Here is a 104,535-nt window from a genome sequence, read left to right as displayed (position 1 = left end):
GGGCCCCCCAAAAAGCGGTAATCATTGCTTGTCATTAAGGAAATTGGAAATTTTCCCTTTTCTTTCCAGGGTTTAATGGAGAAACGTCTTTTTCTCGAGGTCGTGGATGGTCCACGGTGCTGATGGATTATGGTCCCTCCCTCTCTCCCCTCTTGCTAATGTAATGGTTGAAATGATTGAACAAAATGCCGACACCATTTGTACTTCACCGTGCACAGTTATGTAATACTTTATGGGGTTTCCTCGTGTTCCCTGGCTGTTAGGAGGGAAGGTTAAGGATTGTGCTGAAGGACAGGAGTGGATAGATACGTAGTTGAGAGACGGATCAGTATTTATTGGCCTATTGACCGAATTATCAAAGTATTCGTGTCGGTGTTGCAGGCCATTGTGGTGAAGCAGACTTCACATTTGACTCAGGTTTCCCAACCTTGCAGTAAGAGTTGCCTGGAAGTAGGCAGGGCACTGAAGTAGTCGATTTACTGTGGGATAGACCAAGCAAAGAGAAAAAGAAATGGAGAAAAAAATAATTTTCACATGAGTACACCTCTACTTGTAGAGAATATTCAAGAATAATTTAATTGTCCAGATTTTTTTTTTTTTTTTTTGCAAGTTGGAAACTGGGGTGTGGTGTTGAGGGGGGTGGGGGAGATGAGTTCATGCAAGGTCCTGTGATTTTGTCTGACTTCATTTTCTTGCTTAGGAATAAGAAGTGGAAATTTAAGAAGAAATCTTGTATGACTTAACCTCTTAGATATGTGTTCAGATCTCTCATGTTGTGAAATTTTTCAAGGTGATTTTTTCTAATATTGCCATGTTGACCAATATTGCCTTAGTGACCCACTTTGGGAGGAGGGGAATCCCTCTCCAAGAATATAAAGATCTGTAACAGACGGATGTAATGTGACTTATTTAGGTATCTGAGTTTAAATTTATTCGTGTACTTGTCCACTAGGGTTCCTGTACATGGTGATGTATCCCAAACTTGGCAACTTTTGACCATATAGAAGTAAAAAAAAGTCATTTAGCAATTGATGATCACTGGGAAATATTACCAGATACAGGATTTTACCATTAAAATGAACTTTTGTACAAAACCTTATCAATAATGAAAAAATATGCTATTTTTTTTCAGATATTCTGTTCTCAATTGCAGTGCTAAAATATTGCAGTGTAGAATTGAAAACAAAAGATTTGCATGGCTTCGATGATACCATGCAACTGTGTGAATCCCTCCATTTCAGTAATTTGATGAGAGATTATTACTTTTTTTATTTGTGTCTTACGTGACCTAAAAACTTAATTCCTAAAATCTAGAAATAATTTACATCAGATGTTTAATTTAACTTCTTTAAACTATTATTAGCTCTAGGTCTTTTATCTGCAGTATATCTCAGATGCCCATTTCCTCTAGAAACTTCCATCACGGGGGTGGCCACAGCAATAGTCTCCACTTACCTGTGTCCTTACATGTCTTCTTTGCATACGCTATTACATGTTGTCTTCCACCATTTTTTCTCCCTCCAGTATTCTTCCACTCTATTTGCCCATGTCGCAAGTGGTCTTCCTCTCACACTTACCCCTTTAATTGTCATATGCTTTCTTTGGAAACTCCCTATCTTACATAATGCGTGCACAAACCATCTCAAAGTATTACGTATTACCCACTCTACCACTCCACAATTCATTCCCTTTGCATTCCCTGCTATTCTACTGTAACTGCAGTGAACTTATAGCATTGATGTTTATGCAAGTCAGTTTTTTTGGAAAAAATTTATATTCACATTCTTTTAATTAAAATAAAGTAAGAAACTGCATGTAGATTAGAATAAACTAAGCAGTATGCTACATACTGATTTAGGGAAATGTGTGGCCGATTTGCCCCTTTCCATTGTTATTGTTAAAATGTTGAATAATTTATTTTGGCAAAATATGGAAACTAAATTTTTAAATGTTTCACTGAGGATAGCACATGAAGTGTATACAAATTGTTTCCTGTGTGGTTCTCACATTTTTCAAATGACATCAAAAATAAGGCAAATTTTGGCAGCCAGTGGAAGTCAGTAGAGATTTTCCTAAGGTTCTGCTTGTTTCTAAAAGTCTTTCACCTGCTGTTGTTTTGTGTTGATAAACCCTACATTTTTCCTGGATTAGCGAACCAATGTATCAAGAATGTACTTACTCTGTGACCAAACTGAGTATCTGGGTAAAGCCAGTATTAATTTTTTTCTGAATGACATTGCTAATAAAGTAAATGTTGCGATTTTGTAGGCTTTATTGATTTCTAGAAATGCTTTACCTTTTACTTGAATTAACCACATTTTCTCATTAAGCTGAATGCACTACCAGAAGGGAAGCAGCACACATTCATTGGAAAAAAGAAAAACATGAAAATTTCAATGGAAAAAAAATAGCAAGAGATGAACACAAAACACAGAAACTGTGTATAAAGTTGAACGAGATGACCACGAACACTGGAAAAATGAAAGGCTACTACTGTCAGAGTGATTTATACCCTTGGTCATTTATCCTTGTTTCCAAATAATTTGTCTTGAGCAACTTTCCCTCTGTTGGACGAGTTGAAAATATCACTAATAAGGTGGTGCAGCTAAAGTAAATGATATCCATAAAACTAGCCTAAAATCTAAGCCTTATCAAAATGAGTTTTGAGATCTTATCTAAGAACGGCTGTCCAAGTTTATGAGCTAGAGGTAATTGGGAACCAGTTGCTCATCCCAGAGAGATTTGCCGACTAGGAGGAAAACCACATTGAACATTTTGTGTTTTAGGGTACATTCTGACATGCATATTTGAGTAAGTTAATGGAAATGAAGTTAGAAATTGTCAAAGAACCAAAGCTGGTATATGTCACTTTTTGTGTATCCTGTCATAAACCAATGTTTTTGCAAAAAAAAAAAAAAAACCTGCTAACCATGGTTTGCCAACCACATGGTCATCTAAGAACATAAACCCTGTGGTGTGACAAGGGACTGCTGCACTGCTTGAATATTTGTGTTGGTTTTCTTTTCTCCTATTAAAGAGTGAAATAAAGTCCTCCACCATGCATATGCACTGATGTTATTCTCTATTCTGTAGGTGGTATTTTCTTCACTGCTCGTGCAAGAGATATAGATAGATAAATAGATAGATTCATTTGAGATGGCCATGGGGCATGTTTTTACATATAACATATGTTTAGTACTACATCAAAGGAAATTAAACAGACATACTACTTTCACAGACATGCCAAGGTTATTTCTTGCTTTACCCAGAGTGGCAGTCTTGACGAACAGTTGCCAATAGGCAACTACAAATCCCTGCTAGCATTCACTCACACCTCCCATCTTTACCATCATCCACTTCTTACTGATGTCTATAAAATGCCACCAAGAATTAGTTACAAATCCCCATTAATAACCAGTTGTCAAAGTAACTAACAAGCAATTAGAAATCCATATCATTAACCATATACAATATTTTTACCAGCATCCAGAATTGACTTTTCTGACCTACAAGTCATCAACTGCAAATGTGTTGACCAGCAACCCAGTCTGCAGTACTAAAGCTTGCTGTAGATTTTCACCCAAAAATATATACCTGAATAACAACCCGAGGTTCTTTAAATGTATCGGAACCAACAAACACGAGTATAGATAGCAGCCAGTTGCTTTACTGGGAATGGTGTAGCTAAGTGCATCTTATCAAGTTGTGTGTTCAGGTATGTGGCCGAGGGAGGGGGGATTCTGGTGGTACATTAGGGTGGTGACTGATACTGTGATATCAGGAGATACCACACGAAGATAAGATGTCTGGGAGCTTATCGGGTGTTAACTACCTCTGCAGGTCCTGTTGAGCTTTCATTGTTTAATACATTGTAGTTTAGGACACTCATGTGTGCCTTGTGAGTACGTGAACTCATCTGCTTATTGTGCAAGTTCCTCTGTGTGACTTAGGATACTATCTTGCCTTGGTTCAATTGCACTCAGATCATCAACTATGCCACTAGCTAGCTTTATCTCGTAACGATAGGTGACAAATAAATGAATAGATTGAAAAGGAGTAATTGTAATAGGGATCTCTGAAATAACAGTGGTGAAAGGATTTGTGAAACATGGACATTCATGATTTTGAGCATTCTACATACATATTTTCAACTCATGTTTGGCCTTAAATATGTGTGGTATAGTTACAGGGTAGACAAGAATGTGTTAATGATTTGAGAATATTAATCAATGTTACATACATATTTAGGGTCTGAGGTTTATAGTATATAGGTTAAGCATTTGCTTAAGATGATTAAACAAAGTTGTGATGGAGAAAAGATGCTAATTTGAAGAATGAAACTAAAAATTTTCAGGAAAGTTGAGTGAGAATGTAAAACATTGCCAATTATTCAATATAGGGTATGCTCTGTTTAATAGTGACTGAGGAATTTTTGCAGTAGGCAATGTTGCTTTGGTCTAAGTTGAAGCCAATTTTAATTCCACTCTTAAATTGTTGTAGCTGTTGATAATATTGAGAGCAGTTTTATGGATATTAATAATGAGCTGCCTGAAAAAATAAGCATAATTAGGATCTTTGCATAGACGACAGTGGTAGACGAATGACTTTATGATCTATTCGCAGAAATTTTTGCTGAATTTTGATTTGCTTTTAATGAGATTTTAAACCATTCATCATGCAGTTGTAATGTTTTGGGACATTGTGTGTGGTGTACTCTCTAATATTCTAAAAAAATATCTTCTGTATAATTATTACAAACTAGATTGCTTTGTGCTATTTATGCTGCTCCGCTGCCAGATATATGAAGTATTTACCGGCATATGTAGTGCAAGAGTCCTGGAAAGAGGGGCAAGTATGAAGTCTGTTGGGGATGAGAGAGCTTGGGAAGTGAGTCAGTTGTTGTTCGCTGATGATACAGCGCTGGTGGCTGATTCATGTGAGAAACTGCAGAAGCTGGTGACTGAGTTTGGTAAAGTGTGTGGAAGAAGAAAGTTAAGAGTAAATGTGAATAAGAGCAAGGTTATTAGGTACAGTAGGGTTGAGGGTCAAGTCAATTGGGAGGTGAGTTTGAATGGAGAAAAACTGGAGGAAGTGAAGTGTTTTAGATATCTGGGAGTGGATCTGTCAGCGGATGGAACCATGGAAGCGGAAGTGGATCATAGGGTGGGGGAGGGGGCGAAAATTTTGGGAGCCTTGAAAAATGTGTGGAAGTCGAGAACATTATCTCGGAAAGCAAAAATGGGTATGTTTGAAGGAATAGTGGTTCCAACAATGTTGTATGGTTGCGAGGCGTGGGCTATGGATAGAGTTGTGCGCAGGAGGATGGATGTGCTGGAAATGAGATGTTTGAGGACAATGTGTGGTGTGAGGTGGTTTGATCGAGTAAGTAACGTAAGGGTAAGAGAGATGTGTGGAAATAAAAAGAGCGTGGTTGAGAGAGCAGAAGAGGGTGTTTTGAAATGGTTCGGGCACATGGAGAGAATGAGTGAGGAAAGATTGACCAAAAGAATATATGTGTCGGAGGTGGAGGGAATGAGGAGAAGAGGGAGACCAAATTGGAGGTGAAAAGATGGAGTGAAAAAGATTTTGTGTGATCGGGGCCTGAACATGCAGGAGGGTGAAAGGAGGGCAAGAAATAGAGTGAATTGGAGCGATGTGGTATACAGGGGTTGACGTGCTGTCAGTGGATTGAATCAAGGCATGTGAAGCGTCTGGGGTAAACCATGGAAAGCTGTGTAGGTATGTATATTTGCGTGTGTGGACGTGTGTATGTACGTGTGTATGGGGGTTGGGCCATTTCTTTCGTCTGTTTCCTTGCGCTACCTCGCAAACGCGGGAGACAGCGACAAAGTATAAAAAAAAAAAAAAAAAAATGTAGTGTGATGCTTGGTATTTTTGTTAGTTTTTGTCAGTAACAAATGTGATTAATAAGGATGTCCAACAGTAAAATTTATTATCCAGTAAGAGTGACGACTTCAAAATTTATTACTTAACGTTAGATTGCAGATATCATACTAGGAACCTCAACATCTTCACACATACCGATTAGTTTACAGAAAAATTTAGACTGATGTTTGGAAACAAAATGCAGGATGCCATTGGAAATCAAAGTTATATAAGTCCCAGGTACAGTAGGGGTGTAGATGCCCTGCCAACAGTGATTAGGTTAACATACTGTTCTGGTATCAAGGGAGAATCTCTTTCCATTAGCTTTCGTCATGGACTTTGCCTAAACTTGCTTCATGGTGCCCAAAGACACTTCATTGAAAAACCTACTCAGGAATTGAACATATTAAGCTCCAGCTGTAAAGAGAATCTTGGCTATAGTTTTTCTTTAGAGAAAACTTTGGTATGAATGACGACTGACAAATCACTTTTTAGGTAATTTTGAATTGTTTATAATATTGGTCTGCTCAAAAGATATGAAATATTACCAGTTTTTCAACTTGTAGATATAAATGGTTTTTGCATTGCCTTTCACAGGAGAAACTGGGATGACATTTTCAAGGAAAATTATGTGGATGTTGCTTTGATCTTGGAAAGGCTTCAGTAACACAGAGTATTAGAGGGAGTATACTGGTATATGCCAGTGTATAGCAGGTGTTTATTTTTTAGAAGTGAACCAAAATGTTGGGACAGGGAAATAAGGTACTGCTTGTTGTCTAAGAAAATAGCACATAAGAAAGAAGAATAACCAGCACAGTAAAGAAGATTATGTAAATTTGTATAGAAACACTTATTCATAAAAGTAATGGTCAAAGTGAACCGTATATTTATGAAGACAGCACGAGGGACACTATAAAATTTTATTATGTTAGAAGCAAGGCAGTCACTATTGTACTCAGTCACCTGGTCCATAGATTTCATAGAATGATGTTGTTCAAGATGTTGAAGCTGTGGCAAAGATATCAAGAGACACAGGTCATATCCCATATCTAGTCTCATTACTAGGAGAGAATGTTCTGCATTCTGGAACACATGAACACAGATTCCAGATTTACCGTCATCTTTAAAAGAAATGAAAGTAAATGAAATGGCAAGCCTTGATCAGATTTATCCAAGGACAGTGAATGAAGCTGAAAATATGACAGTTGTGCTCTTCTCCTTCACAAGTCACTTGCTACAGGGAAAGTTCTAAAGGATTGAAAGTTTGCTGGTGTGACACAATTATGTAAAAAAGGTGCAAAGTCCCTGTTTGGAAATTATTGCACTGTTGTCTTAATGTCCATGGTTGATAAACTCAGAGAAACAGATTTTAAAATCATTTGTATTTTCCCTTCTTATGTTATTTGGATAAGAGTACCTCATATATTCATATTTTTTTGCAGCATTAAATTACTTCTAATTAAAAAGAAATAATTCAAGAGAAAAAGTACCCCACATACAATAAAAGGGATGCCTGCGTTATAATAATACAATTGGTATGTAATTAAAATACCTGAACCAGTTTTTGAAACAGGATACACAAAATACATAAGTTCTTTGATTTGGCTGTATCTCTTCTTTCAGGATTACGTATGGTGATGGAAGAATAGAACCAAGTCAACTGACATAAGAAAACCTTTGCAGACTCTGTGCTTGAAGAAGAGACTAATTACTGCACCCCAAAATTCATCGACTCCCAAGATACTGAGTGCGTCTTTCTAGTTGTGAGTTAAACACAATGGCATCTGGTGTATCAGTAGCAGATGGAGTCCAGCAGGCTTTTGCAGATGTTAAAACAGGGATGAAATATAGGTATCTTATTTTCCATATAAAAGATGATAAGGAAATTGATGTCGAGGCATATGGTGAAAGAGATGATAAGTATGATGATTTCTTGAACTACCTTGGTAACCTAGGTACAGATCATTGCCGTTATGCTTTGTATGACTTTGAGTATGAGCACACTTTTCAGGGAACTTCAGATACAAAGAAGAAGAAGTTAATCTTGATGTCTTGGTGCCCAGACACTGCCAAAATTAAGACAAAGATGCTTTACTCCACCAGCTTTAATTATCTTAAACAGGCTTTAGAAGGTGTTGGCAAGTATATCCAGGCTACTGATATGTCTGAAGCATCTTATGAGAGTGTGCTGGAGAAATGTAGCTCCTCAGATCGTTCCTAAGCCTTTCAAATAGGCCCCCCTCTGTAGTAAATAGCCCTTGTCCTATGTTTCATCACTCACTACACCAGTGGAATGCTGAAATGTGGAGAACCCCACAAAACTTAAGAGGGCCTCTTCAACAGCACCTGCATTGATGGTTATTTTCTTTTCCTGACCTGTCCACTTCTGTATTATGCTCTTCACACAGCATCAGAAAACTCGTTGCTTTACAGTTTTGACGATAATATGAGTTTAACTCGGTTAACTTGGTGGATGGTAGCAGTTCTACACTGGTTTGAATCTCTAGTATACAATGGCCATTCTTTTTATATATATAATTTTAACACCATATGAAAAATTTCTCATTTTATATGGAACTTGCTTATGTATTCCTACACAATACAAGTACCATCCAATCTGTTACTTCAGGTCTTGTGAATCCTCTCATATTTTTTTCTGCTGTCAGTAGTCTCATGGCTGTCACTCAGCACACAGCTAATAGCTCAAAGTAAGCTTGCCCCGACTTATCCTCCAGACTGTTATACTTAATATTCATGACCTTTTAGGAAGGTTATACAAATTTAATTCTGCACCTTGAGTTGGTCAAGGGAAGTTTTATCATAATGATATTCTGTAATTGCATTTTATCTTTGTAAATGTGAAATCTTTTTCTTATACTGTAACTTTTTGTTGAATAAGAAAAAGACCATGCTCTTAGGCATTACGAGTAAAATGTAAATTTTTGCTCCATGTCATAAGGGGAGGACCGTGTTTTTAGGTATTCCAATGATTTTTGTACCTTGCTCATCCGAGTGATTGCATCAGCTCTTACTGTTTTTGGCAGATGTCAGTCATTACTCAAATGCTTTGATGATACTGTAGGATGATTTTCTGCTTTGGTAAAGATACATTTCACTATAAACATTCCAGATATCAAATTATATATACTTATAATGATTTACATTGCTTGTTTGTCTGAAGATATATTAGTCATAATCATTCCATTTGTAAACTGTCTAATTATGGATTTGATTATAATCAGTCCTGTATTCCAATGAGTAGGTATTACAGTAAAGTGTACATATTGATTGTATTGTAAAGTCAATAATTTTAGGAAATACATTTTTAGAAAGGCCATATGTAAAATATTTGTGATCTTGATAGCAGTATGATTATTCTAAAATGATGTACAAATATGGCTTGAGAAGAGGTTATGATAAATATTACACAAGCATTCCTGTTATAGGGTTTAGAATTGTTACACAGTGGTGTACTGTAATACTTACATTATCGGGATTAAACATCCAGTTTTGAGTACCTTAGATTTCAGTGTACACATTAATATGTCTGCAAAATATATATATGTATATATATATATATATATAGGCACTATACATCACATTGTGGACTGTGAGCATTTTGAGGGAATAAAAAGAGGATTACCTTAGTTTGTTTTCTTTTAAAATCTAAAAGTTAAAAAAAGGTTACATATTGATATGGCCACACATTGAGAATGTTGGTCATGTATGGTAACAGGAAAGAGGACTACTCTGTTGTGCTTAAATTTGTATTTAAGGCATGTATCCCAAGTATAAAAGGCACAGAAAAGGGTGTGTGTTAGATATGAATGCTTTAGAGCAATATGTTGTGTGAAGAGGGGTGATTGAGTAAGAAATGTTAAGGTAGTAAGATTTTGATGAGACCTGAAGAGGGTGTGCTGAAGTGTTTGAGGACAAGATGGATTGTGTGAAAGATAATTCGAGTCGTTAGGAACCTGAACATGCAGGAGGGTATATAGTGTTCATGTGACAGCAAATGGGAGTGCTTTAGAACCATCATTGGGCTGAACCAGAGAAAATCATGGAAGGGTCTTCGGTTTTGGCACATCATATATGACCACTAGAGAGTTAATGGGAGCAAATGAGGCCATTATTTTTCTGTTCCTGGCTTTACCTTGCTAAGCAGTCAGAAGAGAAGAGAATGTGGAGATAGTGTTTCTTTCTTTCTGTTGATTTTTTTATTACTCACTCTATTCTTATTACTTGCACTGGCACAGTGATGTTTATAAATAACTTGAATATGTTTCACATTAAAATTCAGCATTAGGGAGATGGCTGGAAAGAGTGGGAAGGATACCGAAGGATTCACTTCTATTTTTCAGTTTCACACTGCTCTTATTTCATACACAGGCACAGCACTGATGGTGGAAACATGGTCACCTTTAGAAATATTACTCTATTCATGACAAATGTGGACGTGGGAAGGATACCCGAGGTGCCTTTTTTTTTCCTCTCTCTAGTTCTTTAGCAGTTTAAGGTCTGGCCTTTAATAGTTTAAGGTCTGGCCTTTGGCAGTTTAGGGTCTGGTCTTTAGCACTTTAAGTTCTGACTTTTAGTGGTTTTAGGTCTGGTCTCTAGGTTTTGCAAAGACTCAAAGTTAGGAATATGACCTTTAAATGAAATCTCTACCAAAAGTTACAGGTGTGACCTCCAACTGATGGAATAATTTGAGGGTATATAAAGAATACTAGATACTGGTGCTCTATCCCTTGCATGCCTCACACCCTCCTGCATGTTTAGACCCAATTTGTAATCCTCTTTCATGCCTTCAACAACATTACATGAGAAAGGATTCTTCTCTTTCTTTATGGGTAGCATATCAACAAAACAACTGTCTTCAACAGGACTTTCCCTCATTTTAGACACGAGTGGCTGATATGGGGGTGAAGAGGAGCTATCAGGAAGCAATGGCCCTGCAGTCGTGGATATGTGTGTGCCTAAGGCTGACATACTTCTATAATCATCATTGTCACTATTTTCCTTTTTCTCCAAACTTGAACTCCTGACATGTATACACTCTTAGTCAGTCTCTCTTCATTCATCCTCTCCATATGCCCATACCATTTTAGCACATCCTCTTCAGCTCTCTCAACAACATTTCTTACTATTACACCTCTCTTACCTAGTAATTTTTTAACTCTTTCAAACCTCGTCAAAATAAGTGCTGTCCTCAAGTATTTCACTTCCAATATATCCACTGGCTTCTGTACTTTTTCATTTACGAGTCCATACCTTGCATCCATATGGCACCAATGGAACTACTATACTATAAAACTTACTCACCTTTGCTCTCATAAACAGTGAGCTCTCTCCCTTCATACTCCTGAATGCACTCATAATCTTTACCCCTTTCAGCTCAAACAGTTCCATCCGCTGCCATATCAATTCTCATGCATCTAAAGCTCTCTCCTGCCACCAGGATCACTCCATTTAAATCCCTCTATCTCTTCCCCTGCTTAACCTCATTACCTTACTTTTCTTCACATTAACTCTCAATTTCCTCTTTTCATACATCAGCTTGTGCAGTTTCTCACTCAAGTCAGTCACCACTTACCATAGCTCTTTTGCTTTATGTACATCCAATAACCAAATACTCCACATCTACCACCAGGTTCTCTATTATATTCAACAGTCTCAAAATACTCAATATCCTCTTCATCTTTTACTTGCCTTGTAACACTTCCTCATCTCCTCCCCTCATTTGTTCACTTGTTCTTATCCTATTAACTTCCTTTCAATACAATTCCTTATTCTCCCTGAATTTTGCTGATACTCTCCCACCCCAACTCTCATCTGCCCTCTTTTCCAGCCCCTCTTGACCTCCAGAACAAATAATTTCACAAATAAATGTCAAACAGGAAAGCCCATTAACAGAGTTATGTAACATACTACATAACATTAATGAATCTGCTCCCACCATCCTCTCTCACCTTTGTGCAACATTAGTGTATATATACCATTCTAAATATTATCTTCAGCTTCCTTTACATTTTCATGGGGGTGGATCACATGCATTCAGCTTCTCAGTTCACTCACACATATGCCCAGTTTGGTAAAGTGAACAAAAGCTTCCATGTTAAGAGAAACAAATGTTGATCTTTCACTTCTGAATAGCAAGTCGATTCTTCCAGTGAAATTAGCATTTCCACTTGTACCTTTATCCTCATAAAAAAATACCTTAATTGAACATTACTGAAAATTATTCTTCTGGTGTCCTCCTCTGAAATATCTATAGTCTTCAACAATTCATTCACTGCATGTATTTATCTCTAATGTGACTCACCTCTTTTCCTTTTGTCTTCTACCATACATCTTTACCAATCTATCATCTGCCATGTAGTCTTGATGACCATATCCTATTTAATGTTTACAACCATGCATCTTTCTATTTCCTCATACCACGTATTCATCAAATTTTCATTCTTTACCCTACCTAATCTCGTAATTCAAACTATCTTATACAAGTTACCAATCTCCCTTGTTTTTCCATGTTTAATTGCTGTTACTTGCATCAGTGAGGTAGCACCAGGAACAGACAAAGAAAGGCCGCATCTACTTGCATCCAGTCCTTTGCTGTCATGTGGAATGCTAGAAAACCACAGCTCCCTATCTATAACAAAATCCCACAGACCTTTCCATGGATTACTTTGGATGCTTCACGTGCCCTGGTTCAGTCCACTGATGGCACGGTGACTCCGGTATACCACATCATTCCAATTCACTCTCTCCCATGCATACCTTTCACTCTCCTGCACCTTCAGTCCCCGATCGCTCAAAATATTTTTCATTCCATCCTTCCATATCCAATTTGGTCTCCCTGATCTTGTTCCCTTCACTTCTGGCACATATAATATCTCTGTCAACCTTTCCTCACTCATTCTTTCCATTTGTCTAAACTATTTGAGCATCCTCTCTTCAACTTTCTCATTCACATTCTTTTTATTACTACCTATCTCTCTTACCATTTCCTTACTTACTCGATCAAACCACCTCGCACCACACTTGTCCTCAAAAAACTAATTTTCAATACATCCACCCTCCTCTGCACAACCTTATCTATAGCCCATGCCATACATCCACTCAATATTGTTGGGACTACTATTTCTTCCAACATACCCATTTTTGCCCTCCCAGATAACATTCTCCAACTCCACATTTTCTTCAATGCTCTTAGAACCACTGCCTTCCTCACCCTATGACCTTCCACTTCCATGGTTCCATTCACTGTCAATATCCCTTCCAGGTATCTAAAAACACTTCACTTCCTCCACTTTTTCTCCATTCAAACTTGCACCCCAACTATTCTGTCCAAGGTTGCTAAACCTAATAACCATGCTTTTACTCACATTCACTCTCAACCTTCTACTTTCACACACTCCTAAACTCATTCACCAACTTCTGCAGTTTCTCACTCAAGTCCACCACTAGTGCTGTATCATCAGCAAACAACAACTGATTCACTTCCCTGGGCCTCTCATCCCATGCAGACTGCATATGCTTTGTCTCCCTTATTTCAATTTGCTGGATGTGAGGCAAGTAAGATCTCGCTTTCATACATCAAAGGTGGAACAATTTACTCCATTATGTTGGATATTTTTTACATCAGATATTGGATATGTCTAGTCAGAAATTCTACACCCTTGCTGTCAGGTTCCAGCTTGACTGGACTGGAGCCATATATGAATACCAATCATAACAGAATGGGTAGCAAAGGTTTAAAAAAAATGGCACAAGAACTGTGTGTTTTGTTTTGGAGATAGGATCCTCACAGGCAGCCCGTACCATGACAAAGAAATGTTCCTATCTTAAAGTCTAATTTTACAAAACATCCTAACATGCAAACTTAAGTTCAGTTTCTGGCAGAGTTAATGTCAATGATTTACATTTCAGTAAAAATTTTAAAAATGGAGTTACTTAAAGGCAAATCAAAAACCAAGATCAAGTGCTTACAGACATGGCAATAAGTATACTTACAGACTCATGTCTAAAAGTAAATACTGGTAAAGTTAATTTAAGTAATAAATATGTGAGAAACAGGCAATCTATGCACCTAAATATAAGTATATGAAAGTAGCACAGTCGAGTTCTTTACGATAAAATTAATAGAATGGATTTCTGATGCCTAAACTACAATGAAGTCAGTGAAAGTGTTTGAGGCAGAGAAGTATAATCATCAAGTTACAGTAATACGACATTTACTTTGGATGAATGATCAATGGCTTGGATCTAGGTGACACCTGTGAAGGTCAAATGTATGGTCTGGTGACCACTAGAAATTGATGCAAGAAATTAAAACAACAATCATATCACTGGATCCCTTAGAGGCTGTTTTTGACAATGGACAACATAAGAAACTTACAGATTAGTGTGGTGAAAGTTGGAAGGCATACAGACAATGCAAAGGGGAAAACCTGCAAACTTTCAACGAGACTAAGGAGGCACAAATGATGTTAGTTGTGAACTTAAGTGAAATTCTTGACAAATCTATTCTTAAACATTTTATGGTATTTCTTTCAACTATAATTGGTAAGTCATTCCTTATGTTAACAATCCTGCTGAAGAAAGAGTTCTTCGCCTCATTTGAAATAAAACGAAAGTCTTACCCAGTATTAAGTTTTCTAACCATATACAGTATACTTGAATTTGATAACGTGTGGTTCTACTACTTACAGACTGCAATAATTGTCTATTTCTTTTAGTGACTCTGCCATGTAAGTTATACAATGTTTGTAGTAGCAGGTTACAGAGTTTGTCAGATTTTATGAGATTTTTCCTAACTGTATTGTTAGTTTCTCTCTCATTTTGTATAATGACAGGGAGTTCAAGCTTGCTAAAGCAGTTTCATAATTTGTGTACCGACTACGTATGATAACTCTGAAACACTGTTTCTGTATGCTTTCGAGGTGTGAGTGCTGCGCCTGAGTCAAGCCAGGGTGCATATTCTGGGGATGTAGGTATAAGCCAACTTATAATTTGAACATTGTTTCCTTACTAAAACCAAACTGTCTTGCTCGGTACAAAGTAAACATGCATCTGTTTGTTTTCATGATCGTATATTCAACATGATCATTCCAACTGTGAGCTCAGTTAATCTGCACACCTAACAGATTACAGCTACGCTCTTTGGGTAAGTTACATCCATGTGATACTGACTGTGGAAGAACAATGGGTCGTTTTGGTGGTAACACAAACATAACCTTACATTTAAGATGGTTGAGTGTCATTGTGACAGTGACACAATGATGCTCAAGATCACTTAAGGTGTTTTGCATTGTGAATGTCATTCTATCAGTAACATCAATAACCTCACGGAGGGTAAGATTGTCAACATATATTACATAAAAGTTTGAGTTTCTACAGATATCATCGATCACAGCTAAGAACATAATAGGTCCTAACTTTGTTCCCTGGGGTACAACACTACAAGTTATGTTGTCCCACTTAGACATGGAATCTTGGTATGTCACTTTATGCTTACACTCATAGAAAACTTACAATAAAGGTTACTTATGAGGACCAGGAACCCAAAAATAAAGTTCCCAAACTGCAACAATATGACCAATGTAATCAAATGCTTTTTTGAAATCAACTGAAACAATCTGCACAATTTTCCTAGTCTGATCTAGGCCCTTTAAAAGAAAGTCTGGGAATGTAATTAAGTAGAGAGATGTAGACTACCTTTCAAATTACCATATTGGCGCTGATCCAAGTTTGGTCTAACACAGTACCTTCCAAAATTTTTCCTAAATCAGGAGTAAGGGAAAGTGGTTGTAAGTCTCCTAGCTGAGTTACTATTTTCTTTTTAGGGAGTGCAGTGACAGTGTCACCCTTCCAAATATCAAGCAAAATTCCGTCTCAAACATCAAGTAAAAAATGTGTTCAAGGAACACTTATAGGCTAATTCTTTTAAAAGTATTTTAGGTAAGAATCCAGGTGATGAAGCTTTATCTATATCTAGTAACAAAAGAGCTTTGTAAACATCAAAACTTTTCACTGCTTCTTTGCACTGCTTACTTGTTTAGGTCACCAGTGATTATTATGCCCAAGTCCTTTTCCTCATTTACGTTTTGCAGTTCAACAGAATTCACACTGTAGCTTACCTTTTCATTTTTACTATTGATATGTACAACTTGGAACCAGGGCATGTGAAACATCTGGGGTAAACCATGGAAAGGTCTGTGGGGCCTGGATGTGGATAGGGAGCTGTGATTTTGGTGCATTACACATGACAGCTAGACAGTGCGAATGAATGTGGCTTTTTTTTTCCTTTTCCTGGTGCTACCTTGCTGAAACATTGGGTAGCAATGCTCTTCCCTGTGGGGCAGGGTAGTGCCAGGAATGGATGAAGGCAAACAATTATGAATTTGTACATGTGTATATACGTATATGTGTATGTTTATGTATGTGTATGTATATGTGTATCTGTTGATATGTATGTATATGTGTGTGTATGGGCGTTTATGTATATATGTGTGTATCTGAGTGGATGGGCCATTCTTCATCTGTTTCCTGGCACTACCTCACTCAGGTGGGAAATGGCAATCAAGTATAATAAATACATACATATGTAAAACTTTTGCATTTATTGATATTAAAATTCACAAGCTATTTATGATTATGAGCCCAGTCCATTAGTTTGTTTATGTCAGTTTGAAGCTGTAGATGTTCATTTGTAGATTTATTTCCCAGCTTGGTTTTACCAATAAATACTGATATCTTACAAAGCAGCCCATCATCAGTATCATTAATAATGCAACATGAGAAAGAGAAAAAGTTCCAAGACTGATCCTTGTGGCACATCACTTATTGCAGCTAACCATTCTGAGGCACAACCATTAATCACAACTCTTTGTTTACACTCAGCCAACCAATTTCCTATCCACTGAAGTACAACCTCATCTATACCATGTGAAAACTACCAAATGCAAACATATATATCATTATCCCCTTAAACTAGGATGGGAAAAGAATGTGTTAGGCACTTACAGTTTAATTTCTTCAGGGATGGAGCTGTATGGGAGGACTTGGCTTGATATATAATAAAAATTAGACTGGAAAAGGGATAAATCAAAAAGGGGGATGATATATACGGCGAAATGACACAGGAACTAAAATATAAACAGGAAAAGGATAATGTGATTATGGATAGGAAAATATGAGAAAATGTTCACATGAGCAAAATGGTGAAGGCTGAAAAAAAAATTATTATGTCCAATTTCACTTGGATAGAAGTAGCAAAGGGTAAGAAATATCTTCATCCAGGTTGGGATGGAGGTATGAATAATGATATATCTAATAGTGGTGAGTAGCAGGTAAGCTACTGACCGTTTAAGAAACGATGAAACCTAAAAGTGAGTTTGAAGGCAGTTTGGCAGTTTGTTAGTCAATGCAGTTCAGCCCATCTTGAAAAAGGGGAGTGAAGCATAAGTTTGCAATTACACAATGAGAGAAAGCACAAGCTATTGAGATAAAATTTCTTAAAACTGGAATGTCAGAAAGGAAGAATGGATAAGAGAGATAAGATCATCGAAAAAAATGTTACACAGGTATAGGAGTATGCATGAAATTAAAGAATGGAGTACTCAGATGATTTGCCTGTAAAGAAGGGCCAGATGTAGGAAAGATAACGTGTATACAAACAGGGTTAAAAGGAAAGAGAGGATGGAGGAGAAACAGACTGAGAAAATATATGGCTATAAAGGGATTTCTGTATATCTCTATCCCTGAAGCCCATTCCCTCCAGGAACTCCCATCAAGGGGTGGCCATGGCAAAAGAGCCTCCACTTATCACTGTCCTTACATGCCTCCCTTGCATACACCATTCCATACATTCTTCTACTATTTCTCTCCCTCCAGTATTCCTCCACCCTATTTGCCCATGTCACATGTGGTCTTCTAATACACCAACCCCTTTAATGGGACTATCATAGATTCTCCTTGTAAACTCCCAGCCTTGCATTCTTTCCACATGCCCACACCACCTCAAAGTATTATGTTTCACCTATTCTACCACTCCACAATTCACTCCCCTTGCATTTCCTGCCACACCACATCTCTCATACACCCTTTCAATTTCTTTCTTTATCTAGTCACACCACATGCTCTTCTCAAATAACTCTTTTCACAGCCTGGATTCTTGACCTCTGTGCCTCATTCCATGTCTATGTTTCATCTGCATAGGCCAGGGTTGGGAGGACTATGCTGTCCCTTAATCCTCCCTCCACTTACATACTTACACGTCTACCCTTCATTGTTCTATCAATGGACTCGATGACTCTTCTAACGTACTGCTCTCTCCCATCTCTCTCCTTCCATATCACCACACTTGCCCAAGACAGCTCCCAGATACTTAAATTCCCTTACTTCTTCCACTCTTTTCCCCCCAATATTCAAAGCACAATTTAGTACATTTTCTTTCACTCTGTATGGTTTTACAAAATCTACACTCTCACTCTATTTCCTTTCAAATACCATTACTTTACTTTCACTTGCATTTACCTTCAATTGCCTAAGCTTACACACATCATAAAAAACACTTACAACCTTCTGTAACCCCTCTTTACTCTCAGCAAACAACACAGTATCATCTGCAAACAGGCTTGCTACAAGCCACCACATTTCATCGCCACACTCCATCCCTGCACCACTCTTCCCTAGTTTTGCTTTAATCTCTCTTATCACTCCATCCATACCTATATTAAAAAGCTACGGTGACATCACACAGCCCTGCCCCACACGCACATGTATCCCAAAACTTTTACTCACCTCTCCATCCACTCTTACGTACACATTTGCTCCTCTGTAGAAGGCTTTTACACCATCCAACAACTGTCCCCCATACCATATATTCTTAATACATCCCATAAAGCATTCCACTCAACTAAGTCAAATGCTTTCTCCAGATCCATAAAAGCTGCGTACAACTTCTTACCTTTTAAAGCTACATACTTTTCCAAGCTTATCATTACAACAAAAATCTGATCCACACATACCTCACTACATTTCCTAAAATCCCCTTGCTCTTCACTCATCCTCCATCGAGTCACTTCCATCACTCTATCAATTAATTTTATTGCATACACTTTTCCTAGTATACTCAACAGACTTATTCCCCTATAACTACTACATACATCCTTAGCACATTTTCCTTTGAACAAAGGAATGATAATAGCTTTCACCCAATCCTCAGGCCCAACTTTCAGTTTCCATGCTAAATTACATATAAGATCCATCAACTCTATCAAACTTTCTCCTCCATACTTCAGCATTTCAGCCACAATCCCATCCACTTCAGGTGCCTTTCCTACCTTCAGCCTCCCTTTCTGCTACAGGCCCCTGCTTTTCCTTCCCTCCTCCATACCCATTCATGTAACAACTGCTGCCTCCCCTTCTCCCACATTCCTCAGTTCTTCCAAATACTCTTTCTCTCTTACCTTCACTTCCTTCTATTGATTCAGCAATTCCCCTTCCTTACTTTTCACATCAACACTTCCACTCTTACTTCTACCTCTTTCCTTTTACACCTCCTTCCAGTACAGTATATCATTATCCCAAAACTTTTCAATAATTTTCTTCCAAAATCTTCATTTTCTCTTTCTTTGCTTTCCTCTATCATCTTAAAATTCTGCTTCATAGTTTGTATTCTTCCCTCCTTTGCTAAACTTCCACTGGTACATTCCCACTGAACAATCTACCATAGGCCTTCTCTTTCTCTTCCACAGCATTTCTAATCTCTTCTTTCCAGCATGAATTGCCCTTTTTAATCCTGTATCTCACTAACTTGTATCCAACCACTGATTCTACAACCTTTAATAGTATTTATCTGAACATTTTAGACACGCTCATTCACACATGACTACATTCCTACATTCACTACACTTCAATCCGAGCTTTCAGTGACCTTCCTTTCCTACTCCTCCCTGCATTTTTTCCAATTCATCCTCTTGCTTGCCAACACATTTACCATTCCATTTTTTCTTACACCACACCTACTTTTCACCCTGATCCTCATCCCCACAAGAACTGTGAAATGGTCAGTCTTCAAAGAATTCTCTCATGACTCTTGCATCCAGCACAGCCTTTCTCAATCTTTCATCCACTGCCACATATTCAGTCAAAGCCTTTTGCTCTTCTCTTCCACCATTCCTCATCCATGTATATCTGTGGATTATCTTGCATTGAAAGGTGTTTGCAAGGAATAAACCCCTCTCAGCACAAATATCCATGAACAGCTTCCATTCTCATTTACTCCAGGCACTCCCCATTTACCAAATATCTCATCAATTTGCATAAAAGAATTTCATGACTGGTGATCTTGTTCACAGTGGAAGGTATACTAAATATGGACAGACTGATTTTTCTTAAACAACAGTTAAGAGCATGAAGGCAACGAAAGACAGAATAAAATTACTTTGTCAACTTAAAGACTTTATATATCTAAATCATCTTAGTACTATTAATAGGTATTAATAAAAGATAAAAATGAGTAATACAAAAAAAATCAACAAAAACTCCTAAAGTAAAAAAGGAATGTAGTTTGAGATATGTGTATCTCTACCTTGTGAAACAACCACAAATATGACCCTTTGGCCTTTGAGATGGCAAGCAAATTGCAAGACCTTACTGCACGTCTGCAGGAAGTAAACACATTCACGTGAAACAAGGAAGAATATGATAGACATAAGGATGGCTGGACGGAGGGAGGATGCTGCATATCTTCAGAAGTGTAGGAATACTACTCATATACACAAAGATTTGGCACAGATACTTTTCTCACTGGTTCTGACATAAATACACATCATTTTGATCTAATGGTTCATACTGCTTTTAAAGCTATTATCATTCAATTAAATATACTACACAAACTGAATCTGAACTACAATTGGAATGTGATTCTGTTCCAATACTGAGGTCTAGCTGAGATGGGAGAGTACTTGGAGAACTGGCATTGTGGCCAGACTCCAAAACCTGCACAGCATAGGCAGCTTCAGAGGACAAATCTTCAGATTCTAGAGGCTGTGCTAAGGAGCAGGACTCAACACCAAGAGTCTCAAGATCACCTTGCTGACTACAAGAAACTAATCCTTGCTGAGAATTGTCTTGTGGAGTTAAGTATATTGCTGTTAGGTCTTCCTTTGAAACTGTTTCTGGTTCTACCCACAAAAGATCAGTTTCTCCACTAGGTGCTTGTTTGAGCTGTGATGCTACATTTTGCTGACATGGTTGTCCCTTTCTTTTGTTAGGTGGCCTTCCACCACGATGGTGGGTGAGTATGTCATTGACATATGGAGTAAGACCAAGTGGCATGGGGATCCCTGAAGGTTCAACCTTAGGAGGTGTTGTGAAGCCATGAGTGACATGATGTGCTCGTACCTGCAGAGAACAAAATAATACCTTCATTCTCATGAAAAAATCATACTGATGAAAGAGACTTTTCTGTTTTATGGTCTGGTTGGGGCTAAAGCAACTCCAGCTGAGTTTCTCTTATAACCAAAAGAAAATCACAAGCCAAAATGGAAAAGAGAATCAAAATGCTACACATGTTCAACCATGCCATAATGTATGCTAACTGTTCTAATTTGTTTTGAATTCCAAGAAACAAAATGAAGCAAGGAGAATGTTCTGCATGGTCTTTTCAGCCTATACCATTAAACAGAAGAGAACAAGAATGTCTCCTTTGTTAAAATGGATTTTCTATCATTGGTGATGGGATGAAAAGAGTACTTCCTAAAGCATGAACTTATTAGTATGTGGATATAGAGCCATTCCAGCCTATAAAAATCTCTCTCATTATATGAGACTTCTGTCAGTCAGTGAAATGTATATACTTGACATTTGCCCAGGAGAGTATTCAAACAAAGCCAAAATACTTTTATAGGGAATGAAAGGGCCTTGCTGAAGCAAGTTACTCTTACTACTAAGAAGTGGATTTAAAGGCACTGTACTCCATCAAGTTTTCTCCACATCAGAGAACATGCATCATAAGGCAAGAACCAATGTCAGACAGACACTTAAATGAATTTAACAATAACATACCATGCATCTCATGAAACATGATTTCAAAAGATAAATAAAACTATCAGATATTTTCTAAAGATGATTAATTCAAACAGAGGCTGTAGAAATAATATGGGATATGAAAAATCCTTACAAGCAAGATTTCTATGTTCATCATGTGGTCAGACTGATAGAAAAAGGCAGTTTTCGTTACTTTATAACTCTTAACATGTGACAGTAAATTAAACTGACGCCTGTTCTTTGGTTTCTATTGTAAGTGCTTATATATCGTTAATATATCTTCCTAAGGCAGACAAAATCAAGCAAGGAACTTGCTGAGAAAGAACTTTTCTTATTTGCAATTGTTTAAAGTTCATGATGAGGTTTAAGTTTTCATAAGAATTCAAGAAGTCAAATTGGAAATGGTTTTGCAGCACAATGGAGCTTTAAATTATATGGATCTTACACAGAAAGATTAAAAGATAATGAAGAAACATAAGTAACAAGTGAATTTTCAACCATGAAAAGTTATTCCTTTCAACATGGGAGGCCAATAGATAAAGGAAATGAGAAAGTCCCACTCCTTTTGGTATGATAATCATGCAAAACCCCAATAACTTAAATTGGCTCATCCACTATCTGTTCCTAAACACGTGATTACCTTACATGACCTACTGTTTTCCAATGGGCTCCTATTGTTACTCCATGAATCTGCAGCCACAAACTTGCCACGTGAATGACCTAAGCTCATTCCCACATAATTACATATACCATTCCACATATTCTTCCACCATTTCTCTCCCTCCAGTGCTCTTCAACTCTATTTCCCCGTCATAGGTGTCTTCCTCTCACACCAACCCCTTTAATTGTACTATCATACATTCTCCTTCTACATTCCCTGTCTAGCATTCTTTTCACAAGCCCAAACCACCTCAAAGTATTCATTTCACCCACTCTACCACCCCACAATTCATTCCCTTTGCCTTCCCTGCCATACAATATCTATCATACATCCTCTCATTTCTTTCTTCATTCCATCTAGTCATACTCGTGCTCCTCTCAAATAGCTCATTTTCACAGCCTGGATTCCTGATCTTCGTTACTCGTTCTTTTCCATGTTTTGGCTGTGTAGGTCAGGGTTGGTAGGACTATGCTGTCTCCTGATCCTTTCTTCACTTCCGCACTTACACCTCTACTCTTCAATCTTTATTAATGGTCACAATGACTCTTCTACCCAATACTGTTCTCTTCCTTATCTCTCCTCTCATATCACTAGACTTTTCCAGAAGAGCTCATATGTATAAATAATCCTCTCACCTCTTCCAGTCTTTCTCCTCCCATATCTATAATATGATTTACTGCACTTCCTTCTTTCAAGCTATAGGGTTTTGCAAAATCTATACTTTCATTCTGTTTCATTTCAATTACTTTACTTTTAATCGTATTTACCTTCAACTGCTTATGCTTACACACATAAAAGACACCTAAAACCCTCTGCAACTCCTCTTCACTCTAGGCAAACAACAAAGCATCATCTGCAAACATGCATGTCACTAGCCACTATATCTCACTGCCATACTCCATCTCTGTACCCCCCTCCTATATCTCACTCCCATACTCCATCTCTGTACCCCCCTCCTAAGTTTTCCTTTCATCCCTCTTATCACTCTAGATCTATCTATATCTCTGACACCCATTCCAACTGGATCTCCCTCAAAGGGGTGGCCACAGCAACAAAGTCTCCATAACTAAAGAACTCCAGTGCCTTTTCTTGACCTTTAGTGCCTCATCCTTAACAAACCACTGGCAGAGGGAAAGTCTAATACAGTGTTTGCAGAGGCTCATACCTAATGTTCCTAATGACTACTTCTACCTAATGCTCCTACCTACCGCTTCTACCTAATGTTTTTACTTAATAATCCAGCCTAAATGTTCCTATCTACTATTTCTATCTAAGACCTACTACTATTTTGCCAAAAGGCAGCACTAGTGCATAGTGCTCACTGCAGGAAAATCTAGAGTTAAGAAGAATGAGCTGTGTGAGTTAAATGTTGTCACGTGTAACATATGAAAAGGAGAGATTGTATGTTTGTGGACAGAATACTAGCATTCCATGTGTTTGTGAGATGAAAAGACAGCTACCTGGGTCAAAAGAGTGCAACTTGATAACCACTAAAATGCAAAAGTGACATCACATAGCCTGTCTCACACCCAAATGCATGCTGTAACTTTTGCTCAACTCTCCATCCACTCTGACATGTATTTGCTACTGTACAGATGGCTTTCATACCATTCAACACTTGGCCCCCTAACTCATATATCCTTAGCACATCCCATAAAGCATTCTGCTCAACTCTGTCACATACTTTCTCCAGACCCATAACAGCTGCAAACAACTACTTACCTTTCACTAAATACTTTTCCACAGTCATTTTCATCACAAAAATAATACCCACATGTCCACTTCCTTTCCTAAAGCCCCCTTGCTCCTCACTTATTCTACAATCAGTCACTTCCATCACTATTTCAATCAACACTCCTGCATACACTTTTGCTAGTATACTTAACAGACTCATTCCCCTATAATTGCTACATACATCCTTGGCACATTTTCCTTCAAAAAAAGGAACAATAATAGCTATGAGACACAGCCTTCCATTTCCAAGTTAAATTACATAAGAAATGCATCGAGTCTATTACACTTTCTCCTCTGTACTTCGGCATTTCAGCCAGAATCCAATCTCCTCCAGGTGACTTTCCTACCTTCAGCCTCTTTTTTACCCATTTTACCTCCCTTTTTGCTATAGGCCCTTGCACTTGTATCCCCTTCCTTCCATCATTACCCATGCATGCAAAAACTGTTGCTTCACCTTCTCCCACATTCATCAGTTCTTCAAAAGACTCTTTCCATCTTCCTTTCACCTCCTCCTTTCGAATGAGCAACTCCCCTTCCTTGCTTCTCACATTAACATTTCCCCTCTTGCATCCACCTCTTTCCTTTTTTACCTTCTTTCACAGCAATTTCTTTTTTCCCCTAAACTTTCTTCCAAAATCTTCATCTGCTCTTTCTTTGCTTTTCTCTAACAGCATATTAACATTCTGCTATTTCATGTGTGGCGGGGTGGTGACAGGAATGGATGAAGGCAGCAAGTATGAATATGCAAATGTGTATATATGTATGTGTCTGAATGTATATGTATGTATACGTTGATATGTATATGTGCGTGTATGGGCATTTATGTATATACATGTGTATGTGGGTGAGTAGGGTCATTCCTTGTCTGTTTCCTTGCGCTACCTCGCAGATGCAGGAAATGGCATCTAATTATAATAAATAAATATGATATTCAGTGTTGTCTCATCAATAAAGTAGTCCCCCCAATCACCATTACTTACATTATTTGATTTACACAACCATCTTCACAAACATAACTACTGTTCTAATATGAAGTACAAGAATATGTGTTTAAAGAATAGGGGGCAATTTAACAAGAGGAGTACATTGATTACACTAATGAAGAAGCATTAGAGAAGCCTAAACAATTACAGAAACATCGACATCTTGGTGAGAGAGTAGAGTCTGAGATTATCAACAGGGACCACAGACTGAATGTTGCCAAAGTAAAAGATTAATCAATGAAATATATCCCTGAGGTCAGGGGAGAAAGAATACTACCCACATATTCCCTGCATGTCGTAGAAGGCAACTAAGAGGGGCGGAAGTGGGTGGCTGGAAACCCACCCTTCCTGTATCATTTTCCAAAAGAGGCTACAATGCAAGGAGCCAAGTGATGCATTATCCCACTAAGGCTCTGTTCTTGATGCTACCTTGCTCACTCAGAAAATGGCAAGCATGTATGAAAAAAAATGAGGAAAATTTATCATAAAATACTTGCTTTTCTATGGTAATGTCTCCAAATGTGATAAGGTCTACAAAACACAAATGCTGTATCTAAAAATTCATAAATTTTCAAAACATGCAAATGAGTAAGCATATCAAAAGAAATTATACTACATAATAAGGACAAAGGTAAAATGACAATATGACTTACCTCACTTTGTCCAATACCAGTGAAGGTACAGTAACCACACTTGTAAGGTTTATATCCATAGTGACTGTAGAGATGTCTTCGTATGGAAGGGGTATGCTTCTGTAGACATTTGAAACAAATTGGGCATTGGAAGGGAGGCTGTCTGTGTGGTGCACTGACTTTTCCACCAAGTGTTCCACCAGAAGGAGCAGTCAGGCTGTTCACTTGAGTGGCTGATTTATTTACATTTGGATAAACTCTCTTCCTTTTTGGAATGAAGGTGTCAGTTATTGAATTCAGCGAATTCCTATCTGTAACTGACAAGGTTGATTCACTACTAGAAGCTTGAACAGTTTCAAACTTACCATCTTCTTCAGTACCTGAGAGTAAAAATTCATTTTCATGACTAGGCTTTGTTTCACTGGTGTTAATACCAGCAGTCTCTGGTGAAAGCTTCAGTATTATGCACGGGTTGCTAGGATGACAAAAGGTATTATGTACACGTATCTTGCTCTTTTCAATGGATCTATATGAGCAGTAACCACACTTGAAGGGTTTGACATTAAAATGTTTTTTTGCATGCTTATAAAAGGCTCTGTACGTTGTAGTTGTGCCACATTCACGACATTTTACTCGACCACCTTTTTTCTTCTTCATCATTAGCCTAACTTTTTCTGAACAAAAGTAATCATTATTGCTATAATCTAGATCAAGAAGATCCCGTGTCATCACTCCTGGTGTGGCTGAAATCCGGTTACTAAGGCGTTGCACACGCGAATCTGTGAGGAAAGCAATATGTGTATGAAGATTATTCTCTAATCCTTCAGTAGGAACACAAACTAATGGCTCCAATTTATGAGGAACTTGCTGATCTTCACACTGTTTAACATCTGGTTCCTTGACAAGTACTGCATTGTCTTTACATGTGCTATCTCTTTTAGTGGCTTCAGTATCTGTAGCCCCATCCCTGGTTCTTCCTTTAACATCTTCAGAAAGGCAACCTAAATTTCCTACATTTGATTCACTAGGATCTGGGTTACTGGTTTCTGAACACTTCTCCACAACAGCAGGACTTCCTTGTATTTCAACCGATGATGTGCAATACGTAATTTTCTCTAGGTTCAAAGTTTCACTATTTACAGTACCTAAATGCATTACAACAGTATTCTCATTCATATCACAAATTTCAGCTACACTAACACTTATACTACAACATATATCTTCATTTTCAGGATGTGAAGAAGTCACTAATTTTTTTTCAGACATCAATGAATCATCATTTTGTGGCTCTATCTCTAACTGCCTAAAACATGTGTCAGGTCTATTAATCTTCACTCCACCTTTTTTTCCAATTCTCCCACGAAGCTCATGACTGAGTTTGAAAGTTTTAACCTTGACAGGAACACTGCCTTGAAGTAAATATCTTGGTGTGGATTTCTGGGATTCACCACTCTGAAATGGACAATCATTTTCTCTATCAGAACAAAAGGTTTTCATCAAAGATGTGAGGCTAACTATTTCTCTTGATTTTCCACTTGTATCCTCATTGTTAATATTTTCTGTTGCACAAGTTTTAAGAAACTCTTCAACTGGCTTTACTAAACTACAGTTTTCAGGCATATTAAACTCTTGTGTATTTCTTATTTGATATTCTGACCCTAAAGCAGCCACTGTTACCTTGTATTGTGCAGGTGCACTCCTAAGTTCACTTACAGGTTTAACAATCCTCTTGGGTTGAGTTTTAGGGCTGATTTTCCTAGGCATCTCAGTATGATATTGTTCTCTCCCTAAATTCTCACAAAGAGAAACAGTGCCTCTAATGCTACTGCAGACGTTCATATCAACTCCAAGTGAGACAGACTGCACAGCATTCCCTAATGAGGATTCATTTTCCCGAACCTTAGAGTCAGTGTGAATTCTGCATGTATCATCTTTAATCTGTGATAGAACTGATTCACTTTCTTCTTTCACTCCAGACTGCAAGGGCAGTAAAACATCATGTGTAGCACCGTGATTGAAATCTTCCTCCTCTGTCTCATTGTAGTCTAACCATTCATACTTCTCTTTCTTTACCCTAGATGCATAGCGATATGGAGCCTTGAAATCTTTATCATTTTCAATGACAGTCTTCTTTCCCTGAAATTAGAGGCATATGATGCATTAACTATCGATTCATGTAATCATATATAAAACACCATCATTAACCTAATCAATGAAAGACAAACTGACAACAGGCACTCCTTCCTTGACATAATGAATTATAAGACCCAAAGCGACCAACTCTAGTGCATGTTAAAGAAAATTCACACTTACCATACCAATCTAGCCCCCACTTATGAAGCCCTCCTGACCCAATCCAGTGAAATCCCTTCTCCCAAAGAACACACAATTATATTCATGAGAAACCACTAAAACCTCTGCCACAAACCAACCTTACATTGAAATAGGAAAGTCATGAAAAACCTAGACAAAATCCATCCCTAAACAAGTGCCCATCCACACTTCACTCTCACTAGTGCAAGCAATGTAACTCAAAGGAAATCTCCCAACACATCAAACCTTCACATTAAACACTTTGGCTCATTTGCAGTCCAAGCACCTACAGATGCCTTCAAAAAATCCTAATTACACAACAAAATCCCTAACATCTTGAAACTTGCCAGCATAATACCAATCCTAAAACCCTCCAAACCACCCAACTCATCTTCATACTACCATCCAATATCACTTCTATCCTCTGGATCCAAATACTGCAAAAATCCAATCCACAACAGAATCAAACAAATCCTAATCTCACCCACAAAACATAGCTACAGTCCTAACCACTCTGTCAGCTCGCTACATAATGACTTAACACAACATATCCTAAATAGCTTTAACCATAAACAGATCCCTTCCCACACAAAACTAGTGCCAACAGACATCAATGAAGCATTTGGCAATATCCCTTGACACATCATCACACAAAACATACTTGACACTATCCTCCACAACAGTGATAGTTGCAAAGCTGGCTGCTGTGGCAGTCTATCAAAACAGCTTCACTTCTAAAACACTTGAATTATACTATGGACTTCTCCAAGGAGCAGTACTTTCTCCAACTCTATTCAATCTCTTCCTACATGACTTCCCAGTGCCTCAAGAAAACCATAACATCAAAACACCACAATACTACAACGACAAGAACAAACATGCAACTAATATTACTCGATTGGAATAATGGCTCACCCAGAAAAGAATGTCTGCATCTCCACAAAAGTCCTGATCACTCTTTTAACCTCAGACAGACAAGAATCCAGTCTGCATCATGTATGACACACATACGACAGAAACATACACACAAAAAACAATATACAAACAAATAACCTACATTCAATTCCCATACCTATAAAATCAACACAGAAACAAATGCCCTGCATTCAATTCCCATACCAATAATATCAACACAAAAACATCACACAAACAAGTGCCCTTAGAACACTAACTGGCATGAGATATGGATGATCAAAAGAAAAAGAATCCCTGAACATCCTTTATGAACAGTTCATCCACTCCTGTTTAAACCATGTCCCACTTGTCTGGTTTCTATTCTCAAGAGCAAATATAACAAGACTGCAAATCACACAAAATAATACACTCAGAACAATCATTAGCAGCCTAACCACCACCACAAACACTTAACACCTAAACAATGAAACAAAGATCCTCTTAATACAGTCCCACCTCAACATGGTCAGCCCTGAATTTTCTGCAATGGCACTAGACCCTGCACTACTAACCACCAACAACCAAGTAGATATGAAATGCTTACCCCTGCCTCACACTTCATTAACTCCTGATATAAAGTTCCCTCCACCCCCAACAAATATGACAGGCAAAACACAAAAAAATGAAATATCCCAACAAACACAAAATAACCAGCATCCCAACTCAGTCTTTAACTTCAACCTATCAGACATACATTCACTGCAATTTATACTTCCCAGACAAAAACAAGTCACACTTTCCCTTCCATACTCTAGGTATGACCTATCCCTAACAAATACTAAGAAACAAATTTAACAAATCCCAAAACCTTCATGCCCATGATATTTGGATGATCAAAAGGAAAAGAATCCCTACCACAAAGACATCACATATTTACTGTTTAACTGTCTTGCAATCTCTGGACATGGATGCGCACACTTTCGCACACAACATCACTAAACTTCATGACCCATGGTCACCCTTCTGATAATCAAAGTACCTTCCGACCCAGTACTTATATCTTACCTTGTGGACTTTCGCACAATGCTTACGAATAACATAGGCTTCTCTAGCATGGAAGTCACAATAACCACATTTATAGGGTTTAATTCCATTATGAAGTCGCAGATGACGGTTGTATGAAGAGTTGAAGTTGCAAGTATAATCACAGTGAGGACATCTGTACTGACGCACCTGCAACAAGGATAAATTCATTAATCTGCCACTGAGGTAACACAAGGAAACAGACGAAAGAATGGCCCAACCCACCCACATACACATGCATATACATACATGTCCACACACACACACATAAACATACCTATACATTTCAACGTACATATATATGTACATAGACATATACATATATACACGTGTACATATTCATACTTGCTGCCTTTATTCATTCTCTTTGCCACCCCACCACACATGAAATCGCATCCCCTCCCTTTGCGAGGTAGCGGGAAAAGACAAAAGGCCACATTTGTTCACACTCAGTCTCTAGCAGTCATGTGTAATCCACCGAAAACACAGCTCCCTTTCCACATCCAGGCCCCACAAAACTGTCCATGGTTTACCCTAGACGCTTTATCATACTTAGTTGCAGTCTCTTGCGTTTGTGAGGTAGCGCAAGGAAACAGATGAAAGAATGGCCCAACCCACCTACATACACATGTATATACATAAACAAATATATACATATTCATACTTGCTGCCTTCATCCATTCGTGTCGCCATTCTGCCACACATGAACCAGCACCCCCCCTGCCCCCACGAGCTCACAAGGTAGCACACATGTATATACATAAACGCCCACACACACACATATACATACCTATACATTTTAACATATACATACAATACATAAACAAATATATACATATTCATACTTGCTGCCTTCATCCATTCGTGTCGCCATTCTGCCACACATTAACCAGCACCCCCCCTGCCCCCACGAGCTCACAAGGTAGCACTGGGAAAGGACAGCAAAGGCCACATTTGTTCACACTCAGTCTCTAGCTGTCATGTGTAATGCACCCAAACCACAGCTCCCTTTCCACATCCAGGCCCCATAAAACTTTCCATGGTTTACCCCAGATGCTTCACATGCCCTGGTTCAATCCACTGACAGCATGTCAACCCTGGTATACCACATCATTCCAATTCACTCTATTCCTTGCACACCTTTCACCCTCCTGTATGTTTAGGCCCCGAATGCTCAAAATCTTTTTCACTTCAACCTTCCACCTCCAATTTGGTCTCCCACTTCTCGTTCCCTCCACCTCTGACACACATATCCTCTTTGTCAATCTTTCCTCACTCATTCTCTACATGTGACCTAACCATTTCCACACACCCTCTTCTGCTCTCTCAACCACTTTCATTTTATTACCACACATCTCTCTTACCCTTTCATCACTTACTCGATCAAACCACCTCACACCACATACTGTCCTCAAACATTTCATTTCCAACACATCTGCCCTCCTCCGCACAACCCTATCTATAGCCCATGCCTTGCAACCATATGTCATTATTGGAACCACTATTCCTTCAAACATTCCCTCTAAAGGCTTACTTCAAAATGCAAGGTTCAATCTTCTGGCAGGTCCACTCTAAGGTATCTAAAACACTCCACTTTCTTCAAGTTCTCTCCATTTTACCTATCTCTCTCCCCTGCTAACTTGATAATCTTACTTTAATCCACATTAACTCTCAACTTTCTCCTTTCACACACTCTCCCAAACTTCGACAAAAGCTTCTGCAGTTTCTCACTCGAGTCTGTCGCTAGAGTCATATAATCAGCAAAAAGCAAATGATTCACCTTCTAGACCCTCCATTCCCAAAAGACTTCATACCCACCCTCTTTGCAAAACCCTTACCACTGCATTTACCTCCATCACCACCCCATCCATAAACTTATCAAACAACCACTGGTAACACTACAAACCCTAGCTACAGACCCATCTTCACATGGAGTAATGTCTCTTCCATCTTATTTACACACATTCCTCACTTTCTTAACAGAAATCTATCATTGCTTCCAGTAGCTTGCCTTCTACACCATACATTTAATTATATTTACACTTACTTATACATGTATCTATACTTCAGGATTTCTTCCACAGCAGAAGTTTCTGAAAAAAAGAACCTGCAGTGACCACTGTCAAAAGAATGATGGGGAGATTTAAACATCCCATCAACATTAGACATTAGTACTCATATGAAGATTCTCAGCACCTGCTATGGAAATTATCATGTGATGTCTTCTGATGTTTAAGGATTAAATGAGAAAAAATTATAATCTGATAAAAAGTCCTGAACTCACTTCTGAAAGGTACAAAAATACACCCAATACAGCATGTCAGAAGTGTAAAATTCAACATAATATACGTTATGAAATGTAATTATCGTCTTCCTACATCAGCAAAAGAACCTGTAATTACCTATTTGTCCTGTATGGGAAGGGAGCCTTACACAAACGGGGCCCCATCTCATTAACATTCTCTTCTATCATGTAACTTTTTAAAATTTATAAATGATGTCTGCATTAACCAAGGCTCAGTCATTTCAATTCATTCATCCACTACTCTTATACTATAAGAGAGCTTCTTTACATTCTTAAGCAAGTTTCTTGTTACATTTCATGTTATGTCCTCTGGTTGTCCTAACCCTACATCTTTCGAAGAAATGTTCAATGTCTCCATCATCAATCAATTCTAAAAATTTAAAGGTTGTGATCATGTCATCTCTCACTCTTCCTTTCCAAGGTGGGCAAACTTAAAGCTTTCCTCTGGACTTTCTCTGTTCGTTCTTTGTGCTTCTTTAGAAGTGGTGAACACACTTGAGAAGCATAATCTAATTCTGGCCTAATGTATGAAGTGAACAGCTTGCTGAATAATTCTTTATCCATGAATTTGAAAGCTATTCTAATATTTGCTAGGAGACAGTTGGTGGGATTCTGGCAAAAGGTTAGAGTGTCCACTTCTAAGTGTTTCACACACAGAGATTACTGCAGCTTGTTTCCTTCTATAGACAAGTGTATTGAGGCCTTCTTTCACAGTAACCCATCTTCATTACATTTACTCAGGTTGAATTTCATCAACCATGTATCAGACCAACTTTCCTGTCTATCAAAGCTCTCTTGTTAGGCGATGTAATCCTCCAAGTATTCTACTGCCATCATAACCTTTGCAACAAGTGGAAACATATTCAGGTTGGAGTTCATACCTTTAAGCAAGTCATTTACAAGGATCAAGGAGTAATGGTCCCAGCACAGAAGACTGTGGCACTCTACTGGTGACCTCAACCTATTCTGAGAAGGCTACTGTGACTTTAATTTGTTACCTTCCACTACTATATCTTCATTCCACTGAAGGAGTTTCTCCCCTTATTCCAGTGTGCTGATATTTACACCTTTTCAATCAGCTTCCCATGTGGTTCAGTGTCAAGTGCTCTCTGGCAGACCAGATACAAATAACCACACAGCCTTCCCTTTTGTCCATGACAAAGCTCACTCTTTTGTAAAAATCTTAAGAGGTCTGTTACACATGGCCCCCTTTCCCTTAAATCATGCAGTCTCTCAGGTAATTTCTCCTTTGTAGACCCATCCATTTGCATTCTCATTATCTTTACCAGAATATCAAGAATAATAAAAAGCACACTTGTCAGATACACCTGTCTGTAGTATGTACAGGTATGACATTAGCCCTCTGCCATTTCCTTGGCACTTTGCCTCAATCCAATCCAGCATTTCAAATGGCTTATCTCGTGCATTTGCATACATCCTCAGCATATAAGGTGAACTTTCACCGAGATTATGAGTCTTGTACTGATCACCACCTTTTAGTACTTTCTTAATGTCTTTTTTTTTTAAGATATCTCAATGGTGGAAGCGCTATAGTTTCTCTCACTGAGGAAACACTTTAGAACTTGCCATTCAGTTCCTCAAATATTCTTACATTCTTCCTACTGAAGCCCCTAGCCTGATTAGCTGCTCTTTAACAAATAGGAAACTGATTGATTTATAGAAAAATTTCACGTTTTCCCCTGCCTTGTCCATGATATTCTTTTCAAAGTTACATTGCTTCTCCTTCCTTATCCTCCTACACATGTTATTTGCTCTCTTATACCTTGCAAATGCTGGCTGGCTGGTGTGCTGTCTATATCTTCACCACTGCACATTTCCAAGCTCCTTTGCCTTTTATCATCTTTTATTAAACCATTCTTTCCTCTTTCTCACCCTTCCCTTAGTATTTGAGGCTGGAGGCACCAATGTACTTACTTCTTCATTTCAAATTTCATAGAAACTTTCACCACAAAGCCTTAGTTCCTGCTACTGAACTCCATTTCCCAATCCATGTTACTGAAGAAACTGTTAAGGTTTGTGTAGCTTACATAGTTATATCTCCTCTTTAGGTCTTATCTCTGCTCTTTTAACGTCCTCATTTACCACACACTCAAACTTGAGCATTACATGATCACTTTTTCAGCTAGGTACATCAAATGCAACATACTCCATATTCATGAAACTGTAAGTGAAGACAGTATCTAGCAATGTGTGTGTGCTTACTGATATGTTGGTATACAAAGAATTCCTGTGTACACTCAAAAAATTTGTCTGTCCATCAACATAAACATTCAAAGTCCCTTACTCTGTCCCTTTATTAACGAAATCCCCATTATCTTTACTTTACCATCTCTGAGAAGTGAGTATTTCAATGCTTCAATTATCATCCTAACAGTTCCATCACTATCACCATAGTACATTTGTTGAGTAATTTTTTTTTTATCATTCTTTGGATCACACCGTTTTAAATTTTCTGGTTTATTAAGTTTCTTGCTATTTCTATCAAGATCTCTTAAAAAATGCTTAGAGTTTATGTTTTCATTAAGAATCCTATTCAGCTGCAGGCAAATTCTTTCATATGACCTACTTCCCAAATTTCTCAGTGTACTGTCTGTCATTTCAATGAATCCCTGCTACTTCTTTCAATCCTACTTTCTTTACATATTCCATCATCAATTTTCATGTTTTCCCCTTGCAACCTTTTTTGTATCCACTCCTGCTCTTTGTATCTCCTTTCATCATGAATGTTTCTCCACTCTTTTTGGTTTGAAGCCATGGATGAATGTAGCAAAAGATTTGTTAAGGGCTAAGTTTATTTCAGATGGAGATATCAGAGGAATGATTGGGGATCAAATGCAATGGATATATTTTGTGTATGAAAAGAGAACTTGGTGTTAACTAATGAATCAATTAAGTGTGTACACTGCAAAAGCTCAAGGTGCTTTTGTACTATAAAGTGTGGAAGCACTGTTTCAAGAGAAGAGAGTAACAGAGAAACTGATGTTGTAGAGGCTGTGTGTACTTGATCATCCTACTGAAATGAAAATAGAGCAATGAAGATAAAGACGTTGAAAATCTGAATGTCATGAAATTATTCAGTTCCATCTACGAGGTCAAGCCACTTAAAGTCTCATACATCAGTCTCAGTTTCAAATAAATTTAGCAACCAAGCAAAGTACGATACAATACTATTCTTTGGATGATTAAATGTAATGATTACTAGAGAATACTATCACAAATAACAATAACAGTGATGTTATGGCTCCTCTCTTTTATAACAATGGAAGTGTATCCCTGGGAGAGAAAATACAAATTCATGTCAAAGATTCCTGGATAAGGGGTTACATCACACTGAAATGTGTACAATATAACAAAATCAAGATGAATGTTAATCTAATGGCATACACAGATTCCATAGTTCATACAAGAATCATGAGTTACAGTAAAAATCTAATAATCATAATCATAATTTACCCATTTTCCTTCCTTTTTTGGCTGACGAACTCCATATTTAGCAGTAACCAGTTTCAAATAAGGAGCCACATCATCCACCAGAGCATCACCACCCCCTTTCTCTAGCAAAACCTGAAACCAAGATACATCCAACATAAAAAAATCATAAAGGCTACAATAGTAAAACACTTTTTTATAATTAACTGCTTATTTTGCCATGGCAAGGTAGAATCAGGAACAACAACCTCATTTGCACACTTCCCCTCTCTAGCTGTACCAAAACCAGTACCTAACATCAGTCAAATGCTACAGACTACCGTATTGTTTAACTTTACTATGCCCAACTTCAGATCAAGAACAGCATGCTGCCATATCAACCCAATTCAACCTATCTCATGCATGTCTCTTGCTCTCCTGAATGTGCAGACCCGGATATACAAAAGCCTCCTTCACCACATCTTTCTATTACTCTTGTCCTGCTGAATGTTCAGTCCCTAGCACCCTGAAGCCTCTTTCACTCCATCGTTCTATCTCTCTTGCCTTCGTGAATATTCAGTTCAGGCCCTGACACCCCAGTCTCTTTTATTCCATCTTTCCAACTCCTTGTTGGTCTCGCCCTTGCTCCCTTCACTTCTTGCATGTTGGGCCTCTCAGTCATTCTTCACATATTCTCTCCATATGTCCAAACCATTTCAGCACAACCTGTTCAGCTTCCCCAATCAGAGTGCACCTTTCTTTTACACTGTCATTCTTTACATGATCAACACTGCCCGACATCACGCGTCATCCACCCTCTTTTCTTTACTGTTCAAGGTCCAAGACTTGGGACTACTTTATCCTCAAATACACTCATATTTGCCTTAACAAACAAGGACCTCTCCTTCTACAAACACCTTAACCCTTTTATATTCTACTGTTTTCCTTAGACCTTCCAAATTCACATTTTCAAGCTGTTTAAGATATGTATTTAACCACACAGTTTCAAAAATATCACATAGCAAAGAATAAACATTACTTTGGGAGAATGTTCCATCCACTACTTTCAATGATACTAATACTGTGTAGAAATTTTGGAGATGTTTCAGCATAATACATCAAAAGATGTGGGAGTAAGGCCTGAGTGTTAAGCGAGTTACCACCATCAAATGTTGATTACTGATTATCATTATGTTTTATCTTATATAACAACTCTTTTATCTTTATAATCAATATGATTCCCTGATATTTTTTCATTCAAGTAAAAGTATAAAAATCTGTAAAATCATCAGGAGCATCAATCAGATGCAGTGTTGTCATGGTCATGCAGATGCTGACAATGCTGCTGGAAGAGTCCCTGTCCATAAAATCACTTTCCACACAATCTGAGGACAGATCATCACTGTCAAATAATTAAGGATCATCTGCCTGGTCCTTTATATCTAGCTAAAAGTTGCTCAATTTTATTACTAGAAACTAATAGTCACTGGCATAGCTGGAACATGCCACAGTGGGGAGGAATTACTGCAAATTACCGCCTCAACCACGAACCAGACCTGGTAAATGGCCTTGACACAAAGGCACATAAACTCAGAGCATAAATATCCATCTACCCTCTCTCTTTCTCTTCAACTTTGTCTCATTAAGAGCCAGAACACCCACAGCACCCACCTCTTCCTTATTATCCTGGAAACATTGACATCCTACCTTGAGCCTTTGAGAGCAAATCCTCACTTGGCTCTTTCTTTTGTTACTGTTTTTGGAAAATAATAACACAAGAGAGGAAAGTTTCTAGCCTCACACTCCTGTCCCATTAGTTGCCTCATACACCATGCAGGAAGTCTAAGGTTAGAATTCTTAATACAACATGCAGGAAGTCCATGGTTAGAATTCTTAATCACCTAACTATAGGGATAACAGCACGACATAAAATGTAAAACTATACAGTAAACTGGTTACTACAACAATCAATATGCTAAACAAAACAGAATAAGTCAAGATAAAGCCCAGTACAAATTCATTAATGTAAACACACATTATGTATACCTTGCCCTAGTTATGGGGACTGTATTTCAACCCTGCAGCTTAATTTGTCATCTAGCTTCCTAAAATGCATCCTTGATAGATAAAAGGACCTAAGATTTATCTAAAACACTGAAAAATTCTCTCAAGAAAATTTGTTTGTTTTATTTATTCAAATCATTTCACCTGAATTCTAATCAATGAAAAATCAAGGGCTTCTGCTCATGTTCTAATATATGTGAATTTATATATCATCCTATGCTGGTATACTGTGTTGTCTGTAGTTGCCACTGTGGTAGTCCAAGCCCCTATAAATGACCTAATATTTGCTCGCAAGCCTAATCAACTGACGGAGATTGCACTTTTCAGTATGCCTATTTGTACCTTGGCTACTTTTTCTATAAACTATATCTTTATCTTATAGTAACACCTGATCAGAACAATTATGCAACACTCATTTGGGTGCTGGTGATTGTCAAGAGGACAGCACCAAAAAAAATATGTGAAAAGGCCATTAACTACCTAAATTTACAAAAGTTTTGCAAGTGCTGGTTGTGGTACCAACTCCTTATCAAAGATGTAACCTAAAAAAATCTGAAAAATCAAATAGTGCAGTCAGGAGGAAGGTGAGCATGGAATCTATTCAGCAAAATGAAGAGTTGTTGAGTAAAGGTTATGAAACCCTAAGATCATGGTGTTGAACAAATAACAATCTATGATCTAAAGAAAATGAAAAAAGATCTTTATTCCAATGCTGAAAGTAACTTTACAGAGGAAATGACAATGCAAAATGTTGTATGGACCTTAGAATTCCTGATTTATCCAATACTTTGCATTAGTGCTTCCACCAGTATTAAAATCATTACCTAATTGTATAGTAAACATATGGGAACCCATCTCTGGAACTTTCTTTCCTATCATACAACTTTTTTAGTTCATATATGCTGTCTACATTCACAATCTCATTATCACTTATATCATAAAAGAATTTCATTTCATCTTTTCTAACAAAGTTCTTGCTTATTTTAATGCTATGGCATCTGGCTGTTCTATCTTTGTATCTTTTGAAGAACTGTTGATCGTCATTAAACTGGTTTAAAAACTTAACAATGAAGGTGTGTCTATGTTTGAACCCATGCAAACAGATAACGCTAAAGCTTTCCATGCTGATATGACAAGTGAAAAATGACTGATGATTGTACCAGGTGGCTTCAGATATTCAAAAACTGCCATAGTGTTCATAGAAATTTGGAATGACTACGCTTATCAATCATTACCGAAAGAAAAGTTATGTTTCAAAACACTATTGTAACTGCTATAATGACATCCAATACATGTTAATTATGTTATATAGAATGCCTATGGTCCCAGCCCTCCCAGTTAAATGATATCCCACTTATCATAATCTTATGGGAGTTCTGAGTACTGATTTCACCTTTCTTCATGAACAACTTCCTGGAACTAAAGAGAAAGAACACTACACATGCATCTCCTGCATCTCACAGAAGGTAACAAAGAGGGGCAGGTGAGGGGTTACAGGATAAGGAAAAGCCAAGTGGACTTTGGTAAAAAACGAAAGATGAGATAACATAAAATAAATAATAATAAAAAACAATGCTTGACTAAATCACTTATGAGAATGTTAGTTTAAGAAATATAATTCTTTTCATAGAAACAACTGGTTGGCTTGAGATCCACGGCACATAGCTCTGATCAGAATTCAGTGAACTGTTATTTAGCCTAAGAACAATTGGGTGCTGGTCAGCAGATCCTAGCCAAGATCTTGGCCTCTCTAGCATGATCTAATCAAAATAATTTAAGCTGAATCTTAATACCAGTACAGTTCTATGTTTTGTTTCCTTGACCCATGCTTACACTGTCCCTTCAAGCACAAACATACTTATACTAGTCTCTATCTAAACTATAAAACAAAACTTGAGAAAAAATTAATGTACAAAGTGGTTCTACAAACGTACTGTCTGCCACTGTGGAGATTCTGATGGGTGCTTCCTGCGATAGTGACTTCGAACTTGTGTTGGAAGAGATGTTGTGAAAGGGCAGAGGACACATCGTTGTTTTTGTCTGCTGTGTTGAATCACATGCTTCTTAAGATTAGCAAGTGTCTAGAGAATGAGAAGTAAAGTTTAAATGCATGTTCTGATTCATAATATATCTACTGCTAACATATTTACTCATATCTACAAAATCACATTATTCTATGTAACTTTGTACCATATCTATTCCTTCATATATATAAAATCATATCAACAGATAGTATGTCATTATCTTAACCTTGAGGCCTTTACCACACAGTGGACACAGCAAACTTCCCATCCGAGACAGGTCATCTACTTCTTCCTCATCGCTTCCCAGCATATCATCCATCATTGACGATTTGTCATCTAAAAATATATAAAAAATACAAATTAATGTTTGTACTTCAATTCTGAAAGTAAAAGCGCTGAACTCACATACTAAGAGTTCTGCTGTCTTTGACTTACCGAACAAAAGACAGAAATCAAGTAATCATTTCAAAGTACCCAGTACTGTACTTTTCACATGAATACTCAAATCTATAAATCATTTTCCTGAAAAGCCCTTCAGAATGAAAAAAAATCTAAATCATCCTTGTATTTCAATGTAAAAGAGCTGCTCAGTAATAATTTTCAAAAATTTTAAAACATTTAAGATGCAATCAATTCAACAAAAGAATTCACATGACTTCATAAACAAAACATTTTTTTTATACCTAATTACCTTTCCCACTTTAGCTAAGTAGGATCAAGAATAAACGAGCAATGGCCTTATGCAAACATCCAATATACAATGTATCAAAACCAGAGACAACAATCCGTAGCCAAGTACGCAGATTACCTTGTGGTTTACCATGATTGCTTCCTATTGCCGTGGTAGAGTTTTGTAACAGCATGTTGACCCAAGACACCACATCATTCCAGCTCATTCTATCTAATGCACACCTCTCAACCTCCTGAATGCCTAAGATCTAATGCTCCAAGACCTAGGATCTAATATCTCAAGACCTCCTTCAATTCATTCTTTTCTTTGGTCTCCCCCTCCTCCTTGCCCTGACTACTTCTGACACACAAGCTCTCTTTGTCAGTCTCTCTCCACCCATCATCTCAATACATCCAAACCATTTCAGCACCCCTTGGCTTTCTCAATCAGACTATGCTCACTACACACTTTCTCTAAGAATGTCTCTTATACATGATGAATATGTTCCATGCCACACATCATCCTCAAAAAATTTCACTTCCAGCAATTCTAGCATCTTTAACTGTTTCATACTTGAAGCACAAGACTCACAGCTGCTATAGAGCACTGTTCGACCTAATGTACTTTCAAACATATCCAACTCTGTCCTTACAGACACTGCCATTTCCCTGAGTATGCTCCCTAATGCACTTAAGACCTTAGTCCTTCCTTCCAACCTGAAACTTACTTTAGTCATCATGATTCCATCTGATACTACATCCACTTCCAGATATTTATAGCACTTCACCTCCTCTAAGTTTCCCTAATCAAACTTACATATATATCCTGATTCAATCCCCAACTGCACCTCATTAACTTACTTTTTTTCATGTTTACTTTCAAATTTCCCCTGCTGATATCTGCTAGAAGCTTCTGGAAGTTTATTCAAGAGTTTGCCACCAAAGCAGTGAGATATGTATACATCTATGCCCCTGAATCCACAGCTAACCTGCCCCTTGCTCTGAGACTCTCACATAACCTCCCTCACCAAACCATCCATGAACAGATTAAATTGCCATGGTAGCACCAACCATCCTTGAAACAAACTAACATTCACCGAGAACAACTCGCCTTCCTTCCCACCTGCACACACCCTATACTTTCCATATAAAAACTCCTCATTGCACTAAATAACTTTCCATTTACACCGTATACTTGTAGCACCTTCCACATGGGCACACTGTCAACCCTATCATACACTTTCTCCAGATCCATAAATGCCACATGTAATTCACTCTCTTTATCCAAGTATTTCTTGGAGAAAACTTCAATATAAACACCTGGCCTACACATCCCCTAACCTCCCTAATCATCTGTTCTCTTCATACTACTTAACTCCTTTTAAAGCATTTTCTTGTTCTCTCTGAAATCAACTGATACTTTCCCATCACATCTCTCACCTGCCCTCTTTTGCAGTTCACATACCTTTCTCTTGACTACCCCCCACTTCTTTTCATTTATCTCACAATCACTCACATCTTTTCACTGATGGAATCATCCATACACCTCTCTTTTCTTTTTCACTTGCAATCTAACTTTCTAATTCCATCATTCACCACCCTTTCTCATACATTCACCTCTGACCTGCATGCCACACACTCCACCTGCTCATCTAAACACTGCTTCCCAAAATGCCTTCCCACTAGTTTTGTTTCATTTGACCTCACCTTATGTCCTTTTTCTATGAATCTATCTTGGAATTTAAGCACAAAAGCTCCTTTTCCAAGCTTTCTTTCACATGTCATTTCCTCTTTTTATAACACCACCACAATCTTTTTGCATTCGCCTTCACCTATAAATGACCAGATGTCCATCGTGCTGTCTCTCCCAGCATGTTCAGATCCAACAACCTCTCCTTTGCATGCCTGTCAATTAGTACTTTCTCAAACAATGCCTGATGACTCCTAACCCCACTCATTCACACATACTTACGGATGCATTGTTTTTTAAACCAAGCTCCCTGACCACCGGTCTTTTATCACCACACAAAAAGCTGTTCACCATTTTCATTTACACCAGGCACCCCCCCCCCAATAATACTCTTAAACACTTCAATGTGTATGATAACAATGGTCAAAGAACAAACGAGACCATTCTTTGTCTGTTTCTAGTGCTATCTCGCAATGCAGGAAATAATAATCCATGTCAATATGGAAAAAACAGAAAGAAGAAAGGATAAACAAGAGTACAATTTTTGTTTCTATTAAGGAAGAATATGATGGGTAATGTGCATATATGAGGTCTATGATCGGGTTAGGTCAAGTTTGTTTAATAATATGATAATTATGTGTATAACTACCTCTCATTTCAGATGATCTAAGGCAGGATAAATGCTGAAAAAAAAGGGGGGCAAGGGGATGTACGTAGAAAAGATAAGCAATGAAAATGTAAAACCAAATTTCTGACAAAAAAAATGAATTCAAGGGAGATATCACTGACATCATAAAAAAAATGAGAATGTATTTTTGTGAAGGCATTTGCAATACATATTATTACAGGCAATAAAAGATGTGTGGCATATCAGGAACAGGTTTTTAGAGGAAAAAACAGCAAAGTGGCATGAAGAAATATTTGACAAAAAAGTATGAAAGAGGAGCTGAATCTTCCACAAAAAGGTGACAAAATAAGGCAAGGAGTATACAAAATAAGTGGAAAAAAATTACAGTTACTGCATGTTAATGAAACAGAGCAAACAAGTACAAAAGAAAAAGAAAAGACAAATTATGCATGAATGACCATTGGAAATTTATGTAAGAATAACAGGAAATTCTGGATAGAGTTAAATGGGCCCAAAAAGCAAGTCTAAGGGAAAAGCAGGGGTGTACTACACAAGTCTAGGATATCACCTGTGACACAGGGTGAAGTTTTTAAGAGACATATACAATGCTTTAGAATCTTTTAAGACCTAATTACAAGATATAGTTATGAAGAGTAATAATGAACCTAAAAGCTGATATTCATTAAGGCCTGTAACTAAGGAAAGAGGACTGGGTTTAGTAAGTGGTTATATGCACTTAACACATCCCATGGAAATGGAAAAACAGTTCATAATGAAAAGAAGAAAGAGAGACTGATACACAGATAAACATAGACAGACATTTAACAGACTGATAGATAGATAGAGTTAAACAAATAGTCAGACAGACTGATGGACACAAAGACAGAGAGATAGACATTTAGATACCAATAAAGAATGAATTTACCAGTTACATGATATAAAGCATTTATGAGTCACACCTGGTTGGTCATGTTCTGCTAGAAGACGTGGTATATCAATGATACGATATTTTGTGGTTCCATGTTTCTTACGAATGTGATGACGCAGCTGGTTGTGGTCCTGCCCCAAAAACACACAGTATCCACAGCGTAATGGAAACAAGGCACCATGAGAGTTACGTATGTGCTGGAAAATAAATCATAAGGAAATTTTGCAAAACATATATTTACATATAAGATAAATATCAACATAAACATAAATATCCCTGGGGTAGAGGAGAAAGAATTCTACCTCTGTATTCCCTGTGTTACAAAAGGCGACTCAAGGGGGCAGGGTGAATTTCTCGGGCTCTAAAGACTCTGAGGAAAGAGAATTCTATCTAGGAGGGCAAAAATAGTATGTCTGAAAGAATAGTGTCCCAACAATATTACATGGATGCAAGGCATGGGCTATTGATCACGCTGTGCCAAGGATGGTGGATGTGTTGGAAATGAAATGTTCAAGGACAATGTTAGGTGAAAGATGGTTTGATCAAGTACGTAGGTAATGAAAGAATAAGAGAGAAGTGTGGTAATAAAAAGAATGTGGTTGAGAAAGCTGAAGAGGGTGTGCTGAAATGGTTTGGACTTATGGAGAGAATGAGCAAGAGGTTGGCAAAGAGGATATATGTTGCAGAAGCAAAGGCAGTGGAAGCAAGGGAGACCAAATTGCATATGGAAGGATGGATTGAAAAAGATTTTGAGCGATCGGGGCCTGAACATGGAGGGTGAAAGGTATGCATCGGATAAAGTGAAATGGAATGATGTGGGATACAGTGGTTGACATGCTGCAAGTGATCTGAGCAAGAGAATGTGAAGTGTTCAGGGTAAACCATGGAAAGGTCTGTAGTTTCTGAGCATTATACAAGAGAGCTAGAGACTGAGTGTGAACGAATGTGGCCTTTTTTGTCTGTTTTCCTGAAGCTACCTCAATGAAGCAGGGGGTAGCGCCAGGTATGGATGAAGGCAAGTAAATATGAATATGTACATGCGTATATATGCATATGTCTTTGTATGTGTATGTATATGTTGATTTTTTTCATACATATATGCCATTTCCTGCATTAGCGAGGTAGCATTAAAAACAGAGGACTGAGCCTTAGAGGGAACATCCTCACTTGGCTCCTGTTCTTTCTTTTATACATATTCGCCATTTTCCATGTTAGCAAGGTAGTGTTGAGACCTGATGACTGAGCCACAGAGGGAAAAATCCTCCCTTGGCCTACATCTCTTTTCCTTCTCTTAGAAAAGTATAGTGTATATATATATATATATATATATATATATGATTTGGGCATTCAACTATTTGTTCTCTCTCAGGTACCATACAAAAATCATAGGATGAGATGTACAAACTAGAATAAAGTAGAAGGAAGACAGCAAGTAAAAGAAGTTAAGCGCACATGTACGCAAAGCCTGGGAAAAAAAATTATGCAAATGTACAAGAAAATATGTAATCCCTCAGGTATATGACAGGGTCACAAAAATAGTTAAAGATCTATTTCCCAATAAAAACACGTAAAACATATAAGGAAGAAAAAAATCTACAGACCTTAAAGAAATGAGTCCGCTGGAGTCTCATGTTACAAACAGGACAACTTCGTCCTCGTGCCTGACTACCCAGCAATACTGTAACTACAGCTTCTGAGTGGCTGTCTCTGGACGTGGCAATATGCTGCTCTACATCAGTACGACTTCGGCTTACCACTTCACACTGTGAGCACTTGTATTTGTGTTGCTCAGTCTTCAACCCCCACTCATCTGGAAACAAAAGTAGTATGGAAGAGAAACCATCAGATTCCCACTGACCTTCAGTTTAATAAAGATTCTGCTTGAATCAGCACATTATCCAGCATTCTCAAGCAGTATAAATCAAGCAGTATAATAAAATTTTCCTCATGAAATCTATTAGATCATCAGGTTATGTTACTATGATCAAATTGAATCAATAATAAGATTAAACTTACATGTATATGGAAGGATATGCATTTCAAATAAGGAAAGGGGATACACAACACTTAAATCCAAATTCCAAGGGTATTTGGATTTGTGAGTTCAGGTCAACAAAGATTTGAACATCTGTCAGCAATGAAGAATGCAAAATGAAGGAAAAGAAATATGCATGACATGCATTCATGATAATCATGATGAATTCACAGGCCATCTGGAGTCACGCCCACATAAGTTCAAATCCTGGCCATGGCAGCCAATAAACAGTCAATCCAGCTGTTCAATGTCCCCTGACAGCTGGTTGATAAATTAGGTACCTGGATTAGGAAAGAGTGTATGGTGGGGTGGCGGTGGTAATGGATGAAGGGAGCAAGTATGAATATGTACATGTGTATATATGTATATGTCTGTGTATATGCTGGAAATGAGATGTTTAAGGACAATATGTGGTGTGAGGTGGTTTGATCGAGTAAGTAATGTAAGGGTAAGAGAGATGTGTGGAAATAAAAAGAGCGTGGTTGAGCAGAAGTGGGTGTTTTGAAATGGTTTGGGCAAATGGAGAGAATGAGTGAGGAAAGATTGACCAAGAGGATATATGTGTCGGAGGTGGAGGGAACGAGGAGAAGTGGGAGACCCAATTGGAGGTGGAAAGATGGAGTGAAAAAGATTTTGAGTGATAGGGGCCTGAACATACAGGAGGGTGAAAGGCGGGCAAGGAATAGAGTGAATTGGATTGATGTGGTATACCGGGGTCAACGTGCTGTCAATGGATTAAACCAGGGCATGTGAAGCGTCTGGGGCAAACCATGAAAAGTTCTGTGGGGCCTGGATGTGGAAAGGGAGCTGTGGCTTCGGGCATTATTGCATGACAGCTAGAGACTGAGTATGAACGAATGGGGCCTTTGTTGTCTTTTCCTAGCACTACCTCGCACACATGAGGGGGAGGGGGATGTTATTCCATGTGTGGCGAGGTGGTGATTGGAATGAATAAAGGCAGACAGTGTGAATTGTGTGCATGTGTATATATGTATGTGTCTGTGTGTGCATATATATGTGTACACTGAGATGTATGGGTATGTATATTTGCGTGTGTGAACTTGTATGTATATACATGTGTATGGGGGTGGGTTGGGCCATTTCTTTCGTCTGTTTCCTTGCGCTACCTCGCAAACGCGGGAGACATGGGATGTATTTAGGGAAGCAGTGATGGCTTGCGCAAAAGATGCATGTGGCATGAGAAAGGTGGGAGGTGGGCAGATTAGAAAGGGTAGTGAATGGTGGGATGAAGAAGTAAGAGTGTTAGTGAAAGAGAAGAGAGCGAGACATTTGAATGATTTTTGCAGGGAAGTAGTGCAAATGACTGGGAGATGTATAAAAGAAAGTGGCAGGAGGTAAAGAGAAAGGTGCAGGAGGTGAAAAAGAGGGCAAATGAGAGTTGGGGTGAGAATCATTAAATTCTAGGGAGAATAAAAAGATGTTTTGGAAGGAAGTAAATAAAGAGCGTAAGACAAGCGAACAAATGGGAACATCGGTGAAGGGGGTAAATGGGGAGGTAATAACAAGTAGTGATGAAGTGAGAAAGAGATGGAGCGAATATTTTGAAGGTCTGTTGAATGTGTTTGATGATAGAGTGGCAGATATAGGGTGTTTTGGTTGGGGTGGTGAGTGAAATGAGAGGGTCAGGGAGAATAGTTTGATGAACAGAGAAATAGTGAAAGCTTTGCAGAAGATGAAAGCCAGCAAGGTGGCATGTTTGGATGGCACTGCAGAGGAATTTATTAAAAAAAAGGGGTGACTGTGTTGGCGATTGGTGGGTAAGGATATTCAATGTATATATGGATTATGGTGAAGTGCCTGAGGATTGGCGGAATGCATGCATAGTGCCATTTTACAAAGGCAAAGGGGATAAAGATGGGGTTCAAATTACGGAGGCATACGTTTGTCGAGTATTCCTGGGAAATTATATGGGAGGGTATTGATTGAGAAGGTAAAGGCATGCACAGAACATAAGACTGGGGAAAAGCAGTGTGGTTTCAGAAGTGGTAAAGGATGTATGGATCAGGTGTTTGCTTTGAAGAATGTATGTGGGAAATACTCAGACAAGCAGATGGATTTGTATATAGCATTTATGGATCTGGAGAAGGCATATGATAGGGTGGATAGAGAAGCTTTGTGGGAGGTTTTAAGAGTATACGGTGAGGGAGGTAAGTTGCTAGAAGCAGTGAAAAGTTTTTACCAAGGATGTAAGGCATGTGTACGAGTAGGAAGAGAGGAAAGTGACTGGTTCCCAGTGAATGTCAGTTTGCAGCAGGGGTGCATAATGTCTCCATCACTGTTTAATTTGTTTATGGATGGGGTGGTTAGAGATGTGAATGCAAGAGTTTTGGAGAGAGGGGCAAGAATGCAGTCTGTTGCGGATGAGAGGGCTTGGGAAGTGAGTCAGTTGTTGTTCACTGATGATACAGCACTGGTGGCTGATTCGGGTGAGAAACTGCAGAAGTTGGTGACTGAGTTTGGTAAAGTGTGTGAAAGAAGAAAGTTGAGAGTAGATGTGAATAAGAGCAAGGTTATTAGGTTCAGTAGGGTTGAGGGACAAGTTAACTGGGAGGTAAGTTTGAATGGAGAAAAACTGGAGGAAGTGAAGTGTTTTAGATATCTTGGAGTAGATCTAGCAGCAGATGGAACCATGGAAGAGGAAATGGGTCACAGGGTGAGAGAGGGAGCAAAGGTTCTAGGAGCACTGAAGAATATGTGGAAGGTGAGCACATTATCTTGGAAAGCAAGAATGGGTATGTTTGAAGGAATAGTGGTTCCAACAATGTTATATGGTTGTGAGGCATGGGCTATAGATTGGGTTGTGTGGAGAGTGGATGTGTTGGAAATGAAATGTTTGATAATATGTGGTGTGAGGTGGTTTGATCGAGTAAGTAATGAAAGGGTATGAGAGATGTGAGGTCCTAGATGGAGTCCTCGTGTTACCGAGGAACTCTTTCTAAAGGCTGCACTACTTATGGTAGCAGGGAAACATGGACTCTTTTTGAGTAAGAAGTTCTTTGACGAGACTGTATTCCAAAAGAACCTCACCAAAGATGACTTTTCTTTCATGGTGTATTCTCTTTCAGGCACAGACCAGTAACACCAAGAACCACATTCAAGTATATGAATAGGGACACATTCATTAAATCATTCACTATACATAACAGACTAAAACCACACTACGCTTTGCAAGTGTGGTCACAGTTTCTAAAGAAACAAAAAGATCTAATTGAGATGGTACAGAGACAGCAACTAAGATGGTGCAATGAATTGAGAAGATTGAGCTATGAGAGGCTGAAAGCTACAAAACTGTTGACCAAAGAGGAGAGGAGAAAGAGGAAGGGCCTGATAAAAGCCTTCAAATTTCTAAATTAGCTGGATGACACTCATAAAGAACAGTTCTTCCAGAGATACAGCACCAAAGCAACCAGGGACCATGACAAAAAGCTGATCAAAAAGCTTGTTAGAAAGGATGTTATGAAGTACTGGTTTGTGTGGTAGATGGAATTAAAGAACCAATGAGACAGTATATGCTGGCAATTTCCAAAGGATTAAAAGGCTATATGATGATAGAGTATTTTCAGATGAGGCCCCATGAGTGAAGAACTCTCTTGCTGTACTGTATTCTTTCTTATCTATCTATAATCATCTCAAAGCCAATTTCTAGTAAAGAGTCCTAGAGTCACCCAGGATCTCTTTCCAGAGGTTCCTGCAGCATGGAAATGTGAAATCCTTTGGAGTGAAAATCTCTGACGAGACTGTACTCCCAATGATACAACCTCACCAAAAGTGACTTTTCAATCACAGTGTAACCCTAAGCAGAAACCCCCCATACTGTACAAATAGATAATTACAAAAAGATCATGGGTTTCATTCTTGGCCAGTCACACAAACATCTGTTAAAGTCACCTACTGTGTCTATGATGCTCATGTGAAAACTAAAATCTATGATGTGCCAAACCTAAAGATATGAGAGGGTCTTGATCTCCACTGCCATTCTGGATGGCTGCATTTATGAAGAAGTCCAGGTCACCAGGGCTGATACGTGAGCCATAAGATCTGTAACACAATAACATTTTCCATCAACCTCACCATCATTCTCATAACTTAGGTTTTGGTTAAATACTTTTCAGGGTATTTTCATTACTATAGCTAACAGTGAGTAAATTGTTCTTGACCCAAAGGTATATTATCTTTGTCTATCCTGATATGGTCACACAGGGCACTAACAGCAATACAAAACCACGTGGGTTAGAAGCATGAACTTTTTGCTCAAAATCTGAGTCCATAGGTGAGGAGAAGTCTATAAAGAGGAGTAACACAACTAATCATTGCATTCTCTTTGAAGAAGAAAAAATAAAGAGTAGAGAAGTGGATAAAAGACTTTACTGGAGTATTATAAGTCAAAGAGTTAGTGAAAAGCTAAAGGTATGCAAAGATCCTTCATGATACATCCTTCTGTGCAAAAGAAAACTTAGTAAGGGGTACCGACTGACTAACTAACTAATCTGAGAAAAAAATGTCTAAAATGCAAAACCTGTCTTCTTTCCTTCTAAAGAAAAATGGAATAATAAGTCATTCAGTTCTGTAAGATAATGACAATTTTAACTTCTTTTACAAGTACGTATATTATGACTGTGAAGCTAACTCTCCATGTCATATGAAATGCACAAATATACAAAGGGTGACTCTCAACATCTGATCGCCCCATCAAGTATTCTAATCTACCCCATTGCTTAGAAATATTTTCACAACCATGTTCATTAATAAATAAGAAATGTTATCAACATACCTTCGTGCCCCCTTCACAACACTTCCATCCACTGTTGACTCCAGGACAGATGGGGCATACCTCCCCTTCCCTTCCACAGCCTCTTTCCAGTCAGAGCTAAACTCAGCATGATCCTCCAGGAATCCAACGATGTGATGCTGAGGTCGTTTCAATTTTTCAGAAACAAAATCCTCCTCTTCTTGCTTATAAGGTTTTAACCTTTTTTGTTGTACATAACAGAAGATTTCCTCCTGAGTGTTTAATTTTCTGTCTCCAATCAGTGCTGAGTTTTCTACATCAGGGTCAGACAGACTTGTATGACTTTGGCATTTATGTTTGTTTGCAGGAGGTCCTGTATCTCCTTTAGAATCATGAGATACACTACAATCAATTCCACTTTCTATGTCTAAAGCTACTTTTGAATTTTGATCTGATACTCCAACAGTTTCATGTAAAGTTTGTGTGGCAACATTTCTCACTTCTGCATCATCAATAGTAGAATCTTCTGTGACTTTAGAAGAGATGCACATAGGGGTATCAAAATCAGCACACTGCACCTTAGTTAAAAAAGGCTGTGGTGGTGAAGCTAAACGATCCTCTAATAATGTCTGTGACACACCAGTGACACTGACCTCCAAGTCACATGGAGGAAGATCAATGTTATATGGTGTTGGTGCCCGTCCACAACTACTTTCATCTTCTGAGACTCTCCCTGGGTGAGGGTCAGGACTTGCAGGTGATAATCTGAATTTTTTTATTCTTGGAGGATAAACTCTACATGCTCTTTTTGGCTTGCTAACTGACTCACTTTCATCTTGCATTCTGATGTTGTGAACTTATGGTTTTCAATTAGATGATTTTTTCAGTATTAGTCATACTATAATGATATAAGTATAGCCTGATTCATTAATCATCATATCACTCATCATTTTTTTTATCATCATATCACTCATCATTTTTTAAGTATATATTTGTTAATAGTCTCATAAACTGCCACCATCACTGAACCACCTACTACTACCATTATTCTCTCCTTATAGTGACAAACAGCATACTTATGCTTGTTGCAGAATATATATCTTCAGTTTTCTTTCCATAATTAATCAAATGCCGTCCAATTACAAGTTCTTCAATGCCACTGAAATGCCCTGTGTAGACACAGTTTCAAGCAGAGACCAAAGCAACTGCTTCATCCACCTTCATCAGTGATTGTAAGTAACTGAAAGATTTAGAAACATGATTAATCATTAATCATTCAATACTTTGATATAAGGATTCCAAACAGCACAGGCAATTGAATACCCTAGTCAAGGCCATCTCATTAATGCAATCTATCTATATATGTACATATGGGAGGCTAAGCCAGACACCCCTTTCAACAATCAGCCCCTAAGGAAGGAAAACAGATGGGATGACTATACACTGACTACTGCAACCATGATTCAAACTTATACACTCAATGCAAACCTCTCAAACAACAATGACAACCTTTTCAAATTCAGAACAGGTGTTACTTGTTTAGGGATGATTGTATATAGAAATTCAAGACACAGGAATCTGAAAAAAGGACACAGGATTCGATATATAAAAGAAATTCTATAACCATGGAAAACTCAATATGAGAAAAATTCATATTCTGTTGGCAGGTGACTGCACAATAGTATTTAACAGTATCCAATCTTCATACAGCTCAAGATCCACTAAAAGTACACAAAACAACATACAAACTTTATGTGGTTCTCGCTCTTGCTCTTTCAGGCAATAAATGAAGACAGTATATGTCACAGGCAGTGGTACAGTGAACAGCATCAGTGACACCTGTATTATCAAGATTTGTTTCACTCAGAGTTTTTCCTGTATTGTAGGACAAAACAATAAACGTCAGTGACACCTGTATTATCAAGATTAGTTTTGCTCGGAGTATTTCCTGTATTGTAGGACAAAACAATAAACATCAGTGACACCTGTATTATCAAGATTAGTTTTGCTCAGTCTTTCCTGTATTGTAGGACAAAACAGTAAAGCAGCATCCAGCCCTTTCTTTATCCATCATATGATTTCTACATTGCCAATCAGCAGTGTTTTGGTAAGAACACCATTATTTATTCCCTCTATTACCAATGAATTATCTTCGTTCTCCTTTGAAATGTTATCAAAGAGATAAAAAAATGTAATCATAATGAGTTTTAGATTAGAAAAATTTTCTGTAGAAATGTATCCCCAATTATATAATGTAAGTCAAAGAGGAAACAAAGATTAATTCACTGGAAATTGATCTTAGGAAAGCTTTTTAGGAATGGAACCTTCCATAAATCAAAAAATTCATGTAACAATAAAAATATGATAAATGTTCAAATTCATACTACATTCTAGGATACAACAGAAATCTTTTAATTTTGCCAAAATATGTCAATCATTATAGACAAGTGGTTCAGTTGTTATGCTTACAGTTATTACTGGATTTATCAGTCTTTCCGCTCAATACTTTCCAGATATTACCCACCTTTCAGTTTTGCTGAGGTAGGCTAAGGTCACAGGGTTGGGGTACAGAGCTCCCCGGTTGGTGGCTGGGTAAGGATGGATGGTTTGCTTTCACTTAACACTCTCCCAGCACTTCAAGACAGAGACAGTTACGCTCTCTGATAATCACCTCTGGAACACAAAATCATGACCATTAAAATTCAGCTGTTAGCTCATCAATGCAGCTTGCATGAATCTCAATTTTTACAAAAACTTTTATTCAATAGGAAACATTAACAGTGAAATACTAATATCCCCTCACAGCAAAACTTGCTTTTGTAAATGATTAAATTGTGCACTGGGTTGAAACACAGTCTGTTATAGTTAGAGATATCTGTGGAAAACTGATCTATCTCATCGATCTTACATCTGGAAATGGAATTATCTTGTTAGTGTAAACAAAGAAATAATGATTAAATAAGCTCTCCAGCAATAGAATTTGTTTTTTCTCTGGGAACATAAGGTTAATGTGTGGAAGTCGAGAACACTATCTCGGAAAGCAAAAATGGGTATGTTTGAGGGAATAGTGGTTCCAACAATGTTGTATGGTTGCGAGGCGTGGGCTATGGATAGAGATGTGCGCAGGAGGATGGATGTGCTGGAAATGAGATGTTTGAGGACAATGTGTGGTGTGAGGTGGTTTGATCGAGTAAGTAACGTAAGGGTAAGAGAGATGTGTGGAAATAAAAAGAGCGTGGTTGAGAGAGCAGAAGAGGGTGTTTTGAAATGGTTTGGGCACATGGAGAGAATGAGTGAGGAGAGATTGACCAAGAGGATATATGTGTCGGAGGTGGAGGGAACGAGGAGAAGAGGGAGACCAAATTGGAGGTGGAAAGATGGAGTGAAAAAGATTTTGTGTGATCGGGGCCTGAACATGCAGGAGGGTGAAAGGAGGGCAAGAAATAGAGTGAATTGGAGTCATGTGGTATACAGGGGTTGACGTGCTGTCAGTGGATTGAAGCAAGGCATGTGAAGCGTCTGGGGTAAACCATGGAAAGCTGTGTAGGTATGTATATTTGCGTGTGTGGACGTGTGTATGTACATGTGTATGGGGGGGGGGGTTGGGCCATTTCTTTCGTCTGTTTCCTTGCGCTACCTCGCAAACGCGGGAGACGGCGACAAAGTATAAAAAAAAAAAAAAAAAAAAAAATATGATGTCCTTAGTTCTCTCATACAGTGTCAACTGGTTAAAAATGTAGCGGAAAATATGTTGTGGCTGCTGTTACATTGGCAAAAAGTCCTAAAATGTCATCCTGTTCACTCATTAGGTACATTTATCGAATTCATGTCCAGTTTGCTTGACATGTATCTATACTTACCATAGCCATCACTAAACATTTATCACATCATCATGTTCCATATGGGTCTCATCAAACTGAGAATAATGTCTGATACTTTAGACAGTATAAAGCATCTATAGGATTTTTCTGCTTGATCATTAAGTGTCCTTGCCAGGATATTCTGTTGTCCTGGCGCATGTACAGCTTATGTCTGTGGTGCAAAGTAATCTTGGCTGGTTCATAATTTGCCCTGCACTAAGAAAGAAAGGTATCTAGTGACTCCGCTGCCAATGAGGGGGAGGACTTGGGTAGTAGAGTAATGGCTCCTTCCAGGAACCCTGCAAATTCAAGGTACACTTCTATGACCCTACTTTGGGTGATTCTGCTGTCAAGGACAGGGAGAGCTCAGGTGGTAGCATATTAGCCTTTCCTAATACCTCCAGCTAACTCAAGGAATATTCCATCCCCTACCCTAGGAGGAATTATCTAGGTAGTAGGAGTGTTAAACTGATGCCTGGAACCATCTTTCACTCTCCATGTTAAGACAGCTAGTTTTACTTTCTGTCCATCAAAATGGCATTACAGGGCAAGTCCTTCCCTCTTCTCCTTAACAGTACCATACAACTACTCAAACCTCACACATTTTCTTCACATAAGTTCTTTTGCCATCTCCTGGCTGCACAATCACTTTTAAACATAATCATAAAGCAGAACAAACCTATTGCACCTATTACCCAGCATCATGGGGTGCTAAGAATCCCTGCATTCCTACTTGACTTTACTGCCAATGAGAGGGAGGGCTCAGACAGTAGTTCCAGTCCCTCTCTCAACCTTTCCCACTCTGATAGACCTGCCTCTTTTCCTATTCACTATACCAGCATTTGTGGTCTCTACTGTAACCTCTCTACTGTTGAACATCATGTCTGGTACCTTGCCTAATGCCTGTGCACACCTCAAGAATTTTGAATCCCCAAACTTTAGCATTATCTGGCTCAAGGTCTGTCTCCCAACTACCATGCTCTTCATTTGTTTTCTCTAATGCTCTCCTAGCTCTACAAATCTTATATCTATTTTAATATCTAAACTCCTGCCATTAGGCCGTGATATCCTTTCACCCACAAACCAGAGATCCTCTACCTAAGGAATTTCATTATTCACCATAAGGAATGGCTGAATTCCTCCCATAATAGGTTAATGAATGGGGAAAAAAGAGACGAGAAATCATTTACGAATTTTGGGGAAATAGAACTTTGTAAGACATACACAATTTAAGGATATGGTGTATTATTGCGACTCATAGAGCAATAAGATTGGAGAAGTTGGTGCAACTGTTTAAATTAATGATGCAAAGTTTTGATAACAGTTGTATTGTTATATCCAATACATTTAGTTACTCCCAGATCAGTTAAGTTGGGTCAGGTCAGGACAGGGTATGTTACATTACATTACTCCTAATTTGCATAGGCTTGGACCGTTGTCGTATACATCTTTACGCATTTTACATATTTTTACTTCACTATATCCCTTTTTGACAAAATTCTAGTTTAGGCCTGCAGTGCTATGTTTTTGTTAGAATGATTTGATTCTGAAATGATCGTGTAGTTGTCCATACAATCACTAGCAGCAGCCAAATTGTATATGAACATATTTCTACATATCACTGTGGCTACTAGGTGAGCTTTTTTTTATTAGTTCTACTGACTTTTTACCAGTAACACCTTTTGATACATACAACCCTAACTACCTTCATCTGATATTCTTTAATAAAACACTCCAAATAATACTTGGTAACTTTCTTTATATTTTCTTTACACAGCAACAAAAACGCAGAGAAAAATTGCTCAGTATAAGAAAATGACATCAAAGTAGAGCTAAACTATACTTTTGCACTTGTGCTTTAAAGCTAAACCCACTCTGTAGGGATCTTCAGTTAAGATTCTTGGATTCTTTTAACTAGAGTATTTAATGTGACCACACTCACATGTAAATTGCACAAGATGTGAAAAGTCTCTTGACATCAAATGTGCGTAATTTCGGTCTGAAATAACAAAGCAAGACTAAAGAGATGAATTACGAAGTTGATTAATGCAGGAATAAATCGGCGCAAAAAGAAAGTATAGTAGCAATATACTACTATCCTACGCGCCGGTGTTGATATGTCGGCAAAATTACTTCTGTCTTCATCATGTCATTTATAACTCATAATAGGCAAGAAATATATCAGATGTGTACCTTAAACACGATGGCCGAGTAAATAGTGCTACAGGGGACCCCTGCTAATTTATTGTATAAGGTCTTTCTTGGGTCTTTTGCACGTTTCTTGTTCAACCCTGGCGAGCTTCACAATACTCCCCATGAAAAAAAGAAGTAATTATTATTTCCTGAGGTATTGTGATCTCTGTCTACACATATTTGTTAGTTTTCTAACTTACTTTTCCCCTCCATTCACTCAGCTGTCGACGAGATTTGTTTACAAACATAATACCTGTCGTTCGCACGTCATTTTCTTATTCTTTTAGGCTTACATTACCTTCATCTTTAATACTTTTAGTTAGATTAATCCCATGAATAATTATATTGATGAAATTTGTTCAGTTGCTTAAATCAAAAACAAGTTTTTGGATAAAAACATTGATTATTCAAATAATTTAAGGACGCGCGAATTTCCCAAAAGCATTATTGACATTGTAAACAATGAGATTAATCGAACGGTCAAGTCTGAACCGAAGATTCCACCGGATGATATTGAATAGCCAAACCGTATATTTTCAATATGTATACTCATGTAAAGAACCTAAATATCAGTAAGAGCAGATCCTCAACGAGAGTCGAAGTGTTAATTTTAAATGTTTCAGTATGAAGACGTACTAAACTCGGCGGTACAGATCCAGAACTTGACCAATGTTTTACTTTGATCCTGATCTAGGGTATGTTAATCCTCATATATGTTGTGATGAAGTCTTTGGATCAACGGTCAGAGTGTTACCAGCATTATTAGATCACACTACGAAAAAATCCAAAATTAAGCCGAAATATGCTTGAGTAACATAGTGTGTGCCATGCTCTTGGTAGTAAGAGGCACACATGCTTGTGACCCTTTGTAGCCTATATTACTAAAGCACGGGGTAGACAGGGAAGAAACTGGCAAAGCAACAGTATAGGAACACCTCTATTATCTTTGGGATATGACTGATACTGTTTTTAATATACACAGACGCTTTAATTAATATACACAGACAAAAGAGTGATGGAACATGATTAGGATCTTTTTGATAATGATAGGGGTGAACAGTAATCAGGTAATAAAGTCCACCAAAATCTGCGAACATTGTTGTAGGATTAGTGGACAAACATGTTTAATACTAACGGAGACCTAGTTGACAAATGAAATCTATGTTTATAATAGCAATTCCACCTTGATGAGGATATAGGGAACAGTGTACTGTCAGTGAGTTAGACAAAGAGTTACAGAGTGGATATGAGCAAATAAGGCTGTTCTTTATTCCATCTTGGTGCTGCCTTGATATGCAGTAAATAGTGAACATGTATAAGAAAATAAATAATTAGCAGTTCTGAGTTAGATCATGCAGTACATGCTGCTACACTGGGAAATATGCTATTGGATCACTGGGACAGAATTTTCAAGTCAAAGACATAAGAAGGCATACAGAAAAAATAAACTTAATGTAAACACAAATTCCATTCGTTGACTTGGTATTGTACTAATTACAAGTGTATTTCATTAACGACACTGCAGTCCTTATGTATTCAAATGAATTTCATTGCCTATGGAGACCCATGGTAAGGTTTGTGAATATCAAGGGAAATCGAGTCTTAATTAAAACTACATTAAACTCTTGCAGACATCAAAAGAGCCTGTGGAACCTCAACTAACCTTTGTTCAAGCCAAAATTTATTTTGTTTTTAGATTCTGGTTGAAATACACTGATCATACTTATGGGTGAGCACTATGCCAACTACCCTTAATGTCAACAGTCACATTACATCAAGTGGCTATTCATGCTATTGCCCAAGCTCCCAAAAGCAGCCATTCCCTGTGGTCCTCAGCAGCAAATAACATTGATGTTGGATGGAGTGAAAAAGATTTTGAGTGATTGGGGCCTGAATATGCTGGAGGGTGAAAGGCATGCACAGAAGTAAATTGGAACAATGTGGTATACACCTGATCCCTTACTTATGACCTATGCGACTTACGGCCATCCGTACATACGACCTGAAAAAATTATATATTTAGAAATAAAAATGATGAAATATGGACTAAAGAATCTCAAATACAGGTAAAAAGAAACTACAGAATCATATAATAAAGTGAAGTGTTTTAGATATCTGGGAGTGGATCTGGCAGCGGATGGAACCATGGAAGCAGAAGTGGATCATAGGGTGGGGGAGGGGGCGAAAATTCTGGGGGCCTTGAAGAATGTGTGGAAGTCGAGAACATTATCTCGGAAAGCAAAAATGGGTATGTTTGAAGGAGTAGTGGTTCCAACAATGTTGTATGGTTGCGAGGCGTGGGCTATGGATAGAGTTGTGCGCAGGAGGATGGATGTGCTGGAAATGAGATGTTTGAGGACAATGTGTGGTGTGAGGTGGTTTGATCGAGTAAGTAACGTAAGGGTAAGACAGATGTGTGGAAATAAAAAGAGCGTGGTTGAGAGAGCAGAAGAGGGTGTTTTGAAGTGGTTTGGGCACATGGAGAGAATGAGTGAGGAAAGATTGACCAAGAGGATATATGTGTCGGAGGTGGAGGGAATAAGGAGAAGAGGGAGACCAAATTGGAGGTGGAAAGATGGAGTGAAAAAGATTTTGTGTAATCGGGGCCTGAACATGCAGGAGGGTGAAAGGAGGGCAAGGAATAGAGTGAATTGGAGCGATGTGGTATACCGGGGTTGACGTGCTGTCAGTGGATTGAATCAAGGCATGTGAAGCGTCTGGGGTAAACCATGGAAAGCTGTGTAGGTATGTATATTTGTGTGTGTGGACGTATGTATATACATGTGTATGGGGGGGGTTGGGCCATTTCTTTCGTCTGTTTCCTTGCGCTACCTCGCAAACACGGGAGACAGCGACAAAGTATAATAAATATAATACAAATAATAAAAAACAAGATAATCATGAGAGAAATTGAGTAGGATAAAAGATATCTAGGATTGGACTTAGCAGCAGATGGAACCATGGAAGAGGAAGTGAGTCACAGGGTGGGGGAGGGGGCGAAGGTTCTGGGAGCAATGAGAGCGTTACCTTGGCGCAAAAATGGGTATGTTTGAAGGAATAGTTGTTCCAACAATGTTATATGGTTGCAAGGCATGGGCTATAGATAGGGTTGTGCGGAGGAGGGCGGATATATTAGAAATGAAATGTTTGTGGACAATATGTGATGTGAATGGTTTGATCATATAAGTAATGAAAGGGTAAGAGAGATGTGTGGAAATAAAAAGATTGTGGTTGCGAGAGCAGAAGAGGGTGTGTTGAAATGGTTTGGACATATGGAGAGAATGAGTGAGGAAAGATTGACAAAGAGGATTTATGTATCAAACAAGGAGAAGCAGGAGACCAAACTGGAGGTGGAAGGATGGAGTCAGATTTTGAGTGATGAGGGCCTGAACATACAGGAGGGTGAGAGGTATGCAAGGAATGGAGTGAATTGGAACGATGTAGTATATTGGGGTCGATGTACTGTCAGTGGACTGAACCAGGGCATGCAGAGTATCTGGGGTAAACCATGGAAAGGTCTGTGGGGCCTGGATGTGGATAGGGAGCTGCGGTTTTGATGCATTACACATGACAGCTAGACTGATTGTGAATGAATGTGGCCTTTGTTGTCTTTTCCTAGCACTACCGTGCATGGGGGGAGGGGGGGATGCCATTTCGTGTGTGGCGGGGTGGCAACAGGAATGGATGAAAGCAGCAAGTATGGATATGTACATGTGTATATATGTATATGTCTGTGTGTGTATATATATGTATACGGTGAAATTATAGGTATGTATATGTGCTTGTGTGGACTTTCATGTATATAGATGTGTATGTGGGTGGGTTGGGCCATTCTTTTGTCTTGTTTCCTTGCACTGCCTCGCTAATGCCGGAGACAGTGACTAAGTATAATAGAAAATAAAATGTATAGATTTTTTTATTATATGTGATAGCCATTTCCCGCGTCAGTGAGGTAGGGCCAGGAAACGGACAAAGAATGGCCCATCCACTCATATTCACATATACGTACATAAACACCCATACACATGTACATATTCATATTTGCTAGCCTTCATATTTCCTAGGTGTGTTATATCTTGTCATCTGTACAGTGCTATGGTTCACTTCATGACAGAGCTTTGCAAAGGCAAGAAAGGCAAGTAGATGAAAAAACATTATGAAGTAAAGATGTGTATGCATAAGATAGAATCAGATACATTAGGCCCCCTCAAATTTTCAGGTAGACTTTCACCCTTGAGGAAAATGGACACCTTAACCCTTGGAGCTTATTTCAGATCAGTGTAGAGATAATTTACATTAGTTTTGGATTGCCCTTAACAATAGAGTTAGAAATATTAAAGTCCTTTCTTTTCATGCTTCAGAAGAATGCACGATTCACAAAGAGCACCCTCAGCTGGAGGCAGTCGAAGAAGACGATGGGAAATGAAGTCTAAAGAAGCCTTTGAAACTTCCTTGGCCATGGAAATACAGTCCCCACAGAGGAGGACACAGGGTCGTAAGAAGGACTTCAAGAAGGACCCTTCAACTGAATCCCAAAAGGAGAAGAGCAACTTAGATAATTCTTGCAAAGAACATCAAGTACCTTCACCAAAAGCACAAAAAAGCAATATGGGGAAAGATGATAATGACAGTGACCTTTTATCTTCAAAGCTGTCTGCACTGATTGATGAGGCCAATGTAAAAGCTAAGGATCTCCATAAAAGATCAGAGAAAGATAAGGACAGACAACAACAAAGAGAGAAATCCGAATCAAAAATTGACATACAAAAAGAACATAATGTTAGAGATATATATGAAATGGGTCCTGTTAAAAGAAATATGAAAGATGATATTATCAGCGATCACCTTGAAAAGCAACCTCAAAATGATAATGAAAAAGCACAAATACTTAATGATAAGTTTGAAACCAAATCACTTAAACTAGCAGACAGTCCTAAGTTGAAGAATGGCATTGAAGTGTCAGATTATATGGCCTCTGCTCCTCCATATTCTCCTGAATATAGAGAGACTCCTAAGAAAAAGCACAAAAAGAAAAGTGAATCTAGTCTGTTATTAGTAAGTAATAAAAATGAAGAATCTTACATAACCCTACAGTTGAAAGAAATGGATGAGGATATAATTGATATGTCTAAAGAGGATAAAGAGTGTGTATTATCTGCACCAAATCTTTTATTTGCTTCGGCTTCAAACCCTCATGGTAACATTAGTACAGTGTATCAAGAAAAGCTGAATGGCTTTGTGCTGATCAAAAATGAACTTAGTGGAGTACAAAAGAAGAGTGAAGATCTCCATGATGTCACAGAGATTCCAACACGAAGTTCTCATGCAATTTTCATCCAGGGAGGTTTCAGAACTTTTTCAGTGTTATGTCAAGGCCTTCTAGCAGGGTTAACACTAGCTCACTGCCTCCTGGTAAGTGGACTATAGAGTTTCCATTAAGTTATTAAGTCAGTGAAATGAGTTGTAATGCCCTATATGTGCAGATGGTGATTATAATGTAGTGATAAAAGTAACCAAGTTGTAATGTAAAATTCCTAAATGTGTTACTTTTTTCATATTATTGATGCTAGAGATAAAAGATGAGAAATGCCATCATCACAATAGTGCAGAGTCAAATTGTTTAGTTAAATTGTATAACCTTGAAAGATTTTTATACATAGATGCTGTTGTTCCTTTTGTTACACCAACACTTCATGTATACTGTAGGTTTACTTTAATATAGAATGTCCTACCTCAGGTTAGTGTCATTACTTAAGGCATCTTAGCATTTTCCTTTCTATTTCATCATCTGGATATATTGATGATCCCTTAAGGTTAAAGCATTTCAGTCGTTTTAATAATTCAACAGCATTGCCATTAAATACATGCCATTGATAGAAATAACGAACACTAGCACTAGACATTATGTTGCAGAATTTTCAGCCAGATGAAATATATAGGAATTGGTTGAAAATGAGATATGGTACTAGGGATTTCATTATACAATAAGAATGCCAGATACAATGAAAATGAGGTATCAGTGCGTGCAGAGGTATTTTATAAATGAAAATCATTGTTCACCCAAGATCATGATGGTGTAGCAGATTGCTCTAATCCACCACTAAAATTTATTTCTATTGGAATACTTTAGACCATAAAAGCAAGAAGCATCCCAAAATTAGCTCAGTTTCCAACTTTTAGAATGATAATTAAGATGGAGTATTCACTAAGTTGGAAGGATTTTTAACATCCATAAAAAAGTTCAAACAACATCTTGAACAAATAGTGAAACAATACTTTTTTCAACCAGTCAGAACAACTGTTGAAGAGTAGACCTAGGGAACAGAGTTTTTTTATTCTTTTTATTTTGCTTTGTCGCTGTCTCCCGCGTTTGCGAGGTAGCGCAAGGAAACAGACGAACGAAATGGCCCAACCCACCCCCATACACAAGTATATACGTACACGTCCATACACGCAAATATACATACCTATACATCTCAATGTACACATATATATACACACACAGACATATACATATATACACATGTACATAATTCATACTATCTGCCTTTATTTATTCCCATCACCACCTCACCACACATGGAATAACATCCCCCTCCCACCTCATGTGTGCAAGGTAGCGCTAGGAAAAGACAACAAAGGCCCCATTCGTTCACACTCAGTCTCTAGCTGTCATGTAATAATGCCCGAAACCACAGCTCCCTTTCCACATCCAGGTCCCACAGAACTTTCCATGGTTTACCCAGACGCTTCACATGCCCTGATTCAATCCATTGACAGCACGTCTACCCCGGTATACCACATCGATCCAATTCACTCTATTCCTTGCCCGCCTTTCACCCTCCTGCATGTTCAGGCCCCGATCACTCAAAATCTTTTTCACTCCATCTTTCCACCTCCAATTTGGTCTCCCACTTCTCGTTCCCTCCACCTCTGACACACACACACACATATATATATATATATATATATATATTTTTTATTTTTTATTATACTTTGTCGCTGTCTCCCGCGTTTGCGAGGTAGCACAAGGAAACAGACGAAAGAAATGGCCCAAACCCCCCCCCCCCATACACATGTATATACATACGTCCACACACGCAAATATACATACCTACACAGCTTTCCATGGTTTACCCCAGACGCTTCACATGCCTTGATTCAATCCACTGACAGCACGTCAACCCCGATATACCACATCGCTCCAATTCACTCTATTCCTTGCCCTCCGTTCACCCTCCTTCATGTTCAGGCCCCGATCACACAAAATCTTTTTCACTCCATCCTTCCACCTCCAATTTGGTCTCCCTCTTCTCCTTGTTCCCTCCACCTCCGACACATATATCCTCTTGGTCAATCTTTCCTCACTCATCCTCTCCATGTGCCCAAACCACTTCAAAACACCCTCTTCTGCTCTCTCAACCATGCTCTTTTTATTTCCACACATCTCTCTTACCCTTACGTTACTCACTCGATCAAACCACCTCACACCACACATTGTCCTCAAACATCTCATTTCCAGCACATCCATCCTCCTGCGCACAACTCTATCCATAGCCCACGCCTCGCAACCATACAACATTGTTGGAACCACTATTCCTTCAAACATACCCATTTTTGCTTTCCGAGATAATGTTCTCGACTTCCACACATTCTTCAAGGCCCCCAGAATTTTCGCCCCCCTCCCCCACCCTATGATCCACTTCCGCTTCCATGGTTCCATCCGCTGCCAGATCCACTCCCAGATATCTAAAACACTTCACTTCCTCCAGTTTTTCTCCATTCAAAATATATATATATATATATTTTTTTTTGCTTTGTCGCTGTCTCCCACGTTTGCGAGGTAGCGCAAGGAAACAGACGAAAGAAATGGCCTAACCCACCCCCATACACATGTATGTACATACGTCCACACAAGCAAATATACATACCTACACAGCTTTCCATGGTTTACCCCAGACGCTTCACATGCCTTTATTCAATCCACTGACAGCACGTCAACCCCGGTATACAACATCGCTCCAATTCACCCTATTCCTTGCCCTCCTCTCACCCTCCTGCATGTTCAGGCCCCGATCACACAAAATCTTTTTCACTCCATCTTTCCACCTCCAATTTGGTCTCCCTCTTCTCCTCGTTCCCTCCACCTCCGACACATATATCCTCTTGGTCAATCTTTCCTCACTCATTCTCTCCATGTGCCCAAACCATTTCAAAACATACCCATTTTTGCTTTCTGAGATAATGTTCTCGACTTCCACACATTCTTCAAGGCTCCCAGAATTTTCGCCCCCTCCCCCACCCTATGATCCACTTCCGCTTCCATGGTTCCATCCGCTGCCAGATCCACTCCCAGATATCTAAAACACTTCACTTCCTCCAGTTTTTCTCCATTCAAGCTCACCTCCCAATTGACTTGACCCTCAACCCTACTGTACCTAATAACCTTGCTCTTATTCACATTTACTCTTAACTTTCTTCTTTCACACACTTTACCAAACTCAGTCACCAGCTTCTGCAGTTTCTCACATGAATCAGCCACCAGCGCTGTATCATATATATAAATGTGTGTGGATGTAACCAAGATGAGAAAAAAGGAGAGATAAGTAGTATGTTTGTGGAAAGGAACCTGGATGTTTTGGCTCTGAGTGAAATGAAGCTCAAGGGTAAAGGGGAAGAGTGGTTTGGGAATGTCTTGGGAGTAAAGTCAGGGGTTAGTGAGAGGACAAGAGCAAGGGAAGGAGTAGCACCACTCCTGAAACAGGAGTTGTGGAGTATGTGATAGAGTGTAAGAAAGTAAATTCTAGATTGATATGGGTAAAACTGAAAGTTGATGGAGAGAGATGGGTGATTATTGGTGCATATGCACCTGGGCATGAGAAGAAAGATCATGAGAGGCAAGTGTTTTGGGAGCAGCTGAATGAGTGTGTTAGTGGTTTTGATGCACAAGACCGGGTTATAGTGATGGGTGATTTGAATGTAAAGGTGAGTAATGTGGAAGTTGAGGGAATAACTGGTATACATGGGGTGTTCAGTGTTGGAAATGGTGAAGAGCTTGTAGATTTATGTGCTGAAAAAGGACTGGTGATTGGGAATACCTGGTTTAAAAAGTGAGATATAAAATCTTTTTCACTCCATCTTTACACCTCCAATTTGGTCTCCCATTTCTCCTCGTTCCCTCCACCTCTGACACATATATCCTCCTGGTCAATCTTTCCTCACTCATTCTCTCCATGTGACCAAACCATTTCAACACATCCTCTTCTGCTCTCACGATCACACTTTATTTCCACATATCTTTCTTTCCCTTTCATCACCTCACACCACATACTGTTCTCAAACATTTCATTTCCAACACACCCACCCTCCTCTGTACAGCCCTATCTATAGCCCATGCCCAGCAACCATACAACAATGATGGAACAACTATTCCTTCAAACATACCCATTTTTGCTCTCCAAGACAAAGGTCTAAATATGTATTGCAGTTTCAGTTTTACAAAATGTAAATATGTTTAGATTTTGGTGAAAACCACATCTCAGCCTTATTTGTATTTATGTGAAAGAGGCATATTTTCTTTTATTCAAATGAGTAGGGTCTGAATATTTTCATTTGACGGGGAGATTTATACTTACCAAAGTGTACTTATTAGACACCACCATTCCTTGAGGATTTCATGGGAATGTAGCCCATAACGGTATCTTGTTCTAACCCCATAGTATACTCTTTTTGGGCAGCATTTTGATCTGGAACATTAACAGGGATACACTTTTTTAACTTTTCATTCTTAGGCTGCTGAAGAGGTTTAGTGTCCCGGTGAATATGAAATTAATCCTAATTTGTGCTCTTTCAAAAACTCAAGATTTTCTGTTGGCTTTATTTTTACTTATTTTTCACTTATTCTTTTTTTTTCCTTGCGACACAGATATGTGTAGTTGTTTTTACATGATTTTGTATTTACATTAAACCGAGACTAAAAAGATTGTCTTTCAGATATTTCTGCTGGACAGTAATTCTGGTAAGATTCCTGGCCTATACCCATCAAGCATGGCTCATGTGTTCTTTGCTCTCATCTTGTTCCTAACCACAGTGTGTCTGGTGGCTGCCTGTGATAGGTAAGTATTTAAGAGGAAAGTTTTAATTATTAGAGTTGTTACTAATGTATCCTTTGGTTATTCTGAATCATTAAAAACAGTTATAGAATAGTAATAGGGATATCAATTATTCTGAGGAAATTAATCAGTATATGGAAGAAGATTGTACTAGATAGAGAAAAAGACAACATAGTTGAGGCTAACTGGATGCATCATATCCCAAAATATTGGAGAGGGGTATTGAACTCCAGTTCAGAGCTCGCCACAATTAGAATGCTTTCTCCTCGAAGGGGTAATGAACCCGTATGTTAATTCACGTTGTTACCTATTTGTACTGTACAAGGAAGGTATTATACACTTGGGTCCCCATCTTTTGAACATCCTTGACCATCATACAATTTTTTTTAAATTTATGTATACTGTCTTTATTGACCTTTTTCTCTGTCATGCTGTTCCATTCATCCATCACTTTTATACTATAAAAGTACTTCTTTTTCAACAAGTTTCTTACTTCATTTCATTTGTCCTCTGGTTGCTCTATCCCTACATTTCTCATGGAACTTTTTTCTCTCTGTCATCAGTCTGTTTTGAAAACAAAGGTTGTGATCAGGGTCACCTCTCACTCTTCTTACTTCCAAGGTGGGCAAATTTACTCAGCTGTCTAAATTCACGTACCATCTTTGCTGTACTTCTCCGTTACCTCTTGGTGCTTATGCAAGTGTGGTGACCAAACATGAGAAGTGTATTATAGTTTTGACCATTTCTATGATATGAACAGCATGGTGTATATTTCCTTATCCATATACCTGAAAGTTAATCTAATATTTACCAACAGATAGTTTGTATCCTTAACTGTTCTCCTGATTTGGGAATCTGGTGACAGGTTGGGAATGATATCATCAAGTCCTCCTCACACATAAAATCATGGAGCTTATATCCTACTAGATAATAATGATATTTAGGACTCCTTTCACTTTGTCTCACCCTCATCACTTTACATTTGATCAGGTTGAATTTCATCAACCATCAATTTCATTTGCTGTAGCTGAATTTCATCAACAATGCCCTTTGCAAGCAGATGCAATCCTCCTCACTTTTCACTTCCCTCATTACTTTTGCATCACCTGGAAACATAGTGAAGCAGAAGTTCATACCTTTGGGCAAGTTATTTACTTAGATCAAGAAGGGTCACCTCAACCCATTTAGAGAAGGCTCCTCTAATGTACATCCTCTGTTCCCTTCCACTGAGATAATCTTCTATCTTTTAAAGGAGTTTCCCCTTATTCCTATCTTGTGATCAAGCCTTTAAATCAGCCTCCCATGTGGTACTGTCAGATGCTTTCTGGCAGTCCAGATACTGTACAAACAATCCACCTGCTTACCCTTTTGTCTAAGAAAGAGCTCACTTTTGTAGAAATCTCAGGGGTTTGTTATGCAGCAGGAACATGGCCATGGAATGAGTCACACAAGTCATGTGGCATAATTGTAATGAAGAAAGAAATGACAGGGCACATTAGAGATTTTTGTCAGAAAGTTATAGGTCGATTTATTCACAAGATTGGGCTATCTATACATGAACATATATACAGCAGACCCTGAAAAACTCCACATATCCTGATAATTGCTGATGATATATATTTCGTGCCTTTGATATATCTGACAAAAGAATCATTTGAATAATAATGTTCATTTGTTTGTCACCACCAAATATTTGCAGATGTGATATCATTGGGATTGGGATGCTTTCTGGTCATGGCATCAAAATACCATGGACAGTAGCATTCTATGTCTCCTCAATGGTGCTGTCTCTTGTGGCTATACGGACTGAAAATGTTTTAATCAATCTTCATATTGTTGAAACCTCGGCTTTCTCTGAAGAAGAGGCAAGTATTAGTAATCTTTCTCGTAGAGTGCTATCTATGTTAATTGCTTTTGCTTACTAGTACTGTATAAGAACCATGGAAGCAGAACCTGCATTTTTTTCTTTAAGGCTCCAGTCATGATGAAAAATCCACATCAAGGCCAGGCCTTAATTGAAATATAGAGGTTAATGAAAGGGTAAAAAAGAAGAGGTGAGGGAGAGTATTTACAAATTTTGGATGAAGTAAGAAACCTGTCTTTTAAAATGTGCCAATTCATAGTTATTGAAGTTGTAAGGAAAGACATAGCTATCAAAGTGCAGCAGCTTGCCAAGTATTTCATAATCCAGCTAGTGGTGGGGGCTCACAAGCAGCCAGCTCTCTGGAGCAAAAACCAAACTAATACCTTTAGAAGAGGAAAAAGAACCAACATTTCAGATATAGTCCCATCCACTCTAAGTGTCTTTCCTACCTTCAACCTCATTATCACCCCTTTTACCTCCCTTCTTCCTATAGGTTCCTACACCTGTATCCTCTTCCTTCCATCCTCCATATGCATGCATGTAACAACTGCTACCTCACCTTCCACATTCATCAGTTCTTCAGAATACTCTTCCCATGACTTTCTACTTATGATTTTGCAATTTACCTCCTTTACTTCTCACCTCTTTCCTTTTTAATCTTCCTGTACTTTTCACTCAACTTTCTTGCAAAATCTTCATCTACCCTTTCTTTGCTTTCCACTTACACATTGTATATTCTTCCCTCCTTTGCTGAATTTCCACCGGCATATTCCTTTTGAGCAATCTACATTATTATTTTTCTTCTCTTCTACAGCATCTTGAGATCTACCTGTGTGTGTCATTTTCATAAACTGATGTACTATTTTACATTCTTATGTTCCAAAAGATTCTTCCTGTAGAGCTGATGTGATATATCTAAAGCTTTTTATGAAAAGTGTAGTCATTATGAATGTTAAGAATTTTATGGAAATGAATTATGAATTATAACACTGGATTTTACAATATTTCAATTTTGATATTAGTTAACAGAATTAGTGGACTGGTGGCGATGGATTTGTGTTGCACGGTCATCATTAGCAGTGTTAGCTTGGCTGGCTGTGGTTCCTGATCCCCATACTGATGCTTTGCTGGACTCCATCCAAGAATTTCACCAGAAGTAAAAATAATTAGTCATCATAACAGCTGCATGATGCTATAGGCTCAGGTTTACATCATCAGTCAAGGTACACTATGAAGTAGCATGTGGGGCTTGGCTCAAGATGCTATTCTCTGGTTTTGATACATTTCAAATGACAGCTAAAGACTAGATGTGTACAAGTGAGGCCATTGTTTGTTTGTCCTAAAGCTTCCTTGCGTAAGTGGGAAAGTCAGTTAGGGTATGACACACTGGCATTTTCAAAACTATCTGTGAACTTTTATGAGATATATTGTTCATCAATTACATTCCGTCCTTTATGCCTTGAAATAATAAATAGATATATAAGGAAGGATATTAATATATTTTTCTTTACTGTTTCCTGTTTGATGTGTATGTGTAAACATTTAGAGTTTTTCCAGTCATTGTGATTTGAATTGGTATACAAATCAAATAAATATACAGTTTTCCAGTCAGTTATTTACTTAGCAATTATCTCATAACACTGGAACTTAAAAAGGATCTTTGTGTTACAAGAAAGATCTTGTATATTTACAACTGATGAGACCATTGATAACTAGCAACGATTGTCATTGTGTTTTTCTTTTTAGCTGTACTTTGTATAGATCTAGTTACTCTGTCATGTTTAGGCCTATAATTAAATTATTTTCACTCAGGTATCATCCCATGACAGTGTGTGCCTTCCTATTCACAAGTACCTCCAATGAAAGTTTGCCAAAAGGCACTTACTGCACGTCATGCTTGATTAATACAGTTTCTCTCATTACATAATGATCAGTCCTGGGTTCATCTGAAACTAACCTCAACTGTGTATCTTTTTTTTTTTTTTTGATATCTCTGTAGCTGTCCCATGCATATTTTTTCTTATACTTGAATAGTCTTTCCATCTCTTTTTGTAGGACACTTGTATATGCCTGATATCTTTTCAGTATATTCTATTGTATTCTTGCCTTTCTTCATCTGTTCCTGGTGCTACCTCACATGCAGGAAACAGCAAACAAGTATGAAATTAAGAAAAAAATTAATGCATATTTAATACTCTGTTTTCCTCTACCTTGCTGAAAAGCTTTCAGTGTGAAAATTTTATTTTCAAAGTTTAACAGTTAATAATGTGACCTTGATAGTAAATTGCCCCTATAGTAAAATTTATTATGCCAGGGCGAATTCGTCTTTGGCTGAATTATACTTTTGATTTACTGTCAGCAGTCTATATCTACCTTTCTGCTGCCCAATCCCTCTGGTAACTCCCATCAAGAGGATGGCCATGGCAAGTCTCCACTCACCCCCGTCACACCCAGTACACTGTTACTGAACAATTTGGGGGTCAATGAAAGTATTAGAGTTATGATTATTTGATTAAGGCTTGAGTGCTTTCCACAAAATTACCCATTTATAATGTATGGGGAGGGAGTTTTACTGTTGTGGGGCCCCATCTCTTTCACATTCTCCAATGTCATACAACCCCTTAAATTTATGTATGGTTGCTGTCTGCATTAACCACATCCTTTTTAAGTCTGTTCCATTCACCCACTACTCTTACACTATAAGTATTTCTTTACATCCTTATTAACAAGTTTCTTAATTATCACAGAATGGGATTTAGGTACAGATGAGATTTTCAGTAAAAGTCTCTAATACAGTTTTTATTTACATTAGGAATGGTATATTGTAGCCATTATCACAAATATTTTTTGCCATAAAACACATCAACTTAGATTATTGGATTACACTGGAAGGATTGTACTGAACTAAAGCTCAACAATGTGCATTTCATGTCTGTAACTATCTATGGGTAAGATTATGATTTCATATCATTCCTCACTTAAAAGAGAATGAATCATTTAAAAGAGATTGAATCATTTGATATTATGTTTTTAAGATATTACTGTAATTGATTATTTTTGCATGTTAGGGTTAGCCTTGTGGAGTTGCCTATTGAAATACTTTTGCTAAAGAAGAAATGGTCCCAAAATGCTGTTTTTTGTTGGGGTGTACTTTTCTAAAATGTTACTTAAATAATGCAACTTCAGTCCAGTGAGATGTTGACAATTACAATCCAAGTAAATAACATCAGTAAATGTTTTGAACTGTTTAGCTGTAAGATAAGGTTGCAGTTAAAGGTGATGTTCCCCTAGATTAAGAAAGCTAACTTACAGAATTCTTTGGAATATGCATCACCTTTCTCAATCTTGTTCTCAGGTGTGTAATTTGATCTTGTGTGTAATAGTGTGTAATACCTAGTGTAATTTTAAGGGTACTACAATGCACACCCAAGCTCTCAATATGTATGTCATTAATTTTTTTATACGGCTGTAATGGTAATTTCGGATGCCATTTATTAAAAAGTATGCCAGAAATCATGTCTTACAGAGCAGAGATGCTTCAAAGTGAAATTACTGTAACAAGTAATTTGAATTCCTGCTGATATCCAAACCTTCGTTATTATGTAACGGTGGCACCAAAGGAGTTTGATATTTAACAATTTCAGTCCTAACTATGTATGACACACGATTTTTGGTAGAGTTCTATGTATGTCATACATTCTGAATTATCCTTCCTATATTTAAAAGAACTGATGACTTTGCTCAATAGCAGCATGTGTATGGGCCATGTTTCATCTGTAACTCTAACTATTCCATTTAATTTAATTTACCTAGAGAAAATTATGATAGGAGGGCATCCTGTGCTCCCCAGGCAGGCCCCCTTCCCTGCAAAGCTGTGTATGTAGATTATATTTTGAAACCATGAAGAGGGATACTGTATGTAATGTTTCAAGAAGACTTGGTTGCCAAGAGCAGAGGAAATGAAAATAAAGGATGATGGAATGGGTCATTGGGTACATAGCAGCTTTGCTTGTGGCAATACACTGTGCTTTAAATGCTTAAACAGCATGTCAAGGTTCAAATGTATATAATGTGCTGGGTTTAAATATCTATAATAATTTTTTTTGACATTTCAGAATCTGGTAAAATTTACTGGGTTCAGATAGACAAATTTTTTCATGTAGTTAGGACTGAATTGTGATAGATGATGCATAGTATTATAGTTTCTGCTTACTGAGGTCTCAAAATTTTTTTTTGTATACTTGTTCACTGTTTCTGATGTTAGTAAGGTAGCACCAGGAACAGATGAAGGAAAGGCCTCATTCGCTCACATCCATTCTCTAGCTGTTATAAATAATGCACCAAAACCACAGCCCTATTTCCATAACCAGGCCCCACAAACCTTCCAGTGGTTTTCCTGTTGCTTCATATGCTCTGATTCACTCCATTGACCCCTGTATGTCAAGCTAATTCTCTTTATCCCATAGATGCCTCTAATCCTACTTCAAGTTCAGGCCTTGAGCACTAAAGGTCATTTTCACTTAATCCTTCCATCTCCAATATGGTCTCCCCCTTCTCCTTGTTCCCTCCACTTATGACACTTATATCCTCTTTGTAAACTTCTCTCATTCTTTCCATATTTCCAAATCATTTCAGCACACCCTCTTAAGGTCTCATCCACACTCTTCTTATTACCATTCTCTCTTACAACCTTCTGTAGTCTGAACACCAGCTTTAAACTCCTTGCCATTCATACAATGACACTATACACACATAGTGTGTCTTGTCACTCCCTTTCCTAAGAAATTGAACTACAATACCATGCACTCCAGCTTCCTTGCCACATTTCATCTAACACTAGACTTTCACCACCTATGTTTACTAAACCACTTTCCATGACTTTCTCAATTCACATACCTCTCCAACCCAACCACACTACATCTACCACCCTTTCATCAAACACATTAAAAAAATTATTCAAAATACTCATACCATCTCCTCCTCACTTCATCACTACTTGGTACATTTCCTCATATACCCCCTTCACAGATGTTCCCATTTGTTCTTTTGTTTTTCTCACCATCATCATGTTTCCAATACATCTAATTCTCTCTAAGGTTTACTGATACTTACTCTTCCCAACTCTCACTTGCTCTCTTTTTCAACTACTTCACCTTTATCTTGACCTCCTGTTGCTTTCTTTTGTAAGTTGCTAATCATTTGCTGCCCATACAACTCTCTTTTCTCTTTCACTAGCAACTTTACTTCATCATCTACCACTCACTACCCTTTCTCACCTGCCCACCTCTTGAATGAGAAACACCTCTGTTACATATGCTGACACTGTTTCCCCAAATATCTTCCATTCCTTACCCACTCCCTAGATTCATTTACCCTCACCTTTTGCCATTCTACATCCAATCCCTCCTCACATTTCTATCCACAAGACTTTTCCAAGCACACTTACTTTCACCACCCTCTTCTCACTTGCAACATTTCCTCTGTTCTGAAAACCTTGTCTCAACCAGGCAGTGGTCAGGCATCCCACCAGCTACTCCTCTCAACTCAAACACATCCAAGAATCTCTCTTTTCCATATTTATCAATTGCTATGTAATCCAGTAATGTCCTCTTACCATCTTTCCTACTCAGCAACATATACCTATGTATGTCCCTCTTCTTAAACCAGGTATTCCCAGTTTTTCAGCACAACTCCACAAGCTGTTAACCATTCCTATTCACCTCAATGAATATCCCATTTCTCCCAATTATACCCTCATCTGCCACATTGCTCACTTTTGCATTTAAATCACCCATCACTAATACAGTTCCTGATCTCTTGCATCATAACTGCTGATACACTCATTCAGTTGCTCCCAAAACACTTGTCTCATTGTCTTTCTTCTTATGGCCAGGTGCATAAGCATTAATAATCACTCACCTATTGCCATCCGCTTACATTTTACCCATTTTAGCTTTTGCCCTCACATGAATCCCTTAGGCATTCTCAAACCATTCATCCCCTTTACCCCTGGGCTTTGTTTCACTTAGAGCCAGAACATCTAGGTTCCTTTCCTTAATACTACCTCTCTCTCCTTTCCTCTCATCTTGGAAAGGTGATCCACACACATTCATAACCCCAGCTTAAGCCTTCAAGGAGGATGAATACTCCGTGCTTGGCTCCTTCTGTTCAATCTTTCAGAAAATGAAATAAAAAAGGGAGAGGGGTGTTTCGAGTCCCCAACTTCTTTCTCCTCTACCTCAGGGATAATTTTGATTAGTTTATGTCTTTAAAGAGCATATGAAGACAGTAAACAGGAAGTTCTTTCATGTTAATGGCCTTAGATTTTTTCCTTCTTCAACAATGTTCATGATATCTGACTGGAGCAGAAATAGGCCTGTAGGATTACCTCCTTCATCATAACTATGACAGGAATATTATTTGATTAAAAAAACAGTTCTTCTCGGGTATACCATACAGATATATTTGTGCCTTTTCTCTGTTACTAGTGCTACCTCGCTAATTCAGAAAACAGTGAATGAGTATGAAAGAAAGAAGAATTCTCGATGGAAGAAAGGGAGACACATAAGCAAGCACATGAAAATGATATAGCAATACAGTATTATATAGCAAATTTGCTTAGTATAGTTCCTCAGGGTTCTGTCTTGTCTCCTGTGCTTTTACTCCTTATCAACAATCCTTACTTCAACCAAATGCACTTGTGTTAATGACACATTACTACATTCCTCCACTTCTTTGTAATTTGCTTCATCTTCTCATGCTTTATCTACATCTCACTTTATCAGACTTAGATCAGGTTTCCCTGTGGGGCAGTTCTCTGTAATTTGCTTCATCTTCTCATGCTTTATCTACATCTCACTTTATCAGACTTAGAACAGGTTTCCCTGTGGGGCAGTTGCAACTTTAATGTCTTGTAAACCCCTCACAACCTCTCCATCAGTAAGCAGAGTAAACATACTTGATATCAATATGACATATATCTTGGAAACCTCTTACACAAATAGCTAAATCTGCTTTATGAAACCAAGAGTCCCATTCAGATGAACTAAATTTCCACTCTCCAATACAGTTGCACCGAGAGCACAAAAGAGTGATTCACCCATGTATGAAGTATGCTCTCACATCTGGGAAGGTTGTAGCTCTACATATTCACTTCACAGGCTCAAGTCCAAAGCCATTCAATGCATTAGCTCTCCCTACTTCCCCCATGTTGCAGCATTAGTTCTCTTGCCATATTTTAGGCATATTACTCCAGTTCCTGCTTCTGAGAACTGGCTGCATGTGTGCACCCTACCCTTAGCTAGACCATTCAATACTTAACAATCCACTGTTTCACTTCAGTGCTTTAGGGTTTTTGTGATGTCTATTTCTTTCTTTATATTGCAAAGACTTAGAACCTCTTTTACTGTCATATCTTTGCTAAGAGCTAAAACAACCTACCCCTTATTAATATATTATGCATTTTTTCTCCTCCAAAGCTGAAAAATTACTGTTTTCTCCTCCCTCCTTTAATTCATTTTAATGTTTTATCTATGGCCTAGCCTCAATGAAGACCTTTCTCTGTGACTGAAGCCTTCAATATAATAAGGAAATTAGGATCACAAGGATAAAGAATGTAGATATGAGAGGAATATGTGGTGTAAACAAACCCTAGGAAAGATGAATGGATAAAAGATCCAGGATACTGTAATCATGTAGAATGTATGTCAGATGAAAGATTAGTCGAGAAGATATACAGGAGGTAGACAAAGGCTAAATATATTTCTGATGATATTTGGGAAATGATCTGGGTTGAGATACAATGGAACCAGATTTTGTATAGAGTTGATGTGAATGAAACCAGTTTCTCTTAATGAATCAGCATAGCATGCATGGCAATGTGTCTGAAGAATCTGTACAAGCATGAACTATTCTGTTACACCAACACACTGTACACAGGTTAAGGATGTGTATAATATGAGAGGTTATGTGTGCTTGATCAACCCCATGGAATTAGGAATGGAGGTAATGTTTGTGGATAAAGTTTTTTTCACTTTATAATGTTTAAGACTATTCAATTAATCTCATACAATATCAAAGTGAGACTTATAAAATCCTTACTTGTGTATAGCAAAGGGAAAAAATTCCCTAGTTCTGGTACATTTCTGTCTGTACCATTAGACTGTCCCTTCGTTACCTCTGTTCCACCATGAAGCTGAAAAACCCCTAAATTTCCATTATATCATAATTTTCAGTTTCAGACTTTCAAATAATTCATTGTGTATTAATACACATATTCACTTATCTTACTTTCTAGCAAAACAAAAATCAAAGGTAAAATAAGATGGGTCAGAGTTTTTGAATAACATTTCCCCAAATTAAACTATTTCAGTCATTTGTGTAATTTCTTTTCTGTCCCAGTTTTAAGGCTCTTGATTCTTTTGCTGGCAACAATCAGAACATATGATGTACTCTACAATTAAATGTGGTCTTTGTCATAAACTTTAGCAAGTGAAATTGTCACATTTAGCTGAATCACTAACAAAGCCTTTGTGTAACAGCGGGGATGTGTGGTGTAATGATTGCAATACAGGCACTTAGCATATATGAAAAAAAAAAAAAAACCCAGTCTGAAAGCAGAATGGACTATGACAATCTGTTGATTATATGTGATAGTAATGCTGAATAAACTTTTCAATGAAAACTTTTTGTATTATTGGCAAAACTGCAATATGTTTTATTCTTTATGCAATATGATTATATTGTTTAATTTATGAACATATTAAGTGATCAAAACATTTATGGAAAAAGTTTCATCAACAATGTGGAGAACCACATAGTATTTAAATGCAGATTGAGATTCAAAGTGTGGAAACTTTTTCTAATTTAATGGGATGTGGCTTATGCAATGCATTTAGAATTATCATTTATACTGTGAGGCATACTAAGAATGGAAAATGTGGCTTCATCACCCTCTGAAAGCTTGAAAAAATAGTGCTCAAGGAATATATCAAGGGGATAAAATGGAACTGATGGGGATGAGAAAATGAATATTACAATAGAGTAATACGGGATAAACGAGTACAATGATCAAGAGTACCACTGAAAGAGGAGTAGCAGAAATGAAAGCATGTCTTTGTTTTTGGCTTTTAAATTGTGGCACATAATTCATGCATGAAGTACATTGTTATAATCCTACTTCATTCCAAAATAACCACTGACATCAAATTTGATCACAGTTTCTTCTGCATTACAAATTCATCTCTGTTCAAATCCCTGTTCCCTGTATTTCAGACTTAACCAACTGCAAATAATTAAACTAATCCTCACATTTACACCTCCCTATTCTCTCTTCACAGTGCCATTTGAAGTGACAAGCTTTCCTTCCCTTCATTACAACTTTGATATGACCATTCTTTTTGTGACTGTTACACCCAAACGTTGGTCATACACCCGCCCAAGGAGCATGGGCAAGTAAGTAATGTCTCCTGATTAAATAATTCTATAGCATCATGTATTACAACCAGATTCCTCTATAGCATTATGTTTTGCACCAAACGTACTTAATCAACAGTCGGTAATGCAATTGAAAAACAAATAAAATTATGAAAACCTCACCTAACCTTCCTAGCAGTCAAGGTTTATTTTAAAGTTTACTACTCCAGTCAAAGTATGTCACTCACAACCATGAAAATCCAACACCAACATGGAACCAGACAGGGATATCAACAGATGACCCAAACCATGTACCCCTGCAGCCAATGAACTAAATGTTGATAAGTTTCTACTATCATTCCGGACACTAGGTGAGATAATGTGGTGTTCATAAAAAAAAAATTCTATGTGCACTACATATTTTACTTAAGCCACATTTTTTCCCTAATAAACATAACCTTTGTCGCATTTAATATCGTTCATAGCATATCAGTGCTCCAAATGATGTTCTGCAGGTCACAATCAGTCAATATTCCAAGCTAAAAAAAACCAGTATTTTAGAAATTAACAAATGAACCAAGTTACTTACCTTCCGCCGCCTACATGGTGTAGGGCAGCAACAGTCACCAAGCACCTTATAGTGACAAGCCATTACGGACATTAATCACCTTCAATGTATTCCATGTCACCTTCTATGTATTCCATGTCAAGACACAGTATATAAGTACTGTGGGTGTAATCTCCAAAGGCCTCGATGTATTCAAGTAACTTTTAATGATCAAATGTAATATTTCGACCTTTTTCTTCACGTCCCAAAACTTTGGTATAATTTCACTATATTGTGTTTACCAGTTCTACATATTCTCGAGATTTTCTGATCTTCATTCTCACTTTTCATCATTTCATATCAGGGGCCACAAGTGACGGTACCCAGGTCTGGTGAGCTTGCCACTTACTTGTACGCCATGGGTGATCAGGGCTCCTGATTTTGTATTCACCATCAAATGAGTTCCAAATTATTATGCGATTTTGATCTTCCACCCAAAAAAATACATATATATATATATATATTGTCGAAATACTTAGGTAACACTCTAAAAAGGTTTAAATGCTTTAATGTATTCTTTAGAAAATAAATCACTTGCACTGTAATTTGATCAGGGTTGACACACACGGCGAAGCAAAAGGTTTTCTCTTTACCCAAAGAATATGATGACATTACTGATATCATCATCTTGTTAGTTGTCACAAAATGTAAGTCAAATATTTAACATTACATGTACTTTACACTCTAATTCGTGTGTCTCACCATTACGGGGGACAGGGCAAAATTGATGGTATGGACGTGACGGAGGCACCGGCCGGCCTGTGGGAAGGCGGGAGCAGGTGGCAAGGATCATGGCCGGTGGTTTGACCATCAGAGAGGTTCAAACTTCATCGTTTTTAACCAATATAAACTTGATGCCGGTTGTTCCGATTAGTGTTGTGATCATCTTTAAGGTTTTCTTGTTTCATAAGTATATGGTAAATGATTTTCTATTAGCTATAATAAATAGGTTAGGCTTTTATCAAAAACCGACAGCCCACAGATGTCGCAAAAGAGGAAGCGGGGCAACTTATCAGGAAAAGTTAATTTTACTTACCATATCTGTTGCAGTCTTTTGAACTTTGATCTATATATTCACAAGCACTTATCCAGGAGTAGGTCAAGTGGGGTGATGGGTAAGGGGAGTGACGAATTTGTAACGATGAAAAATTCAGAACAAGAATTTTATTGAAGAAAACATTACACAGGGTGATCCAAAAGTCGTTCTTCAACGATACCTACAAAAGATAAAACCGCCTCATTCTTGGCATTATTATTGTCATTATTATTATTATTATCATTATTATTATCATTATTATTATTATTATCATTATTATATTATTATTACAAAAGAATACGGTACGTAACTTTTGACGAGTACGGTAAGCAATCTTGACCCTCCCTCCCTCACGCAATGTCTCAACATTGTTGCTCTTGAATTCAGTTTGTCCGGATGTTGACGGGTGTTGATGTGAAAATGGTATTGCCGCTGGACGCTCAAGGGGTCTTTGTTGGAACAGGTGTTACGTAGCGCAGACCAATATCCATGGACGAAGTGCAACTTCTAGAAGCTTACTGAAAAGTACCCTGACACTGCGGTGCCACATGGCGGCCAACACAGAGCGGCAGTTTGTCGCCTTTTCGTGCAACTTGGATCAGTTGAGGACGCGCCGAGCTGGATCCAGCAATGCTGGCTGTATAACGAAGGTGGACATACTTGGATGTTTTTGATCGCATAATGCAAAGCCCGAGAAAGTCCGGTCGTCAGTTGGCATAGCAGACGGGTATCTGGTATAGCAGCACATGGAGACTGCTGAAGAAGCAGTTGCACCTGCCTCCCTACGGGATAACAGAACAGCCTGCGTGTGATTGGCGATTAAAATCCGCATGAGATCAAGGAGACACCATTATATATGATCAGAAGGCTGGTGCGTGGGGCGCCATATCACGATATCGGATAATCGGCCCCATATTCTTCAATGACAGTCAACTCAGAGCATTTACCGTGAACTGGTTCAGTTACCCCTTCATTGTAGGTAAGGATGACATACCCCGCTGCTGATCCCAACACGATGGTGCTGTTGTACATATAAAGCTTGTGTTTGTTGAAGTTACCGTGCAATGTATTCGGGAACACAGTGATTTCAAAGAACATTTGGCCACTACAGCCGACAGATGTTACGCCCCCAGATTATTATTAATATCTGTGGGGAGTAATGGATGGTACAGTTTACAAAGACAGTCCTCGCACTCTCCCTGAACTGAAGGAAGCCTTCAATCAAGATGCTACAGGTAAGTGGGTGTCATTTTCAACATTTATTGTAACTTGAGTATGGGAAATGTGTTACTGTACTGAAACTCTCGAAATGTATTAATCGTGTATGGTAGGTGCGCTATGACTTGGCTCACACTATATTACATAACTCTGCTCTTTTTTTTATTTCTTTGGATACGAAATATAATCAGTTATATCCGTCAAAATCTCATGGAACTGATTACAGCGGTTGTAGAAATGTTATTATCTGACCGGCGACCATGTTTTAAATGAAAACAGATTTTTATATTCGATAAAACCTGCTTGCTATAATTTAGGGAACTTTGTTTAATGTTGACGATGTACAGTAGGCCATAGCTAGGATGTGCTTTCAACTTGGTCACCATAAATGAAGTTGAAAACTGGTGTGCTGTATAATAGACCAAAGCTAGGATGTGCTTCAACTTTGGTCACCATACATGAGGTAGTTCAAAGAGCTTCTAAAGATGGTGCCAGAATTAGGTGAGATTTTAATGTTGGGCCCACCAACATAATGCTGTTGGGGGACATATTTAGATACTAATGTGCACGACAGCTTTGTGCAGACTGGTAGTGTTTGTTATTTCGTAAAGGTACCGACGATTTTATCAAAAATCATGATGGCATGGTCTCAGTGGGAACAGTGTCCGTAATATGTGTTGGCTACGTAGTTTTCAGCGGTGTTGTGACGCATTAACGAACATGCTGGCAACGATATAATTGGGAACATATGGGAACGTCCAGCTAGTCTCCCGTTGATGAGGTTAATGTTGGCAACACGAATCAACTTCGGTCCAAACTGTTGGACAACAGTGTTCCTAACACTGTTGGTGTAGACAAGGCTGCATGTATTATGCGATATTGCAAACACTGTTGGTGGCTTTTGTCCGGAATGTTGACATCAGTGTTCCTAACACTTGTCTTGGTGTAGACAAGGCTGTGTTCATGCGATATAGCAAACACTGTTGGTAGCTCTTGTCCGGAATGTTTACATCGGTGTTCCTAACACTGTTGTCTTGGTGTAGACAAGGCTGTGTTTATGCGATATAGCAAACACTGTTGGTGGCTTTTGTCCGGAATGTTTACATCGGTGTTCCTAACACTGTTGTCTTGGTGTAGACAAGGCTGTGTTCATGCGATGTTGCAAACACTGTTGGTAGTTCTTGTCCGGAATGTTTACATCGGTGTTTCTAACACTGTTGTCTCGGTGTAGACAAGGCTGTGTTTATGCGATATAGCAAACACTGTTGGTGGCTTTTGTCCGGAATGTTTACATCGGTGTTCCTAACACGGTTGTCTTGGTGTAGACAAGGCTGTGTTCATGCGATATTGCAAACACTGTTGGTAGTTCTTGTCCGGAATGTTTACATCGGTGTTCCTAACACTGTTGTCTTGGTGTAGACAAGGCTTTGTTCATGCGATATAGCAAACACTGTTGGTAGCTCTTGTCCGGAATGTTTACATCGGTGTTCCTAACACTGTTGTCTCGGTGTAGACAAGGCTGTGTTTATGCGATATAGCAAACACTGTTGGTGGCTTTTGTCCGGAATGTTTACATCGGTGTTCCTAACACTGTTGTGTTGGTGTAGACAAGGCTGTGTTCATGCGATGTTGCAAACACTGTTGGTAGTTCTTGTCCGGAATGTTTACATCGGTGTTCCTAACCACCCTTACCTTGGTATGACGGTGGCTCTTAGCATTGATACTTTACAATGTTCGTGTTCGATGTGGTATATAGATATGGCATAATTTTGCCCACCGTTTGAGGGAGAAGAGTAAGGGATGACTTGACCACAGCCAGTGTTTTTAAAACAGCGTGATTATGTCAACAGATAACATTTCTTCGAAAGATAGAAGGATAGAAAAACCGGAGATTATAACATTTAGCAGCAAACTTGTTACAAAATATGTAAAATAGATACTAGTAATCTAATATAATACAATGGCATATACAGTAACATAGATACTAGTAATCTAATATAATACAATGGCATATACAGTAACATAGATACTAGTAATCTAATATAATACAATGGCATATACAGTAACATAGATACTAGTAATCTAATATAATACAATGGCATATACAGTAACATAGATACTAGTAATCTAATATAATACAATGGCATATACAGTAACATAGATACTAGTAATCTAATATAATACAATGGCATATACAGTAACATAGATACTAGTAATCTAATATAATACAATGGCATATACAGTAACATAGATACTAGTAATCTAATATAATACAATGGCATATACAGTAACATAGATACTAGTAATCTAATATAATACAATGGCATATACAGTAACATAGATACTAGTAATCTAATATAATACAATGGCATATACAGTAACATAGATACTAGTAATCTAATATAATACAATGGCATATACAGTAACATAGATACTAGTAATCTAATATAATACAATGGCATATACAGTAACATAGATACTAGTAATCTAATATAATACAATGGCATATACAGTAACATAGATACTAGTAATCTAATATAATACAATGGCATATACAGTAACATAGATACTAGTAATCTAATATAATACAATGGCATATACAGTAACATAGATACTAGTAATCTAATATAATACAATGGCATATACAGTAACATAGATACTAGTAATCTAATATAATACAATGGCATATACAGTAACATAGATACTAGTAATCTAATATAATACAATGGCATATACAGTAACATAGATACTAGTAATCTAATATAATACAATGGCATATACAGTAACATAGATACTAGTAATCTAATATAATACAATGGCATATACAGTAACATAGATACTAGTAATCTAATATAATACAATGGCATATACAGTAACATAGATACTAGTAATCTAATATAATACAATGGCATATACAGTAACATAGATACTAGTAATCTAATATAATACAATGGCATATACAGTAACATAGATACTAGTAATCTAATATAATACAATGGCATATACAGTAACATAGATACTAGTAATCTAATATAATACAATGGCATATACAGTAACATAGATACTAGTAATCTAATATAATACAATGGCATATACAGTAACATAGATACTAGTAATCTAATATAATACAATGGCATATACAGTAACATAGATACTAGTAATCTAATATAATACAATGGCATATACAGTAACATAGATACTAGTAATCTAATATAATACAATGGCATATACAGTAACATAGATACTAGTAATCTAATATAATACAATGGCATATACAGTAACATAGATACTAGTAATCTAATATAATACAATGGCATATACAGTAACATAGATACTAGTAATCTAATATAATACAATGGCATATACAGTAACATAGATACTAGTAATCTAATATAATACAATGGCATATACAGTAACATAGATACTAGTAATCTAATATAATACAATGGCATATACAGTAACATAGATACTAGTAATCTAATATAATACAATGGCATATACAGTAACATAGATACTAGTAATCTAATATAATACAATGGCATATACAGTAACATAGATACTAGTAATCTAATATAATACAATGGCATATACAGTAACATAGATACTAGTAATCTAATATAATACAATGGCATATACAGTAACATAGATACTAGTAATCTAATATAATACAATGGCATATACAGTAACATAGATACTAGTAATCTAATATAATACAATGGCATATACAGTAACATAGATACTAGTAATCTAATATAATACAATGGCATATACAGTAACATAGATACTAGTAATCTAATATAATACAATGGCATATACAGTAACATAGATACTAGTAATCTAATATAATACAATGGCATATACAGTAACATAGATACTAGTAATCTAATATAATACAATGGCATATACAGTAACATAGATACTAGTAATCTAATATAATACAATGGCATATACAGTAACATAGATACTAGTAATCTAATATAATACAATGGCATATACAGTAACATAGATACTAGTAATCTAATATAATACAATGGCATATACAGTAACATAGATACTAGTAATCTAATATAATACAATGGCATATACAGTAACATAGATACTAGTAATCTAATATAATACAATGGCATATACAGTAACATAGATACTAGTAATCTAATATAATACAATGGCATATACAGTAACATAGATACTAGTAATCTAATATAATACAATGGCATATACAGTAACATAGATACTAGTAATCTAATATAATACAATGGCATATACAGTAACATAGATACTAGTAATCTAATATAATACAATGGCATATACAGTAACATAGATACTAGTAATCTAATATAATACAATGGCATATACAGTAACATAGATACTAGTAATCTAATATAATACAATGGCATATACAGTAACATAGATACTAGTAATCTAATATAATACAATGGCATATACAGTAACATAGATACTAGTAATCTAATATAATACAATGGCATATACAGTAACATAGATACTAGTAATCTAATATAATACAATGGCATATACAGTAACATAGATACTAGTAATCTAATATAATACAATGGCATATACAGTAACATAGATACTAGTAATCTAATATAATACAATGGCATATACAGTAACATAGATACTAGTAATCTAATATAATACAATGGCATATACAGTAACATAGATACTAGTAATCTAATATAATACAATGGCATTATACAGTTACATAAATACTAGTAATCTAATATAATACAATGGCATATACAGTAACATAGATACTAGTAATCTAATATTAAAGTTTTTGACTGGTGGAAAAATAGATGCCCAGGGACAGGCAATATTGTTCATATGGATTGTGATGGTTCTGTAAATGGGTTACGGGAAAGCAGATAATCGGAATAGTCATTTAACGTCACCACATATGTGTTTTATTTCGTAAAATAAAACACAAGAAATAGGACCGTATGATCTACCATTTCATCTTAAAAGGTTTAAGTTGATAAATTCACGTTATGGATTTTTCTCTCTGAAAATGAATGATAAAGAATATTGAAACGAGAAAGATAGATTCATTTTCTAATTCGCATTTATTCATATCATCAATGATTAATTCTAACGACATTACATCTGGGTAACCATGCATGTTTTGATGTCTGCGTTAGGTATGCAGCGTGCAAGTTACACCTGAATCACACCAGCTTTGAGTATAATGGAGTAATTATATAAATATTTTGTTAATTGCTGCAAGGAGCAGAGAAAAGGTTACGGGTCATGGTTAGCCACGATTACATAATCTTGTACGTCATGAAAGTTACAGATAACCTTGATTATAGATATATAAATATGACTTTAATCAATTACGATTATTGTCATAATGAATTACTTTGTTATTTTCCACACAAAGTGATCGTGGGGGCGAAGAAGGAAACACGAAGTTTTGCACCCGCAGTTCTCGCACCTCCTCTTGAAGGTGGAATTTTACCAAGAGCTGAATTAATGTCTTTGCCAAAGAGGGGTCTGAAAGTGCCGTCCTTCAAAGACCAAGAGTGACAGTTTCTGTTTGTTTCTGTTGTTTACAAGTTTAACATCATCTTGGCCACTTGGTCCTTGCTTAATACAGTGTGAAATGGTCACAACGCCACTGTCTGATAAGCTGGCATTTGAAAGATACCTTTCTCTTTTTTAACATCGATCAGGGTAATAAATATTTGACTGACCTCTGACCTGAAGTTATTACGAATTAAGGTGATTTCACAGTCAGACCTAATTTGCATGAACGACAAATGATGTTAAAATAACTCGTGCCGATACGGAAAGACAGTGGACATAGTCCAGTGCGTCTTTCACGGCACCAGTCGATATAGAGAAAATTGGATGGTTGGGATGTTCTTGTGTAACGAAAAGAAAAGCCTAACCTAACGTAGCTTAAATTTGAATATGTGTATAGAAGATAGCTGTTGCTCTTCGAAATTGAAATAGATACTAAATTTAAACTTTGACAGTAACCTAATAGTACTTAAAAGTTAAGATTTTTTAGTATAATCATTTCATATTTTTATTTTACATGATTATAGCAACTATTAAGTATAAATCTTGGTTTGAAAAAAGGAATGCGGAACTTTTTAAACGAAAACGATATTCGTTTGACTAAGAAAAAAAAAAAGGCATTACACTAGAAAAGTTACAGGAATGAGAAAGTTCACGGAGAAAGTGCTCGTGTGACACCGCCTTTGCGGACCAACGATTAAGATTTATATCCGTGGTGTGCGATTCCACCTGACAGAAGTTCCTCTCACGGACGCTTTTACCCTATGAATACAATTGCTGTATCGACCTGACCGGCTTCTGCAGAAATCTCACTTAGTGATGCCGGGAAGAAACTTTCTGCCCTGATCGCTGCTGCCTTAAAAAGAAAAATAGAATTTTTAGAGAGGTTCATATGATGCTTAGCAGAAAGGCCAGTGGATTGCGTTGTATCCATGGCCTTCCTTCGGTCAGCTTGTGTGGAAAATAATCATAAAGTAGTCCATTATCTTAAGAAAAATAATCGTAATTAATAATATTGTTAAACTTCTGAAATTGTATTTACGACTTTAAGTGGCTCTTTTTCCACGAATTTCTTACGCAGATGGTTGAAATGTTACGTTTGCTCCGTACGCTACATCTCGATGCCACTTTGCGCAATAACATGCCACACGTTCTGCGTAATAACATGCCACACGGCAGGGGTGTGTGATGTCTCCATGGTTGTTTATGGATGGGGTTGTTAGGGAGGTGAATGCAAGAGTTTTGGAAAGAGGGGCAAGTATGACGTCTGTTGGGGATGAGAGAGCTTGGGAAGTGAGTCAGTTGTTGTTCGCTGATGATACAGCGCTGGTGGCTGATTCATGTGAGAAACTGCAGAAGCTGGTGACTGAGTTTGGTAAAGTGTGTGAAAGAAGAAAGTTAAGAGTAAATGTGAATAAGAGCAAGGTTATTAGGTACAGTAGGGTTGAGGGTCAAGTCAATTGGGAGGTGAGTTTGAATGGAGAAAAACTGGAGGAAGTGAAGTGTTTTAGATATCTGGGAGTGGATCTGGCAGCAGATGGAACCATGGAAGCGGAAGTGGATCATAGGGTGGGGGAGGGGGCGAAAATTCTGGGAGCCTTGAAGAATGTGTGGAAGTCGAGAACATTATCTCGGAAAGCAAAAATGGGTATGTTTGAAGGAATAGTGGTTCCAACAATGTTGTATGGTTGCGAGGCGTGGGCTATGGATAGAGTTGTGCGCAGGAGGATGGATGTGCTGGAAATGAGATGTTTGAGGACAATGTGTGGTGTGAGGTGGTTTGATCGAGTAAGTAATGTAAGGGTAAGAGAGATGTGTGGAAATAAAAAGAGCGTGGTTGAGAGAGCAGAAGAGGGTGTTTTGAAATGGTTTGGGCACATGGAGAGAATGAGTGAGGAAAGATTGACCAAGAGGATATATGTGTCGGAGGTGGAGGGAACGAGGAGACGAGGGAGACCAAATTGGAGGTGGAAAGACGGAGTGAAAAAGATTTTGTGTGATCGGGGCCTGAACATGCAGGAGGGTGAAAGGAGGGCAAGGAATAGAGTGAATTGGAGCGATGTGGTATACCGGGGTTGACGTGCTGTCAGTGGATTGAATCAAGGCATGTGAAGCGTCTGGGGTAAACCATGGAAAGCTGTGTAGGTATGTATATTTGCGTGTGTGGACGTATGTATATACACGTGTATGGGGGTGGGTTGGGCCATTTCTTTCGTCTGTTTCCTTGCGCTACCTCGCAAACGCGGGAGACAGCGACAAAGCCAAAAAAAAAAAAAAAAAAACGTTCTGCGTAATAACATCCTCCTCTCAACCAACACTGTTCCCATACACCTAACCTGGTATACCCAACAGATCTATACCCCTGTAATTTGAAAAGTGAATTTTATTTGCCTGTATACAGTGGCATTATACCAGCACATTACTTTGAACCATATAAGCATCGAGAAACCAGACTAACTAATCAACAACACTGACATTTTTTACTATTGCCCGAGGCAACACCCACAAGGACCACTGGTGTGTCACAGGAAACACTATGTGTTGTTGGGATACCTACCTCGGGGGAATCCGAGGCAGGTCCAAGAGCTGTTGGTATGGCAACAAGTCCGGCGCAGTAAAGTGGCGCTGCTCCTGATACCTGAAGGGAGAGTTGTACGTAGGGAACGAAAGACCTCAGTCAATTTATATACCTCTACATCCGCCTGAGGTCAACGTCGAAAGAACTGTCATGAAGCAGTACAGGCGTCCATCGGGTTACTCATTCTACCGCAACGGGGGGAGGGTAGATAGTGCATTCCCCCCTGGGGAGGAATGTAGGGAGGGATCCTATGGTAACTGTTCTCTCGAGCGATCGATGGTCCGGATGCCTCACGATAGCCCATCCCGGGGGCGGTTGGTTGGTAGGGGTGAGGTGGATCCACGGTGAGCGAGGTGGCTGGAGGTGTTGAGGTCCCTAACACTCGAGGAAAGTCTGTGCAGGCTAGTAGCAGTTACAGGGGTATTGGTACGCGGTCTTCCGTTTAGATTTCTTTAATATTGAATGTTATAGTTTTCAGTGTTTGCACGTTTAGCTGGTCCTTTACGATACCCAAAATATCTTGGGAACATTATGTCTGGTGTCTTAGGTGCTGAGATGGTATATACGAAGCCAGAAGGTGAAGAGAGTGAATTATTTCCAGTGATGGTGTCCATCATCCAGAAGTAGTTCGAATATCAGAATTCAATTAGTGAAATTAAACGTTACGCAACTGTTAAGTGTTAAACCTGTAAAGTTTTATCATCAGCTTATCTCTAGAACAAGGAGGGAATGTTAAGCGGAGGCTGAGGATACAGCCTAAAAAAAAAAAAAAGAAAAAACAGGCGGGAAGACGGAGATGGATGGACGATAAGCTGTGTTGGAAGTGGTATGTGGTGAAACATGACCCCAGCGGCGGGCAGCAGCAGCAGGAGAGACGCACACGGCCGTGATTGTCGGGGCAGCAGCCGAGCGGACGGTGATCGATGCCTGGAGGTAGTGTGGAGGCCTGAGCGGTGTGACCCATCAGTCGCTGGCTACCACTGCTCGATTCCTGCCGGGCCCTGCTCAGCAACACGCTGCTGCCAATCCCTTGCATCTCTCTCTCTCTCTCTCTTTCGTCTCGAGCTGACTTTAGACTGAAAACAACCAACACGACTGTACTGTCGTTGACCCAGACCTAAGTGTGGTCGGAGTTCGTTGGAACTGTGGTGTAACCGATCATGACACGAATGCCATAAAGCTACCAGTGCAGAAGGCCGCGTGCATGAGTTTAGGAGGTGCAGTGGCTTTCGGCGAGAGGACTGCAAATACGGTGACATTCAAAACGCGAGTGAAGTGTTCGAGTTGACTAGCATGTTGTGAGCTTGCCGTCCATTTGTCCCGCGGGCATCGAGATGTATATTTCATCATTCCGCTGAGGTAAGGCAAACCTTTGTTCTCTCGACTTGCAAATACGTAGGTGAAGCACAACTGTCGGTCTTAGGTTAACCTGGTTGCATTCAGTATGGATTCTTGGTTCCTCGAAGCCATGAAAGCAGAGCAGGCGAACTGCGGAATGTATTACAGCGCACCATTCATAAATATTTAGTGATTTTACTTATGAAATAGCAAAAGTGTTTGCCTCATTGTTCTGGTGTCACTGATCGGCCAAACGGCCGTGTGTAACGTAACAATTAAGTGTATAAAATGAAAACTGCTTTTTAGTATAACTGCAATGTGATGAGGGTCATCATACCACCTTTCCCTGTGGGCGGACCGTCGTGCCCTCATTGGAAGCCATATCTAAATGAAGGAATATTAATCTTAACTGATAAGCACCTTGTTATACTTAGATTTTTTTTAAGCCAAATTTTGCAAAAGCATATAACATCATATGTTTGCCATCAGGAGGAGAATAATTGAAGATCTGTACGAAGAGAAAAGACTAACTTTTGACCTACAGCGGGGAAATATAGGATTGAATTGATGCAAAGTTGATCATATAATGTGAGTAATGACAGGAAAGGAATAATTATTGGGAGAGGTTGTATAGTTCTGTCTGCATCCTCGAGAGAAGTCATCTTTCCCTCACGACGAAAAACAGCAAGTGTAATGAGCGTTTTATGAAGTTTTGGTTCAGACTGATAATAAAGTGTTGCCCAAAAATTAGGATGGCTACACGTAAAAACTATGTGGAACACAAGAAATGGCAAAGTGTGGACGTTTGTTTATGGTACATTTAGAAAAGTGGTTGCAATGAGTTTTAGTAACAAATAAAACAAGGGAAACGCTCATATTTCTTCGTTCCGGTAAATTCAAAATTGTTAACACCTGTAGTTTCAATGTGGAAGTGAGTGAGCTGTATGAGCTGGCTTAAGGAAAGTTGCTTGAAGTGGAGCAGACTAGACGGATGAGTGAGGAAGGTTGAGGTGGTCTCTTAAGAGTTCAGATATTGTCATTATCTGCAGAAAACGTGAATAAGTTAAGCGAAAATGAAAGACGATCAAAGATATGAGTGATAAAGTTTTCTAATGTGGGTTGGACGTGCAGGTTTGTAAGTAATGTCAACACGTGTGAGCGACGGAAGAATGAGTTGAGAGACAGCAAGAGGCGTCTTGTTTTATTTGGCTGAGACGACAGGAGACGGTCTTTCAAAAATTTCCTATAGATATTAATGTTTCAAATTGCGGTGAGAGTCCAGGGTAAAGATTTGGAGAATAAAGAAAGAATGAAGCAGTAACCATCTTAAAGCTCAACAAAGATATATTCTCTGAGTAAAGATAAAAGAAATACATGATGTCAAGGCTGCATGAAGGAGATAAACGGAGGAAAAATATTCAAACCAGAAGAAAATACAACTGTTTATGTATGAAGCCTAACGTACCTTCCCTATCCTTCCCTTGCACTTATTCTTTCCTCTGCCGCTTTACCTTCCTTCAAATCATACCATATACAATAAACATTTCTAATGATTTACTACATCTCTGCGATTATTCTAATGCTTTGAGACCTTCGAAAGTGAAAATTTACGTATATGTACGTAACTCTTTCTTGTCTAAAAGCGTAATGATTTCTTTCATCTAGCAAAATACCTTGATGATAGCTATCAACTGCATCATGCCAAATATCATAAAGCTATTTTCATTCGATAACGTTCAACAAACTCAGACTGAAACCGTATCTTTACAAAGGCTGTATATTTACAGTTTTACGAGAATTTGACAGATATTAATTATAAAATTTGACATCCAGATAGCTCAAAAAAGTGCCAAATTTGTAGTGTATCTTTACGTACTTGTTTTTGAGCTTTTTATCGTTATCTTCGCGAGTTCGTATACCACCTCCCCCATCAACCAAACCCTCGATACACGCGTACCTTTATCAACCCAACCGTCTTTACCAGTTTCCATCATCATCTGTCCCTCCCCAGTCCTTTTGCCATCGCCTCTGATCTACTAATTAACAATTCATTTGGAATGGCCGAGATGATTCATCAGTGCACTGACCTGCTACGAAACTTGTCATGCCGCCAACACCGATAAAATGTAGTGATCTTATCGATTCAAGATACCTTTTAAAGAAATTTAGATTTTGATTATACTGTGACATTATAGTCTCAGGATAAATATACACATATAATAGCAGACATTGTTACTGGTGATATGTTGATACACGTGTGCATGCCTTTTCGTGACTGCAGGATGTGTTTTGTTTGCTTATTGTTAAGATTTTGCTGAAAGAATATTGTTTCAACTGACAGTGTCGGTATTAGATAGGATGTAACTATTTTCGCGGCCTTATTTCTTGACTGACCATAAAATGAAATTGTTTCTTGCTAAAATTGCAGGTTCTAATGGCAGAAATGTTTCGAGTTACCGTCAGTGCAGAAACATGACCTAAATAAAACATCCCGACATTTGAAAACCCGGGCCAAGCCTAGCCTTTGAGTTAGTTTGAAAGGATGTTGAAAACCCGAGTCCACCTATCCCATGAAATAGTGAAAATCAAGGAAACTGAGAACCCGAGCCAACTTTCATACAGAAATGTAGAACGTAAATTACATATCCCCCAAACTAAGGGGTTTCTTCCCCCTGTGTGCCCAATGCCTTCCACCAGATCTGTGGTCCCGAGGATGGGGTCACCACTTTATTCCGAGACATTATAGGAAGGACAGAGAACAGGACTGATATAATCCGTGAGGTTATCTGTAGTCTCGGGTCTTATTTGTAATAAGAATAGAAGAGTAAAGCAAAATCGTAGATCGGAAGCATCGTATGTCCCAAGCATCTATATTCCGAAAACCCCCCACAATAAACGGTACTAAATAGCTTAAAACTGGGAAGCATGCAAACAGGTTACTTATTAATCTTTGCCCACTTAGTACCTTATTTTTTTTTTTGTTTTGTTTTGTTTTCTGGAATAGGGATGCTTCGGTATATTGTGTGACCCCAGTTTGCGGAAGAACGATGCTTCGGAGTATATCCCTGGCATCAAACAACTGCACTTGAGTTAAGGTCTGTTCGAAGACGACTAGGCTGCCGCCGTTTTTCGTTATTCGTTATCAGAATTCAACTAACTTGGAGATAAACATCGATAATTATAAAAGTATCCCTTGGTGTAAAGAAAAAGAAAGTTAAAGTAAAATATTAGAAAGAATGTGATCTGCCGGGTCACATCGGCATAGGGATGTTTCTTCCTGGCAGGTCACATTATGGCAGTGGTATCTTTACCAGACATGATATTACCTTTGGGGTCATTGTACCGAACGGGTCACAATTGTTCTGAGGTCATTCGACTAGGCAAGGTCATGCTGCTCTTGCGGTCTCTCCACCATGCAGACCACATTGCTTAGGGGGGTCTTTTTTCAGCAGGGCGGACATATTTGCCTTAGGAGTCATTATATCCGGGAGGCAAACACTATCTTAGGGTAAAAAGACTGTGCCAAATTATTTTCAGGTAAGCGTCACTGTGGGAGTTGAAATCATGCTGCTCCATCCCCTTTTAGTCGCCTTCTATGATAGGGGATAGGGGAGAAAGAATACTTCCCACGTATTCCCTGTGTGTCGTAGAAGGCGACTAAAAGGGAAGGGAGCGGGGGGCTGGAAATCCTCCCCTCTCGTTTTTTTATTTTTTTTTTTTTAATTTTCCAAAAGAAGGAACAGAGAAGAGGGCCAGGTGAGGATATTCCCTCAAAGGCCCAGTCCTCTGTTCTTAACGCTACCTCGCTATCGCGGGAAATAGCGAATAGTATGAAAATATATATATATATATATATATATATATATATATATATATATATATATATATATATATATATATATATATATAACTTTAAACACGTGCGTGAATTTTTCTAGACAATGCTGTTGATTTAGCTGGATAAAAACTGGTAATTCTAACCCGGACTTTTTCCAAGGAATGAATGATTCTACGTCGCATAATTATCTAATTATATATATATATATATATATATATATATATATATATATATATATATATATATATATATATATATATATATAAATGATTTTATCATAGGAGCGAGGGAAAGTGTGTGGAAAGTGAGCGAAAGTGGGTGAAACAAAGCGAAATGAAATAATATAATTTGGACGGTTTTATTTCTATGACTAGAGTTACTTCGAAAGAATTTGTTGTACGTACGATAAATTTAGATTTATAAAATGAAAATGTGGAAGCTTAACCTTACTCAAATGAGGTTAACCAGATGTATGTAAGCGATAATAGACAATCTTACCATTTTTCCCTCATTCCTTATAAAGAAATAATATCGTTGGTCGAAGTTTACTTTCTTCACATCATGTTAGCGTTCCCAGTGTGATGTATATTGTAGCAGTACTGCAAACATTTTACCCCAGTGTGTTTAAACAGTCCATAATAGATCAGCCGCGGGTCCGCTCAGAAACACACGAACCACTTCTGGTCATCGGGTGATGAACGGTTGCAGGTGTGGTCTGCCGTGAGTGCGAGCTGTAGTTCAACACAGCAGTCAACAGATTTATTCTAGAGTCGACGAAAAACATATTGCGGCCTGTAAGCCGACTGTAGAATGATGAAAAACGTATATACAGGCCATGTTCGCCTGCTACTACTGTAGCGCACCTTGGAAATATGATGTATGGGGTGAGAAAGTTTGGTATTTCGGTGTGTTACTGTATATTCCCCTGCTGGTCCATCCATGGGTCAGGTTAAGGGCGAGGCTCATGCTGTCTCCCTCTAGTGTATACAAGTCAGAAGGCTAAAACGTATATACAGGCCATGTTCGCCTACTGCTGTAGCGCAGCTTGGAAGTATGATGTATGGGGTGAGAAAGTTTGGTATTTCGGTGTGTTACTGTATATTCCCTTGCTGGTCCGTCCATGGGTCAGGTTAAGGGCGAGGCTCATGCTCTCTCCCGCTAGTGTGGAGGAGTCATTAGACTAGATATGGGACGATTTGGACTTTTGAGTTGTATCGTCCAGTTTCTGTCTAGCAGGGGTCACTGACACAGGCCTGTCGTGAACTGTACAAGCACCACTTCTGTAGGAGTGTTGTAAATAGTATTAGCAGTTGTACTTTTTTGTGCTTATGTGACGAGTTTTGAATTGTTAACCCATATCTGCTGATGACCATCAGGTCCATCATGAATACATAAAGTTTGTCACAGATTTCACCTCTGATTTAAATAACATCCCAGCAGCTTCTAACAGGTTTCTAACAGAATCTTCGACCGCCTGATGGTCCGGCCTCTAGCTATATACCACATCTTGCTTTTACATATATATATATATATATATATATATATATATATATATATATATATATATATATATATATATATATATATATTGCTCAATGAATGGCGCAAGGGCCACGGAAGACGTACGAAATTTGAAGCTAAAAAGAAAAAAAAGATGAATGCCTGTAATAGGTTAGGTTAGTTTGTAATTTCCTTTGTGCGTATTATTACTACACCTAGCGGCAACTATACTATATTAAAAAAAAAAAAGCCTAGCTGTAAAGTCTACCGCATAGCCACAAAAGCCTAACACATAAAAGAAGAAAATGCCTAGCCAAGGGAAAAAAGAAAGCCTAGCAGAAATTTCGTCGCGTTTTGCGAACTTAGTCCACTTTGCTTACGTTTTAGTTCGATCTGTTGTAGGGAGACCAGTAAGAAATGTAAGAGAAATGGTCAGCTGCGTGTAATGTAATAATATAAGAATGACTATTTTCGTTTTCTCTTTGCCAACATGGCCAAAGGCATCCCTTGATAATAAAAAATCTAAAAAATACTCATATCAAATTATATCTTGGCATCTCAAGATTTTCAAATTTACTACAGAACCTTTGGCATACATACATGTAATGTAGATATTAGATTATTATTTTTTTTTTTCACATACCACCACCGATTTAAGTTCATACTTGATCGCCGTTCCGCGCGTCATGAGGAGCGCCAGGAACAGACGAAGAAAGGCCGCATTAGCTTTCATCCATTCTCTTGCTGTCATTTGTAATGCACCGAAGCCATAGCTCCCAACCCAGAACCAGACCCCCACAGAACTTCCAAGGCTTACCCCAGGCGCTTCACATACTCTGGTTCAGTCCACTGATAGCACGTCGACCCCAGTATACCATATTGTTCCTATTCACGCCTTTGACTCCTGCATGTTCAGGCCCCAGTCACTCAAAATCTTATTAATTCCATTCCTTCCTCTCTAATTTGGTCTCCCTGTTGTCCTTGTTCCCTCCACTTCTGACACATACAGTCCTGGCAGAAAAAAAAAAAAAAAAATTGGGCGTGATAGAGCCCGCGCCAGTATTTTTCGCCCGTGTGTATCATACCTCCCCAAAACGAATGACGAAAAATGCTGGGGCAGCTCATGGATGTTGTTGGGAGAATTGCACCCTTGAGGAGGGAGGAAGGAACCCCAGGGTAGCAACAGGTGGGGGGTCAGTCTACCTGGAGCTATTGTGGTGGGTGGATTTTTTTTTTTTTGTCTTGTCCTCCTGACATCCGCTTTTCTTTTTTTTTTTCCTCTATCCACGTGTGCTCTTTGGTGGGTTTGTGTTGCAATACCTAGTCCTAAGGACTTGTCTAAAGAGGATATTGCTGCTATCGTAGCCTTGTACAAGGTAGGGAAATGTAATCAAGAAATAGCTGACACTACAAGGCTGGCACAACGAAGGGTGCGAAGATGGACGACGCGCTTCGTTGGCGGGGCTACGCTGCACCGACATTCCTACCCAGGAGAAACGACCTGGATGGGCCTCGTATCACTTACCAACACACCCTGAAGATTTCCTAACGTCAGGGAGACAAGAATCCACGTATTTCAGCACGGCAGTTAAAAGGAATACAAGAAACCGCTTCTGTTGTGTGATGATTTACCCGACTTTTGAGAAGACTGGTTGTGCACTATTTTTTTTAAGCAAGATGGTGTACTGTGCCACATTGCTTAATTCATACGTGACTGGTTTGCATTTGTGGTGTGACATACATTCAGGACTGGCCAGGTAACTCCCCAGACTTTAATAACCCTATTGAGAACTTGTGGTTGATTATAAAGTCACAGTTGTGTGGGCGGGATGCATCCTTACGATGTGTGAAGAAATAGATATACAGTATTCCGCCTGAGCGTTGCAGGAGCCCAAAAGAAGTGAATCCTGGGGCAGAAAGTTAAAGAAATTGACTTGTTAATGTTTTACGAAAGCGCGTCTCAGGTGACAAAGACCTGGTGGTGGTAGACATTTGGTAAGGCCCAACGAAAAGGTGGGAGTTAGCTGGCGGCATCATCAGCAGACTATCATGGGACGTTGTGTTTATGATAGACGATGTCGGTACTGTAACGTGTCAAGGATCTTGTCAAGCAGACCATCTTTACAGAACCTTGTTCCCTTACCCTTAATTCATAGCGGTATACCTGGTTGAAATCCTCACTGAATTTCAGGAGCGAATTGGCAGCTATAATTATGCAAAGTAAAAAATAAACACTTTCCGTGCGGGTTGTTGGATAAAGCGATATTCGCATTGCTTGGCTTAACCTGAACCTGAGCTGAGTAGAGCAACAAAACAGAGCAGTGTAATGTCTGCTGAGTAATGACAGAGTGGGAACGCCTCGTCGCTGAGGGAAGGTAGCCGTGGCATATGACATATATTCCGTTGCTCAAATTCACATACTGCCGTGGTCTGTTGAAGGCAAACCTTGACTTTCTTTTTTTCTTTCGTTTAGATTGCAGGAAAAGTTACTGACTTCTGTATATATTCATAACAGGTTGGCAGAAGTAAAGAGCTGTGGTCGAAACTTGCAGACTGTTTACGTCATAGGAGACGATAGTTACCAAATGTCGTTGGTGGGAAATATAGCCAGAAGATTGCAAAGAATCAGGCAGATCCATTTCGGGTAAATTTTACGCATGATCGCCCGGACCGTATGCGATACGATGCGATGCGACTAAAAAAAAATGTCACATCGGGGATATCTGAACATCGCCTCAACAGGAAGCCTAACTAGTTTTTATAATTTTTGTGCCATCCTCTGGACTCCGTCACACGATGTACACAAACTAGCGTGTTGTTCATTCTTGTGGTCTGGATTGTTGATGTATTCAGTATCGTACAAAATGATCGACAGAATCGTGCACAATTGAAACACTATGATCGATTTACTTAGTAACAGAATTTATGCAGTGGAGTGGTCCACTTGGTTAGCTCCTCAGAATGCCACACATGTTCACCCTGCACCATCTCCTCACTCTGATGAAATTTGGAAAAAATGTTATACTACTGTCTTTCTTGTCAAGATGGCTCAGCATGGGATATTCCCATTTATATCTAATGTTTCACAGAACCGGTTGAAATCGACCAGGCTTGCAGTACGGTCTACCACTGCAGCGTGTGAGGAACACCTCTCATTACTTCGCTAAGATATTGGTACATGGTTTTGCCACACTTTGCCCCTGGCAGTTACCATCCACAGAATGAAATGCCTCCCAGGTGGGTAGCTGGTAGAACACAGGTCTTCCACTGTGGGTTCGTGAGTGCAGATCGTGAAGTGGGTACGAGTTCTATTTCCAGTATGTCCAAAGATTTAAGTGAGGGTATGAGGCTTTTCGCCGACTCATAATAGCAAATGCCATGATCATAGTTGGTTGATGGTGGCTGGGCGAGGCTTCTCCCATGATTTGAATTTAGGGTGAGTCCTGAATTTGTAGAATGGGACAATGATCTTGGGAAGGCAAGGTTGGGGTTCGGAATGCGGCTATACATGGAGAATGGCAGGGACTTACCTAGTGCTTTGAGGTCTGACAAGAGCTGTGGTCATTGTTAGAATCTATTCAGGTGATGGTGTCTTGGGCAAGAAATTGCGACATTTGAGAACGAAGCTGCGACCAGCGTGGTGTGATGGCAGGACCTCAGGCATATTTCTCTAACGATCATAACAAAACCCTAAGGGGCTGTCACAGCCAAGGCTCGCGTTCGTCGTGCTCAAGGGATGAAACTCTGGTATTGGGAACCCTTTAGCAATGTTCGGAACATAAGCTAACTGTTGTGTGTATTTTCAGTCGGATGTCAGTTGATATGTCTTGCACTGTTAGAAATTTCGATGTTTGTACAGAAGAGAGCAAGGAAATATGGACATAAATCACTTTAGGATTTAGCTGATTTTTTGAGAACCTCCCTAACCCACAGAATGCTACGGAATATAATAAGTTATCTAATAAATCAAATATAGCGAGATTTTCGTATTGAAGTGACCCGGTCCAAATTTCGACCGGCTCTGTACATCTGGCTAGTTAAAACTGCTAACTCTGCTATGGACTCCATTGGGGGCGCATAGGTTCGAATTCTGGTTGTAGCAGTCTGTCCACGGTCAACCTAGCTGTTCATCCACCCCTAGGGGTTGGTCGATAAAATGGGTACCTGGCTCAGGCTATATATATATATATATATATATATATATATATATATATATATATATATATATATATATATATATATATATCGTTAATGGGATGGCCTTGAAAAGTGGTCATGGTCCCTTCCACTTCGATCGGTTTTTCTTCCACAGATGTTTACGTTTAATAATGCCAGGGTAAGTTAGGGGAAAGGGGAAGATTTAGGGTAGGTTAACGTACGTGGGTCAGGTAAGTTTAGATTAAGTTAAGCCAGGTTAGGTCAGTTTAGGGAGTAGTATAGGTTAAGCTAAGTTAGGGTATGCTAGGCTAACTTCGCTAGGCTTGGCCAGCGATGGAAGAGTAGGCTAGCTCTTACCTCCAGGTGCGCCATTCGTTTATTCTCCAGATTGTTGCCGTGTGCAACACAGGTAACACACACTATCCATTGCCTAACTTAATATCCCGTAACACCTCACGCTGTTAGTGTAGTGGTTGAGAATACCGCTGACTTGAGTGTACACACGTCATGTGTTACGTGAACGCTGACGGCGGAAGACAAAAAAAAACAAAAAACAAAAAGCAAAACCCCATATCATAAATGTTTGAAACTATGAACGCTTTTACTTCAGAATTTTTTATTCATTTTTTCCCAGGAACTGACACTTTTTATAATGACTTGTGTACAGTATGTTGTTACGTGTCCACTTTACACGTGTGTATGTGTAACCTACACTTGACGGTATGAATATGTCATTGTCCTCGCCGTTCACAGAACTGTGTACTGCCTGCGCGCGCCACTTTCGTTGGTCGTCCAGCTGAAACTCACGTAGACATGACTTTTGATTGATTGATTTATTTTCTTCTTCTCCATCTGAGGGAAGTCTGGCTTTGTAGGAGCTAAACGTTGTGGTATACGTGAGCAGGTTCGTTATTAAAAGGTTGTCAGGTTCGTTATTAAAAGGTTGTCAGGTTCGTTATTAAAAGATTGTCAGGTTCGTTATTAAAAGGTTGTCTGGTTCGTTATTAAAAGGTTGTCAGGTTCGTTATTAAAAGGTTGTCAGGTTCGTTATTAAAAGGTTGTCAGGTTCGTTATTAAAAGGTTGTCAGGTTCGTTATTAAAAGGTTGTCAGGTTCGTTATTAAAAGGTTGTCAGGGTTCGATATTAAAAGGTTGTCAGGTTCGTTATTAAAGGTTGTCAGGTTCGCTATTAAAAGGTTGTCAGGGTTCGATATTAAAAGGTTGTCAGGTTCGTTATTAAAAGGTTGTCAGGTTCGTTATTAAAAGGTTGTCAGGTTCGTTATTAAAAGGTTGTCAGGTTCGTTATTAAAAGGTTGTCAGGTTCGCTATTAAAAGGTTGTCAGGGTTCGATATTAAAAGGTTGTCAGGTTCGTTATTAAAAGGTTGTCAGGTTCGTTATTAAAAGGTTGTCAGGTTCGTTATTAAAAGGTTGTCAGGTTCGTTATTAAAAGGTTGTCAGGTTCGTTATTAAAAGGTTGTCAGGTTCGTTATTAAAAGGTTATCAGGTTCGTTATTAAAAGGTTGTGACATGTGGTTCCCTGGCAGGAGGTGATTGCAATCTGGCGATTAACCCACAAGCATGACGTCACGACCCTTGTGCGCCACGATCCGCCTTTGGATACGACGATACGATCTTACAGCATACCGATGCGGCCCTTGAGCACGACGATACGGCCCTTGAGCACGACGATATGGCCCTTGAACACGGAAGATACGCCCTTGAGCACGACGATGCGGCCCTTGAACACGACGATACGGCCCTTGAGCACGACGATACGGCCTTTGAGCACGACGATACGGCCCTTGAACACGACGATACGGCCCTTGAGCACGACGATGCGACCCTTGAGCACGACGATGCGGCCCTTGAGCACGACGATATGGCCCTTGAACACGACGATACGGCCCTTGGAGTAAGCTCCAAGTAGGTAGAGAGAGAGAGAGAGAGAGAGAGAGAGAGAGAGAGAGAGAGAGAGAGAGAGAGAGAGAGAGAGAGAGCACAGAACATAATTAATCCTGCCAAGGAGAAGGAAGGCGATCACGTGTGTGTGTGTGTGTGTGTGTGTGTGTGTGTGCGACGGCCTCTCGTAACACACTTCCGGTCGACCGTGAGTGGCCTGGTAACTCCCTCACCCCCTCACTTCCCCCCACATCCCCCCACTTTAACGACATTCATAGATTCCACGCGTCACCCAACCCATCCATCCCCCCCTCCCCCACTCACTGACCCATTCATCCACCGCTCACTCATCACTATGCTCATCCATGCTGATCGTCACAACAACCCACACCACCCCCTCCCCTCCTTACTCACAACCATGCTCACATGTCAACTGTGATCAGTCATCTCCTCCCCTCGCCCCCCCATATCATCGATTCATTCATCCACTTCAGTCTCCTTGCACTCCGTTCATCCACTGAAGTCATCCACTTCCCTTCTCAGCAGCAGTACGCTGATGGATGTAGTGGATGAGTGGGCAGGCGAGTATGGCTTGAGTACACTGGGTGAGGAAGGGAGTCATCCGTTAAGGGATGAGTCAGGATGGGTGCAGGTGAGTCTCGTGGATGATGATGATGATGGTGAGTAAGCCAGGTGAATGGGTACGGAGCGTCGGTGAGTGAGCAGGGGAAGTGGTTGAGTGCTGAGCCGTCCCTCATCCATGGTCGCCACTCAGCCATTCCTCTGCCTCAGGTCATCCATGTTCCCTGCCCATCCACTCCTGTCTCAGTCGTCCATGTTGGATGCTACTCAGCCACTCGTCTGCTTCACTCACCCATACTCACTACTCAGCCATTACTCTTGCCTCCCTCCTCATTCGTACTCACGAGCCAGCCACCCATGTACATATCGCTATTCGTCATGTCACCGTCACATCACGTCACGTCACCGTCACATTACGTCACGTCACCGTCACATCACGTCACGTCACCGTCACATCACGTCACGTCACCGTCACATCACCTCACGTCACAGTCACATCACGTCACCTCACCACGTCACCTCACCGTCACATCACGTCACCGTCACATCACCTCACGTTACCGTTACATCACCTCACGTCACCATCACATCACCTCACGTCACAGTCACATCACGTCACCGTCACCGTCACATCACGTCACCGTCACTTCACCTCATGGCACCGTCACGTCACCGTCACGTCACCTCACGTCACCGTCACTTCACCTCACGTCACCATCATATCACCTCACGTCACCGTCACATCACCTCACGTCACCGTCACATCACCTCACGTCACCGTCACATCACATCACCTCACCGTCACATGACCTCACGTCACAGTCACGTCACCGTCACATAATATCACCTTCACATCACGTCACCTCACCGTCACATCACCTCACCTTACCGTCACCGGTCCGTCAAAATTTCTTACATGTCATCGAGTAGCGATCTGAAAGCGCAGTACACACCCTTCGCTCTAATGTGACCTTGTCCCTCTCCCTTCCATTAATGAGGTTATCATCACTAGCATAAGAATGTCCATGTAAACAACACCATCAAACAGTTGTCATTAGCTTCGTTCGTGAGGAAGAGTGTGAGGTGTGGGGCCTCATCCCACTGTTCCCTCCCTGTGAGGAAGAGTGAGGTGTGGGGCCTCATCCCACTGTTCCCTCCCTGTGAGGAAGAGTGAGGTGTGGGGCCTCATCCCATTGTTTCCCTCCCTGTGAGGAAGAGTGAGGTGTGGGGCCTCATCCCATTGTTTCCCTCCCTGTGAGGAAGAGTGAGGTGTGGGGCCTCATGCCATTGTTTCCCTCCCTGTGAGGAAGAGTGAGGTGAGGCTAATTGAGGCTAATTTATTACACAAACACACACACACACACACACACACACACACACACACACACACACACACACACACACACACTGACAGAGGCTGATTATAAACACATCCCCAACTTCAGTGGTTCTCTTATTCTCAGCCTTTCCTTACTGTCGTACTTTATGAACATGTTCAACCTCCTCTGTGTATCGGCCGTGGCCATGTTCAGCCTCCCCTGTGTATCGGCCGTGGTCATGTTCAACCTCCCCTGTGTATCGGCCGTGGTCATGTTCAACCTCCCCTGTGTATCGGTCGTGGTCTCACTGGCTGACTGACCACCTCCCAGTTGTCTGTCTGACTCAGGTTCCCCAGCTCCCGTGTGAGGCAGTGCTGTGTGTGTGTGTGTGTGTGTGTGTGTGTGTGTGTGTGTGTGGAGGGCGAGGTTGTACTCACCTCTTGTGGATGTGTGAGGCTTGTTATCACGTCTGCCCTTGTGCTCCTCGTTATCACGTCTGCCCTTGTGCTCCTCGTCTTCCACAGGGCGTCACCTTGTGGGTAGTGGGGAACTTGGAGTTTATGTAGTGTTATGGATAAGAATTGTCGTATTATAATTCTGGGGAATGACAGAGGCTGGTGCATCCATCTGGGGAGAGACAGAGGCTGGTGGATCCATCTGGGGAGAGACAGAGGCTGGTGGATCCATCTGGGGAGAGACAGAGGCTGGTGC

At 38.7% G+C, this 104,535-nt stretch overlaps 4 protein-coding genes across 11 annotated transcripts in view; 3 read left to right on the top strand and 1 right to left on the bottom strand.

Moving 5' to 3' along the window:
• Nucleotides 1-7,654: 7,654 nt before the first annotated feature.
• LOC139756089 (cofilin/actin-depolymerizing factor homolog) lies at nucleotides 7,655-9,530 on the top strand. The gene has a single exon (XM_071675123.1). The coding sequence runs from the start codon at nucleotides 7,664-7,666 to the stop codon at nucleotides 8,105-8,107; it is 444 nt and encodes a 147-aa protein (XP_071531224.1). The 5' UTR covers nucleotides 7,655-7,663; the 3' UTR covers nucleotides 8,108-9,530.
• Nucleotides 9,531-13,659: 4,129 nt separating this feature from the next.
• LOC139756088 (uncharacterized) lies at nucleotides 13,660-79,598 on the bottom strand. Of its 7 annotated transcripts, none has more exons than XM_071675117.1 (13): nucleotides 79,517-79,594; nucleotides 78,797-79,189; nucleotides 53,289-53,437; nucleotides 50,807-52,004; nucleotides 49,976-50,073; nucleotides 45,581-45,789; nucleotides 44,011-44,176; nucleotides 40,291-40,400; nucleotides 39,975-40,121; nucleotides 36,022-36,132; nucleotides 30,225-30,392; nucleotides 25,974-28,088; nucleotides 13,660-21,297 (listed from the first exon to the last, which is right to left on the bottom strand). In XM_071675117.1, exons 4-13 carry the CDS (start codon nucleotides 51,604-51,606, stop codon nucleotides 20,764-20,766), a joined length of 4,458 nt encoding a protein of 1,485 aa, XP_071531218.1. In that variant the 5' UTR covers nucleotides 51,607-52,004; nucleotides 53,289-53,437; nucleotides 78,797-79,189; nucleotides 79,517-79,594; the 3' UTR covers nucleotides 13,660-20,763. The 7 variants fall into 7 exon arrangements, with proteins under 7 accessions (XP_071531218.1, XP_071531222.1, XP_071531223.1 ...); XM_071675121.1 differs by lacking the exon at nucleotides 79,517-79,594 and adding an exon at nucleotides 52,510-52,639 and having other exon boundaries at nucleotides 78,797-79,510; XM_071675122.1 differs by lacking the exon at nucleotides 79,517-79,594 and having other exon boundaries at nucleotides 25,974-27,404; nucleotides 27,666-28,088; nucleotides 78,797-79,510.
• LOC139756087 (uncharacterized) lies at nucleotides 57,336-71,508 on the top strand. Of its 2 annotated transcripts, XM_071675113.1 has the most exons (5): nucleotides 57,336-57,512; nucleotides 61,179-62,229; nucleotides 66,811-66,932; nucleotides 68,629-68,794; nucleotides 69,816-71,508. In XM_071675113.1, the coding sequence occupies exons 1-5, from the start codon at nucleotides 57,487-57,489 to the stop codon at nucleotides 69,951-69,953; spliced, it is 1,503 nt and encodes a 500-aa protein (XP_071531214.1). In that variant the 5' UTR covers nucleotides 57,336-57,486; the 3' UTR covers nucleotides 69,954-71,508. The 2 variants fall into 2 exon arrangements, with proteins under 2 accessions (XP_071531214.1, XP_071531215.1); XM_071675114.1 differs by lacking the exon at nucleotides 68,629-68,794 and having other exon boundaries at nucleotides 69,816-69,945.
• Nucleotides 79,599-90,154: 10,556 nt separating the features above from the next.
• Nucleotides 90,155-104,535, top strand: part of LOC139756084 (TOG array regulator of axonemal microtubules protein 1) — a 269,423-nt gene continuing 255,042 nt past the window's right edge. Inside the window, 1 exon segment of the mRNA XM_071675112.1 lies at nucleotides 90,155-90,549. The gene's annotated coding sequence lies outside the window, so the exon portion shown is untranslated.

This window comes from Panulirus ornatus, chromosome 20 (genome assembly GCF_036320965.1).
Source record: "Panulirus ornatus isolate Po-2019 chromosome 20, ASM3632096v1, whole genome shotgun sequence".
NCBI classification, from domain to species: Eukaryota; Metazoa; Arthropoda; class Malacostraca; order Decapoda; family Palinuridae; genus Panulirus; species Panulirus ornatus.
Note: the sequence above shows the minus strand (reverse complement) of the source record. Positions and strands in the feature narration are given on the sequence as shown.

What these genes read in the sequence shown, in the direction of transcription:
- LOC139756089 (XM_071675123.1), top strand. Translation starts at nt 7,664, where the DNA reads ATGGCATCTGGTGTATCAGTAGCAGATGGAGTCCAGCAGGCTTTTGCA.
- LOC139756088 (XM_071675119.1), bottom strand. Translation starts at nt 51,606, where the DNA reads ATGCAAGATGAAAGTGAGTCAGTTAGCAAGCCAAAAAGAGCATGTAGA. An exon ending in AGACCCTCTCATATCTTTAG is followed by an intron (nt 45,790 to 49,975) that starts GTTTGGCACATC and finishes TTTTGTTTCCAG; the next exon opens with ATGAGTGGGGGTTGAAGACT. An exon ending in ATTGTGCGAAAGTCCACAAG is followed by an intron (nt 28,089 to 30,224) that starts GTAAGATATAAG and finishes CTCTAATTTCAG; the next exon opens with GGAAAGAAGACTGTCATTGA.
- LOC139756087 (XM_071675113.1), top strand. Translation starts at nt 57,487, where the DNA reads ATGTTTTACTTTGATCCTGATCTAGG. An exon ending in TACTTTGATCCTGATCTAGG is followed by an intron (nt 57,513 to 61,178) that starts GTATGTTAATCC and finishes TTCATGCTTCAG; the next exon opens with AAGAATGCACGATTCACAAA. An exon ending in CTGGTGGCTGCCTGTGATAG is followed by an intron (nt 66,933 to 68,628) that starts GTAAGTATTTAA and finishes AAATATTTGCAG; the next exon opens with ATGTGATATCATTGGGATTG.